Source organism: Lissotriton vulgaris, unplaced genomic scaffold (genome assembly GCF_964263255.1).
Source record: "Lissotriton vulgaris unplaced genomic scaffold, aLisVul1.2 SCAFFOLD_369, whole genome shotgun sequence".
Taxonomy (NCBI): domain Eukaryota; kingdom Metazoa; phylum Chordata; class Amphibia; order Caudata; family Salamandridae; genus Lissotriton; species Lissotriton vulgaris.
In genome coordinates, this window is record NW_028254839.1 from 807,773 (window position 1) to 932,556 (window position 124,784).

Consider the following 124,784-nt stretch of genomic DNA (forward strand, 5'->3'; position numbering starts at 1 on the left):
GGTGAAAACCCCAAACTGCTTAGGTGGTACATTTCCCTACAGGGGATGGACTTTACAGTGGAACATAGACCTGGTACTGATCATGGCAATGCCGATGGGCTCTCCAGATATTTCCACTTAGAACAAGAAGACTCACCTGGTCAAGGTTAGCTTATTGTCCCAAAGTTTGGGGGGGGGGGTCATGTAGGAGAGTAGGGTCTGCAATCCTATGATCACCCAGATTTTTTGCTTTTGTTTCACTGGTTTACAACTTTCTCTGGCTGTGGGCCTGCCAATCAGACCCACAGCCTGGCTGTTCTCTCTCTAAATTACAACATGTACCCTAGGTGCATTTACCAATTGGTACTGGGCCACCTTATCAGACCCTGTAACTCAGGGCATAGGTGTACCCTGGGCTGCCAGGGGCTGCAGCATGTATTATGCCACCCCTGGCTGGCCTCCTAAATTTGACACAACTGGCTGCATGACAGCTGGGGCAAAGTCGTGTAATCACCCGTTGCTGTAGATATAGTATACCTATATCTAATCCTAAAATGGACACACAGATTCCTATCAGTCACTCCTATGGCAGGCCTTAACAATCCTGAAGGCAGAGTGCTTGGAATCGTGTGAGATGGTGCTCTGGCATGAGCTGAGCCTGTCTGCAGCTTGCAGAATCAAGTCCTAATAGCTGTTCCATGATATCGCATACCATATACTCTTAAGACACAGGCCAGAGACAGCACTCCGCCTTGTCCTTCCAGGTCCTTCTCGTCGGGCAGAGTTCCTTCTGTAGCACAAACAGGATCTGATTTGCAAGGAGCCAGGCTCCTTCTTTTATACTGCATTTCTTTTGTTCTTGCAGGCCAGGGGGGCCTTTGCATAGCCACTTTCAGTCCTTGAGTACTTTGTTGGGTGCAATCCGGCTTCTGCTTTCAGTGTGAGGGGCAGGCACATCAGACGGTCCACAGGAGGTGGAGCCAGCCTTGTGCGGACAGGGGCAGCCAGAAGTACCTTGTTGATGGGGCTTCGCCCTCCCTGGGCCAGGTGTCGGCTGAGTCATCAGTCGCTCCCCAGGAGGGTGGAGCCAGCATTGTGGTGGCAGAGCACAGCTAGATCCAGAGTCAAGAGCCACTCCTACCTCCCACTAAGGTGCCATCCTGCTATTCACAACCTGTCGACTCCCAGCCCTGTCACTCACACATCCCAGACAGTCAGATACACATACCAGCAGAGGCGGGCTGAAATGGTTAGACAAGCAAATGCTAACTTTCTAAAAGTAGCATTTGCAAACACAGGATATTAAAATAAACTTTACTAAAAGAAATATTTTATTATTCTGAGTTCAGGCATACTAAACATGACTCTCTACCATGCTCCCTGAGCCTGCTGGGATTATAGAGTGTAATAATTCCAGCAGCCCATTCTGGCCTAACGGAAGCAGGTAGCCTTACAATAGTGAAATACGAATTTAGTTGTAATTCACTACTAGGACATGCCACACACATCAGGGCTGGTCCTACCTTACACTTACAATGCACCCTGCCCTCAGGCCTACCATAGGGGTGACTAATATGAAGTCAAGGGAAGGTTCAGAGGCTGGCAAGTGGGTGCACTTGCCCAGCCAGCATGACAGTACGAGACTGCACTCGGGGTCTGCAATGGCGGACCCTAGACACATCTTAAGGCTGCTTCTGTGGGTGGCGCAACCAGCGCTGCAGGCCCACTAGCAGTATTGGCATTCACAAGCCCTGGCACTCCTAGTGCACTTTACTAGGGACTAACAGTAAATCCAATGCACCAATCATGGACATCAATCACATGTACAATTTACAGTAGGGAGCACTTGCACTGCGGCACGGGTCGGCCGTGGCGCAGTGCCCTGAGAAGCGGAAAACCAGCAAAACATCGGAGGCACACCAGCAAAAAGTGGAAGGGAAACTCACGCCAAGGTGCCAGGTCTAACACGTGTCCCCTCCAGCTGAAATGTGGGGGGAACTACCCTTCCCCAGGGAGTTCCACATCACTAAGGCGGAAAAATCTGGACCGACCCGACCGTCAGCGTTGGCGTGATCTGTGCCAGGGCGGTGTTCCACCGTAAAGTCCATACTCTGTAGAGAAATGGACCACCTCAACAGTTTCGGGTTCTCACCCCTCATCTGCATCAACCATCTAAGGGGCCTGTGGTCCGTCTGAACTCGGAAGTGAGACCCAAACAAGTAGGGTCTTAGCTTCTTCAGCGCCCAGACCACAGCAAATGCTTCTCGCTCTATTGCACTCCACCTACTTTCCCGTGGAAGTAACCTCCTACTAATGAAAGCTACAGGTTGGTCAAAGCCCTCCTCAGTCATCTGTGAAAGAACAGCCCCTACACCATGCTCTGAAGCGTCTGTTTGCACTATGAATTCCTTGGAGAAATCAGGAGCCAGGAGCACGGGCGCCGTGCACATGGCAGTCTTCAGGGTGTCAAAAGCCTTCTGACAGGTGTCAGTCCAAATCACATTCCTGGGCTGCTTCTTCGAAGTCAGCTCTGTCAAGGGGGTCACAATCGTGCCATAGCCCTTGACAAACCTCCTGTAATACCCAGTGAGCCCCAGGAAGGCTCTCACTGCAGTCTGGGTCTTGGGGGGTTCCCAAGCCAGGATGGTCTCAATTTTGGGTTGCAAGGGTGCCACCTTGCCACTCCCCACTTGGTGTCCCAAGTACACCACTGAACCCTGCCCAATCTGGCACTTGCTTGCCTTGATTGTGAGGCCTGCTCTGTGCAGGGCCATCAACACATCCCAGAGGTGTCGCAGGTGTTCGGGCCAGGTGCCACTGAACACCGCGATGTCATCCAGGTAGGCGGCACTGAACTCATCCAGCCCAGCCAACACCTGGTTGACCAATCTCTGAAAGGTGGCAGGGGCATTCTTCATCCCAAATGGCATAACCCGGAACTGGAAATGCCCATCTGGTGTAGAGAATGCTGACCTCTCCTTTGCCCCATCGGTCAAGGCGATCTGCCAGTACCCAGACGTTAAGTCAAACGTGCTGAGGAACCGGGCAGCCCCTAGCCGATCAATGAGCTCATCAGCTCTGGGGATGGGGTGCGCGTCAGTCTTCGTGACTGAATTGAGTCCTCTGTAGTCCACACAGAACCGGAGTTCGGGTGTGGCTCCCGGCGCAGCAGCCTTTGGGACCAAGATTACGGGGCTGGACCAAGGACTGCTGGAAGACTCAACCACCCCAAGGGCAAGCATCTTGGAGACCTCCTCCTTGATGCAGGCCCTGACCCTGTCAGTCACTCTGTAAGCCTTACGCTTCACAGGTAAGCTGTCTCCTGTGTCCACATCATGGACGCACCAATCTGTGACACTAGGAACCAGGGAGAACAGATCTGGAAACTGCCCCAGCAACTGGCGGCAGTCTTCCTGTTGTTCGGGGGTCAGGGTGGCTGAGAGGTTAACTCCATCCACTGACCCATCTGTCTCACAGGCCACTAAGAGGTCAGGAAGAGGCTCCGACTCCTCCTCCATTCCATCATCAGTTGCCAACAACATGCCCACTTCGGACCTTCTTAAGTGGGGCTTGAGGCGGTTGACATGTAGGACCCTCAAAGGGTTCCTGGGCGTCTTCATGTCCACCAAGTATGTCACTGGGCTCTTGCGCTCCACAACCTCAAATGGACCTGTCCACTTATCCTGAAGGGCACAGGGCTCCACTGGGGCCAGGACATACACCTCTTGTCCAGGCTGAAGCTCGACCAGAGTGGCATTCTGGTCGTACCACCGCTTCATCTCCTCCTGGCTGGCTTCCAGATTTGCCTCGGCAAGTTGTCTGAAGCGCCTGGTTTGGTTTCTGAAGGCCAGCATGTAGCTATATACATTCTGGGGAGGTTTCCTGGGAGATTGCTCCCAGCCTTCCTTTACCAAACTCAGTGGTCCTCTCACGGGGTGACCGTACAGCAGTTCAAAGGGGCTGAACCCTAGGGACTTCTGTGGTACCTCGCGATATGCAAAGAGCAGGCATCGTAAGAGGACGTCCCAATTACGCCTCATTGGACCTTCCAGGCCCATGATCATGCCTTTCAGGGTTCGGTTGAATCTCTCAACCAACCCGTTACCTTGGGGATGGTAAGGCGTGGTGAACTTGTAAGTTACACCACACTCTTGCCAAAGGGACTTCATATACTTGGATATGAAGTTGGTCCCCCTGTCGCTCACCACCTCTAGAGGGAATCCTACTCGTGAGAAAATTCCCATCAGTGCACGTCCCACCACGGGGGCCGTCACTGTCCTCAGAGGGATGGCTTCAGGGTACCGGGTGGCATGATCCACCAAGACCAGGATGAACCTGTTGCCCATGGCTGTCTTGGGGTCCAGAGGCCCAACAATGTCAATACCCACTCGTTGGAATGGCGTACCGACCACAGGGAAGGGTTGGAGGGGAGCCTTGTTCTTCCCTCCGCTCTTCCCACTTGCCTGGCAAGTCGGACAGGTCCTACAATGAGCATCTGAGCTCTTGTGCATTTGGGGCCAGTAAAAGTGGGTGACAAGCCTGTCATAGGTCTTGTCCATCCCCAAATGTCCTGCTAAGGGTACATCGTGAGCCAGACCCAGTAGGAAGGCTCTGAACTTCTGGGGTACCACCAGCACACGGGCTGACCCAGGTTCAGCAGCCTTAGGCTCGGAATACAGGAGGTCGTTCTCCCAGTACACATAATGTGTTTTGGCCTGAACACCATTGGCCTGGTCTGCAGCCTGCTGCCGCATACCCACGAGAGAAGGGCATTCTTTCTGCTCCTTGCAGAATTCCTCCCTGGAGGGGCCTCCTTCTTGCTGCCAATGGGTCAGCTCAGGCAGGTCCCCCAGCTCGGCAATCTGTTCCCCTGTAGGCTCCAGGGCATCCCCCTCAAGGTCTGCTTCCTCCTGGACCGTGGGAACTTCAGGGGCCGGTTTCCCGCGCCCCCTGCGCCTTCTCCCTAAGGCAGGTTCCTGGGCCTCTCCTTCAGGCCCCAGGACCTCTTGATCACCCTTACTGGCTGCCATCGACCGGGTGGTCACGCACGCCCAGTCAGGCAGACCCACCATCCTCAGGTGAGTCGTTTTCTCCACCTTTTCCCAAGGGGAGTGCTCCAAGTCATTCCCTAGCAAACAGTCAACAGGCATGGTTTTCCTCACACAGACCTGCAGAGTACCAGAGACCCCCCCCCCACTCGAAGGGAACTTGAGCCATCGGACACTGACTCTCTGAATTATCAGCGTTGATAACCCTACAGTAGGCATGGGGTACAACCTGCTCTTGAGACACCAGGTGCTGCCTCACTGCAGTCACACTGGCTCCTGTATCTCTAAGAGCCTCAGCTTCCCTACCATTGATGATCACCACCTGCCCATATTTCTTAGTGTTAGAGGGCAGGTAGTTTGTAGGGACCATCTCACTGTCTCCTAGTGAGACTAGGGTCATCTGAACGGGATCTCCACCCCCCGGGACCATCACTTCTTCTCCTAAGTGAACACTAGTCACTTGACGGGGCGGAGCACCAGTGGGTGCGGGTTTTCCAAACAGGTGACACTTGGGGTCACTGGATATGTGCCCAGGCTCACCACATTTGAAACAATTGAAGGGCCCCTTTGGAACAGGTCTACCTGTCGGGGCCCCATTCTGCTTTGGGGGTGGGGGAGGCTGAGAACCTTTTTGCTGGTCCCCTTGGGGATTACTGTGGGGGCCTTTTTGGAACCCTTTCTGTTTTCCCTTGTCCCCCCCACTCTTCTGCTGGGGACCCTGCCCACCCTTGGCAGAGTCTTCCACTGGACCCTTGTGGACCCTGGTGCTGAGCCAGCGGTCCGCCTCCTCAGCAAGCTTCCTCGGGTTGGACAGCTTGCTATTGATCAGGTGTTGGCGTAACTCAGGAAAACAGTGATCAGACAAGTGCTCCCATGCAATTAAATCAAAGAGACCTTGAAAATCATTCACTTTGCTACCCTTCACCCAACCATCCAGTGCTCTGCAAAAATAAGTCACATACTCCACATACGTATTCCCAGGCAGCTTAGTACACCCTCTAAACTTCTGTCTATACATTTCAGGGGTAAGCCCATACCTGTTCATTAAAGCTTCTTTCATGTGGGAATAGGATCTCTGGTTTTCAGTGGGCAAATCTAGCAGGGTGTCCCGCCCTTCGCTAAGGAACCTTCCCCACAACCCCGCTCCCCAATCCTTGTCAGGGACCCGGTGGGAGGACATGGCTACCTTGTATGCCCTAAACCACTGTCCTATGTCATCCCCCTTAAAGAACTCTTTAACTACATCTTTGGGGATGTGCACTCTTGACTCTACCTGCACCGGCGTTGTGCTGCCACCAGAGGGAGGATGATCCAAGTTTCTCTCTTTTAGACTCATCTCCCTCATTTTTAATTCGTAATCCATTTGGTGCTTTCGCTCTTCCAGCGCCATTCTTTTGGTCTCAAGCTCCAGTTGGATTTTTAATTCTGCCAGCTTCCTTTCATGATCCCTGGTTTCTTTCCTATCTGCCAGCTCCTCTGGCGACAGGCCTCTACCAAAGCTGTGCACGCTGTCTTGTTTTTCGAGATCCACCAGATCCACAGGTGCACCCTGATCCTCAGTTGCATTCTGATCCTCAGGTGCATCTTGATCCTCGGGGGCCTTTCTAGACTCAATCCAGGCTTTCAGGGCCTTGTAGAGCTCCGGCTTGCACCCTGCGTGTGGAACCTTGAGTTTCTTGCAGAAAAACTTCAGCTCATTCTTTGTGTAGTTGTCCAGCTTTGCTGCATCCCATTCCACCTCCAACATCTCAGAGGTCGTGGACTCCGCTCCATCCAGGCTCTTCGTGCCCGGCATGGTTTCTTCGCTAGGGATCCTCTCTTGGCAAAATTACAACAAAACCTGTGGCCAAGTAACTGGACTGAAATCACTGTGCAATGGTCAGAAGATAAGGTATAAACACTGCAAATGTAAATTCGAAAATCCTCACCGCTGCGTCCAATGTAGGAAGGGGGAGTCTCTAGTTGGCGCAGTGCAACACAAGCGACAAGCAGGGACTCTCTCTTCCTCGTCAGGGCTGAGGGTTACCTTCAAGACAACCTCTGCTTACCCTCTAGGTAGTGTGGCTTAAGCATTTTTAGGCTAATCTCTGGGGCACATAGGGTTAAACATTTGCAATATTACACCATCACAACCAACCCACCACACAACGACACCAAACTGTATTTGTAAAAATATATATTCTTTATATAAATTTCAAGCGGGCTTGTAAATACAGTCTTGGTTCAATGTAAAACGGTTCCAGTATACTTTCAATTAAGTTGCCACAGTTCTTCCTTTAGCAATAGTTAGTTCTTGGTGTTAGCGCTTCACTAACAGTTCTTATTCAGCGTGAATCCCCCGCATGGGGATTCAGGGCTCCTCACGGTACTTTCCTCGGCCTCGGCGATCTACCGGACTTCCTCCAGCGGTCCGCTGGTCTCTCTGCGCTGCGAGGCGCGGTTGATGATGGGAGAGAGAGCGGGGGCCCTGGGAGCGCTCCGCACGCAGCTCCGAGGCTGGGCGAGGCAGCGGGAAGGACACAGTACCTTGTGGGAGAGTTGGCGGGGCGCAGGTCAATGCAACAGTCCGCGTTGCGTTGTCTTCCGTCCGGTGCTTGGAGCGAGCGGCGGCTCGGCTCTGGCTCGTGGGTCGACGTTGCTGTGCGGGCCGGGTTGCACGGGGCCAGCGCCTCGGGGTTGCCTGATCAGGAGGGCACACTTTGGGGTCAGCGCTCCTCGGCGCAGGCCTCTATCAATCCAGGCGACGTTCAGGCACCCCACGCAACAGCTGTTTCTCGGACAGCGGCGGCGCGTTCAGGGGCACAAGACACGAAGGGGGCAAGCAGGCACCGGGCGCCACCTCTCTTCACGTTGCAAGCTGCGGCTCGGGGTCAGTCACTGTGCTCGGATCAGCTGGGCTGATCTTTACGATGCTTCTTGGCCAGGCAGGCGGCAGTCACTTTGTTTAGAGGGAGGGCAGCTCCCAGGGCGTTGCTGAAGAGCGCGATGGTCACAGCGCGCTCCGCTTTTCCTGGAGAGGCTTGCAGAGGGGAGACAGCGTCTCGCAATGGTTCCTCTGTCAGGGGGTAGCGCCCACTGGTCCTGGGGCGCTGGTCAGGAGGCAAGTTCACAGGCAAGCCCTTGGAGATCTCTCAGCAAAGTTTGGCACAACGTTTCACAAAGCAAAAGTCTTCTTGTAGTCTTTTCTTTTCCTCTCCTTCTGCAGCAAGGCACCAGACACAGGCCAGAGACAGCACTCCGCCTTGTCCTTCCAGGTCCTTCTCGTCGGGCAGAGTTCCTTCTGTAGCACAAACAGGATCTGATTTGCAAGGAGCCAGGCTCCTTCTTTTATACTGCATTTCTTTTGTTCTTGCAGGCCAGGGGAGCCTTTGCATAGCCACTTTCAGTCCTTGAGTACTTTGTTGGGTGTAATCCGGCTTCTGCTTTCAGTGTGAGGGGCAGGCACATCAGACGCTCCACAGGAGGTGGAGCCAGCATTGTGCGGACAGGGGCAGCCAGAAGTACCTTGTTGATGGGGCTTCGCCCTTCCTGGGCCAGGTGTCGGCTGAGTCATCAGTCGCTCCCCAGGAGGGTGGAGCCAGCATTGTGGTGGCAGAGCACAGCTAGATCCAGAGTCAAGAGCCACTCCTACCTCCCACTAAGGTGCCATCCTGCTATTCACAACCTGTCGACTCCCAGCCCTGTCACTCCCACATCCCAGACAGTCAGATACACATACCAGCAGAGGCGGGCTGAAATGGTTAGACAAGCAAATGCTAACTTTCTAAAAGTAGCATTTGCAAACACAGGATATTAAAATAAACTTTACTAAAAGAAATATTTTATTATTCTGAGTTCAGGCATACTAAACATGACTCTCTACCATGCTCCCTGAGCCTGCTGGGATTATAGAGTGTAATAATTCCAGCAGCCCATTCTGGCCTAACGGGAGCAGGTAGCCTTACAATAGTGAAATACGAATTTAATTGCAATTCACTACTAGGACATGCCACACACATCAGGGCTGGTCCTACCTTACACTTACAATGCACCCTGCCCTCAGGCCTACCATAGGGGTGACTAATATGAAGTCAAGGGAAGGTTCAGGGGCTGGCAAGTGGGTGCACTTGCCCAGCCAGCATGACAGTACGAGACTGCACGCGGGGTCTGCAATGGCGGACCCCAGACACATCTTAAGGCTGCTTCTGTGGGTGGCGCAACCAGCGCTGCAGGCCCACTAGCAGTATTGGCATTCACAAGCCCTGGCACTCCTAGTGCACTTTACTAGGGACTAACAGTAAATCCAATGCACCAATCATGGACATCAATCACATGTACAATTTACAGTAGGGAGCACTTGCACTGCGGCATGGGTCGGCCGTGGCGCAGTGCCCTGAGTAGCGGAAAACCAGCAAAACATCGGAGGCACACCAGCAAAAAGTGGAAGGGAAACTCACGCCAAGGTGCCAGGTCTAACATACCCCTACTTATACCCACGCACATCTACCTTAACCTATGCTTATACCAGGCACACCAGCTCGGTGATAGTGAGGCCTGCCTTCTTCATTTTTGAATTTCTCAAACCTGATGTATTGCTGGAATCTGTATTAATTCCTGTTCAAAATGCCAGAATCTCTAAACATAAACAAAAGGACTTCATTTCCTCTTAACAATGGGACAACTTTAAGCATCTTCTTTCTCTTGCCATAAACTGGTTCGGTTAGTCTCTTGTGTGACATCACTTCCTTCATGCAAGAAGGAAGTGATGTCTCATCAAGGAAATTATATCTCCCTCAGGTATTGTACCAGAATATCATGGATTAAATATGGTCTTACAAACATATTGTATTTTAAGTATCGTTTACAAAATGTTTTCCCTTCTGGAGTTCATAATAGAAAATCTACACACAATTGGACAATATTTTTGTAAACGCCATTTAAGACACCATACTTATGTCTGACTTTATTTTTGGTCGCAGTTTTGTGAAATAAAACTCACTTGAGGAACAGATCCTATATGTATAGACAACTCCTTATGAGTTCAGAGGGGCCAATCTTTTCCAGATCTCATTGAGTCCTGGGCTAGTTTGCTTCTTACCACTGGCTTTGGCCGCAGTCATACATAGCGCCTCCGCGGTGTACGCGCCACTGACGTCAGGGGCTCGCGACGGTGGTTCAGGAAGGCTTGCAGCCCACCCTGCTAACAGGAGCAGAGGCTGCAGGATTGCACCCTCCCAGAAGGGGCTGGTCCTCTGCCACTGGAGCCATGGGGGTAACTGCAGCTACACCTGGTGGAAGAAGGGGGGGGGTGCAGAGGAGTGGAATATCAGTACAAAGAGCTTGTTTTTTAATTAAATGCATTGTAGATGCAGTTGAATGAGGTATGGTGTCAGAGCAGGAGCAAAGTGTATGCAAATGGGACATGTTCATGCCCCAGCCAAATGCACAGCTGTACACCGCCCTTGCGGCATTCAAAAGTTACATCATTATTTGTCCAGTCTTCATTCACTAAGTGTTTCATATTTCTCCAATATTTATCTGTAATGTTTTTTCACCATTGCGAGTGTCCACGTGTGGAACTTTTTAGGCCATTGTTTTCAGGTTTCTAATACTCATTGTGTGTCCATCCGGACTAATTCAATAAATACGATTAGTGCCAGGCTCATCAATAGGCAGTATTTATTCCATAAAAACCCAATGCATTTCGGGCGACGCAGCGCCCTTCGTCGGGGGGTCACTAAAAAATAATCAAACATGCACCAAATTACTCATCCATACTTCAAATAACATTTTTCAAATGATGCAGTGGACATTCTTATTCATAACGAGATATAGGCAATTCTAGTAATTTCTGCACTGTGAGATAACAAGCGTCATATTTCTCTGGCTATTTAATCATGCTAGTCCTTGTTTCCCCTCCCTGTGCTCATGAGACCTTGAAGCACGTTATGCATGCGTCTCTGTTCCTTTCTTTACACCTCTACCACCCCCCAGTGTGTTAACTCATAAATCACCCCTTCTCTGCAAGGCTCTCCAACCCTCTGCCCATGTTACGGAAAAAATCTTTACACAAACAAGCGTGAACATCCGTGGTTCCTGACGCTGGAATTTGGGGATCACGGTTCGATCCCCGGCGCCGGCGGCAGGTCCGCCCAGCACCATGTGACTCTGGGCAATAGCTCGCTTAATCATCCCGACGGCGCCTAGAGACCCTTACGGGTGATTGTGCGCTTTACAAATGTGGATTATTATTATTATTATATTGATTAGAAGTGGCGAGAGACAGACCCCTCAGCATAGCACATTCCACCGACATCCGTTGAGCAGACGCCTGCCCTACTACGGGTGTTCCAATTCACCAAGAAGGATGAAACCAGATAACACAACTCCGACACACCTGCAATGCTGTTCAGTCATGTGGCACAGTGTAAAGTGACAAAAGCAGCACTGCAGGGTCTCCAGCACCTGCCATCTTGGAAATGCTTGACTGGACCACAGCAAAGGAGGCCTCAATACTTGTACTGGACCAGAATCCAGACTGCCTGTGACCCAGGGTGGGAATCTGTACAGCGGATGCATTCATCCAGTCCAGTGCTTAATTTGTAAAAAACATAAGCACCAGGGCCCCCGTCGGGAGGCCACTGCAGCTGGCACCACACATCGCCCCTGCCAGCGCTGCCAATGACGACAACACAACTACTAACCATCGCACTCCTACAAGTGTGACAATTCAGACTATTCCGGCCCCCCAAAGCTAAAAGAATGGGTTGGACGGCAGGGAATAGTCATTTTAATGTATATTGTATTAATAATTAACTGTTGTTGTGCTCATCTCTAAATTAGCCAGACGGTGCCACCTTGTGGCAGAATCTAACAAGCACCAGTGTTGACAATTAAGTGCCGGTGCCTAGCACCAGAAACCACTGGCTCAAATTAAGCACTGATCTGCTGAACATTCTGAGAGTATGAAGTATACTTCAAGGCATGCTCCGATCGGCATTCCATCAGAATATTGAATACAAAATATTGTGGGGAGAAAATATTGAAGACGAAATATTGAGAATCTAAATATCACAAAGGTAAGTTTATGGCGGTAAGTGCAGCTCATTGGTTAACTTGTAAGTTAATGACAGTTAGGCCCAAAGTTTCTGCCTATTGAACTGTCAAATCCTTTCTACCAGAAAGTGGCTTCAGAATGTTGTTCAAGCTCTTGTGCGCCAGGATCGCTATCAGTGCTTAATTTGAGCCGGTGGGGTCCAGTGCTCAGCACCAGCACATAATCATCAACACCAGTGCTTTTCATGAGCACCAGTTTAAGGACACATTCATTTATGGTAGGCACGGGGAGATTACGGGATTTTCCAAGAATCACAGTATGTGAAACCAATGCCAAGACTCAATATTGGTTCCCCCAGCTCCGAAGTCAGCAGCTCTGGCCATTCAACTCCATCCTCCTGACACAGAGATGTTGGGCCCATAGGGAGCACAGAGCAGAGGGAAGGGCCCCAAGGGGGCAGGAATGGTGGGCCCATACGGAGCACAGAGCAGAGGGCAGGGCCCTAAGGGGGCAGGAATGGTGGGTCCACAGGGAGCACAGAGCTGAGGGCAGAGCCCCGAGGGGGCAGGAATGGAGGACCCACAGGGAGCACAGAGCTGAGGGCAGAGCCCCGAGGGGGCAGGAATGGTGGACCCACAGGGAGCACAGAGCTCAGGGCAGAGCCAAGAGGGGGCAGGAATGGAGGACCCACAGGGAGCACAGAGCTGAGGGCAGAGCCCCGAGGGGGCAGGAATGGAGGACCCACAGGGAGCACAGAGCTGAGGGCAGAGCCCCGAGGGGGCAGGAATGGTGGACCCACAGGGAGCACAGAGCTGAGGGCAGGGCCCCGAGGGGGCAGGAATGGTGGACCCACAGGGAGCACAGAGCTGAGGGCAGGGCCCGAGGGGGCAGGAATGGTGGGCCCACAGGAAGCACAGAGCTGAGGGCAGAGCCCGGAGGGGGCAGGAATGGAGGACCCACAGGGAGCACAGAGCTGAGGGCAGGGCCCGAGGGGGCAGGAATGGAGGACCCACAGGGAGCACAGAGATGAGGGCAGAGCCCCGAGGGGGCAGGAATGAAGGACCCACAGGGAGCACAGAGCTGAGGGCAGGGCCCCAAGGGGGCAGGAATGTTGGGTCCACAGGGAGCACAGAGATGAGGGCAGGGCCCGAGGGGGCAGGAATGGTGGGCCCATAGGGAGCACAGAGGTGAGGGCAGGGCCCCGAGGGGGCAGGAATGGAGGACCCATAGGGAGCACAGAGCTGAGGGCAGGGCCCCAGGGGGGCAGGAATGGAGGACCCACAGGGAGCTCACAGCTGAGGGCAGGGCCCGAGGGGGCAGGAATGGTGGGCCCATAGGGAGCACAGAGGTGAGGGCAGGGCCCCGAGGGGGCAGGAATGGAGGACCCATAGGGAGCACAGAGCTGAGGGCAGGGCCCCGAGGGGGCAGGAAAGGTGGGCCCACAGGGAGCACAGAGGTGAGGCCAGGGCCCCGAGGGGGCAGGAATGGTGGACCCACAGGGAGCACAGAGCTGAGGGCAGAGCCCCGAGGGGGCAGGAATGGTGGGCCCATAGGGAGCACAGAGCATAGAGTGAAGCGGAGCAGTGCTGTAGAGTGAATTGATGTAGAATTGTAAAGAAAAATTGTATAAAGTGGAGAGGCATAGTATGCATGGTGTGATAACACACTACCATTAAAGAAAACACATATTTAAAAATCACAATAGCCGTTACAGAGAGGGAAGAGAGTCAAAAACAGGCCTGTGTGAAATTTAAATTACACGCAATTTCCAAACTTTCCCTCTACACGTGTGTCCTCGTGTCACTTTCCTAGTCGAAAATGAGCTGCTAGAGGGAGGCGAGTTATAAAATGATGGGAAGAGAATTGAGAAAGAACTCCTGTTTCTCTCTAGTAGTTTCGCGCCACCTTCATAGATTTCAGTCTCAAAACATTCCCCTCACAAGTTAACAGTGGTTAGAAAGAATAGGTCCGCAATATTGAAGCCATGAAAAAGGATCATAATACAGATTGTGACATGTCACCTCCTCAAAATGTTAAAGTCTTATAAAACACTTCTAATGCTACTGGTTTAGTCTTGGCTTCTTAGGGATTTGTACACTGCGTCACCTGCTATTGGCCACGCTGAAGCTATGCCAACAAGTTGGCACACTCTTCCAATAGAAGCATGACTGGAGCTATGCCAACAAGTAGGCACACTTCCAATAGAAGCATGGCTGGAGCTATGCCAACAAGTCGGCACAGTCTTCCAATAGAAGCATGACTGGAGCTATGCCAACAAGTTCCCACACTCTTCCAATAGAAGCATGACTGGAGCTACGCCAACAAGTTCCCACACTCTTCCAATAGAAGCATGACTGAAGCCAAGCCAACAAGTTCGCACACTCTTCCAATAGAAGCATGACTGGAGCTACGCCAACAAGTTCCCACACTCTTCCAATAGAAGCATGACTGGAGCTACGCCAACAAGTTCCCACACTCTTCCAATAGAAGCATGACTGAAGCCAAGCCAACAAGTTCGCACACTCTTCCAATAGAAGCATGACTGGAGCTACGCCAACAAGTTCGCACACTCTTCCAATAGAAGCATGACTGAAGCTATGCCAACAAGTTCGCACACTCTTCCAATAGAAGCATGACTGGAGCTATGCCAACAAGTAGGCACACTTCCAATAGAAGCATGACTGGAGCTATGCCAACAAGTTGGCACACTCTTCCAATAGAAGCATGACTGGAGGTATGCCAAAAATTTCACGTACTCTTCCAATAGAAGCATGACTGAAGCTACGCCAACAAGTTCGCACACTCTTCCAATAGAAGCATGGCTGGAGATATGCCAACAAGTTCGCGCACTCTTCCAATAGAAGCATGACTGGAGGTATGCCAACAAGTTCGCACACTCTTCCAATAGAAGCATGACTGGAGCTACGCCAACAAGTTCCCACACTCTTCCAATAGAAGCATGACTGGAGCTACGCCAACAAGTTCGCACACTCTTCCAATAGAAGCATGACTGGAGCTACGCCAACAAGTTCGCACACTCTTCCAATAGAAGCATGACTGAAGCTATGCCAACAAGTTCGCACACTCTTCCAATAGAAGCATGAATGGAGCTATGCCAACAAGTAGGCACACTTCCAATAGAAGCATGACTGGAGCTATGCCAACAGGTTGGCACACTCTTCCAATAGAAGCATGACTGGAGGTATGCCAAAAATTTCACGTACTCTTCCAATAGAAGCATGACTGAAGCTACGCCAACAAGTTTGCACACTCTTCCAATAGAAGCATGACTGGAGGTATGCCAACAAGTTCGCACACTGTTCCAATTCCCATAGAAGCATGGCTGGAGCTATGCCAACAAGTTGGCACACTCTTCCAATAGAAGCATGACTGGAGCTATGCCAACAAGTTGGCGCACTCTTCCATTAGAAGCATGACTGGAGCTATGCCAACAAGTTGGCACACTCTTCCAATAGAAGCATGACTGGAGATTGGAAGCATGTTTGGAGCTATGCCAACAAGTTGGCACACTCTTCCAATAGAAGCATGGCTGGAGCTATGCCAGCAAGTTGGCACACTCTTCCAATAGAAGCATGACAGGAGCTACGCCAACAAGTTCGCACACTCTTCCAATAGAAGCATGACTGGAGCTACGCCAACAAGTTCGCACACTCTTCCAATAGAAGCCTGACTGAAGCTATGCCAACAAGTTCGCACACTCTTCCAATAAAAGCATGACTGGAGCTACGCCAACAAGTTTGCACACTCTTCCAATAGAAGCATGACTGGAGCTACGCCAACAAGTTCCCACACTCTTCCAATAGAAGCATGACTGGAGCTATGCCAACAAGTTGGCACACTCTTCCAATAGAAGCATGACTGAGCTATGCCAACAAGTTGGCACACTCTTCCAATAGAAGCATGACTGGAGCTACGCCAACAAGTTTGCACACTCTTCCAATAGAAGCATGACTGGAGCTACGCCAACAAGTTCGCACACTCTTCCAATAGAAGCATGACTGAAGCTACGCCAACAAGTTCGCACACTCTTCCAATAGAAGCATGACTGGAGATTGGAAGCATGTTTGGAGCTATGCCAACAAGTTGGCACACTCTTCCAATAGAAGCATGACTGGAGCTATGCCAACAAGTTTGCACACTCTTCCAATAGAAGCATGACTGGAGCTACGCCAACAAGTTCGCACACTCTTCCAATAGAAGCATGACTGAAGCTACGCCAACAAGTTCGCACACTCTTCCAATAGAAGCATGACTGGAGATTGGAAGCATGACTGGATCTATGCCAACAAGTAGGCACACTTCCAATAGAAGCATGACTGGAGCTATGCCAACAAGTTGGCACACTCTTCCAATAGAAGCATGACTGGAGGTATACCAACAAGTTTGCGCACTCTTCCAATAGAAGCATGACTGAAGCTATGCCAACAAGTTCGCACACTCTTCCAATAGAAGCATGGCTGGAGCTATGCCAACAAGTTCGCGCACTCTTCCAATAGAAGCATGACTGGAGGTATGCCAACAAGTTTGCACACTCTTCCAATAGAAGCATGACTGGAGCTATGCCAACAAGTTGGCGCACTCTTCCAATAGAAGCATGACTGGAGCTACGCCAACGCGCACTCTACCAATAGAAGCATGACAGGAGCTACGCCAACAAGTTGGCGCACTCTTCCAATAGAAGCATGACTGGAGCTACGCCAACAAGTTGGCGCACTCTTCCAATAGAAGCATGACTGGAGCTACGCCAACAAGTTCGCACACTCTTCTAATAGAAGCATGACTGGAGCTACGCCAACAAGTTCGCACACTCTTCCAATAGAAGCATGACTGAAGCTACGTCAACAAGTTCGCACACTCTTCCAATAGAAGCATGACTGGAGCTATGCCAACAAGTTCGCACACTCTTCCAATAGAAGCATGACTGGAGCTACGCCAACAAGTTCGCACACTCTTTCAATAGAAGCGTGACTGAAGCTATGCCAACAAGTTCGCACACTCTTCCAATAGAAGCATGACTGGAGCTATGCCAACAAGTAGGCACACTTCCAATAAAAGCATGACTGGATCTATGCCCACAAGTAGGCACACTTCCAATAGACGCATGACTGGAGCTATGCCAACAAGTTGGCACACTCTTCCAATAGAAGCATGACTGGAGGTATGCCAACAAGTTCGCGCACTCTTCCAATAGAAGCATGACTGAAGCTACGCCAACAAGTTCGCACACTCTTCCAATAGAAGCATGGCTGGAGCTATGCCAACAAGTTTGCGCACTCTTCCAATAGAAGCATGACTGGAGGTATGCCAACAAGATCCCACACTCTTCCAATAGAAGCATGACTGGAGCTATGCCAACAAGTTCCCACACTCTTCCAATAGAAGCATGACTGAAGCTACGCCAACAAGTTTGCACACTCTTCCAATAGAATCATGACTGAAGCTATGTCAACAAGTTGGCACACTCTTCCAATAGAAGCATGACTGGAGCTACGCCAACAAGTTCGCGCACTCTTCCAATAGAAGCATGACTGAAGCTATGCCAACAAGTTTGCACACTCTTCCAATAGAAGCATGACTGGAGCTATGCCAACAAGTAGGCACACTTCCAATAGAAGCATGACTGGATCTATGCCAACAAGTAGGCACACTTCCAATAGAAGCATGACTGGAGCTATGCCAACAAGTTGGCACACTCTTCCAATAGAAGCATGACTGAAGCTACGCCAACAAGTTCGCACACTCTTCCAATAGAAGCATGGCTGGAGCTATGCAAACAAGTTCGCGCACTCTTCCAATAGAAGCATGACTGGCGGTATGCCAACAAGTTTGCACACTCTTCCAATAGAAGCATGACTAAAGCTACGCCAACAAGTTCGCACACTCTTCCAATAGAAGCATGACTGGAGGTATGCCAACAAGCTCGCACACTCTTACAATAGAAGCATGGCTGGAGCTATGCCAACAGGTTGGCACACTCTTCCAATAGAAGCATGACTGGAGCTATGCCAACAAGTTGGCGCACTCTTCCAATAGAAGCATGACTGGAGCTATGCCAACAAGTTGGCACACTCTTCCAATAGAAGCATGACTGGAGATTGGAAGCATGTTTGGAGCTATGCCAACAAGTTGGCACACTCTTCCAATAGAAGCATGGCTGGAGCTATGCCAGCAAGTTGGCACACCCTTCCAATAGAAGCATGACTGGAGCTACGCCAACAAGTTCGCACACTCTTCCAATAGAAGCCTGACTGAAGCTACGCCAACAAGTTCGCACACTCTTCCAATAGAAGCATGACTGAAGCTACGCCAACTAGTTCGCACACTCTTCCAATAGAAGCATGACTGGAGCTATGCCAACAAGTTGGCGCACTCTTCCAATAGAAGCATGACTGGAGCTATGCCAACAAGTTGGCACATTCTTCCAATAGAAGCATGACTGGAGATTGGAAGCATGTTTGGAGCTATGCCAACAAGTTGGCACACTCTTCCAATAGAAGCATGGCTGGAGCTATGCCAGCAAGTTGGCACACTCTTCCAATAGAAGCATGACTGGAGCTACGCCAACAAGTTCGCACACTCTTCCAATAGAAGCATGACTGGAGCTACGCCAACAAGTTCGCACACTCTTCCAATAGAAGCCTGACTGAAGCTAAGCCAACAAGTTCGCACACTCTTCCAATAGAAGCATGACTGGAGCTACGCCAACAAGTTCGCACACTCTTCAAATAGAAGCATGACTGGAGCTACGCCAACAAGTTGGCACACTCTTCCAATAGAAGCATGACTGGAGCTACGCCAACAAGTTGGCACACTCTTCCAATAGAAGCATGACTGAGCTATGCCAACAAGTTGGCACACTCTTCCAATAGAAGCATGACTGGAGCTACGCCAACAAGTTTGCACACTCTTCCAATAGAAGCATGACTGGAGCTATGCCAACAAGTTGGCACACTCTTCCAATAGAAGCATGACTGAAGCTACGCCAACTAGTTTGCACACTCTTCCAATAGAAGCATGACTGGAGCTATGCCAACAAGTTGGCGCACTCTTCCAATAGAAGCATGACTGGAGCTATGCCAACAAGTTGGCACATTCTTCCAATAGAAGCATGACTGGAGATTGGAAGCATGTTTGGAGCTATGCCAACAAGTTGGCACACTCTTCCAATAGAAGCATGGCTGGAGCTATGCCAGCAAGTTGGCACACTCTTCCAATAGAAGCATGACTGGAGCTACGCCAACAAGTTCGCACACTCTTCCAATAGAAGCATGACTGGAGCTACGCCAACAAGTTCGCACACTCTTCCAATAGAAGCCTGACTGAAGCTAAGCCAACAAGTTCGCACACTCTTCCAATAGAAGCATGACTGGAGCTACGCCAACAAGTTCGCACACTCTTCCAATAGAAGCATGACTGGAGCTACGCCAACAAGTTGGCACACTCTTCCAATAGAAGCATGACTGATCTATGCCAACAAGTTGGCACACTCTTCCAATAGAAGCATGACTGGAGCTACGCCAACAAGTTTGCACACTCTTCCAATAGAAGCATGACTGGAGCTATGCCAACAAGTTGGCACACTCTTCCAATAGAAGCATGACTGGAGCTACGCCAACAAGTTCGCACACTCTTCCAATAGAAGCATGACTGGAGCTACGCCAACAAGTTCGCACACTCTTCCAATAGAACCATGACTGAAGCTACACCAACAAGTTCGCACACTCTTCCAATAGAAGCATGACTGGAGCTATGCCAACAAGTAGGCACACTTCCAATAGAAGCATGACTGGATCTATGCCAACAAGTAGGCACACTTCCAATAGAAGCATGACTGGAGCTATGCCAACAAGTTGGCACACTCTTCCAATAGAAGCATGACTGGAGGTATGCCAACAAGTTTGCGCACTCTTCCAATAGAAGCATGAATGAAGCTACGCCAACAAGTTCGCACACTCTTCCAATAGAAGCATGGCTGGAGCTATGCCAACAAGTTCACGCACTCTTCCAATAGAAGCATGACTGGAGATTGGAAGCATGTTTGGAGCTATGCCAACAAGATGGCACACTCTTCCAATAGAAGCATGGCTGGAGCTATGCCAGCAAGTTGGCACACTCTTCCAATAGAAGCATGACTGGAGCTACGCCAACAAGTTCGCACACTCTTCCAATAGAAGCCTGACTGAAGCTACGCCAACAAGTTCGCACACTCTTCCAATAGAAGCATGACTGAAGCTACGCCAACTAGTTCGCACACTCTTCCAATAGAAGCATGACTGGAGCTATGCCAACAAGTTGGCGCACTCTTCCAATAGAAGCATGACTGGAGCTATGCCAACAAGTTGGCACACTCTTCCAATAGAATCATGACTGGAGATTGGAAGCATGTTTGGAGCTATGCCAACAAGTTGGCACACTCTTCCAGTAGAAGCATGGCTGGAGCTATGCCAGCAAGTTGGCACACTCTTCCAATAGAAGCATGACTGGAGCTACGCCAACAAGTTCGCACACTCTTCCAATAGAAGCCTGACTGAAGCTACGCCAACAAGTTCGCACACTCTTCCAATAGAAGCATGACTGAAGCTACGCCAACTAGTTCGCACACTCTTCCAATAGAAGCATGACTGGAGCTATGCCAACAAGTTGGCGCACTCTTCCAATAGAAGCATGACTGGAGCTATGCCAACAAGTTGGCACATTCTTCCAATAGAAGCATGACTGGAGATTGGAAGCATGTTTGGAGCTATGCCAACAAGTTGGCACACTCTTCCAATAGAAGCATGGCTGGAGCTATGCCAGCAAGTTGGCACACTCTTCCAATAGAAGCATGACTGGAGCTACGCCAACAAGTTCGCACACTCTTCCAATAGAAGCATGACTGGAGCTACGCCAACAAGTTCGCACACTCTTCCAATAGAAGCCTGACTGAAGCTAAGCCAACAAGTTCGCACACTCTTCCAATAGAAGCATGACTGGAGCTACGCCAACAAGTTCGCACACTCTTCAAATAGAAGCATGACTGGAGCTACGCCAACAAGTTGGCACACTCTTCCAATAGAAGCATGACTGGAGCTACGCCAACAAGTTGGCACACTCTTCCAATAGAAGCATGACTGAGCTATGCCAACAAGTTGGCACACTCTTCCAATAGAAGCATGACTGGAGCTACGCCAACAAGTTTGCACACTCTTCCAATAGAAGCATGACTGGAGCTATGCCAACAAGTTGGCACACTCTTCCAATAGAAGCATGACTGAAGCTACGCCAACTAGTTCGCACACTCTTCCAATAGAAGCATGACTGGAGCTATGCCAACAAGTTGGCGCACTCTTCCAATAGAAGCATGACTGGAGCTATGCCAACAAGTTGGCACATTCTTCCAATAGAAGCATGACTGGAGATTGGAAGCATGTTTGGAGCTATGCCAACAAGTTGGCACACTCTTCCAATAGAAGCATGGCTGGAGCTATGCCAGCAAGTTGGCACACTCTTTCAATAGAAGCATGACTGGAGCTACGCCAACAAGTTCGCACACTCTTCCAATAGAAGCATGACTGGAGCTACGCCAACAAGTTCGCACACTCTTCAAATAGAAGCCTGACTGAAGCTAAGCCAACAAGTTCGCACACTCTTCCAATAGAAGCATGACTGGAGCTACGCCAACAAGTTCGCACACTCTTCCAATAGAAGCATGACTGGAGCTACGCCAACAAGTTGGCACACTCTTCCAATAGAAGCATGACTGGAGCTACGCCAACAAGTTGGCACACTCTTCCAATAGAAGCATGACTGATCTATGCCAACAAGTTGGCACACTCTTCCAATAGAAGCATGACTGGAGCTACGCCAACAAGTTTGCACACTCTTCCAATAGAAGCATGACTGGAGCTATGCCAACAAGTTGGCACACTCTTCCAATAGAAGCATGACTGGAGCTACGCCAACAAGTTCGCACACTCTTCCAATAGAAGCATGACTGGAGCTACGCCAACAAGTTCGCACACTCTTCCAATAGAACCATGACTGAAGCTACACCAACAAGTTCGCACACTCTTCCAATAGAAGCATGACTGGAGCTATGCCAACAAGTAGGCACACTTCCAATAGAAGCATGACTGGATCTATGCCAACAAGTAGGCACACTTCCAATAGAAGCATGACTGGAGCTATGCCAACAAGTTGGCACACTCTTCCAATAGAAGCATGACTGGAGGTATGCCAACAAGTTCGCGCACTCTTCCAATAGAAGCATGAATGAAGCTACGCCAACAAGTTCGCACACTCTTCCAATAGAAGCATGGCTGGAGCTATGCCAACAAGTTCGCGCACTCTTCCAATAGAAGCATGACTGGAGGTATGCCAACAAGTTTGCACACTCTTCCAATAGAAGCATGACTGAAGCTACGCCAACAAGTTCGCGCACTCTTCCAATAGAAGCATGACTGGAGCTACGCCAACAAGTTGGCACACTCTTCCAATAGAATAATGACTGGAGCTATGCCAACAAGTTGGCGCACTCTTCCAATAGAAGCATGACTGGAGCTATGCCAACAAGTTGGCACACTCTTCCAATAGAAGCATGACTGGAGCTATGCCAACAAGTTGGCACACTCTTCCAATAGAAGCATGACTGGAGCTATGCCAACAAGTTGGCGCACTCTTCCAATAGAAGCATGAGTGGAGCTATGCCAACAAGTTGGCGTACTCTTCCAATAGAAGCATGACTGGAGCTATGCCAACAAGTTGGCACACTCTTCCAATAGAAGCATGACTGGAGATTGGAAGCATGTTTGGAGCTATGCCAACAAGATGGCACACTCTTCCAATAGAAGCATGGCTGGAGCTATGCCAGCAAGTTGGCACACTCTTCCAATAGAAGCATGACTGGAGCTACGCCAACAAGTTCGCACACTCTTCCAATAGAAGCATGACTGGAGCTACGCCAACAAGTTACCACACTCTTCCAATAGAAGCATGACTGGAGCTACTCCAACAAGTTCCCACACTCTTCCAATAGAAGCATGACTGAAGCTACGCCAACAAGTTTGCACACTCTTCCAATAGAAGCATGACTGGAGCTACGCCAACAAGTTCGCACACTCTTCCAATAGAAGCATGACTGAAGCTACGCCAACAAGTTCGCACACTCTTCCAATAGAAGCATGACTGAAGCTACGCCAACAAGTTCGCACACTCTCCCAATAGAAGCATGACTGGAGCTACGTCAACAAGTTGGCACACTCTTCCAATAGAAGCATGACTGGAGCTATGCCAACAAGTTGGCACACTCTTGCAATAGAAGCATGACTGGAGCTACGCCAACAAGTTCCCACACTCTTCCAATAGAAGAATGACTGGAGCTACGCCAACAAGTTCGCACACTCTTCCAATAGAAGCATGACTGAAGCTACGCAAACAAGTTGGCACACTCTTCCAATAGAAGAATGACTGGAGCTACGCCAACAAGTTGGCGCACTCTTCCAATAGAAGCATGACTGGAGGTATCCCAACAAGTTGGCACACTCTTCCAATAGAAGCATGACTGGAGCTACGCCAACAAGTTGCGCGCCAACGCCAACGCGCAGCGTCCGCGCGCTACGGCCGCGCCGAAGGTGCGCCAAAGGTAAGCCCATCTACGCCCGTCCGCGCCTGGCCCGCGCCCAGCGCCAGACCCCCTGGCCCCCGCCCCACCCACCCCACCCGCATTACTTACGACGCCTCCACCCTCCTAGCCCTTAACCCGGGCCGACTCTCCAACTGCGTCCAAGCCGCTCCTGGACACACCCATGGACCCTTCACTTGCTAGTTACTCCTGCAAGTTCGACGGCACCAGGAAAAACTCCTCATCCACGAACACACAACAGATATCTGACTCCAACCACCTAAAATGCATCCTGCTCAACACCCGCTCAGTCCACAGACACGCCATCGACCTCTGGAACCTTCTAGACACCATTTCTCCCGACGTCGCCTTCCTTACAGAAACATGGATGAACGCCTCATCAGCTCCAGACATCACCATAGCCATCCCGGAAGGATACAAGATCATCCGTAAGGACGGCACCGACCAAACAGGAGGAGGCATCGCTATCGTCCATAAGAACTCCATCCGCATCTCAACCAGCTCAGACGTCAACCTTACCAGCGCCGAACACCTTCACTTCCAGATCCACACCGATCCCAAAACCACACTCAGAGGCACCCTCCTCTACCGACCTCCAGGACCCCGTGCACATTTCAGCGACGTTATCACTGACTTTATCACCCCACACGCCCTCCCTTCCGAGGAATACATTCTGCTGGGAGACCTCAACTTTCACCTAGAAAGGAGCAATGACAGCAACGCCACCTCCCTTCTGGACAATCTCGCCAACCTCGGACTCAAACAACTTGTCACTACGCCCACCCACATCGCTGGGCACACACTCGACCCTATCTTCACCTCCAGCAAACATGTCTCCTTCAGTTACACCACTTCTCTCCATTGGACGGACCACAGCTGCGTTCACTTTATCTACAAAAAGACCACAACTCACAACCATCCTCAACCTACTTTGCGGAGAAACTGGAACAAAATCACCATCGACCAGATCTCCTCATCGCTTCTCCAAAACCCCCCTGCCCACTCCTCAAACCCCGACCAAGAAGCCATTAACCTCACCCAATGGCTATCCAACAGCGCCGACTTCCTAGCACCGCTGAAAAAACGTCAAATCAAACTAGGCAGCAAAAACGCATCCTGGTTCAACGAGGATCTTAAGAAATCCAAAAAACTCTGTCGCTCCCTCGAGAAGGTCTGGAAAAAAGACCCAAACACCAGCACCAGGGACGCCTTCAAAAACGCCACCCGCATACACCACCAACTTATCCGATCTGCCAAGAAAGCCGCATTCAAAGACCGACTAGACAACAACGCCCACAACAGCAAAGAATTATTCAACATCGTCAAAGAATTTACCAACCCCTCAGCCAACTCCAACGACATCACCCCCTCTCAAGCCCTCTGCGACTCCCTAGCTTCGTTCTTCCACAACAAAATCGCAGACATCCACAACAGCTTCGACAACCGACCCGGAGACCAACCCACCCAACCTTCTGCAGGACCTTCACCCCCCTTGAACATCCTAAATGACTGGAACCCCAATCTCCACTGAAGACACCATCCTTCTAATGAACTCCATCCACTCAGGATCCCCCACAGACCCCTGCCCTCACCACATCTTCAACAAAGCAGACTCCATCATAGCACCACACCTTCGAGACGTCATCAACTGCTCCCTCAACTCCGCCACCTTCCCGGAAAGCTGGAAACACGCACAACTTAGCGCCCTTCTGAAAAAATCCACAGCGGACCCCACCGAACTCAAAAACTACCGCCCCATCTTGCTCCTTCCATTCCCGGCCAAAGTCATCGAGAAAGCTGTCAACAACCAGCTTGCCGCCTTCCTCGAAACAAACAAATCCCTCGACTCCTCACAGTCCAGCTTCCGAGCAAAACACAGCACGGAGACCGCCCTCATCGCAGCAACAGACGACATTCGAACTCTCCTGGACAATGGAGACACAGTCGCCCTCATCCTCCTTGACCTCTCCGCAGCCTTCGACACAGTCTGCCATAGCACCCTTCTACAGCGCCTCAGAAACATCGGAATACAAGGAAAAGCACTGGAATGGATCACCTCGTTCCTCACCGGAAGAACCCAGAGAGTCCGCCTCCCACCATTCATCTCAGAGGCCACTGAAGTCATCTGCGGCGTACCCCAAGGGTCCTCACTCAGTCCCACCCTCTTCAATGTATACATGAGCCCCCTCGCGGCCATCGCACGCCAACACAAACTCAACATCATCTCCTATGCGGATGACACTCAACTGATCCTATCACTCACCAAAGACCCTAGCACCGCCAAAACTAACCTACACGAAGGAATGAAAGAAGTAGCTGAGTGGATGAAACACAGCCGTCTGAAACTGAACTCAGACAAAACAGAAGTCCTTATCTTAGGTACCTCCCCCTCTGCCTGGGACGACTCTTGGTGGCCAGAGGCCCTTGGAAAAGCACCCATCCCGACGGACCACGCACGGAACCTGGGCGTCATCCTGGACTCCTCACTCTCTATGAACAGACAAGTAAACGCCGTTTCATCATCTTGCTTCAACATTCTTCGCATGCTCAAAAAAACATTTCCCTGGATCCCCACCGAAACAACAAAAACGGTCACCCATGCACTGGTCACGAGCCGCCTGGACTACGGAAACACCCTATACGCCGGTATCACCGCAAAACTCCACAATAAACTCCAACGCATCCAGAACGCATCAACTAGACTCATACTAGACATCCCGCGTAAAGACCACATCTCTAGTCACCTGAAAAACCTTCACTGGCTCCCCGTCAATAAGAGGATTACGTTCCAACTCCTAACACACGCACACAAAGCACTTTATGAAATTGGACCCGAATGCCTCAACACACGTCTTTCCTTCTACACCCCCTCCCGTCAGCTACGATCCTCCAACCAAGCCCTTGCTACCGTACCTCGCATCAATAAAAACACCATGGGAGGTAGATCCTTTTCCTACCTCGCAGCTAAAACCTGGAACTCACTCCCCACTCACCTTCGTCTCACTCAGAACCATCTAGCATTCAGAAAGCAACTTAAAACTTGGATATTCGACAAATAATTCCCCACCCTTCTTCAAGTGCCTTGAGACCCTCCGGGTATGTAGCGCGCTATATAAATCTTCTGACTTGACTTGACTTGACTCTTCCAATAGAAGCATGACTGGAGATTGGAGGCATGTTTGGAGCTATGCCAACAAGTTGGCGCACTCTTCCAATAGAAGCATGAGAGGGCATTAAAGGGTGTTGGCACTTTCTATAACAAGCATACAGGGTGAGGGACGCGATCATTACATCTAGATGCTGGCACAACAGGGACAGAAAAAAGCTTTCGCTCTCCGTTATGTCAGCCAGTAAATGGTCACCAATCCTCAAATAGGCTTTTGGGGTGAAAAGAGTATAAATGCGCTCCTATCACTAAAGCCTGCCATGCTAAACATGTCAGTGAAAGCTGCAGGAACAGTGTTTCGAGACCTGCAACTCCTACTTCTGGTTACAGAAGTAACCCCTGAAGCCAATGTGCACGCTTCCTTGCCCAGACCAGAGCGCGCGCGCGGTGCCAACTGGGTGCCAGGACAGGTGATGCCCGAGAGTCCAGCTCCCAGGCCCTGAAAGAAGCTGGCACGGACTCCAGGGAATGGCCCTTAAACGGGGAAGCGGTTCCCGTGCACACCGGACGCCTCATCTCAGCGCTAAGATGAGTTTGCTGCATGTCATGGGCGCTCTCCGTGCCCGCCCCTGGCTGTGCAGACCGTGCTAGAGCCTGGCGCCTTCTTTTTGTCCTCACAGCGGTCAACGCAGCAGCTTCAGCTCAATCGTGGGGCTCAGGTGCTGGCGGGTTGTCTTCCTCCAAACGCAGCGTGAGGTTGGTCTCAAGCTTGCTGCTGCAGATCAAGGGAGTTACTTCCCGAATAGGTTGCTTTCCCCTAAGTTTCCCTATAGGCCCAGACAGCGCTGACGAATGACCAAACGGCAGCTTTTGCTTCGAGGGCTGGTTGAAACCAAAAGAGACCAAAAAGTCAAACACAAGCCCGTCCATTCCCTGCGAAGCCAGCAACGCCATCTCTGGCTCCGGCCCGATACAGGTTTCTCCCTCCACCAACACTCACTCTCCCAAAAGAGATGCCCCAACCATGGCACGCTGATTCCAAGTGACGTCACCAGCAGTGCGTGCCAACATGCTAGGTTTGATCAACGCGAGCCCCGGCCTTCCAAGCACATGAGGTCGCAAGCATATCCGGAGCATGATACTTCCATTCTCAGAACCTCGCCCAGGCCAGTCATTGTGCTGTGCATTCTGGGATTTGTAGTTCTGTGGCTCAGAACGCGCGCGCAAAACGTGGACTGGGCGACTAGTGTAAACATCGAGCTGCAGTGACGGGGCTGTAGCAGTCGTGCCATCCAACAGTAGATTGTAGTCTGAGGTTACAGGACTCTAAATCCCAGAGTGCAACACGGCGTTGCCTCAAAACATGCAGCTGTCCAAAGACCCACATACAAAAAACATACAAATACCAAGTTGTTTCTTGAAAATGTAATGTTGCCCGAGTGCCATGAGCCCGCTGAATGAGGCCTAACCAGGGGCCCCGGTTTCTCTCGGTGCCAGTGGCGCACGCAATCCCCTAAATCCGACGTGCAGCAGGCGATCTCCCCCTTCATCGCCTGTGGCAGGTGGTCCATGGGAGCGGAGCGGGCATCAGTGAGGAGGAGTGCCAGGCGGCCATCCATGGCTGCAGCTCTGGGCAATAGGCGATCGCAGGGCAGGCCTGGCCGGAAAGAGAAGCCGCCCCGCCGGCCGCAGGTGTGTGAGGGCTCTGCAGGCCTATAAAGGCCCGGCCCGAGCCCAGATCAGATTAGATCCGATGCCTGCGGATTGTGGCCAGAGACCAGCGTGCTTCTGCCTGTCCGCCTCCCTGTCCGCCTCCCTGTCCGCCTACCTGTCCGCCTCCCTGTCCGCCTCCTGCTGCCGGTGCCCCTCCGCCTTCCCATCCACCGCTGACCCCGGGAGCCAGATGTCTGGAGTCACGCCCGCCACGCCCGCCGACCCCCGGCACGTGCGCCTCTTCCTCCGGAACACCTTGGAGGACGTTGCCTTCAGCCCGATGGGCCTGGAGACCCTGCAGTGGCGCGCCGGCGAGCTCCTAGAGGCCGTCCACCGCCTGCCCGCCCCCGCCAGCCCCTGGTCGTGGCCCTGCTGCTGCTCCAGGCCTGCAGCTGCGGCCTGCTGCCCCCCATCGTGCTGCAGGGCCTGGCGCGCCGACTGCTGGAGAGGCTGGACCAGGCCCATTTCCAGCTGGTGCTGGGCCACCTCCAGCAGGCCGTGCTGCGCGAGCAGCGGCTGGAGACCCTGCTGGCCACCCGGGACGGGCTGAGCTTCGCCCTCTAGCAGGAGCTGGCGGCCCTGCTGGACGCCCACTGCTACCTGCACCTCCACCTCCGGCGGCGCTACCAGGTCAGGTAGAGCACAGCCACCGCCACCATCTCCACGCAACAACACCAGACGCGGAGAGTCGACCTGGCCTTCGCCGAGAGCACCAGCGGCGTGGGGGTCTATGCCACCGTCCGCTGCAACCCGCAGGACATGCGGGCCCTGCGGGCTGGGCAGGCTCCGCTGCGGGCTATTCTGGCGGGCGAGAGGGCCAGCGCGCCCGGAGGCACCATCACCGGGCCGCGGAGCTGCGCCTGCCACCAGCTGGTTTTTTACAGCGCCAGGGAGCTGGGCCAGGGGGCGGACGACCACCAGGAGGCCATCGCCACGCACCTGTCCAACTACAGCACCTGGGAGCAGGTGGACGATCTGTATGAGGCGGCCTGGGGGCTGTCCCCCCAGCAGGTGGGGGCCTCCATCCTGCCAGTCTGCCCAGCCACTCCAGAATCCGCAGGCTCCTCCATTGCGGAGAAATAAATAGCTGTGAAAGAGCCGCCCTTATTCATTCTTCTGTAGCGCCGAGGGGCTGCCGCTTTACAGCCAAGAGCCCTTTTTAAACGTGTGTTGAGAGGCCTTGTCCTCGCATGAATGGATGGATGGATGGATGTCGGAACTGGGGGGATGTGATGGGGGGGGAGCCGTCACAGCTGCCAAGGTTTCAGATTCACATCTCTGACGTGTTGTGTCATTTTGCTGTTGGGAACTTCTACACTCCGCCATCAGGAACACTAGCCTCAGTGCTGTCTGCAGAACCAGAGGGGCCTTGAAGGTCTTATAGGTGAATGTTCCACTTCAGAGAACAGTACAAGATCTGTGGCTCTTGCCATACAGTCCCATGAAATCTGTTGATCTGTGCCTCGAAGTCAGGAACGTCTCTTCAAATTAATGTGCGTATGGTGTTCTCTGTCTTCTGTTTATCTTGCAAAACAAATCTATAATCCTCCATGTCACAATTTCTCTTCCTCCCGTTACCTTTCTCTACAGATTGGTCAGGGCAAATGTAATGCACTCTTCTTAGCATGTTTCTGTACTTGTTTTTCCATCCTTCAACCACAAAGGACGCTTATCTGTCAAATGTGTATTCTCTCTACGTAGAATTCCTTCAAGTTTGCCTGCTCCAGCATTTTTCTACTGTGCCAAGAATGACCTCCAGTATTTTACGAATATGCAAAAAGCGACCCCCTGTCTGCCAGTATTCTGACACCGGTTCCTGTCATGCTTAGGATTGCCAATACCATTATTGTACCATATGTGGCTCCATGGGGCGATCATTACCATCTCCATGCCAGCGCAAACAGCAGACTCAAAAGTATAATCCCACTCGTACTCATTTACATATTCTCACTCAATCACATGTACTCATTTTCACTAACTTGCAATCATTCCATTACCCTCGCTTCTCACTCATTCTGAATCACATAGAATCACTCATGAATGCTCACCCATACTCAGATTCACTCTTACTTTGACTCAATCAGACTTCCCCACTCAGTTACTTGGGCTCCCTTTCACCCTCACGAAGTCTTTTTTCTCACTCACTCTGTCACTCTCACTCATTTTCACTCACATTGACTCTCACAATTTCTAACATTCCCTCACACTCATTCATTCTCACTCACAGCCCCTCTTGTAGGAGAGTAGGGTCTGCAATCCTATGATCACCCAGATTTTTTGCTTTTGTTTCACTGGTTTACGACTTTCTCTGGCTGTGGGCCTGCCAATCAGAACCACAGCCTGGCTGTTCTCTCTCTAAATTACCACATGTACCCTAGGTGCATTTACCAATTGGTACTGGGCCACCCTATCAGACCCTGTAACTCAGGGCATGGGTGTACCCAGGGCTGCCAGGGGCTGCAGCATGTATTATGCCACCCCTGGTTGGCCTCCTAAATTTGACACAACTGGCTGCATGACAGCTGGGGCAAAGTCGTGTAATCACCCTTTGCTGTAGGTGTAGTATACCTATACCTAACCCTAAAATGGACACACAGATTCCTATCAGTCACTCCTATGGCAGGCCTTGACAATCCTGAAGGCAGAGTGCTTGGAATCGTGTGAGATGGTGCTCTGGCATGAGCTGAGCCTGTCTGCAGCTTGCGGAACCAAGTCCTAATAGCTGTTCCATGATATCGCATACCATATACTCTTAAGTGCATTATAATCCTCGCGGTTAAATGCTAACTTTGGTATTGCTTTATCAAAACATGTCGAGTAAGGTGTCATACGAATTGGAATACTAACCCCTCGCCAATTCTGGCGACGGGGTTAGCATTCCACCCTTCTAGAGGGACACGACATGTATGTAACTGTGAACCCCGGTTAAAGTTAAACGAAGCCTCAGCTCCACAAAATGGATGCTGCCACCACAGACACGAGTCTGACCCCCTGCAGATGGGAGTCCTTCCAGCGAGGGGAGCCTGGACAAAGGGTTTCCTGTCAGGGGCGGTGCTAGCACCGTCCCAGACATGGTTTTGTGTATCCTGGGTAGGCAGGGCTTTTCAGGAAGGTGACTGCTGAGTGGCACCCCGGTGCTCACTACGCATAGGCCGGTCAGAACCAGTTCCAGGGGCACACCAGCCCCTGGCCTGGGGAAAGTCCGGCATAGCAGAGGGGTGTAACCACCCCCCTCCTAGTCCCACCCATAGGCAGGACCTAGTCACCGGGTCAGCCCCCTTTTTGAGTATAAAGATTGGAGCGGGCCCCCTGTTAAAATTAGATCATCTTTGGAATCAAGACCCGACTTTCTGCGAAAGACATCAAGATTTCCTTCTTCAAGATACTCCCTTGTGGCTAAGGAGTAGTCACCCTGCATCCGCAGGCACCATCCTAAGAACACTGCGGTCTGCTGCAAGTCCTTCTTCACGAATCCGACGACCCAGCTCGACGAGACCCGGCTTCCCTGGCACCTCTGACCTCTACTCACCTCTACAGCAAAGCTGAGAACTGTGAGTGCGACGAGACCTCGGGGGACCGACGATCGCCAAGACTGCACGACTTCTTTGTAACAAGCCCACCGTGTGCTCCACTGGTGAGTGCTTTGGGGTCCGAGAAGCCCCAACCCTGAGCAGCTCCAGCATCGAAGATCAGCCCTCCAGCATCTCCACGATCTGCGTGGGGCCCTTCTGCTTTTGCGTGCTCACCGCGTTTTGTGGCTACTAGCCGGCTGGCTTGTGGCCTTCTACACGACGCCCGACGACATCACTGCTGCTGGTCTGGTTGCTCCAGACTGGCCCTTGCTTCCTTCTTCAAGAGAGGCACCCCGGACCCTCCTGGTCCACTCCAGACGCCATTTTGAGTCCACCGCGTGGGCTTGAATTTGCCAAGGCTTTGTGGCCCAATCCTGGGTCCAGCGACACCGACAGCTTCAATCTTCGTGGGACAGCTCGCTCCTCCATCCTGGTCGCCGACAACGCCTCCTGGTCCGTGAGATCTGCGAGCACAGCGTCACCCACTCACCTAGTCGAGGTGACTACCATCCGGTGCCCTCCTGGTGCCACCTGACTACTGGCTAGTAGTCTCGAACTTGGTCCCCTCTGCTTTCAGGTGTCATCTTCCTTCGATCCAGGCTTGGATCCATCGAACTTTCTTCACTGGTCGCCTGCCAGCAACTTCTTTCTTCCAGGCTCCTGGTCCGTCTACGAGGATTCCCGACGTCTTTTGAGACCTATGCAGCTGCAGCCCCTGGGCTAGGTAACTTCGGCATTTCGGTGCCCCAGCATAGCCTCACTATCCAAGGGTCAGAATCCACTTTCGTTTTCCTCCTACCAGGTCGGGTTCGCCCGAGAACACTAACTTTGTCATTACTAGCTACCATAGACTTTGTCCCGCATCACGCGTGAGAGTGCACACTCTGCACCCGAGTCCCCTGGGTCTCCTAGAAGTAATCTGAAGATTCTATAGTCAAGATCTAGCGATTCCAAAGCCTATTAGTACTGTACTTACCTGCTAGTAATTTCGCATTCCACTTTCAGAGTATATGGTTTTCCGTGCCCCTCGGGCATTTGTATATACTGTGCTAACTTAAGTATTTTCGTAAGAGTTTTGTTTTGTGCTTAGTACCCTGTCCACATAAAGAGTACAGGGCTGTTGTGATTTTAATAAATACACTGTTTATTTTCATAACACTTGTGTGGTGTCCTTTAACTTGGTGTTCAAGGGGTATATGTGTGGTATAACAGCTGGCTTAACACGCCCTCTCGAGTCTTTAGCCTTAGACTGCTCGTATCCACGCTACTAGGATAGCTGGTCTATAAGGTTGACTTACAACCAATCATCAATAAGGGTTGTTGGACTGATACATAGTGTTCACTAGAATAGTGAGCACTGCATATCAGGCCACCTTCTCACATTGGTGAGCAGCGGTTGGGATTTGAGCTTGCTGTTGTTTTACCACACGTATCCTAAGAATATCTTGTTGAAAGATCACATAAGTACTGTTAGTACATATAACTAAAGCTTAGAATACTCTGAGTTCTACTGAACCAGCTGTTGCAGCTCCTCAAGGCCTAGCACATCTTGGCTGCAACTCTTAGCAAGGGATCAGTAGGCAAACACATAGTGTAGGTAGGTGCATCACTTACTCCACACTAGAAACAGTATGTCAGACAAAGGAGGAAACTCTGAGTCTCCCCTTGTGTCAGTGGACCCTCCACAGGTCCTCCCTTCCAGATATACTGTGCTTAACCTCCATGAGTTACGACAGGTGTGTACCTCTAGGAAGATTAAGCAGGGGTCTAACCCCACAACTTCCTTTCTGATTGGTCTCTTAGAGACTTATGATGCCAGAAAAGCTGAGAAACTTCTTAGCTCTTCTAATCCAGATGGAAGCATGCCTCCCCTTGAGGGAACCAGAGGAGACCCTGACCTAATCCACCTCTCAGCTGAGACTGAAGAGGGGGAGGAGTGGAGTTCTGGACTTTTTGGTTCCGTCCAGAGGTGTCAGGGAACAACACCCAAAGACCCCGGAGTTCCACCTGCCTTGGTGCGCAAATAAACAGAAACACGGGCTTCTCGATGGTGGCGTCAAAGACCAAAGGTTTATTACTGCAGGGACACAGAAATCACAGAATCTACACACGGGCAGAGACTAGGAGACTGTTCGATTTGTACATTGAGGGTTGCTCCTTTTATACCAAAAATTGTGCTTCAGGCAAATATTTCACATGTCAGTACATTCCCAAACCTTTGTATCTTAAACAATAAATATTTGGCGTTACACAGGAACTGTCGATAATATCTGATGCCAAACATCACGAAGAGGGGTTCCCACTAGTCCATCACAATCCCTTGTCAATATTGCATTCAAGAGCCGGACCGCCTCATCGTAAAGTTCGTTACCTCCCCCTAATAAAGGCCCAGAAGGAAAGGAGCAGAGCCAGGTGCAGAAGATAGGAAAGCGGGATAAGAGATGTTTGTGGGTTGTAAATGGGCAAGGCTACCGGCTTCGGCCGCCTAATCATGATCGGGACAATGGACACGAGAACCAGTTCAGGTGGGCTGGCCTCGGGCAGAGGAGGCAGCCTTTGTCGAGTCATGCAGCTTCAGCGTGATCTAGTTTAAGGTGTACGTGTCATGTAAGAGGTGAATCTCCGGCTAAGGCTTCGTGTCCTTAATCAAAGTGGAGTGAATGAAGTGATCAGAGGCTATTGCATATGTGAGGGCAAGGAAACACAAAATGGCGGCCATGATCTAAGATGGATGCCATGGGTAGATCAGAAATGTGTTCATAACAGGAGTGCTCTTGCTCGTATCGTAGCGAAAACACCAGGATATGCTAAATGGATCATTTGCGGTTCGCTGATACTAATATTATGTATTTCCGACAAACTTGAAAACACGGGTTCAAATCGTCACGGAACCTCAGACCCTCCTTTTGCCCTTACATAGGCAATTACTCAGTCTATATCAGAGTCTAGTTCTATACTCATCAGGTCAGTGACATGTTGTTGTATCATCATCCTTTCTCGTGCCTTTTCTCCAAACGCAGGTGGTTTCCTAAAACAGGTTGCAGCACAAAGGCCACACAGGGCTGGACCACACTGGATAATCAGGCAGCATGAGAAGAGGAATACTAAGATGACACCAATGACCATAAGAACCTTCCATCCCCACGCTGAGATCAGAGTCCAAACCCACTCCATAAAGGACCAGTTTCCCTTGTCTACATGTATAGAGTCGGAAATCTTGTGTAGCTTAGAGATCGCCTCATAGACTGTTGGAGCATTATTAGGAATAAAGACACAGCAGCTCGATTGGATCATTCTGCATACCCCACCTCGGTCTGCAAGGATAACGTCTAAAACCATACGGTTTTGCAACGTCATGAGTCTATCCGCCTGAAGCTCAGCTGTTAGGTTGCTAAGGGCACCAGCAGTTTCGGTAATAGTAGATTCAACTACCCGTGTTAGCTGACGTATGTTTCTACTATTGGCCATAGGCCCCCAAAACGGAAGGAAGCCTTTGAAGAAGTCTCCAGCTTCCTGACCAGCAGTATCTTCCTTGTTGAAGACACCTCTCGCTACTCTGGTTCTGTGGTAATCAGATGAAGCAGTGTATGTTGGAGGCAACAATCGAGCAATATAGCATGAACCTGAAAAGTCAGCAGGCAACCATGTATAAGCTCGGTCTCGACAAATGAAATAGGTACCCCTAGCAGTGAGGAAGGCAGGGGAAAGGTTAGCCGGAAACACATAAGTCTCAACGCACTCACTCCTCCCTAGCTGAGCTCTCGGATTTCTCCCATTACCTTGCAAACAGACCTGACCTCGGTGAGGTACGACCCAGATTGGAGTTGAGCTTTTACGCTTGCTTTCTCCTAAACTAAGGCGATACTCTGAAGTATTCCAACTCAAATACACTCGTAGTTCGTCTCTAGGGTATGATGGAGTATTATTGACATCCTTGATCATGTCAATAATTCCCTGGACTAAAGCTTTGTTGGCAGAGTTATATTTAGTGGAACATGGTGGACGCGGAGGATAGGTCTCAAGGGCATAAGCAAAGATTGTTTGAAGGGCCTGAAACGATCCATTGTAGCTGAAAGGCAAGACCAGATAGGGAATACCTTTATCCATAGTGTGGGGTATCAAGCCACACACCCAGCAGTCTGTAGTGTTAACTACCAGTTGGTGTTGGTGCAAGAGCTGTACAAAAGTGTTGTTAATGAACTCTGTACGTCGGGCTTGCTCATGTTCAGGAAACGAGTGAAAAGAGTGTATAGAAGAAACAGTAGAAGTAACAGGATCAAGGGGAGGTACTGTAGTAACTGGCACAAAAATCAGATTTATACTAAAGACGATTCCACCCACCAATGTTGCTAAAATAATCAAAAATGTAACGGCACATTGCATCAAAAAGCATTTGCTACGAAGAATTTTGTACAGTCTGTTTCTGCGAACATAAATCACATTTTCTCGTTGCAGCGCAGGAAGCTCCATCTTCTACAATCCGCTCGCGACCACTGATGATGTGTACGTAGATGAAAATGCCTCTGTCAGCCCTGGGAGTTCCCAGAACCAACAGAAAGATCGACCTTGTGTCAGACCCCTGCAAATTCAAACTAGGCACACAGCCACGACCCTACGGCTACCCAGACGGCAAGGCAATTAAAAAAACAAACAATAGCAAACTTCCTGGCTGAAGGCAAATGTTCAATATCAAGTGTTCAATATATCAAAAAAAATCACAATATGCAGTTGCCTGCTTTATTTGTCCGTTTTGCGTTTTCTCAAATTGTATTTCTGTTTCGCAGGTATCGTCTGATCGGAAAATAGTGTATCATTAGCAGCTGTTGTAGTGTTTAAGTTCGCAGATAGCAAAGTGTCTTCTGATGCTGGAGACAAATGTTCAGTGTTCAAAAGAGTCTTTTCAGGAGGAGAGTCAGATTTTGGAGTATCAGTAATCAATTTGGCATCGCTGAAAGGAATAAACTTTGGTGTGCTGTCAGTTTCGGAGGCACCAATTCCCTTTTTCACCCAGTCGTCGTAAGGCAGTGGCAACGGAACACGCTTTACGTGAGAAGCGTGAATCCAGTGCTTGCGGCCAGCAACACGTACGGCTGTCCTCGTTGCCAGCAGGACCTGGAAGGGGCCGATGTAGCGAGGCTGAAGATTCTTTGTCCTCGCGAAGTTTCTGACCACCACTTGGTCGCCGGGTTTCAGTTGATGCCCTGGACTCTCCGGAGGCTTTGGTAGTGCATCGAAAACCTGTTGATGAATAAGACTCAATTTAGCAGTCAAGTCGTAAAGGTAGTCTATCAACATAGGATATTCCAGCTGTCTGAACTCCCTTGGTCTTGGCACCCCCCAAATATTAGCAGGACGACCAAATACAATCTCGTAAGGGCTAAGCCCCACTCGAGAAAGTACAGTCGCTCTTGTGGATAACAGAGCCAAAGGAAGTGCGTCTGGCCAAGCCAAACCTGTGGATGCTTGTATTTTGGCTATCTTCAGCTTGAGGGTGCCATTATAACCCTCCACTAGACCAGCTGACTGGGGATGGTTCGCACTATGAAATTTTTGTTTCAAACCTAGGCCTGCACATACACTCTGCATAACTTTCCCTATAAACTCACTTCCGTTATCTGACCATACAATCCGTGGCATTCCAAATCTAGGGAAATATTCTTTGAGAAGAATTTTGGCAGTTGATAAGGCGGTATTGTCCTTCAGTGGGTATGCTTCTATCCACCTGGAAAAAGCACAAACCACCACCAGGACGTATTTCAAATTATTACAGCGTTCCATGTGAATGAAATCTAACTGAATCACTTCAAAGGGACAGGAAGGAGGAGCGAAATGACCAGCTGGAGTTGGAGTTCCCTTGCCAGGGTTATGCATCAAGCACACCATACAATTTTTCACCACTCTCTCTGCACACTTACTGATCCCATCATTCTTCCAGACCGGAGCCAACATCTTACAGATGCCTTTAGAACTTATATGCGCTACTCCGTGCGCCATTGTCACTACTGCAAGCACATACGCATCCGGCAACATCCAACGTTGTTGCTCTGTCAAATCAATCCAACATCCATTCGAGTCCAACTTGCCCGTACCCTCTCTCCATACACGTTTCTCTTCCTCAGTTGCTTCTCTCTGAATCTCTTTCACACTTTCCATTGTATCTTCACACATCCCAGACTCAGCGATCCATCTTGCAGACGTTGCAACATACATTCTACTCATCACATCTCTAGCTGTCTGTTTAGCAATTTCATCAGCAAAAGCATTCCCACGTCCAACATCATCCGTGATTGCTTTATGAGCACTGCACTTTACAATTGCAACTTCAGTTGGCAAGGTTAGAGATTCCAACAAGTCGTTAACTAGCTGACCATGCTGGATCTTAGTCCCATGGGACGTAATGAAACCTCTTTCTCTCCACAACCGGCCAAAACTATGGGCCACGCCAAATGCGTACTGACTATCTGTGAACACATTCACTCTCTTTCCCTCAGCTAAAACACATGCTCTCGTTAGAGCTATTAATTCTGCAGCTTGGGCAGAATTCTGACTCACTCTTGCAGTCTCCACAATCGTCTTCAAAGTCGTCACCGCGTAAGCAGCAGTCACATCACCATTCTCCAATTTAAAACATGACCCGTCCACATATAGCGTACCATCCGGATCGGGTAACGGAGTATCTTTCAGGTCAATGCGTCCTTTTGTCTCTTCCTCCGTTTTAAAATAGCAGTCATGTGGCTCAGAATCACTCGACTCTTGATCAGTCGGCAACAGCGTTGCTGGATTCAATACATTACACCTTTTGATCTGAATATGACTCGCTAGTAGTGTCAGTTCGTAACCAGATAATCTCGCACTGGTAAGGTGTTGTGTCTTCGTTCGGTTCATGAGTGTATCCACTGCATGAGGAACCATGACCACTAGCATGTTGTTCATCACCAAACCAGCAGATTGCCGAATGGAAGCCGCAGCTGCCGCTGTAGCCCTCAAACAACTAGGCAACGCTCTGGCTACCGGATCTAATGTTGATGAGAAATACGCACAAGGGCGTTGTTTATCACCAAACTTCTGTGTCAGGACACTCAACGCGCAACCTTCTCTCTCGTGAACGTAGAGCGTGAATGGTTTACTGTAATCAGGTGTACCCAATACAGGAGCTGAACACAAGGCTTTTCGTAATTCGGTAAAGCTCTCTTGACATTCATCAGACCATGGCACCGGACTCGGAACATTTTTCCCAGTCAAAGCTACCAATGGTTTCGCTAAAAGAGAAAAATTTGGAATCCACTGCCTACAGTAGGAGGTAATACCTAAAAAGGCACGTACTTCTCTCTGTGTGCGTGGAACACTCATTTGCGTAATTGCTTTTATTCTTTCTGGGGTCAACTTCCTTCCCTCCTTTGACAAGAGATGACCTAGGTAGGTCACTTCTTGGCAGCAGTATTGCATCTTGGAAGGTGACACCTTGTGATTCAAATCAGACAAATGATGTAACAACGATACTGTAGCTGCTTTGCAAGTTTCCTTGTCATCGGCAGCCACTAAAAGATCATCTACGTACTGTACTAGGGCAGAACCTGGAGGAAGGACAAAAGAATCTAGCTGACTTTTTAATGCTTGACTATAAATAGATGGACTCTCAGAGTAGCCTTGTGGAGCGCGTTTAAATCTGAAGCTTCGACCTCCTAGACAGAAGCCAAAAATATCCCTGCTTTCCTCGGCTATCGGAATGCTGAAAAAGGCATTCTTCAAGTCGATGACTGAGAACCAATTGGCTGTAGCAGGAATCAATGTTAACAAGGCAGTAATGTCTGGAACCACAGGAAACTGCGGAACCACAATCTTATTAACTTCTCTAAGGTCTATGACAAACCTATATACTGGAGGTTTCGTAGGATCAGTTCGTTTCAGAATTGGCAATACAGGACTATTACAAACATTTCCTCGAGTTTCTTCAACCACACCTTTCTTAATCAAATCTTGCACAATCAATAAAAGTGCACGTTCTCCTTCACTCGATATTTTATATTGCGGAATTCTGGGAAATTTTACATTTGCTTTCAAAGTTACTACATACGGTGGTATTTCTAAAAGGCCTACATCATTAGGACCAGTCGCCCAAAGAGAATTAGGGAGTGAGCGCAGCTCTGGCGGGAGTGCGTCCATTGACAAGTACATCGGAGAAGTGAGTCTTTTACCCAAAGTAAGCTGTACTCCTTCCGGAGAACAGTACAATGTCGCATATAGTCGTTTTAACAAATCTAAACCAAGCAGATTTTCATTACAACCTGTCGTCAAAATCAAGGGTGCTTTCAATTGGCATGGTCCAACAGAAATAGACAAAGGATTAGATATCGGGTTGTAAACAGGGGCGCCTGAAAAACCTACGGAAACATTTGTTGAGCCAGACAAAGGTGCGCCAGGGAGTTTCGCATGAATTATAGAACTTTTTGCGGCACCAGTATCCAACAGAAACGGTTCGACTACACCTGATGTTGCTACTGCGACATAAGGCCCACTCTGATCCACTGGAACTGATACTACTCCCTCTCTCTGTCCATGGCTGTCCTAGTACCCATTTTGCTGGAATCCCTCATCAACTTCACAATAATCCTCAACAAGATATTGCTGAGATCTATTCTGTTGAGCTGACTGTACGTTTCGTTGATCAAAGTGATTAGAGGGACGATCATTCGTTTGCGGAGGCATAGCACCTCGCCCTCGACCTCTAGAATTCTGCGCAAAACCACCACGACCTCTCTGAGCTGCTGCTGCATTATTTTGCGCTAAAATCGGACATTCATTCTTGTAGTGACCCTCTTTCTTACAGTACGCACACTGATTCCACTGATATTGAGGCCTGGTTGAACTATAATCTGTCCTTTGATACGAATTCTGTTGCATATTAGTCTGGTTCGTGCGAGGCGGATACGCCTGCTGTAAAAGAACTTTAGTCTTTAAATCTTTCGTTTTCTTCTCTGATTTCTCCTTTTCCTCTTTATCCCTATTTTCGTAGTACTGCGCAGTCGCAAGTATTTGCGCAGTTGTGGAAACAGCCCACGCACTCTCTGAATCCTTTAATTTATTGCATAATTCAGGTAACAAATTATGCACAAATTTATCGACAAACAATCTCTGTCCTCCTTCAGTGCTCATATCCTGACCACTATGGTCTACAAAAGTCTCTTCGAACCTCGTGAAGAAGTCGGAGACACTTTCATCTTTCTTTTGCTTGCATGCGGATAATTTATCCCAATTAACACGCAACGCAGGCATCAGAGTCTTCATTAAGTCAATTATTCTACCTGGAAGATTAGCAATTAGGGGTTCGGGTTTTGCACCACCCGTTTGCTGACCATCTGCTGCAGTGATAGCTGCCCAATCACCACCTAAAGCTGCTTGATGATCCTCTCTACGAATTTTAGCCCACACTGGTTGTGGAACTACATTGCCAAATAGCATGTCAATGTCTGCCAAATTCATTATACAAGCTTCAACTGTCTGTGTCAATTCTTTGTAATATCCGGCTGGATTCTTACGCGGATCTGGTAAGGCCTGTTTCACTGCTAGTACTTCAGCTCGCTTCCATGGAATGTGTATCCACACTCGTTGGAACTGTGCTGGAGCGGCCGCAATACCAGCAACCGCATCAGCTTGAATAGCTTCGCGCCAAATCGGAGGAACCTCCCTCATAGGATATTGGCGACTTAGCTTCATTTTACCTTTCTCTAAATCTCTCGGCGAACGAAAAGATGGATCATTCCTAAAACTCAAAATAAGTTCCATCGCTTCTTTTATATTATCACCCACTATCATTCCTGCAGCAAACTCTTTTTGCACCTTAATTAAATCCTCCAAGTCTGATTCAACATCATCTTCCTCTATTTCCTCACGTAACAACGAGCACATCTCATCAAAGACGTATCGTTGCGTTGGTTCCTTCCACTGCATAAACGTATCTAATACATCTCTCGTATTATATCTTCTAACTTTCGTAATCCATCTGAGAGCCGTGGAATCTAAAACTCCCCGTTCTTCAGTACTTGGTAGCTGACTACGTCTCTGAACTGAATCAGAAGTAGGAGTCTTAATTAAGGATTTATATAAAGGAGACAGAATATTAGCAACAGAATCAGTTATTTTTCGACGTACAGAAAGTGGAGTTAATACACTTGCAGACGTAGAGAACACAGTAGAGGTAGGAACAGATTGCGAAGCAGTAGGAGTATCGATGAAAATAGTTTGTGAAGTAGTAGGTGTAAGCGAGACAGATACAGGTATAGAAGTCGGCAACCCAGGAAGAGGAGGAGCCGTAGGAACATTCACATTAACCACAGGAGGTACAGGAACTAGATTCTGAGGAACAAGAACACCAGGTTGTCCAGCAACCGGCAATTGAACATTCGGTACAAGTTGAGCCGCAGCACCTTGTGCGTATGGTGGAGGTGAACGTAACAGATAGGACAACAGAGGATCGTTTTCGGGATCCTCCAGTATCTTAGCTGTTTTCGATGGCAAGGCAGGGTAGCACTTGTCAATCGCTAAATTATGCTCTCTAATTGCTACATCTATAGCCTTTTCGCACTCATTATCTTGCAGTTGTTTAGTTGCTTGCTCTAGAGTTAACTCTTCTTGCTCTTTTTGTTCTTTCTTCAACCTTTTCATTTCTCTCTGTTTAGATTCTTTTCGCCAGTAACGGAAAGAATCAAACATTGCCGGCCGGGCTTTCTTACTAAACAATTTTGCTTCTAAATTATCAAGGATCTCGGGTTCAAAACTACCATGTAGTGGCCAACTAAGGACACCATCCTTCTTACAGTAACGGACCCACACCTCGTTATAGGATATAGGACCCACTCCAAATTTGCAATATAGGTCATAAAGGGGAGTCCCAATTGGAGGAACCAGACAAGAATCCTCCAATCGTGAGTCATGGTTGCAACCAAAACAAGACAACATTTTCCGACTTACCATTTTCAGTCTGGAACACAAAACAAACAAAACACGAAACAGATATGTGCACTTGAACCAAGAACTTAGGCCTACCAAAACCAAACTAATGTATCGATACCCAAACTGAACCTAATAGATTATCGTAACCAGAACAACTAGTGATAATCTTACGAAACCAAACCAAACCAAGAACCGATCAAGGATTTTTAACAATCCTCACAAAGTAACCAGCTAGCTATCACTAAATACTTAACTGAGGCACTGAAGACGTCACCAAGGAGAAACCCGTCACGTTTCGCTGTACTAAGGCTGCACCTCGGGTCCAAGACAGGGCGACGGTCAAGGCAACGGCCCACTGCAGCCGTCCTGAACGGGAACCCTCGTGGAAGAGAACTTCAGGGCCACTTTTGCGATATGCCGGGATCGATGAAGTGGGGCGCCTCCCTCAGGAATCTTCACACGAAGCTTCTCGAACTCTTCGGGCTTTTGGACCGGTACCGAATGACGTCGCCCCACGTTGGGCGCCAATTGGAGTTCTGGACTTTTTGGTTCCGTCCAGAGGTGTCAGGGAACAACACCCAAAGACCCCGGAGTTCCACCTGCCTTGGTGCGCAAATAAACAGAAACACGGGCTTCTCGATGGTGGCGTCAAAGACCAAAGGTTTATTACTGCAGGGACACAGAAATCACAGAATCTACACACGGGCAGAGACTAGGAGACTGTTCGATTTGTACATTGAGGGTTGCTCCTTTTATACCAAAAATTGTGCTTCAGGCAAATATTTCACATGTCAGTACATTCCCAAACCTTTGTGTCTTAAACAATAAATATTTGGCGTTACACAGGAACTGTCGATAATATCTGATGCCAAACATCACGAAGAGGGGTTCCCACTAGTCCATCACAATCCCTTGTCAATATTGCATTCAAGAGCCGGACCGCCTCATCGTAAAGTTCGTTACCTCCCCCTAATAAAGGCCCAGAAGGAAAGGAGCAGAGCCAGGTGCAGAAGATAGGAAAGCGGGATAAGAGATGTTTGTGGGTTGTAAATGGGCAAGGCTACCGGCTTCGGCCGCCTAATCATGATCGGGACAATGGACACGAGAACCAGTTCAGGTGGGCTGGCCTCGGGCAGAGGAGGCAGCCTTTGTCGAGTCATGCAGCTTCAGCGTGATCTAGTTTAAGGTGTACGTGTCATGTAAGAGGTGAATCTCCGGCTAAGGCTTCGTGTCCTTAATCAAAGTGGAGTGAATGAAGTGATCAGAGGCTATTGCATATGTGAGGGCAAGGAAACACAAAATGGCGGCCATGATCTAAGATGGATGCCATGGGTAGATCAGAAATGTGTTCATAACAGGAGTGCTCTTGCTCGTATCGTAGCGAAAACACCAGGATATGCTAAATGGATCATTTGCGGTTCGCTGATACTAATATTATGTATTTCCGACAAACTTGAAAACACGGGTTCAAATCGTCACGGAACCTCAGGAGGATGAGGATCCCTCTGGGGATGAGGCAGATAAGGGACAGGTAGAAGTCAGCAGACTAACCAGGTCCAACTTAAGCAGACATGAGATTGGTACTGGGGGACCCCTGTGGCCACTCTCAGGTCAGCTTAACATTGGGAATGGACGAGCCAGATCTCTATCCAGAGGCTCCGGCAGATCTATTCAAACCAATGGCTCTCAAAGCTCTTCTCACAGAGGGATGACTTCCCCTCAGAGGAGAGTTTATGAAGCTAAAGAAAGGGCAGCCAATCTGAGGATTGAAAGGGAAGAACTTGCCCAGGCCAAAGAGAGGCTTGCCTTTGCTAGAGAGCAACAGTTAAGTGGGGTAGTCCCCACTGGTGGCAGCATTGTACCCAGCAATAGGGAAAGGAGTTTTGATACAAAACACCTGGGTAAGATAGTGCCCCCCTTTAAACAAGGGGATGACATCCACAAATGGATTACTGCTTTGGAGAGGGCCTGCACTGTGCAGGGTGTTCCCCAGATTCAGTGGGCAGCTATCTTGTGGCTCTCCTTTGAAGGTAAAGGTAGAGACAAGCTCCTCACTACTAGAGTGGAGGATGCTAACAATTACCAAATCTTGAAAAATACACTGATTGATGGGTTTGGCCTAACCACTGAGCAGTACAGGTTGCTGTTCAGGGATACCCAGAAAACTCAGTCTCAAGATTGGTCTGACTTTGTAGATTGTGCCACTAAGGCTTTGGAGGGCTGGTTGCTGGGCAGTAAGGTTACTGATTACACAGGATTGTACAATTTGATCATGAGAGAACAAATTTTAAACAATTGTCAGAACCAGTTGTTACATCAGCATCTTGTTGACTCAGATCTGACCTCTCCCCAAGAATTGGGAAAGAAGGCAGACAGATGGGTTAGAACAAGAGTTAAACAGAACCAGGGCCAGAATCAAGGTGGTCAGAAGAAAGCAGACCAGAAGGGTAAAGATTCTAAGGGGGAACAAAATGACCAGAAGTCTTCGACAGGTCCCCAACAACCCAAAGAGGGTGGGGGTCAGGCTCCCCAGAAGAAGAAAAACCAAGAAGGCCAATCTAAAAGGTGGTGCCAATACTGCAAAAGTAAAACTCACTGGTTTAGTGAGTGCACCAAGAAAGGAGGAGGGCAGACTCCTGCCACTGCAGCCCCTAAGGCACCTGTGCCCCCTAGTACAGTCAGCAGTGGTAGTGCAGCTCCCAAGGGTTTAGTAGGGTTAACCCTGGGTTCTGAGGGGTGTGACAACTTAGTTGGTACACTCACTCAGGCTGTCCTTGTTTGTACAGGGGATGTGGATATGTCCCCTGATATAAGTCCCAATACTTTGGGCAAATACAGACAGACACCTTTCATTAATGGAAAAATGGTTCAGGCCTATAGGGACACTTGTGCCAGTGTCACAATGGTGACACCTAACTTTGTGGACCCTGGACAGATCATGCCAGGTACAGAATTCCTGGTGACCATTGGAAGCAATGTCACTACCAATCACAGTATGGCAATTGTAGCTTTCTCCTGGGGAGGGGTAACTGGCCAAAAGAAGGTTGTAGTTAGTTCAGACCTCCCAGTGGATTGTTTGTTGGGCAATGATTTGGAGTCATCACAATGGTCAGAAGTGGAGCAGAGGACTCACATGGAAATGTTAGGCTTGCCAGCACATGTGTTTGCTGTGACCAGGTCACAGGTCAGGAAATGCCCCACTGAACAGGTGCTGGATCCTGGAACAATGGACCAGACACCTTCCAAGAAGAAGAGCAGTAGGGTTAAGGCTGTGCCTTCCCCCTTGCCCCAGGTTGTGGATCAAGTCTCAGAGGAGGCTGACCTACAGGAATTGAGGGAAACTGAGCCTAGAGAGTTTGAACTTGATCAAGTTGAATTCTTGGGTTCAGGGGGACCCTCAAGGGAAGATCTGGGGAAGGACCAGTTAGACTGCCCCTCTCTTGAACCCCTCAGCCATCAGGCTGCTGCTGAGGCTGCTGGGAACGCCACAGGTACCCACAAGGTATACTGGGAAGATGGACTCCTGTACACTGAGTCAAGAGACCCCAAGCCTGGCATGACCAGGAGGCTGGTTGTACCCTTGTCTCAGAGAGGTTTCCTCCTTACCTTGGCCCATGAGATTCCCTTAGCAGGTCACTTAGGCCAGACAAAGACTTGGGACAGGCTTGTCTCACACTTTCACTGGCCTCACATGAATGAGGATACCAAGGAGTTTTGTCGCTCCTGTGTCACTTGCCAAGCCAGTGATAAGTCAGGTGGCACAACAAAGGCCCCCCTTATACCAATGCCTGTGGTGGGGGTGCCCTTTGAAAGAGTGGGGATTGACATTGTTGGTCCAATGGAACCCCAGACAGCATCAGGGCACAAGTTTATACTGGTGGTAGTGGATCATGCCACCAGGTATCCTGAAGCTATTCCACTTAGGACCACTACAGCACCTGTAGTGGCAAGGGCCCTAGTTGGAGTGTTCTCCAGAGTGGGCTTCCCTAAGGAGGTTGTCTCTGACAGAGGTGCAAACTTCATATCAAGCTACTTAACTGCTATGTGGAAGGAATGTGGTGTCAACTACAAGTTCACTACACCCTATCATCCACAAAGCAATGGGCTTGTTGAAAGGTTCAACAGGACCCTAAAAGGGATGATTCATGGACTACCTGAAAAGCTCAGGCGTAGATGGGATGTCCTGATTCCCTGCCTTCTGTTTGCTTACAGAGAGGTCCCACAAAAGGGGGTTGGCTACAGCCCTTTTGAACTTTTGTAAGGACATCCTGTGAGAGGCCCCCTGTGTTTGGTGAAGGGAGGATGGGAGAGACCTCTCAAAAAGCCTGCAACCAGCATAGTGGACTATGTACTTGGTCTCCGCTCCAGGATGGCTGAGTATATGGAGAAGGCATCTGAAAACCTTAAGGCCAGTCAAGAACTTCAAAAAGCTTGGCATGACCAAAAGGCTGTCCTGACTGTTTACCAGCCTGGACAGAAGATGTGGGTGTTGGAGCCAGTGGCCCCAGCAGCACTCAAAGACAAATGGTCTGGGCCCCACACAATTCTTGAGCAAAAGGGAGAGGTCACCTACCTGGTGGACCTTAGAACTCCCAGGAGTCCCCACAGGGTACTCCATGTCAACAGGCTCAAAGCATATGTCGACAGGAAGGACATGAGCTTGCTCATGGCCATAGATGAGGGACAGGAGGAAGAGAGTGACCCTCTCCCAGACCTGCTCACTCAGAATCCTGATGATGGATCAGTAGATGGTGTTGTCTTTTGTGGCAGCGTCTCTGAACATCAACAGAAAGACTGTAAACAGGTTCTTCAGTCTTTCAGACATATGTTCTCTCTGACACCCAGTCAGACCAATTGGTGCACCCATGAGGTTGACACTGGTGACAGCCTGCCAGTCAAGAGTAAAATCTACAGGCAGCCTGATCATGTTAGAGACTGCATAAAAACTGAAGTGCAGAAAATGTTGGAGTTGGGAGTCATTGAACCCTCAGATAGCCCTTGGGCTAGTCCAGTAGTTCTAGTGCCAAAACCTCACACCCAGGATGGTAAGAGAGAGATGAGGTTCTGCATAGACTACAGGGGTCTCAATGCAGTCACTAAGACTGATGCCCACTGTGGGAAGGTGGCCTGATATGCAGTGCTCACTATTCTAGTGAACACTATGTATCAGTCCAGCAACCCTTATTGATGATTGGTTGTAAGTCAACCTTATAGACCAGCTATCCTAGTAGCGTGGATACGAGCAGTCTAAGGCTAAAGACTCGAGAGGGCGTGTTAAGCCAGCTGTTATACCACATATACCCCTTGAACACCAAGTGAAAGGACACCACACAAGTGTTATGAAAATAAACAGTTATTTATTAAAGATCACAACAACCCTGTACTCTTTATGAGGACAGGGTACTAAGCACAAACAAAAACTCTTACAAAAATACTTAAGTTAGCACAGTATATACAAATGCCCGAGGGGCACGGAAAACCATATACTCTGAAAGTGGAATGCGAAATTACTAGCAGGTAAGTACAGTACTAATAGCTTTTGGAATCGCTAGGACTTGACTAGGGAATCGTTAGATTACTTCTAGGAGGCCTAGGGGACTCGGGTGCAGTGTGTGCACTCTCACGCGAGATGCGGACAAAAGTCTATGGTAGCTAGAAATTGAAAAGTTAGTGTTCTCGGGCGAACCCGACCTGGTAGGGAGAAAACGAAAGTAGATTCTGACCCTTGGATAGTGAGGCTATGCTGGGGCACCGAAATGTCGAAGTTACCTAGCCCAGGGGCTGCAGCTGCATAGGACTCAAAAGACGTCGGGAATCCTCGTTGACGGACCAGGAGCCTGGAAGAAAGAAGTTGCTGGCAGGCGACCAGTGAAGAAAGTTCGGTGGATCCAAGCCTGGATCGATGGAAGATGACACCTGAAAGCAGAGGGGACCAAGTTCGAGACTACTAGCCAGTAGTCAGTGGGCACCAGGAGGGCACCGGATGGTAGCCACCTCGACAAGGTGAGTGGGTGACGCTGTGCTCGGAGATCTCACGGACCAGGAGGCGTTGTCGGCGACCAGGATGGAGGATCGAGCTGTCCCACGAAGATAGAAGCTGTCGGCGTCGCTGGACCCAGGATTGGGCAACAAAGCCTTGGCAAATTCAAGCCCACGCGGTGGACCTAAAATGGCGTCTGGAGTGGACCAGGAGGGTCCGGGGTGCCTCTCTTGAAGAAGGAAGCAAGGGCCAGCCTGGAGCAACCAGACCAGCAGCAGAGATGTCGTCGGGCGTCGTTCAGAACGCCACAAGCCAGCCGGCTAGTAGCCAAACAACGCGGTGCACAGCAAACAGCAGAAGGGCCCCACGCAGATCGTGGAGATGCAGGGAGGCTGACCTTGGGTGCTGGAGCTGCGCAGGGTCGGGGCTTCTCGGACCCCAAAGAACTCACCAGTGGAGGACACGGTGGGCTTGCAGTAAAGATGTCGTGCAGTCTTGGCGATCGTCGGTCCCTTGAGGTCTCGTCGCACTCACGGTTCTCAGCTTTGCTGTAGAGGTGAGTAGAGGTCAGAGGTGCCAGGGAAGCCGGGTCTCGTCGAGCTGGGTCGTCGGATTCGTGATGAAGGACTTGCAGCAGACCGCAGTGTTCTTTAGGATGGTGCCCGCTTGATGCAGGGTGACTACTCCTTAGCCACAAGGGAGAATCTTGAAGAAGAAATCGTGAAGTCCTTTCGAAGAAAGTCGTGTCTTGATTCCAAAGATGATCTAATTTGAACAGGGGGCCTGCTCCCATCTTTATACTAAAAAAGGGGGCTGACCCGGTGACTGGGTCCTGCCTATGGGTGGGACCAGGAGGGGGTGGTTACACCCCTCTCCCCTGCTGGACTTCCCCAGGCCAGGGGCTGGTGTGCCCCTGGAACTGGTTCTGACTGGCCTATGCGTAGTGAGCACCGGGGTGCCACTCAGCAGTCACCTTCCTGAAAAGCCCTGCCTACCCAGGATACACAAAACCATGTCTGGGACGGTGCTAGCACCGCCCCTGACAGGAAACCCTTTGTCCAGGCTCCCCTCGCTGGAAGGACTCCCAGCTGCAGGGGGTCAGACTCGTGTCTGTGGTGGCAGCATCCATTTTGTGGAGCTGAGGCTTCAGTTAACTTTAACCGGGGTTCACAGTTACATACATGTCGTGTCCCTCTAGAAGGGTGGAATGCTAACCCCGTCGCCAGAATTGGCGAGGGGTTAGTATTCCAATTCGTATGACACCTTACTCGACATGCTTTGATAAAGCAATACCGAAGTTAGCATTTAACCGCGAGGATTATAATGCACTTAAGAGTATATGGTATGCGATATCATGGAACAGCTATTAGGACGTGGTTCCGCAAGCTGCAGACAGGCTCAGCTCATGCCAGAGCACCATCTCACACGATTCCAAGCACTCTGCCTTCAGGATTGTCAAGGCCTGCCATAGGAGTGACTGATAGGAATCTGTGTGTCCATTTTAGGGTTAGGTATAGGTATACTACACCTACAGCAAAGGGTGATTACACGACTTTGCCCCAGCTGTCGTGCAGCCAGTTGTGTCAAATTTAGGAGGCCAGCCAGGGGTGGCATAATACATGCTGCAGCCCCTGGCAGCCCTGGGTACACCCATGCCCTGAGTTACAGGGTCTGATAGGGTGGCCCAGTACCAATTGGAAATGTACCTAGGGTACATGGAATCCATTTTAAAGAGAGAGCAGTAGGCCTGGGGTCCTGATTGGCAGGATCCCAGGTCGACTATGTCCAAAACCAGCTAAAACACAGGGCAAAAAGTTGGGGGCAACCATAGTCAGGATGTACCTTCCTACACCCACCCAATACCAAGGGCAGATGAACTTATAGATAGATTGGCTTCTGCCAACTACTTAAGTACATTTGACCTAACAGCTGGGTATTGGCAGATCAGGTTAGCTGAGGATGCCAAGCCCAAGACAGCATTTTCAACCCCTGGTGGGCATTATCAATTTGTGGTAATGCCCTTTGGTCTGAAAAATGCACCTGCCACCTTCCAAAGGTTGGTGAATCAAGTCCTCACTGGGCTGGATGACTTCTGTGCGGCATATCTAGATGATATTGCTGTCTTTAGCTCCACCTGGGAGGATCACCTGGTCCACCTGAGGAAAGTGTTAGAGGCTCTGCAAGCAGCAGGCCTCACTATCAAGGCCACCAAGTGCCAGATAGGGCAGACACAGGTTGTATACCTGGGCCACCTTGTAGGTGGAGGCCAGGTTCAGCCACTGGAGAGCAAAATACAGTCAATCAGGGACTGGGCTCCTCCAACCACCCAGACTCAGGTTCGAGCTTTCTTGGGCCTGACTGGTTACTACAGAAAGTTTGTCAGGAACTATGGATCAATTGTGACTCCATTAAATGAACTGACAAGTAAGAAAATGCCAAAAAAGGTTCAGTGGACAGCAGGCTGTCAAAAAGCATTCGATGACCTAAAGCAGGCCATGTGCACAGCACCTATCCTTAAGAGTCCAGACTACTCCAAACCATTCATTGTCCAAACAGATGCTTCTGAGTTGGGTGTGGGAGCTGTTCTATCTCAACTGAATTTTGATGGTCAAGACCAGCCCATTGCTTTTATAAGCAGAAGGCTGACCCCCAGAGAGAAGAATTGGTCAGCTATTGAGAGGGAGGCCTTTGCTGTGGTTTGGGCCCTGAAGAAGCTGAGGCCATACTTGTTTGGCACTCACTTCAAGATTCAGACCGACCATAAGCCCCTCTTGTGGCTAAATCAGATGAAGGGTGAAAACCCCAAACTGCTTAGGTGGTCCATTTCCCTACAGGGGACGGACTTTACAGTGGAACATAGACCTGGTACTGATCATGGCAATGCCGATGGGCTCTCCAGATATTTCCACTTAGAACAAGAAGACTCACCTGGTCAAGGTTAGCTTATTGTCCCAAAGTTTGGGGGGGGGGGGGTCATGTAGGAGAGTAGGGTCTGCAATCCTATGATCACCCAGATTTTTTGCTTTTGTTTCACTGGTTTACGACTTTCTCTGGCTGTGGGCCTGCCAATCAGACCCACAGCCTGGCTGTTCTCTCTCTAAATTACCACATGTACCCTAGGTGCATTTACCAATTGGTACTGGGCCACCTTATCAGACCCTGTAACTCAGGGCATAGGTGTACCCAGGGCTGCCAGGGGCTGCAGCATGTATTATGCCACCCCTGGCTGGCCTCCTAAATTTGACACAACTGGCTGCATGACAGCTGGGGCAAAGTCGTGTAATCACCCTTTGCTGTAGGTGTAGTATACCTATACCTAACCCTAAAATGGACACACAGATTCCTATCAGTCACTCCTATGGCAGGCCTTGACAATCCTGAAGGCAGAGTGCTTGGAATCGTGTGAGATGGTGCTCTGGCATGAGCTGAGCCTGTCTGCAGCTTGCGGAACCAAGTCCTAATAGCTGTTCCATGATATCGCATACCATATACTCTTAAGTGCATTATAATCCTCGCGGTTAAATGCTAACTTTGGTATTGCTTTATCAAAACATGTTGAGTAAGGTGTCATACGAATTGGAATACTAACCCCTCGCCAATTCTGGCGACGGGGTTAGCATTCCACCCTTCTAGAGGGACACAACATGTATGTAACTGTGAACCCCGGTTAAAGTTAAACGAAGCCTCAGCTCCACAAAATGGATGCTGCCACCACAGACACGAGTCTGACCCCTTGCAGCTGGGAGTCCTTCCAGCGAGGGGAGCCTGGACAAAGGGTTTCCTGTCAGGGGCGGTGCTAGCACCGTCCCAGACATGGTTTTGTGTATCCTGGGTAGGCAGGGCTTTTCAGGAAGGTGACTGCTGAGTGGCACCCCGGTGCTCACTACGCATAGGCCGGTCAGAACCAGTTCCAGGGGCACACCAGCCCCTGGCCTGGGGAAAGTCCGGCATGGCAGAGGGGTGTAACCACCCCCCTCCTAGTCCCACCCATAGGCAGGACCTAGTCACCGGGTCAGCCCCCTTTTTTAGTATAAAGATAGGAGCGGGCCCCCTGTTAAAATTAGATCATCTTTGGAATCAAGACCCGACTTTCTGCGAAAGACATCAAGATTTCCTTCTTCAAGATTCTCCCTTGTGGCTAAGGAGTAGTCACCCTGCATCCGCAGGCACCATCCTAAGAACACTGCGGTCTGCTGCAAGTCCTTCTTCACGAATCCGACGACCCAGCTCGACGAGTCCCGGCTTCCCTGGCACCTCTGACCTCTACTCACCTCTACAGCAAAGCTGAGAACTGTGAGTGCGACGAGACCTCGGGGGACCGACGATCGCCAAGACTGCACGACTTCTTTGTAACAAGCCCACCGTGTGCTCCACTGGTGAGTGCTTTGGGGTCCGAGAAGCCCCAACCCTGAGCAGCTCCAGCACCGAAGATCAGCCCTCCAGCATCTCCACGATCTGCGTGGGGCCCTTCTGCTTTTGCGTGCTCACCGCGCTGTGTGGCTACTAGCCGGCTGGCTTGTGGCCTTCTACACGACGCCCGACGACATCACTGCTGCTGGTCTGGTTGCTCCAGACTGGCCCTTGCTTCCTTCTTCAAGAGAGGCACCCCGGACCCTCCTGGTCCACTCCAGACGCCATTTTGAGTCCACCGCGTGGGCTTGAATTTGCCAAGGCTTTGTGGCCCAATCTTGGGTCCAGCGACGCCGACAGCTTCAATCTTCGTGGGACAGCTCGCTCCTCCATCCTGGTCGCCGACAACGCCTCCTGGTCCGTGAGATCTGCGAGCACAGCTTCACCCACTCACCTAGTCGAGGTGACTACCATCCGGTGCCCTCCTGGTGCCACCTGACTACTGGCTAGTAGTCTCGAACTTGGTCCCCTCTGCTTTCAGGTGTCATCTTCCTTCGATCCAGGCTTGGATCCATCGAACTTTCTTCACTGGTCGCCTGCCAGCAACTTCTTTCTTCCAGGCTCCTGGTCCGTCTACGAGGATTCCCGACGTCTTTTGAGACCTATGCAGCTGCAGCCCCTGGGCTAGGTAACTTCGGCATTTCAGTGCCCCAGCATAGCCTCACTATCCAAGGGTCAGAATCCACTTTCGTTTTCCTCCTACCAGGTCGGGTTCGCCCGAGAACACTAACTTTGTCATTACTAGCTACCATAGACTTTGTCCCGCATCATGCGTGAGAGTGCACACTCTGCACCCGAGTCCCCTGGGTCTCCTAGAAGTAATCTGAAGATTCTATAGTCAAGATCTAGCGATTCCAAAGCCTATTAGTACTGTACTTACCTGCTAGTAATTTCGCATTCCACTTTCAGAGTATATGGTTTTCCGTGCCCCTCAGGCATTTGTATATACTGTGCTAACTTAAGTATTTTCGTAAGAGTTTTGTTTTGTGCTTAGTACCCTGTCCTCATAAAGAGTACAGGGCTGTTGTGATTTTAATAAATACACTGTTTATTTTCATAACACTTGTGTGGTGTCCTTTCACTTGGTGTTCAAGGGGTATATGTGTGGTATAACAGCTGGCTTAACACGCCCTCTCGAGTCTTTAGCCTTAGACTGCTCTATCCATGCTACTAGGATACCTGGTCTATAAGGTTGACTTACAACCAATCATCAATAAGGGTTGCTGGACTGATACATAGTGTTCACTAGAATAGTGAGCACTGCATATCAGGCCACCTTCTCACACCTCTTACTTTGACTTGCTCTCAATCTCTTACTGACAGTCGCACATTATCACTCACGATCTGTCACTGACTATCACTCACTTTAACTTACACAAATATGCTTACACACACACACACACACTGACACTTACACACGCTCTGTCACATAAACGCACTCTCAACATGCACAGCAGCCAGGTAGGGTTCCATTCCAGCTAATCGTACTCCATTTTTTACACGCTACTAGTAATTAATATAATATTATTTACTCGTAGTGTAATAAAAGATTGATAGAAAACCAGAGGCGAGCCCCAACTTTCGCCCATATGAACAAGCTGCCCCTGTGGTCCTGGGACTGATTTTGCCACTTCTTGGCCCAGGGTTGCAAAGGCAGTGTCAGGGGTCGCAAGGGGAAAGACAGCTGCGACCCCTGATCACCCCTAAATGACGTCATACTATAGAATGCTACATTGAAGCGTATTTGGAACTGTACCTTCTTCATAACCGAGATGGGAGATTAGCTGATCCACAGGTGTCCAGTGGTGTTTTCTGCAGTCTCTCTTTTAGGCCTAAGTAACCTTCTTTGCATTGCTCTGACTCCCTTTGAGTTGAACCTTTTTAGGTCGAGCCTAAGCAATCCTGTTAGGGATGCTGGTGAGATTATTGTAAGGTTTTCAAAAGTGTACCCAAACTGCGGATCGGTACAGTGCATGTGAGCCGAGGCATGCACATCGCACATCATTTGGGAGCCTGTGCGCCTCGGCATCAGACCTCCACACACACACACACACACACACCACCCCACACACACAAACCCCCTACACATCCACAAACACTCCTCCTCACACACTCCCACACCCCCCAACCACACACAACACCCCCCCACAACCACTCCCACACACACAACCACTCTGTCTGTTACACTCACTCTATCTATCGCCCTCACTCTATCTATCGCCCTCACCCTATCTATCTATCTATCTATCTATCTATCTATCTCCCTCACTCTATCTACCTATCTATCTCCCTCACTCTATCTACCTATCTATCACTATCTATCTCCCTCCCTCACTATCTATCTTTCTCCCTCACTCTATCTGTCTGTCGCCCTGTGTCTGTCGCCCTGTGTCTGTCTGTCGCCCTCACTCTGTCGCCCTGTGTCTGTCTGTCTGTCGCCCTCACTCTGTCGCCCTGTGTCTGTCTGTGGGTATCACAGCACTTTACAGACACAAAGAAAAATAAAAATTGCATAACATCACAGCACATGAGGGTGCCTAAAAATAAAAGCAAAGACAAAATACTTATGAATCCAGTGAGGGGAGAGAGACTCAGGTAGTTTACTCCATCAGGTAATCCCCGTCCTTGAAGGTCAGAGTGAGTTGGGAGTCCATTAGGTTATTGATGTCTAGGATGGTTGACCCTGGTCAGTAAAGTATTGGTTGAGGAGTAGTTTGAGGTCCTTTTTGAAGCAACACAAGGAGGGGTTGCATCGAAGGTCGATAGGGAGAGCGTTCCACATCCTGGATACGTTGCCAGAGAAGGACCGGTATTGGGTCATTTTCTTTTTCAGTTTTGGAGGGATGAGAAGAAGTGAGTTGGTACTACTCAGAGTTCTGGATTTTTCCATTTTTTACTAGTTTGCTGTTTAGGTAGTTGGGAGATTGGGCGTGAAGAGCCTTGTGAGTGATGCAGGCCAGTTTGTAAATAAATCTACCCTCTATGGGAAGCCAGTTGAGAGCGTTGAGGGTTGGTGAGATGTGTTCAAATCTTTTAACACCAGTTATGAGTCGAGCTGCCATGTTAAGGATTGACCGTAGTGAGGCTAGGTGAGCTTTTGGAGACCCTGTTAGGATAGCATTTTCATATTCAGTTTAGAAAGGACTAAGGCTTGTATGATTGTCTTCAGATATGAAAGGTAAAGCACACTTTTTGCAGAGTTCTTGTTGTGGTCCTTCGTTGACCAGTTCTTATCCAGGGTAATGCCAAGTGACTTTACTGAGTCTGATAGGACGAGGGAGCTGTTTAGAGCATCAAGCTCCTCGAGCCAGTCTTGAAATGGTCGGTGGTTACTTTTCGGAGAGAACACTATTCATTTTGTTTTGTCTGGGTTCAGTTTTAAGTGGTTTGTGTTAAGACAGGTTAGCATCTTATTTAGGGTGACATTGAGGTGTCGGACGTCACCGGGTGACTTAATTTTGTAGTAGATTTGTGTGTCATCTGCATACAAGTGGTATTGAACCCCTGCTTGTTTCAGAATAAATGCGAGAGGTTCCATGAAGACATTGAAGAGGGATTGTGAGAGGATCGATCCTTGCGGGACTCCAAGTTTGACTCATGCTGGTACAGAGAGGCAGGAGTTGATTTTAATCTGTTACAAACAGTGCTGCAAGAAGGAAGTGAACTATTCTAATACTGTGCCATTAATGCCAGCGCGCCTCTTTAGAGTCTCAAGTAAAGCTTGGTTGATGCTGCTGATAAGTCAATAAGGATGAGGAGGCTGGCTTCACCTTCATTTAAGGCTCTGTGGATGTCATCTGCAATATTGTGCATCGCTGTTTCGGTGCTACAACCTTTCCTGTAACCCGAATGAAAAGTGTTGAGAAGGTTGAAGTTATCCATATGTTTGTTAAGTTGTTGGAGAACGCCCTTCTCCATTGTTTTAGCTAGGAACGGAAGGTTGGAGATAGGTCTGAGGTTGTTGAGCTTGTTGCGGTCGGCCCCTGGTTTCTTGAGTATAGGTGTGATTTGTCCTAGCAGATGGGAGTCTGGGACACGACCTGAAGTGAGAGAGGAGTTGATGATTTTTGTCCAGAAAGGGGTAATAATGTGGTTGAATTCAATTTTGTTTAATTTTTTACTAGTGTGGATGGGAGGGGGTCCATAGTGTGGGAAGTAGGCTTTAAGCTTGCAACTATATTGCAGACTTCGATTTCCACCATGAGTTCGAAGTTTGACCAATTAGCGTCATTAGATTGAGCCTAGAGCAAAACACCCTCTTGGAATCGCTCTGGACTTTTCACACGCTTGTGTGTGTGAAAAGGCCTAGGGCTTGCGGTTACGAGCAGTGGCGCGCAGTGTGTCATCTGTTTTGTGTCGGGTTTCACACAAGGGCGCGCACCACTCATGGGACGCTGCAGCTTCTAAAAGTTCTGAGTTTGCTCCTGAAACTGATGCTAATGGGGTGACTTTCTTACCCTGGTTTCACCCTTTCTTCCGCCCTGTTCCTTAAATCTGCTATTCTGTGTTCCTTAAAATCTTCTATTATCTCTTCCCATCTCTTGTCCTTTATTCGAACTAAGCCCCCCCCTCTCTCTCTCTATCGAGTTCACATGTTTACTAATTAGATGCATTTTGTTTGAATTCCCTGCAAATCTTGTCAAATGATTCGATTCAGTCGCTCTGTGCGGCAGAAGGAGTCCCACACCAGACTTACTAGTCTGTAGGAACAGGCAGTCAGTTCAGTAAATGAAATAAACCCAACAACACAGAGACGTGGTCACTGCATCCACCCGACAATGCTCGCACAAGTGAAATGCACTCAGTGCACATGTGTATGACATACCTAGCACTGAACCTACCTCATGGCTTTGGTACAATATTTATGTACATATTTGGTATCAGTAGATCGTAAACCTACCCTAAAGGCAGCCGAGCACTATACAAAGGTAAAGCAAAGTCCATCAGTGATCGGAGGGGTGTCTGGGTTCAGGGAACAGAAGTCTATTGTTGCTGCGTTGTGATCAAGTGTCATTTTTTAAGGTGACTTGTGTTCTGCACTATGCTAAACTCAAGCAGAATTATGGGTGTTGTCCCCAGATCCTGGGTGCATGCATAGATGGAGCGCTCTTTGGGGTATCACGATAATTACCACATTATTATATGCTACACAATTACATGGCACTCAATGCAACGTACACTCCAAATACCACTCAATGCCACTTAATTACACACCACATAATTACACTCTACTGAATGCAACATACACTCAACACAATACCACTCAGTGCCACATAATTATATGCTACATAATTACACTGCACTCAATGCAACAAAAACTCCACATAATACCACTTAGTGCCACATAATCACACGTCACAATTACACTCTACTCAATGCAACATAAACACACTCCACATATTACCACTCAGTGCCACATAATTACACGCCACATAATAACACTCTACTCAATGCAACATAAATACACTCCACATAAATGCACTCTATACCAGATACCATCAATCAAAAAAAATGCACTCCACACCATGACACAATTTCACTAAGCATAATTTCACTCAACCACAGTTCCAGGCCACACAAATGAACTCCACACATTTCCAATATGCACCGCATAATGACACACCAAATAACATTTCAACTCAACAATCCACAATGTACCTTCAATCCACACCATATAGTGTCACCACCTGAGCACCAAACATCATTCACCACCACCATTTTGTATCAGCGCACCACCCAAGTAAGCATCACGTCAGTCTTCCCTTGGAATCTGGCATCTGTTTCTCCCCTAGTGTCCGTTCACCACTTGTGTTCTAATATTACTGTTTTCCAACCTCCACTCCCCCGTTATTTATTTCCCGCTCCCCCATAACAAAAAAAATTATAACGAACAGGCAGGAAGAAGTTGCCAGCAGTGCAAGTACAAAAAAATAGAAGGCATTTTTTATGTTAAAATCTTTTTTTAATCAGGTTGTTCAGTTGTATTATAATGTTGTCTTTGTTTGTATAAAGGTAACTACAATGCTTAACACTTTATTATAACTTTTCAACATAAGGCACATCAGCCACAATGCTCTACAACAAAGCCAAAGATCTGGCTAAACACATAAGGTCCCAAATGCTTGACCTATTGGCTATGCCAATGCTTGTTTTTCAGTTGGAAGCGTGCCTGGTTGCCCGTGGTATGGTTACGCTCTGCTTGGTCAAGGGTGGCTAAAGTGGGGCAAGTTGTGAGGGAGGGAGGGAGGGTTGGTTTGAGGTTTGGATGAAGGATTGCTCAGTTTTTGAGACGTTATCTGTGAAGAAGCTGGTGATTTCTTCGCATCGGTCTATGGTGTCTTATTTCTTGTGGGGGGGAGCCGTTTGTTTGACCTTTGACAATGTTGAAGAGTTCTCTAGGTCTGTTCTTCATCTGGTCTAGTTGGCTGCGTAAGAAAGTGGCCTTTTCACTAAAAATGTGTTTATGTGCCAACCGGGTTGATCTGAGTTGGGCTAGGTTAAGACTCGAAGGGTTAACTCTCCAAGTCCTTTCTGATTTTTTTTTGTTTTAATATATTTTATTAGTTTTCAAGCTTTTATTTTCAGTGCACACTTAGGCATTGAGCAAAAGGATATGATATACATAATCTACACAAACCCATAAGGACTATACAGCACAATGGTAATACATGGTGAGTTTGCTTGTTTTCTTTTTTGAACACACTTCACATTACTTTGGCAGAGTTGATGGAATATGTGAAAAGAAATGGTGACTTTATGTTTCTGCTCACGTGACGATGCATGGTGTTTTGTGCATTGTGGTCTGGGGTATGGGGATAAGATGCGGTGTGAGGCGGCATGTTCGCTCGGTCGTGCACCTTCTCTTGATCTCTTCTATTAATTAGCTTGTGGTGTATACCCCATCGTGAAGTCGCAACGTGACTGTTCCGGATTAAACAATCATCTGTAACTAATGCTATATTCACAGCTTTATAACCAACGTGTCAAAGGGAACCTGTTTTGACACCCGAACTTAATCGAAAGGGAAAGAGTAAGGAGAAAAAAGGGGTGGTTTAACGAGGGAGGATGAGGATGAAGGGCTAGTGTGGTGGGAAGAATGTCAATGTGTATCTGCAGAGGTAAGCTTCCAGTTCCGGGGCAGGGGTGCGGGGCGATCGAGGTTATGCAAGGGGCAGGTCCCTCCCCAAGGGGGGGGGGGGAAGAGCGGCACGGCAGATGGGCATCGGGGCAGCGGTGTCGGGCGGTGGGGGTTTTAAGCAGTTGTCATGTCACTACCCTGCAACTGCGCCTCGTCATACAGGTGTGGGTTGCGTCTTTCGCCAAACTGAGCCGGTGGGGTGTCGGTGGGTCCAAGTCCTTTCTGATTGTCTGAGTTGTCTTCTTTCGTTATTAAGATCCACGTTGAACCAAGATTTGGATTTGGTAGATCTCAAATGTTTGAATTTGAGTGGTGCTACTTAATCTAATACCTCTGTCATTGTGGCATTAAAGTGTGTTGTGAGGTCATCAGCTGTCATATTGGAGGGCTGGGGTAGTAGATGAGCCTGAATCCTGGATTTCAGTTCAGTTATGGGGACTCCTTTGATGTTCCTGGGCCAGTGCTTAGGGTTGTCCGGTCGTATAGGATGGTTTCTGACATGTGAGTAAATATTAAACATTATGAGGTGGTGATCAGACCAGTCAGTGGGAGAAATCGATCTCCAAGAGACCAGCTCGTTTTTGGTGATTGTATCCAGAGTTGCTCCTTTGATGTGTATTGGTTCATTGCAGAGTTGTTTGAGGTTGGTAATTTCAAGCAGGTTAGAGGTTCTGGGTTGTAGTGTGTTCTGGGTTGTTCCAGTGGATATTGAAGTCCCCCAGGAATAGGTCTTCCGTGACTGTTGGGGAGAAATGAGTTATTAGGTCGGTTAGTTCTTCAGCGAAGAGGGTACGTTCACCAGGAGGATGGTAGATGGTGTGAAATTTGATGGGCGTGGTGCCTTTGACTGTAAGTTCAACACCTAGGTACTCAAGAGCCAGGTATTCTGTGGGTTTTAAACTGGTAAGCTGTATTCCTCCTTTATGAATGCTAGCTAGGCTGCCTCCAGTTTTGATTGGTCGGTCATGTCTGATGATGATGTAGCCTGCAGGGCTGAGAAGGTCTAGGATGAAGGAAGAATGGTCATTGAGCCAGGATTCGGCGAGGAATGCGATGTCTATTTCTTTTGTGAGTATAATGTAGTGTAGTTCCTATATTCCCAATAGGCTCTGCGCATTGGAACAATATACCCTGCAGCTTAGACGTAGGACTTATGTCGACTAGGTCTCTGCCGAATATATTAGACTTAATTGTGAGTGCCAGCTAGCTCAGAGGTCACTAGAAACTTTCTCGAGTAACACAAGAAGGGATTAGTTGCTGAAAACCATATAACATGACAACTTTGTTTCCCCAGAATGAAACGTATCTCTAGAGTCGTGGAAACAATAGATGGCTATTTCACTCAGTCAGATGTGCATGCTTCGTTTCACCAGAGTTGCTTTTTAGAAATAGAGAGACGGGCGTTTTCAATAACTGGATTTATTGAACAGTCTTATTTCTCAAGCATAACCAATGCACTGCTACAATTGAAATGCTAGTCAAGAAGTACAAAGCGTATAATATGAATAGTATTATAAAATAGTACTATAAAACCACAATATGGTTTCTAAGCCATAAAATACATACAATGATAAGAGTGGCTAAAAGTACTCAACTGGTGCTTCTAAAGTACGCCTACCCCGGTGAACCTAACCTAAGCCTAGTACAAGGGAAGAAGTAAGTGAGGAGTTGTTTAAGTTTTAGTATTTCTCTGCCAAGAATCTGTTCAAGAATTCTCTAGGGGTCTAATCAGCTCCGTACCTTGGTTTTAGAATGATAGAGGGCTGGTATCTCTCTCTCTCAGGACTCGATCTCCCAGCAACCCGCAAGGGCAGCTTGGAAACACCGGAGCTGGATTTCTCGGCAGGAGAAACAACAGAGTCTCTCAGTGCGTCAGTTGGAGGGTCGGCTTCCTTCGGCACTTGCTGCAGAAGGGCTTCGGGCAAGTAGTTAGTCGATCTGCTCCTGAACCACAGCGTGTTTGACTGGACAAATGTTGGCATATTTATACCCCTGAAGGTCCAGAGTTTGACGTAAGATTGGACATAATATCGTCACTAGTGCCTCAGTTCCTTGAAAACTCCCAGATTTCTTGGATAAATTAGTTTTCAAGCAGGGGGAAGGTCCTGACTGCTGAAGGCTGTTTTACCACGAAATCAATGTGGATTCTCGGAGTTTAGTGGAAGTACCCATGCTGTATTAGGGCTGCACAGGCTATAACTAAATAAGGCAATTATTCTTTATGCCTATAGAAGGACTCGGTGAATTATACCTATATATGGGCATGAATTGGGAAAAATTACACTAGGGTCCTAGATTCCCAATTAACACCCACTCCACGAATATTACGTTCAATAATACATAAGCACTGAACATATTTCAAAGCAAAGTGTTCACAATCCCACCCCAAAATACAAGAATACATTTTTTATTAGGTTCGTTCATATGAAATGATTATACTGTATGCGGAAATTCATAGGCATCACTTGAAATCAAGCAAAATTTATGAGCACATATTTTCCCATTTATAAAAAACGAAGGCACAGACATTAATTGATACTTGAGATCAGTCCCATAGCATAAGTTTTATAACTGCGCTTGTTCTTATCCCTATCATGGTTGAGGCCAATTATTGTCAATTTAAGGAAGTTCAAACATGAAATCTTATTCTTTAAGAATAGTTCTACTTCAAGCAGATTACTCCGTGCCAAAAGTTCTATTTATAAAAGAGTTCAAAATACTCGCTTTGTTTTTAAACAATGAATGCCAAATTGCAGAGTTCAGGGAACGCCGTGTGAAATAATCAAAAGTTATTCTCAGGTGTGTCAGAAAAGTCGGGAGAAAACATCAGATCATCTAGGCTCGAAAATAAGTCATCTACCGTGGTAGGTGAAAGTTGAACCACTTCATTTAGTAGGTCAAATGTGCAGAAGTGGGGAGTGTTGCCATCAGCGTTTGATGCATCATTTCAAAACAAAATATGTTCTGGTATAATGCAGGCTCTGAATAGTGCTTCTAAACCTTGCACCTGCCAATCTTTTGTGCCCCAGACAGTTTTTGTCTTGATGTTGTCTTTCCAGTAGTTAAACCCTAAAGTAGACAGTTGAGCATAAGTTTGCAGAATTAATTTGTTTAGTATTGGTCAACGTTGCCCTATTTATATTTTTAAAATAAAAGATTTCTGGATTTGTAACATTAAACCCTGTAAAGTATGGAAATTTTTCAAAGAATTTTCTCGAGCTGCTTTTTGGCGGCGTTGGATAATGTTACCATTGATTGTAATAAAACCTATTTCTAGGGCTTGCTGATTTATGCAAATCATGATTACCATAGTGGTTGAAACAATACATTTGTTCATAATCTGATGACCCTTCTAAGTAGTCATATTCTGTAAATTTAGCTGACATTTCTTAATCTTTCATTATGTTGTTAATAGTCTCAAATTTCCAATCATCAGAAAATTTACTGGGTGCGACAAAGTCACTCAAAGCAACCTTAAGTTGGTGTGGAAGTTTCAGAAGCTCCACCGGACCATAGATGTCATAATCAGTTATGTCCCATGCTATACCACCAGGTATAGGAACAACTGTGATGTTCACTGCTGACAGTCCTCTTCTTTCGCAATGAGATGATTTGTAAGGTTTCAGGACCAAGTTGATTTTCTTACTTGCTGTGTCCATAGTACTATATTTTCCATCAATCATACTACCCAGGTTCAACACTAGCACGAGCCAGAGCAGGAGGAAAAGTACACCCAATCCGATCCAAAATTCCACCCATTGTGAAACCAAGTATGTTTTTTCCAATAGATGAAGTTGTTCTGTTACTTTTACTTTGAGAGTTTTGTTAGCTGGCTCATCTGCAGGTTCACTGGGATTCTCAGAAAAGTTATCAAAGTTGATAAAGTAGCCAGAAGCAGTTCTGTTAGTTGTTGGTATTGCATCAGGATTACTGGAAATCACTGGAGCTTTGTTTAATTCAGTATCCTCCCTAATGGGATAGCCTTATTTCCATAACAAACTCACAAACTCCCGTAACATCAGGCCCCTCATTGATTACTGGTAATTAGATATGGATTCTCCAACAACTTCATCCCTTATGATGAATGTCCCCCCTGACAGTCAGGAAATCAACAAGGGGGAGGAAGAGGTAGTGCCGCGTGGCACTGAGGTGGACACGTCCTCCTCATGCACAGATAACTATAATCAAAGAGGTCCACCTCAAAAGGGGGGCTGTTTGTATGTATCCTGGTGTTTCTGGAATACACACATTTGTTTAAAATACCCCTCACACACCAAAAGGGCCCTTGGTGTCATGCTTCATCATCGGGGTCTTCCCGCCCGGCTGCCGGACGGGGCAGTGCTGCGACAAGCGACTACGCTGGAGCACCTTTTTAATGTGGGTGCTATGTGAGTGAAATGGAGTGAGTGTCAGTGAGGTCAGGAGTGATAGGGAGGTGATATTAAAAAATACCTGGCCTAGTGATACAAAAATTATTTAATAAACACTGGCTGGTATTATTAAAAAAAAAGTGAAGTCGGAAAGGATAAGCGGGGTTATGTGCTTACTTTCCTATGTGGGTCGACATGTTTCGGGGCTCCATGCCCCTTCGTCAGGACCGGGGTTAATGATCCCCCTGTCACTCACTAGAAAGTCGCCACAATGGGTGTATTTACAAAAAAGTGAAGGTTAAGGGAACTATGTGTATGGATATACAGTTAATATTCTAACACACAACCCTTACTAACAAGATACTTTATGTAGTATGCTTATTATGATGAGGAACAGTGCCTCATGGGCCAACAGTAGATGGAGGGGTATTGGGGGGGTCCAGTCAACTCCCAGCCTCTATGTGCTTCCTCCTCCGTCCGTGGCCTCCGTGGTCACGGACGGAGGAGGAAGCATACTACACTCACTGACACTCACTCCATTTCACTCACATAGCACCCACATTAAAAAGGTGCTCCAGCGTAGTCGCTTGTCGCAGCACTGCCCCGTCCGGCAGCCGGGCGGGAAGACCCCGATGATGAAGCATGACACCAAGGGCCCTTTTGGTGTGTGAGGGGTATTTTAAACAAATGTGTGTATTCCAGAAACACCAGGATACATACAAACAGCCCCCCTTTTGAGGTGGACCTCTTTGATTATAGTTATCTGTCCCCCCTGACAGTCACCAATACACATTAGCATTTTTCCAGTGCATCCAATACATCATCTCCCTCCGCTATTTTTTTTTAAGTGGGCGGGAATATATTTTAAATAAAATAATAGCAATCCATTGCAGAGATTTATGCGTTCTGAAGGCTGGTTTTCTACCACAAAATCAATGTGGATTCTCGGAGTTTAGTGGAAGTACCCATGCCGTATTAGGGCTGCACAGACTATAACTAAATAAGGCAATGATTCTTTATGCCTATATAAGGACTCAGTGAATTATACCTATATATGGGCATGAATCGGGAAAAATTACACCAGGGTCCTAGATTCCCACATAACAATAACATCAGCAATATCTGTGGTGTTGTGTACTGCTGATCTACAATTGAGGAGAATGCACGATGGAGGACGGGGCACCTCAGAGTAGGTGTGTACTGTATTTATAGGAGTCTACTGAGCAGGGGGTCTGGGCGAGAGGACCGGTCTAGGGGTTCTTTTAGTGCTCACAAAAACTTGAATTGCCAACGAGGCAGAGTTCTGGCTAATTTCTAGGTAAGAGTGGTTGATATAATCTGCTTCTCGTTCTGAGATGGGGCGGAGAGCTCGGCTAGGTCGATGTGCCTGGTTTCTCACAGGGTTGGTGGGGCCAAGGAAGAAGCTGTAAGGAGGGAAGTTGTGTAGTAGCCCGGATTGTGTGAGCAAGGTGGCTTCTTCCGGTTGGGAAGGTCTAGCTGTAGGTGTGGGATATGTGCCGCTAGGGGGAGTCTATTTTCCGCTCCATTCAGGTCAGTAGCTGGGTAAGTATGCTGAAAGGGCATATTGCCTTTGTCTGGAGTAGTGTATGACTAGGGTCTGAGTAAGGAGAGGGTACAAGGTTGTGGGATTGAGTGGCATCGTTGGGATTAGGAGTAAGGGTAGATTGGACATGTGGAGTTGGGTCATTGTTGTTTCTGGTCCAGAGGTTAGGAGGAGGTGTTGTGGGTCTTTGGTCCAAGGGAGGGGAGTGAGCAATGCTATGGAGGAAGTCGGTGTCCAGGGCATTGGCAAAGTGATCAGAGGTGGTGGCGGGTTGGGCATGTGGCGGAGGGTCGGGGGTGTGTGTTTGAGGGAGCTCATTGTCCGAGGAATTATCGCTGCCGTTGGGTATGGAGATGTTTTGGGCAGGGGGAGGAGGGACAGTGGTGGAGTTGAGGATCGTTTGCGAGGGAAGAGTCGGGTCTCCAGAAGTCGGGTGGTGCCTGTAGTGGGTTCTCTAATGGAGGACTGTTGTTTCAATCTGATCTGCCTCGCTCAGGATCAACCTTGTGGTGTTTAATAACTGTGCGTTTGCTGGCCCTGGTGGTGTCAGTTGAAGCCATTGCAGAGGTTGTTTGGCGGTAGGGTGTGATGATAGGGGTATTGAGATTATAATTTGTGATGGTGGACGTCCAGGAGTTGTAGCATGGGTCGTCTGTGGAGGGTGATTGGGATGGTTCCAGGTTTCTTGCGGGGAAAGGGTGGGGGGGATTGGGTTTGATGGTACTGATGAGTTAGAGAGGAGAGAAGTGTTGGGAAGTGCCAATCAAAAATGGTGAGGTGCGGGTCAGTGTCCTGTATTAGAATGTTTCCTGTGCGGAAGATGGAAATTGAGTTCCCCTTTGAAGGTAGGGGTGACGACTGATGTGGAGATTTTTTTCGCCATAGGGAATATTTACTAATTTGGTAACTTTAAGGGGAAAAACACCTTCCTTCACTTTCGTCGGGCGATTTGTGTAAAAGATGTTAGTTTTCATTTAGTCACGGTGTTCGTAGTTGTCTACTACAAGTGTTTCTGGGTCCTGTTTTAAGTTACTGTGCTTTAGGTTCTTTTGTGCATTACTTGTCAGATTTTCTGGGTACTTTATGGACCATCAATCAATCAGAACATTTGAAAAGCGCACTACTCACCCGTGAGGGTCTCAAGGTGCTGGGGGAGGGGGAGGGGGGAGGAGGGGAGGGGTGCTGCTACTGCTCGAATAGCCAGGTCTTGAGTAGCCTCCTGAATATGAGTAGCTTCTGGGTCTGCCGTAGGAGGATGGGGAGGGTGATCCAGGTCTTTGCGGCGAGGTAGGAGAATGATCTGCCACCTGTGGTTGCTCTTCGTATGCGGGGGATGGTGGCAAGGTCGGCAGAGCGGAGCTGGCGGTTCGAGGTGTAAAAGGGGAGTCCTCCGTTTAGGTATGTGGGTCCGATGTTCTGGAGTGCCTTGTGTGATTAGGCGAGGAGCTTGAAGGTGATCCTCTTGTTGACGGGAAGCCAGTACAAGTATCTCGGGTGGGGTGTGATGTGGCTGTCGAGGATCAGGCGCGAAGTGGCGTTTCTGTTTGCGTTGTAGTTGTTTCAGGAGTTTGGCCGAGGCTCCTGCATAGAGGGAGTTTCCGTAGTCCAACCTGCTACTGACGAGGGCATGGGGACAGTTCAAGTTTCGGTGGGGATCGACCTGCAGATCTTGCGGAGGGTGTTGAAGCAGGAGGACGAGACAGCATGGACTTCTTGGTCATGGAGAGTTTTAATTCTAGGATGAACCCCAGGTTGCGTGCATGGTCGTTGGGAGTTGGTGCTGCTCCCAGTGTGGTCGGCCACCAGGAGTCGTCTCAGGCTGAGGGGGTGGAGCCGAGGATGAGCTTCAGAAGGCTGCTCCTCCTCCACTCTGCGATGGCTTTCATTCATTCGTGGAGGTTGGTTTTGGTGGTGAGGGGGTCTTTGGTGAGCGAGTGGATCAGCTGGGTGTTGGCGTAGGAGATAATGTTCAGGTTGTGCAGTCGGGCGACCTGAGCTAGTGGTGCCATGTAGATGTTGAACAATGTCAGGCTGACAGATGATCTCGGTGGCTTCGGATCGGAAAGGGGGGAGCGTATGCTCTGGGTTCTGTTAGAGAGGAAGGAGGTGACCCATTCCAGAGCCTTGTCGCGGATCCCTGCGTTGTGGAGGCGGGTGCATAGGGTGCGATGGCAGACTGTGTCGAAGGCGGCTGAAATGTCCAGGATGAATAGGGCCCGCCGTCTCGCCATTGTCCAGCAGGGCCCTGATGTCATCAATGGAGGCAATGAGGGCAGTTTCGGTACTGGCGTTGCTGCGTAACCCGGACTGGGACGGGTCTAGGATGCTGTTCTCCTCGAGGTAGCGGGTCAGTTGACTGTTGACAGTCTTCTCAATGACCTTTGCCGGTAGCTGGAGCAGGGAGATGGAAATCAAGTTCTTTAGGTCCTTCTGGTCAGCCTTGGGTTTTTTGAGTAAGGTGTTTATCTCGGCGTGCTTCCAGCTCTCTGGGAAGGTTGCAGTCTCGCAGGAGATGTTGATGGCCATACGGAGATTGGGTGCGATGGTGTCGTTGGTTTTGTTGAAGATGTGGTGTGGGCATTGGTCTGACCGAGAGCCGGAGTGGATGGTGTTCATGATTTGGATGGTGTCGTCATAGTTTATGTTGGTCCAGGTGAGCAGGGGATCGATGTGGGTGGTGGCCATGGGGCAAGAGGTCTCGGTGGCTGTCGGGCGGTCAGGTTGTTGAAGCGGTCGTGGACGTTTATGATCTTGCGAGGAGTTGGGTCTGTAGCGTACGAGTTTAGAGTTCTGGGAGGGGTTTGGCGGGTGCATAGTTAAAGACTGAGTTCGGGTTCTATATGAATCGATTGGAGGAGAGGTTAGTTGTGCTTTGGCGTCTTGTAGCGGTGAGTGGTTGGGCTGAATAATGAGGGAAGTGCCAAATAATAGATCACTTCAAGATGGTTGCTATCTTGTTTGAACAAAGGTTATCCCCTTTCTCCATTTCCATGCAGAGAGATGAAAAGGTCGCTCCAAGTAGGATTATGTAGAGGCGGTTGGTAGCGGGTGTGGCCTGTAAGTAGCCGAGACTATTGTGGAGGTGCGGCAGAGCATCCCAGAGTTGGAAAAAAACAGTATCGGGGAATCCTGATCGGTGTGGGGTGCTCCCGTGCTGACTTAGTCATCACAGGTCGGGCTTAATAGAAAAGCCGTTCCAAGATGGCTGCTTGTTTGACCAGTGATGGTTTGGCTCAAGTGTGTCCTATCGTCCTGGTCTTTCTCTTTCGTCGACCGTGATAAGCTCACAGCTCTGTTGCCTTTTTCACCATTCCTTGCACAATGTGTTTGCATGTAAATACATCGCACCGATGTACATAAACGACTCAAAGTGAATTATGTTCTTTTTCTTCTATATACATGTACAATATTACGAGAGTGTATAGGACTATGGCTTCTACTGTAAAGAGTTCGCTGTTACCAGGCGTTATGTCACTTAGCCACCTTTCCCATGCATGAGCATGCGACACACGAGCGAGAAGTGCACTTACATTATGAGAAAAGGGTCTCCTTAAATAGAAAACACAATGTGATGAATCAGATTTCGTGATATGGACAACGATGGCCCACGTGTTCCTCAAGTCTTTCTTCTTCGGCCGATGTTTCGCCCAACATGTAAATCGCTCGTGATATGCATTTTTGTAGCCTTGACAGCATAATCCCTCGATGTATAGATGGATGGTGCACTGGACATTCTGGATAGAATATTCAGTACTGTATATATTTTGTTTTAATTCCAGCCCTGAAGAGTCAGAGCGACCCATACTCTGACGAAACACGTGTCGGCTGGCGCGGTGTAGCTCGAGCAATAAAGAAAGAATTGCTCATACAAGAAGTGGACAATAATGTTTCTTTGGTGTTTGTACCTAACTAACAACTGTATCACCCAGTGTTTAAATTTAATTGTGTGTGCACAGTAATTTGTTTTCAAAGTACAGGTGTTGCGTCCCAACATCTCTGGAGGGGTGGGAGGGTCTCCCCTTTTTCCTGTAGCACCACCACCTTAAATTATTCAGCCAGACAGGCAGTAATCAGGAACATAGCTGAGCGCAATTAGTCCCTAAGAATAAAAAAACCCTGCGCCTTTGCCAGTACCGGGTCCCCAGTCTATGCCTGAGAAAATTCATTTGTATGGCTTAGGGTTATCCCTGATTAAAGAATTCTTGTGGGGCAAGTGATTTGTAAGAGTTCAGGGTCATCCAGGCATGAAATCTATTTGAGAAGCTTGCCTTGTCCTCCACTAGGGAAATTTGTTTTATGCATTTCCAGGCCAGTTTTTTTTAAAGGTTAGATGGCTGAGTTTATTTATTTATTTTGAAAGTTTTATAGAGCGCAAACAAGATCCTGACGGATATCAGAGCGCTATACAACCATTAAAAGTTACTTATACATGAAATATAAACATAACCACACATATGTACACAACATATTGTAAAAGCTGCATAGTAAGATGTATCATCCAAATGTCTTGTGGTTGAGTGCGTGTGTGCATCTCGTTACAGGTTTTCAGAAGACCATATTCATGTGAATTTGGCCATGAGGATGGATTTTACTTCCTTTTTAAAAGAGGTAGTGGATGGGTTAAGTATGGTTTCTGGGGGTAAGGCATTCCATATTCTGGGCGCCATCCCAGAGAAGCATCTGTTATAGGTTTTTTTTCTTATGGAATTTTTGTGGTTTCAGTAGTAATTTTTCAGCATTATTTGAGGATCTGGATCCACCCGAGATCGTCAATTTCTGTGCCAGGTATCTTGGTGTCTTGTGATGCATGGCTCTGTGCGTCATCCACGCAATTTTCAGTCGAATTCTAGCCTCCAGGGGTAGCCAGTTCAGGGATTGTAGGTCCGGGGAGATGTGGGAGCTGCGTTTAGACCCAGTTATGAGTCCTCCTGCGGCGTTGATCGATGCCCTTAGTGGTGCAGTTGATGCTTTGGGTAGGCAACAAAGAGAGACACATCCGTATTCCATTCTAGGAATAACCAGAGCCTGTACTGCTTGCTTGAAGTCATTGTGTGGGAGGAAGGGTTTCAGTTTCCTCAGTGTGTTTATCTCGAAGTTTGCTCCCTTTGTGGCACTGCTGATATGTTTTTGCATGTTGAGGTTACTGTCTGAGGTTATACCTAATGACTTAGCTGAGTCCACGATGGTGGGTTGAACGTTGAATGCCGTAATATGTTTGATCCATTCTTGCATTTTGGGGATTAGTGCGGGTGGAGCTATTAGCAAGAATTCAGTCTTTAGGGCATTCAATTTAAGATGATTTTCTGCCAGCCAGGTTTGGGTATTCCTAAGCGCTGTATCAAGTCATTTGATATCCTCCAAGGTGTGGATCTTGAGGTATAGTTGTGTGTCGTCTGCATACATGTGATATTGCACGTTAGAGGTTTGTAGAATTTCGTTGAGAAGTTCCAAGAAGAGATTAAACAATGTTGGGGATAGTGCGGATCCTTGCGGGACTCCCAAAGATACTGGGACGGGCTTGGACAGGGTGTTGTTGACTTTGAATTGTTGTGTCCGATTTTGTAGAAATGAAGTGAACCAGCTTGGCACTGTCCCAGATATGCCCATTCTGTGTTTCAGGAGGTCTAGCAGGTTCTCATGCTTGACCGTATCAAAGGCAGAGGAGAGGTCAAGTAGGATGAGTAAACATGATTTGTTTTGATCAAGTATTTGCAGCGCATCGTCAATGTGTGTCATGGCTGATTCCGTACTATGGCCTGCCCGGAAACCTGATTGTTGTTTGTTGAGAAGGTTAAAGTGATCAATATGATTCGTTAGCTGAAGATGCACACATTTTTCCAGCAACTTGGCTAAGGTAGGGATATTGGAGATGGGGCGGTAGTTGTTTAGGTCCGCGGGGGTCGGCCGTGGGTTTCTTTAGAATGGGTGAAACCTGGCCTACTTTGAGGGAATCTGGGATGCACTCCTGTCGAAGTGAACTGTTAATGATCTTGGACCAAAGCGGTAGCAGCAGTGGAGTAAGGTCTTTGACTGCGTTTGCCGGAAGGGGGTCAGAGAAGTGGCTAGCGGGGTTCAATGCACAGAGTATATTGCCTATGGCATCTTCAGAATAGGAGGTAAATGATGACCAGTCTGCATTATTTTTTGGGTTGGACTTTGATGGGCTTTGGCATGATGCGGTTCTGGGCGACGGAGGGGTTTGTGCATTCGTTCTCGTGTATAAGGTTAGATCCTTAAGGAGGTCGTTCCTGATGGTATCAGTCTTCACTGTGAAAAAGGTGGAGAATTCCGCACAATTTGGCTGCGGGTATTCTATACTTTGTGGACAATGAGTTGCCTCCTTGGATTGGGTTTTGATCAGTTCAAACAGTTTTTTGGGACGATTTCTTGCCTGGTCAAGTTGTAGGCTGAAAAAGCTGACTTTGGTGCGCTTGATCTTTCGGTAATATGCGTTTCTCTTTGTTCTGAGAATCTTGAGGTGGTTGGCGGAAGGTATCGACCTCTAGGCACATTCTGAAGTTCTGAATGAACGCCTGTCCTCGTTGAGAATACCGTTGTACCAAGGTTTTGAATCTTTCGTAGAGACTCTTTTTAGTTGTAGAGGTGCTACCTCATTTATTATTGATGTCATGGTCGCGAGGTAGTGATCGTTGAGATCATGTACTTTGGCAGATCCTGCGGGGGGCAACAGTAAGTTGTGACATGAGGGAGGCAAGGTGTTCGGGTTGAGTTTTTTTTCAGGTCTCTTTTCCACACCTTTGGTCTTGTGGATTGAGCTGAGATCAGTTTCACCGTTTCATTAATGGAGAAGTTGATGATGTGATGGTCTGACCAGTCGCAAGGTTGGATCGATTCTAGCTGAATGGAGTCTGTTTTAGAGATTATTAAGTCCAGGATCGAACCTTTGTCGTGTGTTGGGATGTTGCAGAATTGCGTTAGGTCTAGGTCATCTAGGAAATTCTTGAGACTGTTCACCGCTGTATCCTTTAGATCATCCCAATAGAGATTGAAGTCTCCGAGGAAAATTTGGGTATTTTGTCGTCCAGTGTTTGAGGATACCATGTCCATGAGGTGCTCGGTGAAGGTGGGGTTCTCGCCTGGTGGGTGATAGATGATGTGCAGAGAGCAGACAGGATTGCCCTTGCTAGTGACGTCAAGGCACATGTATTCGCAAGACTGGAATGATGGGGAAATGGCTCTGTTTATTGAGATATTGGTACGATGAATGCAGGCAATGCCTCCCCCCGACTTATCAGCTCTGTCTCGTTCTAGTATGATGATGTTGTAACTGGGTGGTACTAAAATGTCAATGATTGGTGTGGAGGATTCCTTCAGCCAGGTTTCAGTTAGCATTATCAGGTCTGGTTCATGTGTGAGGATGAGATCAGCTATGTCTGCTGCATGTCTAGCGGCAGATCTGCAGTTTAGGAGAATACATTTGAGTTTGGGCGTGCTGATGGTTGAGGAGGGTTCCTGAGTGATAGGGATTCTTCTAAGGTTGTTGTTTGTGACGCCTCTAGAGTTAGATTTAATGGTCCTATGAGGATTGGGGCGAATAGTCGGGATCAACGAGGATGCAGGTCTGGGTGTCTTGTTGTGGGTGGGTTCATAAGTGCTCAACAGGGAGAGTAATTCACTCTCTGAAAGCGTAATGGTGCTTCTAATTGGTCGGGATGAGTTATTGTAGGAGGGGACTGAGGACCAAATGGGGCAATGGAGAGTCGTATTAGTTGTGGGTTGGTTCCTGGGCCAGCCAGTTTTGGGGTGTCTTATAGCTCTAGTTCCCCATGGTTGTCTCGCAAAATGATCATTGAGTGCTTGGAGTTCTTCTTTAATTTGATTCAAAGAGAGCATGATCTCATCAAGTTTGGATTTTTGTGCATGCTGGCGTGTGGTATGTAGCTGTGTTATGGGTGTGGCTATGGACGCATGCGTTGATATCTGGCCTGGTGTACGGTTGGTTGTATGTGTGAGTGTGGATGAGAGGGGTGCTGCGGGTGGGAGTGTGTGTGTTGGGTGGGTTGTGGGGGTGCCTATGGAAGGTAAATGGGTCTGTGTTATGGGTAAAGATTTAGGCGCTGGGAGCTGGCCTGGAATGTGGTTTGGGACCACTGTGTGGGGGGAAGGTAGGGGTGCTGCGGGTGTGAGTGTGTGTAATAGGTGGGCTGTAGGGGAGGATAGCTGGGATGAGGGTGTGGGTAAAGATGCGGATGACGGCGAGTGGGCTGTGGGAGTGGACGGCTGGGATGTGGGTTTAGGAAGTAAGCTAGGGTCCAAGGTGATGATGGAGGGCCACGAGTTTTCTCTGTCCACTGAGTGGGATGTCGTAATTTGGTCTAACAGCTGAAGTAAGGGTGGTGGACTAGCGTTAGGGGGGTGGTTAGTATGGGTGACGGTGTTTGGCCAGGTTGCAGAAGCGTGAATGTAATTGAGGGGCGAGATGGTGTTAACCAAAGGGGGATCTTTTGTAGTGGTTAAGGGGTGTTCGTGGTTACTGGGGGTGCGAAGGTCAAGTCAAGTCAAGTCAAATAATTTATATAGCGCGCTAAGTCCGGGGAGTGTCAAATAGGTCACATGCAGGTGAAGGACGGTCTGGCACGTCGTAGTCGGTAAGGAGAGGAAGTGAGAAATTTTGAGTAATGGCGGAGGGGGTGGCCTGAGTGGTCGTTTGGGGTTTAGACACTTGCTCTTTGATAATTGGGAAGATGTTATTTAAGAGGCTTAGGTTATGATCTGTAGATTGCATAAGGATGGTTCCATTGTTGTAGATGGTGATGGTTACTGTCGCTTGGAAGAGTTTGGAGGGGGCGATCTAAATCACTAGGCCATGGGGGATTTTCCTGATGGCGGAGAATGTAAATAGGGTTAGAAATGCTTTTCTCCATTGTGCTCTCCGTTTCGTATGGAAGATGATGGCATTGGTTGTGTGTCCGTTATGTTTTGAAAAATAGGGATCAGCTATGGGTGTTTCAGGGTGAAGTTTTATGAGATTGTGCTTGAAGCATTTAGCTGCGTTTTTAGAGAGTTTGGGGGGGAAGTGATGGTGTAGGTGTGCGTGCCCGTGAGCTCCATAATAAGCCCAAGGTAGTTGGTGAGGCGTTGTATGTGTGTTTCTGTTAGCAGTCCATGTTAAACTGTGTGGGGTCGGGCTTGGGGAGGTGGGGGCATGTGTAAGGAGGTGGTGAGTGGGTATGAGGGAATGTGTCAGCTGTGGTAGTTGCTAGATACTAAATTGGGTGTAGGTGAGGTATCAAGCGGTGGATGGATATGAGGGGGGTGTCAGCTGTGGTAGTGGCTTAACGAGTAATGGGATATGAGGTGTGTTGGTGAAAAGAGAGTTAACCGGCCTACAGGACGAAAGAAAGTGAGTGAAAAGGATCAGCAGGGCGAGAGATAGCGTGGTATGGTAGTAGTGAGCAGAGAGATAGTGTAAAGAATGATAAGTTATATTGGTCAAAAGTAGGTTAAAATAGTAGGTAGGACTTCTGACCTGTGGTAGTTGGGTAGTAAGCTTGGGTGACGTAGGGTGAGTGTTATATCCTTGAGGTAGCGCTGTTCCAATATGGCCGCCTCATTTGTACAGAGTCTTCTAGAGAGCAATACAGTCCTATTTCTTTTACCATGGATTGAAGGCTGGTGGTTGTAGTCTTGTTTTTATTTCTATGCACTTGTCCTACTTTCAGTTGCTTGTTTGGTCCACCTGGGACCACCAGAGTTCTTTGAGCCTGGTGGTTTCCAGGGCTAGCTGAAGGTAGCTTCTCTTGGGAGGATTCCCTATGCTAGATGTCGTGCCACAGCAGATGATTTAACAGGTTTGTAGTGGCGCTTCTGGTCTTATGCCAGCATATGATGTAAGATCCATGCCGGGCCAAGACTTGTTGTAAAAGACCGAACTCCAGCCGTATTTTAGCATGTGAAGTATAATGCGGGCGGCAGAACAAGGTCCTATATGCTTTGACCAGTGTGCTGTCCAGAACCTTGGTATCTCTCCTCCGCATTGGCTCACTGCCATAGGTAATCGAGGGGAGTAGTTTGGCCTGGACTACCTTCAGAAACAGGCTCAGCGTCGGCCCCATCAATTTATTTGAAAGGTTTTTCATCGATAGAGATATTAACATCCCTTTCCTTCTTATTTCCTCTTTCTGGCGCTTAAATAACCCTTCCTTGTTGATTATAACTCCTAGGTACTTGTACTTGTGAGCTGGTTCAAGTTTAGTGCCGCCCAAAAACCAGTTCTTCTGCAGGTTTATTTTTTATTGTCATTGACCGAGTCTTACTCTGATTTATATTTATGTTGTTTTCTAGGGCATAATTCTGCATGTACGTTAATAGATGTTGAAGACCAACATAAGTATGACTAAGCAGAACTACGTCGTTTGCATACGTAAGATTGGTTAATGTTTTGCCACCTAGCTTTGGTGAGTGGGAATTGCAGGCAGAGTGTCTTTGGGAAGTCGGCCATGAATAGATTGAACCGGGTGGGAGCGACCACACAACCCTGTTTCAGTCCTTTTGTTGTGGGGACTTTTGAGAGGTGGGTGCCGTCGCCTAGTTTCACCTGCACCCAGGTGTTTGTATGGAGAAGTGACAGAATGTTTAAGATAGGCTTTGGGATGCTCCAGATCCCGAATTTCCCCCACAGTCTGCCCCTGTCCAGGTTGTCGAAAGCAGCACCAAAGTAGATATAACACAGATGTAAGGGTATTTTGCGGAAGCCAGTCTGGTTCAGCGGTATTATCTGGTTTGCCTCTGCCCAGGATGTGAACTCCTCTATTATGATGCCCGCAAAGTATTTTGCTTCATTATCTATCAGGGCAACTAAACAGTAGTTACTAGGCTCGGCCTTGCCTCCTTTTTTGTGAATTGGCACAATTGTCAAGCCCTTCCAAGATTCGGGCATTCTGTTTAACAGCCTGACTTCCAGAAAAAGAGATTGCAGGATGTCCGCCCAGTCCTCCGTCTTTGCTTTGAAAAGTGCAGGCGGAATACCGTTCGGTCCCAGAGCCCGTTCTTTCCTTTCGCGATCTGCTTTTTTTATTGGAAGTGACAAGGGGCTACTAGCTCCGCATGACGTTATGTCTACTGTGGCTGGCAACCACTGCTCCCACGTCTCAATGTCGCATCCTCCAGCTTGTTCTTCTGGTGGCCAGCTATAAGGGATTTGTGCTCCAACGCCTCCTGTTTGGTTGTTAAAGTGAATAGTAAGAAATTCCACCCAGATTGCTTCTGAGATGTATGATACGATGCCCTCATGATGAGGGTGGGTAATCCCATTCACGGTTTTCCAGAAGCGGGCACAGTCAGTGCAATTTATGTCATGTAGAGGTTTTGCCCAGGTTGCATTCTCTTGATCTCTGCTGAACCATTTCAGTCTCTTGAGTGCTGAGGTCCCTCTAGAGTAAGCGTGCGCTAGAATTATCCGGAAGTCTTCTCAGCCTCCGCAAAGTGATATTTATTGATTTTTATTTTGAGGGACTTAAGACGATCTCTTTGGCCTTTCGGAATTATGTTTTTTTGCCATGATTTCTGGGAGTGGTCTTTTTTGTAGAAAGTAGCGGTTTGGTGTTCTAGAAATGTGGCAGTGTACTGTCCCCAATGGGCGATTGGGTCTTTAGAGCTGAAGAACAAGTTACTTACCTTCGGTAACGCTTTTTTCTGGTGGATACAGTATCTGCCTGTGGATTCCTCACCTTGTGAATATCCCCCTGCGTCAGTAACGTTCGGAAAATTCTTTTGTAGCATGCCGGCGTGGACGTCATAGGAGCACGGCATCGCGCGTGATTCCGACTGACGTCACTGACTCCTTATTAGGCCTACGTCGGCGTGATGACATCAGTTCCGCCCTTTTTTCCGTGCCTTCGAGGCACCCGGACGGACCAATGACAGTAGATATATACATATACAATATACCCAGAACACAATATCCAAAAATACACACATAGTGTGTAGACAATGCATGAAAAGCACTATATATATGTATATGTGTGTATATGTATATATGTATATATGTGTGTATTACCTACTGGCGGTCGCCAGTAGGTATATATAGTTAGGATTTTTTCTCTATGGGACTTTTGAAAATTCTATGTCTAATAACTTTGGCGTTTGTGGACGGAATTGGCTGAAATTTTCAGGAAAATGGCACATTTTGTTTCTGAGCAGCCCCTGAAAATTTGGGGGGGGTTTCGTCAAGGGGGGGCCGAGAAAAAAGGGGGGTCCCAAAACGCGTTTTTAACATTGAGTTTTCCATAGGGCGGTTGGCCTCACTTTTAGCTAGAACGGCTGAATGGATTTGCACGAAACTTGGCAAAATTGTAGGACTGTTAGCCCGATGTGCCTTTGCTAGGTCTCAATATATGTGCTCCAGTGGATTTTGAGAAATTAACGTTTTAAAAAACAGATATATCTGTGACAGCGTCCCGGGTAGCGCTCCGGTTCGCGTACTTTTCGCGTAACGGAACTTTGCGAAGCTGATTGGCTCTCTGGTGTCTGTCAACATTCTAAACAGTCCGGAACGGCTGCCATCTTGTCTCTCGGTAGGATCGAGAGACAAGAGGAGGAGAAAAACGAAGGGGGAATTTAATGAAAGGGGGCAAGGTAGACCCCTCTTGACCCCCTAGGAATGATGTTGGGGTTATTAAAGGGTCCAGTGGGGCAAATAAAAAAAAATAATTTTTTCGCGGTATCAGCGCTTCCCGGTTCGCGAACCGGGTCGCGAACTGGTAGCGAAACGGGAATTCGCCATTTTGTGTTTCGTTTTAATTAAATTACAAGATGGAGGAAAAACAATGTGTGAAATGGGTATAAGGGGGTACGGGAGACGTATCCTGACCCCCTATGTTTTCTGAGGGTGGCTGAGGAGGCTCATATATGTTGATACATGTCTTCCAGCGGCTGCGCGTGAGCGGATTTTTTTTTTTTGCTGCGTGACGTCTGTTAACGTTCGATTCGAAAGAAAATCAGGAAGTGTTGACCGCCATTTTGTCACTGCGAGTAAATATATTGTTAAAAATAATTGTTATAAATTAATCCGTATTGATAAACATTGTCTGCGCCATCTTGCCTTTTTTCCAATGCCACACTTTTGTCGTGCACGGCAGCCATTTTAGATGCCTTGACCAGACCCACTCTCTGCACGCCGCCGATCCTCAGCATGGCTCCCCACCCTCGCAAGCATCTCCCCCACGCACTGGTCACCACCGCTCTCTCTCTCATGCATGGGCCATAAACCTCCTCCCATCTGCGCTGCTCTTCCCTGAGAATCACACCCTGTGCTCGCCCAACACCTCCCTTTCACCCTATTCACTACCGCACCCTCTGACACTCCTCTTCCTCTGTGTCCGATTGTCCAGGCCGGTCCTAGGCTATCACCTAGCCCTGCGGATGTAGTGTATGGCCCCAACTGTAAAGAATCACCCCTCTTCAAAGGAGTTACAGTAGATCAAAGCCCCCATCCCATGAGATCCATCACACCACACGCGTTCCTACTATCTGATAACGATCCTGTATTGTGATTGTGGAGGGGATTCTCACTGTAAGGGTGTGTGGGACCGAGCCTGAAGCGGAAGATTCCAGGAATGCCTTTTTGTACATCAAAGTCTTCACAATTATGTGTCACATTACAAATATATAGCACTCCAACAAAGTAGTAGGATTATAACACTTTAATAACTTATAAATATATACAACGCTCCAACAAAGTAAACACGTTAAAAAAACCATTTTAAACAACTATTTACATGGCAGCCTGCTGCAACATCCATCTCAAAGCAACAATGGGCTGCTTTGGTCTGTCTTTTAGTCTGCAAAATCCGTCGGCCTGTGAGGTGGCGTCAGTAGCAGACCGTTGTGCGAATAGGCCGAAGAAAGCACAACGCGCCGAGATCAGGACGGCACCGATGTGGTGTCCAGCAAGTTGCCGCACTGGTCTGGCCATCCTACAATGCTGTGCCGAAAAACGGCGTGGGGCGCCCCGGGGGGGGGAGGCGGCGCCAACGGGCCTCCCCCGCCTCCCCAGGTGGAGGCTCCTCAGCTGCAGTGGGGCGCCCCTTGGCATCCAACTGAGTTGCGCCCGCTCTTCCGGAACAGTGCCTCCCTCGGCCAGCTGAATTGCGCCTGCTCCACACCTTGTCCCACAATCCGTTTGACCTGAAGACACGTCCTGCGGTGCCCTGGTCCGACCATCACATATACCTGCGCCAGGAGATGGCGTGGGGTGCACTAGAAGGGAGAGGCGGCGCGAACGAGCCTCCCCCACCTCCCCAGGTGGAGGTTTCTCAGCTACACCCCAACGCTTCACTCGACCAGCTGACTTGCGCCCGCTCTTGCGACACAGTGCCTCGCTCGGCCAGCTGAATTGCACCTGCTCTTGCTATTACAGTGCCTCACCCGCCATCCAGCTGAGTTGCGCCCACTCTTGCGGTGCAGCGATAGGCGGTTGCCACAGGACTCTCAAAATGGCGGCCGGCTCTTCGGATTTGAGCCTGGTCCACTAAAATGGCCCTGGGACACATTTGAACTCGGACGTTTGCCTGCTAGGGCATGGGCCCCATTCCCGAAAGCGTCCCCTCAGCCTTGAAGATTCTACAAAAGTCATCGGGGCCCCCGACTCCCGCAGGCTTCCGGTGGGGAGCGGCTGCCATGATTGCTTGCGGAATGGCCACGACGGAGCCACGAGATGGTGGTGCTTGCGAGAAGTTGGCCTGATATGCAGTGCTCACTATTCTAGTGAACACTATGTATCAGTCCAGACAACCCTTATTGATGATTGGTTGTAAGTCAACCTTATAGACCAGCTATCCTAGTAGCGTGGATACGAGCAGTCTAAGGCTAAAGACTCGAGAGGGCGTGTTAAGCCAGCTGTTATACCATCACATATACCCCTTGAACACCAAGTGAAAGGACACCACACAAGTGTTATGAAAATAAACAGTGTATTTATTAGAATCACAACAGCCCTGTACTCTTTATGAGGACAGGGTACTAAGCACAAAACAAAACTCTTACGAAAATACTTAAGTTAGCACAATATACACAAATGCCCGAGGGGCACGTAAAACCATATACTATGGAAGTGGAATGCGATATTACTAGCAGGTAAGTACAGTACTAATAGGCTTTGGAATCGCTAGGACTTGACTGTAGAATCATTAGATTACTTCTAGGAGGCCTAGGGGACTCGGGTGCAGAGTGTGCACTCTCACGCGTGATGCGGGACAAAGTCTATGGTAGCTAGTAAAAGCAAAGTTAGTGTTCTCGGGCGAACCCGACCTGGTAGGAAGAAAACGAAAGTGGATTCTGACCCTTGGATAGTGAGGCTATGCTGGGGCACCGCAATGCCGAAGTTACCTAGCCCAGGGGCTGCAGCTGCATAGGTCTCAAAAGACGTCGGGAATCCTCGTTGCCGGACCAGGAGCCTGGAAGAAAGATGCTGGCAGGCGACCAGTGAAGAGAGTTCGAAGTGATCCAAGCCTGGATCTTGAAGATGGATGATACCTGAAAGCAGAGGGGACCAAGTTCGTGACTACTAGCCAGTAGTCAGGTGGCACCAGGAGGGCACCGGATGGTAGTCACCTCGACTAGGTGAGTGGGCGACGCTGGGCTCTGCAGATCTCACGGACCAGGAGGCGTTGTCGGCGACCAGGATGGAGGAGCGAGCTGTCCCACGATGGATGAAGCTGTCGGCGTCGCTGGACCCAGGATTGGGCAACAAAGCCTTGGCTAATTCAAGCCCACGCGGTGGACCTAAAATGGCGTCTGGAGTGGACCAGGAGGGTCCGGGGTGCTCCTCTCTTGGAAGGGAGCAAGGGCCAGTCTGGAGCAACCAGACCAGCGGTGGTGATGTCGTCGGGCGTCGTTCAGAAGGCCACAAGCCAGCGGGCTAGTAGCCAAACAACGCGGTGAGCTGCAAAAAGCAGAAGGGCCCCACGCAGATCGTGGAGATGCTGGGAGGCTGTACTTCGGTGCTGGAGCTGCTCAGGGTCGGGGCTTCTCGGACCCCAAAGCACTCACCAGAGGATCCCTCGGCGGTCGTGCTGGAAAGAAGTCGTGCAGTCTTGAAGATGGCCGGTCCCTCGAGGTCTCGTCGCACTCACGGTTCTCAACTTTGCTGTATAGGTGAGTAGAGGTCAGAGGTGCCAGGGAAGCCGGTTCTCGTCGAGCTGGGCAGTCGGATTCCGGAGGAAGGACTTGCAGCAGACCGCAGTGTTCTTAAGATGGTGCCTGCGGATGCAGGGTGACTACTCCTTAGTCACAAGGGAGAATCTTGAAGAAGAAATCTTGAAGTCCTTTCGAAGAAAGTCGTGTCTTGATTCCAAAGATGATCTAATTTGGAAGGGGGCCCGCTCCTAACTTTATACTAGGAAAAGGGGCTGACCCGGTGACTAGGTCCTGCTTATGGGTGGGACTAGGAGGGGGGTGGTTACACCCCTCTCCCATGCCGGACTTTCCCCAGGCCAGGGTCTGGTGTGCCCCTGGAACTGGTTCTGGCCGGCCTATGCGTAGTGAGCACCAGGGTGCCACTCAGCAGTCACCTTCCTGTAAAGCCCTGCCTACCCAGGATACACAAAACCCTGTCTGGGATGGTGCTAGCACCGCCCCGGACAGGAAACCCTTTGTCCAAGCTCTCCTCGCTGGAAGGACTCCCAGCAGCAGGAGGTCAGACTCGTGTCTGTGGTGGCAGCATCCATTTTGTGGAGCTGAGGCTTCAGTTAACTTTAACCGGGGTTCACAGTTACATACATGTCGTGTCCCTCTAGAAGGGTGGAATGCTAACCCCGTTGCCAGAATTGGCGAGGGGTTAGTATTCCAATTCGTATGACACCTTACTCGACATGTTTTGATAAAGCAATACCAGAGATAGCATATAACCGCGAGGATTATAATGCACTTAAGAGTATATGGTATGCGATATCATGGAACAGCTATTAGGACTTGGTTTCCGCAAGCTGCAAACGGGCTCAGCTCATGCCAGAGCACCATTTCACACGATTCCATGCACTCTGCCTTCAGGATTGTTAAGGACTGCCATAGGAGTGACTGATAGGAATCTGTGTGTCCATTTTTAGGGTTAGATATAGGTATACTATATCTACAGCAAAGGGTGATTACACGACTTTGCCCCAGCTGTCATGCAGCCAGTTGTGTCAAATCTAGGAGGCCAGCCAGGGGTGGCATAATACATGCTTCAGCCCCTGGTAGGCCCTGGGTACACCTATGCCCTGAGTGACAGGGTCTGATAAGGTGGCCCAGCCAGGCTGTGGGTCTGATTGGCAGGCCCACAGCCAGAGAAAGTCGTAAACCAGTGAAACAAAAGCAAAAAATCTGGGTGGTCATAGGATTGCAGACCCTACTCTCCTACATGACCCCCCCCCCCCCAAACTTTGGGACAATAAGCTAACCTTGACCAGGTGAGTCTTCTTGTTCTAAGTGGAAATATCTGGAGAGCCCATCGGCATTGCCATGATCAGTACCAGGTCTATGTTCCACTGTAAAGTCCATCCCCTGTAGGGAAATGGACCACCTAAGCAGTTTGGGGTTTTCACCCTTCATCTGATTTAGCCACAAGAGGGGCTTACTGTCGGTCTGAATCTTGAAGTGAGTGCCAAACAAGTATGGCCTCAGCTTCTTCAGGGCCCAAACCACAGCAAAGGCCTCCCTCTCAATAGCTGACCAATTTTTCTCTCTGGGGGTCAGCCTTCTGCTTATAAAAGCAATGGGCTGGTCTTGACCATCAAAATTCAGTTGAGATAGAACAGCTCCCACACCCAACTCAGAAGCATCTGTTTGGACAATGAATGGTTTGGAGTAGTCTGGACTCTTGAGGATAGGTGCTGTGCACATGGCCTACTTTAGGTCATCGAATGCTTTTTGACAGCCTGCTGTCCACTGAACCTTTTTTGGCATTTTCTTACTTGTCAGTTCATTTAATGGAGTCACAATTGATCCATAGTTCCTGACAAACTTTATATAGTAACCAGTCAGGCCCAAGAAAGCTCGAACCTGAGTCTGGGTGGTTGGAGGAGCCCAGTCCCTGATTGACTGTATTTTGCTCTCCAGTGGCTGAACCTGGCCTCCACCTACAAGGTGGCCCAGGTATACAACCTGTGTCTGCCCTATCTGGCACTTGGTGGCCTTGATAGTGAGGCCTGCTGCTTGCAGAGCCTCTAACACTTTCCTCAGGTGGACCAGGTGATCCTCCCAGGTGGAGCTAAAGACAGCAATATCATCAAGATATGCTGCACAGAAGTCATCCAGCCCAAAGAGAACATGATTCACCAACCTTTGGAAGGTGGCAGGTGCATTTTTCAGACCAAAGGGCATTACCACAAATTGATAATGCCCATCAGGGGTTGAAAATGCTGTCTTGGGCTTGGCATCCTCAGCTAACCTGATTTGCCAATACCCAGCTGTCAGGTCAAATGTGCTTAAGTAGTTGGCAGAAGCCAATCTATCTATAAGCTCATCTGCCCTTGGTATTGGGTGGGCATCAGTCTTAGTGACTGCATGGAGACCCCTGTAGTCTACGCAGAACCTCATCTCTTTCTTACCACCCTGGGTGTGAGGTTTTGGCACTAGAACTACTGGACTAGCCCAAGGGCTATCTGAGGGTTCAATGACTCCCAACTCCAACATTTTCTGCACTTCAGTTTTGATGCAGTCTCTAACATGATCAGGCTGCCTGTAGATTTTACTCTTGACTGGCAAGCTGTCACCAGTGTTAACCTCATGGGTGCACCAATTGGTCTGACTGGGTGTTAGAGAGAACATATGTCTGAAAGACTGAAGAACCTGTTTGCAGTCTTTCTGTTGATGCTCAGAGAGGCTGCCACAAAAGACAACACCATCTACTGACCCATCATCAGGATTCTGAGTGAGCAGGTCTGGGAGAGGGTCACTCTCTTCCTCCTGTCCCTCATCTATGGCCATGAGCAAGCTCATGTCCTTCCTGTCGACATATGCTTTGAGCCTGTTGACATGGAGCACCCTGTGGGGGCTCCTGGGAGTTCCCAGGTCCACCAGGTAGGTGACCTCTCCCTTTTGCTCAAGAATTGTGTGGGGCCCAGACCATTTGTCTTTGAGTGCTGCTGGGGCCACTGGCTCCAACACTCACACCTTCTGTCCAGGCTGATAAACAGTCAGGACAGCCTTTTGGTCATGCCAAGCTTTTTGGAGTTCTTGACTGGCCTTAAGGTTTTCAGATGCCTTCTCCATATACTCAGCCATCCTGGAGCGGAGACCAAGTACATAGTCCACTATGCTGGTTGCAGGCTTTTTGAGAGGTCTCTCCCATCCTTCCTTCACCAAGCACAGGGGTCCTCTTACAGGATGCCCATACAAAAGTTCAAAAGGGCTGAAGCCAACCCCCTTCTGTGGGACCTCTCTGTAAGCAAACAGAAGGCAGGGAATCAGGACATCCCATCTACGCCTGAGCTTTTCAGGTAGTCCATGAATCATCCCTTTTAGGGTCCTGTTGAACCTTTCAACAAGCCCATTGCATTGTGGATGATAGGGTGTAGTGAATTTGTAATTGACACCACATTCCTTCCACATAGCAGTTAAGTAGCTTGACATGAAGTTTGCACCTCTGTCAGAGACAACCTCCTTAGGGAAGCCCACTCTGGAGAACACTCCAACTAGGGCCCTTGCCACTACAGGTGCTGTAGTGGTCCTAAGTGGAATAGCTTCAGGATACCTGGTGGCATGATCCACTACCACCAGAATAAACTTGTGTCCTGATGCTGTCTGGGGTTCCATTGGACCAACAATGTCAATCCCCACTCTTTCAAAGGGCACCCCCACCACAGGCATTGGTATAAGGGGGGCCTTTGCTGTGCCACCTGACTTACCACTGGCTTGGCAAGTGACACAGGAGCGACAAAACTCCTTGGTATCCTCATTCATGTGAGGCCAGTGAAAGTGTGAGATAAGCCTTTCCCAAGTCTTTGTCTGGCCTAAGTGACCTGCTAAGGGAATCTCATGGGCCAAGGTAAGGAGGAAACCTCTCGGAGAAAGGGGATAACCAGCCTCCTGGTCATGCCAGGCTTGGGGTCTCTTGCCTCAGTGTACAGGAGTCCATCTTCCCAGTATACCTTGTGGGTACCTGTGGCATTCCCAGCAGCCTCAGCAGCAGCCTGCTGTCTGAGGGGTTCAAGGGAAGGGCAGTCTAACTGGTCCTTCCCCAGGTCTTCCCTTGAGGGGCCACCTGAACCCAGAAATTCAACTTGATCAAGTTCGAACTCTTTAGGCTCAGTTTCCCTCAATTCCTGTAGGTCAGCCTCCTCTGAGACTTGATCCACAACCTGGGGCAAGGGGGAAGGCAATGCCATAACCCTACTGCTCTTCTTCTTGGAAGGTGGCTGGTCCATTTTTCCAGGATCCAGCACCTGTTCAGTGGGGCATCTTCTGGCCTGTGACCTAGTCACAGCAAGCACATGTGCTGGCAAGCCTAACATCTCCATGTGAGTCCTATGCTCCACTTCTGACCATTGTGATGACTCCAAATCATTGCCCAACAAACAATCCACTGGGAGGTCTGAACTAACTACAACCTTCTTTTGGCCAGTTACCCCTCCCCAGGAGAAAGCTACAATTGCCATACTATGACTGGTAGTGACATTGCTTGCATTGGTCACCAGGAAATCTGTACCTGGCATGATCTGTCCAGGGTCCACAAAGTTAGGTGTCACCATGGTGACACTGGCACAAGTGTCCCTATAGGCCTGAGCCATTTGTCCATTGATAAAAGGTGTCTGTCTGTATTTGCCCAAAGTATTGGGACTGACATTAGGGGATATATCCACATCCCCTGTACAGACAAGGACAGCCTGAGTGAGTGTGCCAACTAAGTTGTCATACCCCAAAGAACCCAAGGTTAACCCAACTAAACCCTTGGGAGGTGCACTACCACTGCTGACTGTACTAGGGGGCACGGGTGCCTTAGGGGCTGCAGTGGCAGGAGTCTGCCCTCCTCCTTTCTTGGTGCACTCACTAAACCAGTGAGATTTACTTTTACAGTATTGGCACCACCTTTTAGATTGGCCTTCTTGATTCTTCTTTTTCTGGGAAGCCTGACCCCCGCCCTCTTTGGGTTGTTTGGTACCTGTTGAAGACTTCTGGTCATTTTCACCTTTAGAGTCTTTACCCTTCTGGTCTGCTTTCTTCTGACCACCCTGGTTCTGGCCCTGGTTCTGCTTAACTCTTGTTCTGACCCATCTGTCTGCCTTCTTTCCCAATTCTTGGGGAGAGGTCAGATCTGAGTCAACAAGATGCTGATGCAACAACTGGTTCTGACAATTGTTTAAAATTTGTTCTCTCATGATCAAATTATACAATCCTGTGTAATCAGTAACCTTACTGCCCAGCAACCAGCCCTCCAAAGCCTTAGTGGCACAATCGACAAAATCAGACCAGTCCTGAGACTGAGTTTTCTGGGTATCCCTGAACAGCAGCCTGTACTGCTCAGTGGTTAGGCCAAACCCATCAATCAGTGTGTTCTTCAGGACTTGGTAATTGTTAGCATCCTCAGCTCTAGTAGTGAGGAGCTTATCTCTACCTTTACCTTCAAAGGAGAGCCACAAGATAGCTGCCCACTGACTTTGGGGAACACCCTGCACAGTGCAGGCCCTCTCCAAAGCAGTAATCCATTTGTGGATGTCATCCCCTTGTTTAAAGGGGGGCACTATCTTACTCAGGTGTCTTGTATCAAAACTCCTGTCCCTATTGCTAGGTATAATGCTGCCACCAGTGGGTTTTGACCCACTCAATTCTTGCTCTCTAGCAAAGGCAAGTCTCTATTTGGCCAGGGCAAGTTCTTCCCTTTCAATCCTCAGATTGACTTCCCTTTCCTTGGCTTCATATACTCTCCTCTGAGGGGAGGTCATCCTCCTCAGAGCGGAGGCCTGAGAGCCATTGGTTTGAATGGATCTGTTAGAGCCTCTTGATAGAGACCTAACTCGTCCATTCCCAATGTTAAGCTGGCCTGAGAGGGGTTCCAGGGGTCTCCTAGTACCATTCTCATGCCTGCTTAAGTTGTCCCTAGTTAGCTGGCTAACTACTTCTGGACCTTTGCTTGCCTCGTCCTCAGATGGCTCTTGATCATCATCCTCCTCTCCTGAGAGATGGATGAGGTCAGGGTCACCTGTGGTTCCCTCTAGGGCAGGCATGTCCCCTTCTGGATGAGAAGAGCTAAGTTTCTCAGCTTTTCTGGCATCATAAGTCTCTAAGAGACCAATCAGAAATGGGATTGTGGGGTTAGACCCCTGTTTTAGCTTCCTGGAGGTACACACTTGTCTCATCTCCTGGAAGCTAAGGGCTGCATATCTGGAAGAGGCCTGTGGAGGGTCCTCAACCACCAGAGGGGTCTCTGTAGACTCTCCGTGGTTAGACATGCTTCTAGTGTGGTGTAAGTGATGCACCTACCTACACTATATGTTTGCCTACTGATCCCTTGCTAAGAGTTGCAGCCAAGGTGTGCTAAGCCTTGAGGAGCTACACCAGCTGGTTCAGTAGAACTCAGAGTATTCAAAGCTAAGTTATATGTATCTGGAGTACTTATGTGATCTTTCACAAGATATTCTTAGGATACATGTGGTAAAACAACAGCAAGCTCAAATCCCAACCGCTGCTCACCAATGTGAGAAGTTGGCCTGATATGCAGTGCTCACTATTCTAGTGAACACTATGTATCAGTCCAGACAACCCTTATTGATGATTTGTTGTAAGTCAACCTTATAGACCAGCTATCCTAGTAGCGTGGATACTAGCAGTCTAAGGCTAAAGACTCGAGAGGGCGTGTTAAGCCAGCTGTTATACCATCACATATACCCCTTGAACACCAAGTGAAAGGACACCACACAAGTGTTATGAAAATAAACAGTGTATTTATTAGAATCACAACAGCCCTGTACTCTTTATGAGGACAGGGTACTAAGCACAAAACAAAACTCTTACGAAAATACTTAAGTTAGCACAATATACACAAATGCCCGAGGGGCACGTAAAACCATATACTATGGAAGTGGAATGCGAAATTACTAGCAGGTAAGTACAGTACTAATAGGCTTTGAAATTGCTAGGACTTGACTGTAGAATCGTTAGATTACTTCTAGGAGGCCTAGGGGACTCGGGTGCAGAGTGTGCACTCTCACGTGTGATGCGGGACAAAGTCTATGGTAGCTAGTAAAAGCAAAGTTAGTGTTCTCGGGCGAACCCGACCTGGTAGGAAAAAAACGAAAGTGGATTCTGACCCTTGGATAGTGAGGCTATGCTGGGGCACCGCAATGCCGAAGTTACCTAGCCCAGGGGCTGCAGCTGCATAGGTCTCAAAAGACGTCGGGAATCCTCGTTGCCGGACCAGGAGCCTGGAAGAAAGATGCTGGCAGGCGACCAGTGAAGAGAGTTCGAAGTGATCCAAGCCTGGATCTTGAAGATGGATGATACCTGAAAGCAGAGGGGACCAAGTTCGTGACTACTAGCCAGTAGTCAGGTGGCACCAGGAGGGCACCGGATGGTAGTCACCTCGACTAGGTGAGTGGGCGACGCTGGGCTCTGCAGATCTCACGGGCCAGGAGGCGTTGTCGGCGACCAGGATGGAGGAGCGAGCTGTCCCACGATGGATGAAGCTGTCGGCGTCGCTGGACCCAGGATTGGGCAACAAAGCCTTGGCTAATTCAAGCCCACGCGGTGGACCTAAAATGGGGTCTGGAGTGGACCAGGAGGGTCCGGGGTGCTCCTCTCTTGGAAGGGAGCAAGGGCCAGTCTGGAGCAACCAGACCAGCGGTGGTGATGTCGTCGGGCGTCGTTCAGAAGGCCACAAGCCAGCGGGCTAGTAGCCAAACTACGCGGTAAGCAGCAAAAAGCAGAAGGGCCCCACGCAGATCGTGGAGATGCTGGGAGGCTGTACTTTGGTGCTGGAGCTGCTCAGGGTCGGGGCTTCTCGGACCCCAAAGCACTCACCGGAGGATCCCTCGGCGGTCGTGCTGGAAAGAAGTCATGCAGTCTTGAAGATGGCCGGTCCCTCGAGGTCTCGTCGCACTCACGGTTCTCAGCTTTGCTGTAGAGGTGAGTAGAGGTCAGAGGTGCCAGGGAAGCCAGTTCTTGTTGAGCTGGGCAGTCGGATTCCGGAGGAAGGACTTGCAGCAGACCGCAGTGTTCTTAAGATGGTGCCTGCGGATGCAGGGTGACTACTCCTTAGTCACAAGGGAGAATCTTGAAGAAGAAATCTTGAAGTCCTTTCGAAGAAAGTCGTGTCTTGATTCCAAAGATGATCTAATTTGGAAGGGGGCCCGCTCCTAACTTTATACTAGGAAAAGGGGCTGACCCGGTGACTAGGTCCTGCTTATGGGTGGGACTAGGAGGGGGGTGGTTACACCCCTCTCCCATGCCGGACTTTCCCCAGGCCAGGGGCTGGTGTGCCCCTGGAACTGGTTCTGGCCGGCCTATGCGTAGTGAGCACCGGGGTGCCACTCAGCAGTCACCTTCCTGTAAAGCCCTGCCTACCCAGGATACACAAAACCCTGTCTGGGATGGTGCTAGCACTGCCCCGGACAGGAAACCCTTTGTCCAAGCTCTCCTCGCTGGAAGGACTCCCAGCAGCAGGAGGTCAGACTCGTGTCTGTGGTGGCAGCATCCATTTTGTGGAGCTGAGGCTTCAGTTAACTTTAACCGGGGTTCACAGTTACATACATGTCGTGTCCCTCTAGAAGGGTGGAATGCTAACCCCGTCGCCAGAATTGGCGGGGGGTTAGTATTCCAATTCGTATGACACCTTACTCGACATGTTTTGATAAAGCAATACTAGAGATAGCATATAACCGCGAGGATTATAATGCACTTAAGAGTATATGGTATGCGATATCATGGAACAGCTATTAGGACTTGGTTCCGCAAGCTGCAAACGGGCTCAGCTCATGCCAAAGCACCATTTCACACGATTCCATGCACTCTGCCTTCAGGATTGTTAAGGCCTGCCATAGGAGTGACTGATAGGAATCTGTGTGTCCATTTTTAGGGTTAGATATAGGTATACTATATCTACAGCAAAGGGTGATTACACGACTTTGCCCCAGCTGTCATGCAGCCAGTTGTGTCAAATCTAGGAGGCCAGCCAGGGGTGGCATAATACATGCTTCAGCCCCTGGTAGGCCCTGGGTACACCTATGCCCTGAGTGACAGGGTCTGATAAGGTGGCCCAGCCAGGCTGTGGGTCTGATTGGCAGGCCCACAGCCAGAGAAAGTCGTAAACCAGTGAAACAATAGCAAAAAATCTGGGTGGTCATAGGATTGCAGACCCTACTCTCCTACATGACCCCCCCCCCCCCAAACTTTGGGACAATAAGCTAACCTTGACCAGGTGAGTCTTCTTGTTCTAAGTGGAAATATCTGGAGAGCCCATCGGCATTGCCATGATCAGTACCAGGTCTATGTTCCACTGTAAAGTCCATCCCCTGTAGGGAAATGGACCACCTAAGCAGTTTGGGGTTTTCACCCTTCATCTGATTTAGCCACAAGAGGGGCTTACGGTCGGTCTGAATCTTGAAGTGAGTGCCAAACAAGTATGGCCTCAGCTTCTTCAGGGCCCAAACCACAGCAAAGGTCTCCCTCTCAATAGCTGACCAATTTTTCTCTCTGGGGGTCAGCCTTCTGCTTATAAAAGCAATGGGCTGGTCTTGACCATCAAAATTCAGTTGAGATAGAACAGCTCCCACACCCAACTCAGAAGCATCTGTTTGGACAATGAATGGTTTGGAGTAGTCTGGACTCTTGAGGATAGGTGCTGTGCACATGGCCTGCTTTAGGTCATCGAATGCTTTTTGACAGCCTGCTGTCCACTGAACCTTTTTTGGCATTTTCTTACTTGTCAGTTCATTTAATGGAGTCACAATTGATCCATAGTTCCTGACAAACTTTATATAGTAACCAGTCAGGCCCAAGAAAGCTCGAACCTGAGTCTGGGTGGTTGGAGGAGCCCAGTCCCTGATTGACTGTATTTTGCTCTCCAGTGGCTGAACCTGGCCTCCACCTACAAGGTGGCCCAGGTATACAACCTGTGTCTGCCCTATCTGGCACTTGGTGGCCTTGATAGTGAGGCCTGCTGCTTGCAGAGCCTCTAACACTTTCCTCAGGTGGACCAGGTGATCCTCCCAGGTGGAGCTAAAGACAGCAATATCATCAAGATATGCTGCACAGAAGTCATCCAGCCCAGTGAGAACATGATTCACCAACCTTTGGAAGGTGGCAGGTGCATTTTTCAGACCAAAGGGCATTACCACAAATTGATAATGCCCATCAGGGGTTGAAAATGCTGTCTTGGGCTTGGCATCCTCAGCTAACCTGATTTGCCAATACCCAGCTGTCAGGTCAAATGTGCTTAAGTAGTTGGCAGAAGCCAATCTATCTATAAGCTCATCTGCCCTTGGTATTGGGTGGGCATCAGTCTTAGTGACTGCATGGAGACCCCTGTAGTCTACGCAGAACCTCATCTCTTTCTTACCACCCTGGGTGTGAGGTTTTGGCACTAGAACTACTGGACTAGCCCAAGGGCTATCTGAGGGTTCAATGACTCCCAACTCCAACATTTTCTGCACTTCAGTTTTGATGCAGTCTCTAACATGATCAGGCTGCCTGTAGATTTTACTCTTGACTGGCAAGCTGTCACCAGTGTTAACCTCATGGGTGCACCAATTGGTCTGACTGGGTGTTAGAGAGAACATATGTCTGAAAGACTGAAGAACCTGTTTGCAGTCTTTCTGTTGATGCTCAGAGAGGCTGCCACAAAAGACAACACCATCTACTGACCCATCATCAGGATTCTGAGTGAGCAGGTCTGGGAGAGGGTCACTCTCTTCCTCCTGTCCCTCATCTATGGCCATGAGCAAGCTCATGTCCTTCCTGTCAACATATGCTTTAAACCTGTTGACATGGAGCACCCTGTGGGGGCTCCTGGGAGTTCCCAGGTCCACCAGGTAGGTGACCTCTCCCTTTTGCTCAAGAATTGTGTGGGGCCCAGACCATTTGTCTTTGAGTGCTGCTGGGGCCACTGGCTCCAACACTCACACCTTCTGTCCAGGCTGATAAACAGTCAGGACAGCCTTTTGGTCATGCCAAGCTTTTTGGAGTTCTTGACTGGCCTTAAGGTTTTCAGATGCCTTCTCCATATACTCAGCCATCCTGGAGCGGAGACCAAGTACATAGTCCACTATGCTGGTTGCAGGCTTTTTGAGAGGTCTCTCCCATCCTTCCTTCACCAAGCACAGGTGTCCTCTTACAGGATGCCCATACAAAAGTTCAAAAGGGCTGAAGCCAACCCCCTTCTGTGGGACCTCTCTGTAAGCAAACAGAAGGCAGGGAATCAGGACATCCCATCTACGCCTGAGCTTTTCAGGTAGTCCATGAATCATCCCTTTTAGGGTCCTGTTGAACCTTTCAACAAGCCCATTGCATTGTGGATGATAGGGTGTAGTGAATTTGTAATTGACACCACATTCCTTCCACATAGCAGTTAAGTAGCTTGACATGAAGTTTGCACCTCTGTCAGAGACAACCTCCTTAGGGAAGCCCACTCTGGAGAACACTCCAACTAGGGCCCTTGCCACTACAGGTGCTGTAGTGGTCCTAAGTGGAATAGCTTCAGGATACCTGGTGGCATGATCCACTACCACCAGTATAAACTTGTGTCCTGATGCTGTCTGGGGTTCCATTGGACCAACAATGTCAATCCCCACTCTTTCAAAGGGCACCCCCACCACAGGCATTGGTATAAGGGGGGCCTTTGCTGTGCCACCTGACTTACCACTGGCTTGGCAAGTGACACAGGAGCGACAAAACTCCTTGGTATCCTCATTCATGTGAGGCCAGTGAAAGTGTGAGACAAGCCTTTCCCAAGTCTTTGTCTGGCCTAAGTGACCTGCTAAGGGAATCTCATGGGCCAAGGTAAGGAGGAAACCTCTCGGAGAAAGGGGATAACCAGCCTCCTGGTCATGCCAGGCTTGGGGTCTCTTGCCTCAGTGTACAGGAGTCCATCTTCCCAGTATACCTTGTGGGTACCTGTGGCATTCCCAGCAGCCTCAGCAGCAGCCTGCTGTCTGAGGGGTTCAAGGGAAGGGCAGTCTAACTGGTCCTTCCCCAGGTCTTCCCTTGAGGGGCCACCTGAACCCAGAAATTCAACTTGATCAAGTTCGAACTCTTTAGGCTCAGTTTCCCTCAATTCCTGTAGGTCAGCCTCCTCTGAGACTTGATCCACAACCTGGGGCAAGGGGGAAGGCAATGCCATAACCCTACTGCTCTTCTTCTTGGAAGGTGGCTGGTCCATTGTTCCAGGATCCAGCACCTGTTCAGTGGGGCATCTTCTGGCCTGTGACCTAGTCACAGCAAGCACATGTGCTGGCAAGCCTAACATCTCCATGTGAGTCCTATGCTCCACTTCTGACCATTGTGATGACTCCAAATCATTGCCCAACAAACAATCCACTGGGAGGTCTGAACTAACTACAACCTTCTTTTGGCCAGTTACCCCTCCCCAGGAGAAAGCTACAATTGCCATACTATGACTGGTAGTGACATTGCTTGCATTGGTCACCAGGAAATCTGTACCTGGCATGATCTGTCCAGGGTCCACAAAGTTAGGTGTCACCATGGTGACACTGGCACAAGTGTCCCTATAGGCCTGAGCCATTTGTCCATTGATAAAAGGTGTCTGTCTGTATTTGCCCAAAGTATTGGGACTGACATTAGGGGATATATCCACATCCCCTGTACAGACAAGGACAGCCTGAGTGAGTGTGCCAACTAAGTTGTCATACCCCAAAGAACCCAAGGTTAACCCAACTAAACCCTTGGGAGGTGCACTACCACTGCTGACTGTACTAGGGGGCACGGGTGCCTTAGGGGCTGCAGTGGCAGGAGTCTGCCCTCCTCCTTTCTTGGTGCACTCACTAAACCAGTGAGTTTTACTTTTACAGTATTGGCACCACCTTTTAGATTGGCCTTCTTGATTCTTCTTTTTCTGGGAAGCCTGACCCCCACCCTCTTTGGGTTGTTTGGGACCTGTTGAAGACTTCTGGTCATTTTCACCTTTAGAGTCTTTACCCTTCTGGTCTGCTTTCTTCTGACCACCCTGGTTCTGGCCCTGGTTCTGCTTAACTCTTGTTCTGACCCATCTGTCTGCCTTCTTTCCCAATTCTTGGGGAGAGGTCAGATCTGAGTCAACAAGATGCTGATGCAACAACTGGTTCTGACAATTGTTTAAAATTTGTTCTCTCATGATCAAATTATACAATCCTGTGTAATCAGTAACCTTACTGCCCAGCAACCAGCCCTCCAAAGCCTTAGTGGCACAATCGACAAAATCAGACCAGTCCTGAGACTGAGTTTTCTGGGTATCCCTGAACAGCAGCCTGTACTGCTCAGTGGTTAGGCCAAACCCATCAATCAGTGTGTTCTTCAGGACTTGGTAATTGTTAGCATCCTCAGCTCTAGTAGTGAGGAGCTTATCTCTACCTTTACCTTCAAAGGAGAGCCACAAGATAGCTGCCCACTGACTTTGGGGAACACCCTGCACAGTGCAGGCCCTCTCCAAAGCAGTAATCCATTTGTGGATGTCATCCCCTTGTTTAAAGGGGGGCACTATCTTACTCAGGTGTCTTGTATCAAAACTCCTGTCCCTATTGCTAGGTATAATGCTGCCACCAGTGGGTTTTGACCCACTCAATTCTTGCTCTCTAGCAAAGGCAAGTCTCTATTTGGCCAGGGCAAGTTCTTCCCTTTCAATCCTCAGATTGACTTCCCTTTCCTTGGCTTCATATACTCTCCTCTGAGGGGAGGTCATCCTCCTCAGAGCGGAGGCCTGAGAGCCATTGGTTTGAATGGATCTGTTAGAGCCTCTTGATAGAGACCTAACTCGTCCATTCCCAATGTTAAGCTGGCCTGAGAGGGGTTCCAGGGGTCTCCTAGTACCATTCTCATGCCTGCTTAAGTTGTCCCTAGTTAGCTGGCTAACTACCTCTGGACCTTTGCTTGCCTCGTCCTCAGATGGCTCTTGATCATCATCCTCCTCTCCTGAGAGATGGATGAGGTCAGGGTCACCTGTGGTTCCCTCTAGGGCAGGCATGTCCCCTTCTGGATGAGAAGAGCTAAGTTTCTCAGCTTTTCTGGCATCATAAGTCTCTAAGAGACCAATCAGAAATGGGATTGTGGGGTTAGACCCCTGTTTTAGCTTCCTGGAGGTACACACTTGTCTCATCTCCTGGAAGCTAAGGGCTGCATATCTGGAAGAGGCCTGTGGAGGGTCCTCAACCACCAGAGGGGTCTCTGTAGACTCTCCGTGGTTAGACATGCTTCTAGTGTGGTGTAAGTGATGCACCTACCTACACTATATGTTTGCCTACTGATCCCTTGCTAAGAGTTGCAGCCAAGGTGTGCTAAGCCTTGAGGAGCTACACCAGCTGGTTCAGTAGAACTCAGAGTATTCAAAGCTAAGTTATATGTATCTGGAGTACTTATGTGATCTTTCACAAGATATTCTTAGGATACGTGTGGTAAAACAACAGCAAGCTCAAATCCCAACCGCTGCTCACCAATGTGAGAAGTTGGCCTGATATGCAGTGCTCACTATTCTAGTGAACACTATGTATCAGTCCAGACAACCCTTATTGATGATTTGTTGTAAGTCAACCTTATAGACCAGCTATCCTAGTAGCGTGGATACTAGCAGTCTAAGGCTAAAGACTCGAGAGGGCGTGTTAAGCCAGCTGTTATACCATCACATATACCTCTTGAACACCAAGTGAAAGGACACCACACAAGTGTTATGAAAATAAACAGTGTATTTATTAGAATCACAACAGCCCTGTACTCTTTATGAGGACAGGGTACTAAGCACAAAACAAAACTCTTACGAAAATACTTAAGTTAGCACAATATACACAAATGCCCGAGGGGCACGTAAAACCATATACTATGGAAGTGGAATGCGAAATTACTAGCAGGTAAGTACAGTACTAATAGGCTTTGAAATCGCTAGGACTTGACTGTAGAATCGTTAGATTACTTCTAGGAGGCCTAGGGGACTCGGGTGCAGAGTGTGCACTCTCACGTGTGATGCGGGACAAAGTCTATGGTAGCTAGTAAAAGCAAAGTTAGTGTTCTCGGGCGAACCCGACCTGGTAGGAAGAAAACGAAAGTGGATCCTGACCCTTGGATAGTGAGGCTATGCTGGGGCACCGCAATGCCGAAGTTACCTAGCCCAGGGGCTGCAGCTGCATAGGTCTCAAAAGACGTCGGGAATCCTCGTTGCCGGACCAGGAGCCTGGAAGAAAGATGCTGGCAGGCGACCAGTGAAGAGAGTTCGAAGTGATCCAAGCCTGGATCTTGAAGATGGATGATACCTGAAAGCAGAGGGGACCAAGTTCGTGACTACTAGCCAGTAGTCAGGTGGCACCAGGAGGGCACCGGATGGTAGTCACCTCGACTAGGTGAGTGGGCGACGCTGGGCTCTGCAGATCTCACGGGCCAGGAGGCGTTGTCGGCGACCAGGATGGAGGAGCGAGCTGTCCCACGATGGATGAAGCTGTCGGCGTCGCTGGACCCAGGATTGGGCAACAAAGCCTTGGCTAATTCAAGCCCACGCGGTGGACCTAAAATGGGGTCTGGAGTGGACCAGGAGGGTCCGGGGTGCTCCTCTCTTGGAAGGGAGCAAGGGCCAGTCTGGAGCAACCAGACCAGCGGTGGTGATGTCGTCGGGTGTCGTTCAGAAGGCCACAAGCCAGCGGGCTAGTAGCCAAACTACGCGGTAAGCAGCAAAAAGCAGAAGGGCCCCACGCAGATCGTGGAGATGCTGGGAGGCTGTACTTTGGTGCTGGAGCTGCTCAGGGTCGGGGCTTCTCGGACCCCAAAGCACTCACCGGAGGATCCCTCGGCGGTCGTGCTGGAAAGAAGTCATGCAGTCTTGAAGATGGCCGGTCCCTCGAGGTCTCGTCGCACTCACGGTTCTCAGCTTTGCTGTAGAGGTGAGTAGAGGTCAGAGGTGCCAGGGAAGCCAGTTCTTGTTGAGCTGGGCAGTCGGATTCCGGAGGAAGGACTTGCAGCAGACCGCAGTGTTCTTAAGATGGTGCCTGCGGATGCAGGGTGACTACTCCTTAGTCACAAGGGAGAATCTTGAAGAAGAAATCTTGAAGTCCTTTCGAAGAAAGTCGTGTCTTGATTCCAAAGATGATCTAATTTGGAAGGGGGCCCGCTCCTAACTTTATACTAGGAAAAGGGGCTGACCCGGTGACTAGGTCCTGCTTATGGGTGGGACTAGGAGGGGGGTGGTTACACCCCTCTCCCATGCCGGACTTTCCCCAGGCCAGGGGCTGGTGTGCCCCTGGAACTGGTTCTGGCCGGCCTATGCGTAGTGAGCACCGGGGTGCCACTCAGCAGTCACCTTCCTGTAAAGCCCTGCCTACCCAGGATACACAAAACCCTGTCTGGGATGGTGCTAGCACTGCCCCGGACAGGAAACCCTTTGTCCAAGCTCTCCTCGCTGGAAGGACTCCCAGCAGCAGGAGGTCAGACTCGTGTCTGTGGTGGCAGCATCCATTTTGTGGAGCTGAGGCTTCAGTTAACTTTAACCGGGGTTCACAGTTACATACATGTCGTGTCCCTCTAGAAGGGTGGAATGCTAACCCCGTCGCCAGAATTGGCGGGGGGTTAGTATTCCAATTCGTATGACACCTTACTCGACATGTTTTGATAAAGCAATACTAGAGATAGCATATAACCGCGAGGATTATAATGCACTTAAGAGTATATGGTATGCGATATCATGGAACAGCTATTAGGACTTGGTTCCGCAAGCTGCAAACGGGCTCAGCTCATGCCAAAGCACCATTTCACACGATTCCATGCACTCTGCCTTCAGGATTGTTAAGGCCTGCCATAGGAGTGACTGATAGGAATCTGTGTGTCCATTTTTAGGGTTAGATATAGGTATACTATATCTACAGCAAAGGGTGATTACACGACTTTGCCCCAGCTGTCATGCAGCCAGTTGTGTCAAATCTAGGAGGCCAGCCAGGGGTGGCATAATACATGCTTCAGCCCCTGGTAGGCCCTGGGTACACCTATGCCCTGAGTGACAGGGTCTGATAAGGTGGCCCAGTACCAATTGGTAAATGCACCTAGGGTACATGTCGTAATTTAGAGAGAGAACAGCCAGGCTGTGGGTCTGATTGGCAGGCCCACAGCCAGAGAAAGTCGTAAACCAGTGAAACAAAAGCAAAAAATCTGGGTGATCATAGGATTGCAGACCCTACTCTCCTACAGTGCTCTCATGCTGACGCCAGCTTCAGTCTGAAACATCCAGAAACACTGTAGACTACCAATTCGATGACTTCCGGTGGAGCCCCAACGTGACCCGGTAGGGAAGAACTTGCCCTCCCCTCTTTTGACTGATGGTTCTTGTTGCCTGTCCCTTCTGTTGTCATCTAACGGAACCTTTTTGGACTGACGAGTGAGAAAAAAAAAGGTGGGGCTTTCATCATTTGGAAAAAAAAATGTTCTAAACCAATGAAAAGTTTTATTTTTAGGTCATATGATCAAGCCTTCCATCATTAGGAAACCAAAAGTAAAATGAACCAATGAAAAGTTTTATAAACAAGTCACATGACCTATTATGCGGCTTTGGGCTATAAAAAGCCTACAAAATCCGTTGGCCTGTGAGGTGGCGTCAGTAGCGGACCGATGTGCGAATAGGCCGAAGGCAGCACAACGCGGCGAGATCCGGATGACACTGAGGTGGTGTCCAGCAAGTTGCCGCACTGGTGTGGCCATCCTACAATGCTGCGCCGAAAGACGGCGTGGGGTGCCCCGGGGGTGGGAGAGGCGGCGCGAACGGGCCTCTCCCGCCTCCCCAGGTGGAGGCTCCTCAGCTGCAGTGGGGCGCCCCTTGGTGTTTCACTCGCTATCCAGCTGAGTTGCGTCTGCACTTGCGGCTACAGTAGGCCGAAGGTAGCACAACGCGACGAGATCCGGATGGCACCGAGGTGGTGTCCAGCAAGTTGCCGCACTGGTGTGGCCATCCAACAATGCTGCGCCGAAAGACGGCGTGGGGTGCCCGGGGGGGGGGGAGAGGCAGCGCGAACGGGCCTCTCCCGCCTCCCCAGGTGGAGGCTCCTCAGCTGCAGTGGGGCGCCCCTTGGCGTTTCACTCGCTATCTAGCTGAGTTGCGCCCGCACTTGCGGCTACAGTGCCTCACCCGCCATCCAGCAGAGTTCCGCCCGCTCTTGCAGCACAGTGCCTCACCCGCCATCCAGCTGAGTTCCGCCCGCTCTTGCGCCACAGTGCCTCACCCGCCATCCAGCTGAGTTCCGCCCGCTCTTGCGGCACAGTGCCTCACCCACCATCCAGCTGAATTGCGCCCGCTCTTGCGGCACAGTGCCTCACCCGCCATCCAGCTGAGTTGGGCCCGCTCTTGCGGCTACAGCGTCTCGCCCACCATCCAGCTGAATTGCGCCCACTCTTGCGGTGAAGCGATAGGCGGCTGCAAAAGGACTCTCAAAATGGCGGCCGGCTCTTTGGATTTGGGCCTGATCCACTAAAATGGCCCTGGGACACCTTGGAACTCGGACGCTTGCCTGCTAGGGCATGGGCCCCATTCCCAAAAGCGTCCCCTCTTTTGACTGATGGTTCTTGTTGCCTATCTCTTCTGTTGTCATTTAACGGAACCTTTTTTGACTGCAGAAAGGGGTTCTGGTCTGACCGCTGGTTGGTGGATGCATTTTGACTATATTCTGGACCTGCCCGGCCTCGCCCAAAATGGCGCCGGTATAAATGGGACTCGTAACTACTTGTTGTGTACTGGTTGCCCAGCCTTGATATCACGAGATACGTATGCAGTTTTGAAGCACATGGCGGGCGGGGACGAGTACTGATTGAACATTTGGACATTCCTATTGATATTAAGTTCTGATGTGTTATTGATTACTGTACTATTGAAATTTTGAATTAACGTCATCCATGGTACTTGCCCGCAAATGTATATCTAGATAATTTTATTGTAACTGGCCCTGTCGTACTTTAATTATAAAATGTACGTCCACCGATTCCGCAACTGTTAGACACCTTAGTTCTTGCAACCTAATGGCCCGCCCGTTACGTTCTTCTACAGTGTAAATGCCCCCTCATCATATACGATTCCAGTTTGCTCCGTGGCCGGCCCACGTGGTTATAGGCCCGTATTTGTATACTGACATTTTCACAATAAAGGTTTTTAAAACAAAACATGATAGTAGTACCTAGATTGGTAAAGTTTTGAATAATAGCGACTGTTTTCGAATCAGTGAAAGGCAAGTGAAATAAAGCAGCCCGATTACATGACAGTTAAAAGGTATAATACGCAGGAAAGCAGTAAAGATAAATGGTCAAGGGCTGTTGTGTTTTCCACTCCTGCAACATAAAGTGATCGATAAGAATCCGATATTCATGCCTATCAGCGACTAAGACAGCAGGTTGAGCCTCTTTTGTTCAACTGCTCCCTCATGGGACGAAGAAACGCCCTTTTTCTCGAAATAGGAATATTTTACTTGCAGGACAGTTGTAAATTTCCCGGTAAAATACATTAGCCTGGAACATTGTTAGTGATAAACTGTAAATGCATCTGGGTCCTTTGCTTTACAAGTCAGAGTGAGAAAAAAAAAGGTGGGACTTTCATCATTTGGGAAAAAAAAATGTTCTAAACCAATGAAAAGTGTTATTTTTAGGTCATATGACCAAGCCTTCCATCATTAGAAAAACAAAAGTAAAATGAACCAAAGAAAAGTTTTATTAACAAGTCACATGACCTGTTATGCTTACGTTACGCGCTGCGCGCCGCGCCCCGGATCGCTTCCGGGAAGCTGCGCCTCGCGCACCGGAGCACTTCCGGGTGCGCTAACGCAGCGCGTCATATGACGCATTACGCGACAACGCAGGTCCAGAATATAGTCAAAATGTCTCCACCAACCAGCGGTCGGAACAGAACCCCTTTCAGCAGTCAAAAAAGTTCTGTTAAATGACAACAGAAGGGACAGGCAACAAGAACCTTCAGTCAAAGAGGGGAGGGCAAGTTCTTCTCTACCGGGTCACGTTGGGGCTCCACCGGAACTGATCGAATTGGTAGTCTACAGTGTTTCTGGATGTTTCAGATTGAAGCTGGCGTCAGCATGAGAGCACCCCGTGGCTACGTTGTGGCCATTCCGCGAGCAATCATTGCAGTCGCTCCCCACCGGAATTCTCCGGGAGTCGGGGGTCCCGGTGACTGTTGTAGAATCTTCAAGGCTGAGGGGATGCTTTTGGGAATGGGGCCCATGTCCTAGCTGTCAAGCGTCCGAGTTCCACGGTTGCCCAGAGCCATCCTTGCAGGCCAGGCCCAAGTCTGTGGAGCCGACCGCCATTTTCTGTGTTCCGTGGTAGCCGCCTGTCGCTGTACCTCAAGATTGGGTGCAATTCCGTTGGATGGCGGGTGAGACGCTGTAAAAGCAAGAGCAGGCGCAATTCAGCTGGCCGAGCCAGGCACTGTGTCGCAAGAGCGGGCGCAAGTCAGCTGGTCGAGTGAAGCGGTGGGGTGTAGCTGAGAAACCTCCACCTGGGGAGGTGGGGGAGGCTCGTTCGCGCCGCCTCTCCCTTCTAGTGCACCCCACGCCGTCTCCTGGCGCAGGTATATGTGATGGTCGGACCAGGGCACCGCAGGACGTGTCTTCAGGTCAAACGGATTGTGGGACAAGGTGTGGAGCAGGCGCAATTCAGCTGGCCGAGGGAGGCACTGTTCCGGAAGAGCGGGCGCAAGTCAGCTTGTTGCGTAAAGCACTGGGGTGTAGCTGAGAAACCTCCACCTGGGGAGGTGGGGGAGGCTCGTTCACGCCGCCTCTCCCTTCTAGTGCACCCCACGCCGTCTCCTGGCGCAGGAATATGTGATGGTCGGACTAGGGCACCGCATGACGTGTCTTCAGGTCAAACGGATTGTGGGACAAGGTCCAGAATGGAAGAGTCACTAAAAGGCAAAAAGTCGGGGGCGATCTTAGGCCACATCAGGGCAACAAGACTTGAGGAGGGGGCAGGAGAAATCCCGGGAATGGATTTGATTTTGAGCCCCAAATACAAGGCTTGTTTGGATCGATGTTGCAGCAGGCTGCCATGTAAATAGTTATTTAATAAAACGTTTTACCCTGTTACTTTGCTGGTGTGTTGTATATATTTATAATATTTGCATAGTGTTTGTCGTTATTTTGGGCGGGGTGGGCGGCGGAGCCGAGCTGTCTTGCAGCCATCATGGTGTCGAGCTCAGTTCATCTCACTAGTTTCATATTTCTCATGAGGGGTTGTTCCTAATGTTTCTATTTTAGCGAGGTCAAAAAGAGATCCCATTAGTGGCCTACTGATTTTGTTTGATTCCTTTTGTTTTTTTAACGATTTTTCACTATCTGCAAAGACTAAACAGAGTATTGCGACTCTGTGCTTGTTTGTAAATAGAGAATGAACCAAAGAGAACCAATTCTAAAACAGTAAATGCTTGGATAACAATCAATCAAATGGAGAGAGAAGCAGGCACGACGGATTACAACGGGTGCAAAGGCCTGCGTTACCTACCCTTCACTATCTGCAAAGAGAGAATACTCTTAAAAGAAAAGAGGGGGGGGCAGCGTTCAAAGCACATCAGCGTGCATAAACACGAAAATGTTTTTACCTATCACGTACTTGACATTTTAAAGCTTTTGATATTTGCTATTAAAAAACCATTGAAATTCACTGAAAAAACCATAGGTTATAGACCATATATAGTTAGGAATTAGCATTTACAAAACCTTGAAAATTCACTGAAAAAACCATGGGTTATGGACCATATATAGTTAGGAATATAGTTAGGAATTAGCATTTACAAAACCTTATTTTACTCACACAAAACCATTGAAATTTCATATATAGTTAGTTGCACTAACTATATATCGCGCACCCACAAAGTCACTCAATGAGATCTTAAATTGGTGTAGATACTTCAGGATTTCAACCGGACCATAGATTTCATAATCAGTATTGTCCCATGCTACCCCGCCGGGGATAGGGTTGGCTGTAAGGTTGACTGAAGAAAGTTCTCTTTTCTCGACGTGTGAAGATGTGTGTGGTTTAAGGACCAAGTTGATTTTCTGGCTTGCTGTGTCCATTTTAGCATATTTTCCCTCAATGAAATGTCCCAAGCATAGTACCATGATGAACCAAAGTATGAGGACAAATGCACCTAAGGCCACCCAAAATTCAATCCATGGAGAAATCAGATAGGTTTCTTTCAGCTGTTGAAAAAGTTCCTTAGTTTTATCTTTAAAAGTTTTTGTTGATGGCTGTTTCTTAGATTCACTCAGATCTTCAGAGAAATCATCGAAGTTGATGAAGTAGCCGGATGCCGTTCTGTCAATTGTTCCAATTGCTTCTGGATTACTTCTTGTTCTAGAAGTTTCATTTGTTACTTCATCGTAGGTTGGTGTGTCTCGACTAAATGTTTTTATTTGGGTTTTTAGAGGTTTAAGTTCCATTGCTTTGTTGCATAGTCCTTGTTGATTTACTGTAGAGTTTTCGAATGTTATTAGTCTCTCAGTTTGAACCTCTGTATTTGTAGCAAACGTTGGTGTTCTGCTACTTCTTGGGAGTCCACTTGGCCTACTATTTGTTATCGGCCACATGATTGTGGTTTTACCAGGTCGATGGATACAACTCTGTTCTCCTTTTTACCAGCAAGGGGCGGTAGTACTACTGATCTTGTCCCGTTGACAGACAGGACAGGAACTGCTTTTCTGTAAGAAGGCCCAAATTCCTTCTTTACCGCGATCTTCTCTCTGACTAGCTCCCCGACTTTTGGAATCCAGACAGGCCTTGCTGGGACAGGTGGTTTTTCTTCAGTGGTTGTTGGCTGTTGTTTCAACTTTATGTTGCTCAGGTCTTTCCTTGTTTCATTTAAGTCCTGCAAAATAGCCAAACGATCTTTGATATCAAAGCTTTTGTCTTTAACCACTGAAGTCTGACTATCAAGATCTTGGATCATCATTCTAGTCCCAAACAATAGTTTGTACGGACTGAATCCTCTCAGAGAATCTCTTGGCAGGTTATTTAGACTACGTTGGACACTTATTAGATGTTTGACCCACCCAGCTCCTGAACCTAATACCTTTGCTGTTATAGATTGCTTTATGTCACGGTTTTTTCTTTCTATGATTCCGTTTCCCTCAGGATGAAATGGACAAGAGTACCGCAATGCAATGCCCATGCTGGTCATGGCCTCCTTATAAGCCCGAGAGCTAAAAGCAGGACCCTGGTCAGAATGTAGCATGCCAATTGCGGATGTGCCGATAAAGACTCGCAAATCTTTTATAACAGTTCTGGCGTCAGCCGGTCGCTGGGGCCACATCCATATGAATCTCGTACATGAATCCACTGCGACCAAGATATCTTTATAGTTACCATCCCTTTGTAAGGGACCACAGTGGTCCAGATAAACACAGGCTAATGGTTTGTCTGAGATTAGAAGGGGCGTCTGCGCTGGTCGTCTCACTGTTGATACCTTCATTCTTTGACATATTTCACATTCTAGAACATAGTTCCTTGTCTGTCTTCTCATTTGAGGCCACCAGTATCTCTGCTTTAATAATGATACTGTGGCTGAAACGCCAGCATGTACAGAAGCAAGCCCTTCGTGTGCCGCTATGATGAGTCCTAACCTATGTTCCATGTTTGGAATTGCCCTATCCCCCACTCCAGGGATTCGAGCAAACGGAACATTATTTGCATCAGTTATGTATGAGTACTTTACTGGAAAGCCTTTCGGGAGTGTTTCTATCGCTTTTTTTACTGTAGCGCTGACAGCCTGTAATATTTCGCTGTCTATTTTTGTTTTTGACCGGGTGATGGCAGCTACGGAAGCCGTTTGTACAGCTGCCTTCGCGGCCTCATCAGCCAATTAATTCCCTGCAACGTGAACGCCATAACGTTGATGACTCAGTGTATGGATCACGTGAGTCTTTTGTAGTTATTTTTGCAAAAGAACTACTTGTTCCCAAAGAATTTTATGCTTGATTGTGCCTCCTTTTGCATCTTTAAAGCCGTTTTGAACCCAGATCTGCAAGTATTCATTATAAGACTGGACGCAGTAATATGAATCACACACTATGAGTGTGGGGAATTCTCGATCGGTATTTTCAAGCGCCATTTTGAATGCTCGTAGTTCTGCTCTTTGAGCTGTGCAATCTCCTAGAGATTGCGTTTTAGTGACCAGTGGTTTAAATTTTCCTTCGTGCCAGCGACCTTTAACGATCGCGCACGCAGCACTGTAAGCTTGTTTACCCCCTACTGCGGGTTGTGCTGATCCGTCTGTATATATTATACAGCCGTAATGTTCTAGAGGTAAAATTTCGGTTGGCAGAGGACATTCGAATTCATATTGGAGAAATTCTTGTGTTTTCAGGTTGGGATCAAATTCGTATACCACGTCTGTTGCTGCAAGAGAATTAGCCCATTGTATCCATCTTGGATGGAGTGCTTTAGCATTCGGAATGCTAGCCTTCGTTACCGCCTCCAGGGCTGGTATCGGTGTTACGATGATTATTCATTTACCTTGTGCTAAGGCTCTTTCTTTTGCTACAGCAGTCTGTTCCGCGGTTAGAATTTTTTCTGTTGGGCTGAATTTCATTTCAGCTTTTGTGTACAAGTGTGATTTGTATGCAATTGGTACCCTTTCTCCCTCATTAGAGGTCAGGTATGTGAATCCGCATCTTCCTGGGATGACTCGAATCACAAGGTTGCGTGTGTTGTCACGTGTTTGTAATTTTGTTTTAATTAACATGTCTGTTTGTAAAGATCTCAAAATTTCTGTGTGTTTTTGAGTCCAATTGTTTCTTTTAAAATCTGGTTTTATTAGATCATAAAGGGGTTTGACCCTTTCTGCGTAATTTATAATGTAAGTTCTTCCGAAATTCAGGAAGCCTAGAATTGATTGTAGGTTTTTTAGTGTTCTAGGCGCTTGGATTACAGCACATTTCTCTAGGAAATTGTCAGCCAGGCTTTTGCCTTCACTTGATAGTTCATATCCTAAAAACAGGACTGTTAGATGGGCAATTCTTGACTTTTTAAAGTTGAATTTGTAACCCTCTGCTGCAAACCCAAGTTTATGGTGTTCACTCTCTTCAAGTGAGTATCCAAGTCGTCATCTGTTAGATAGATGTCGTCGACATAAGATAATGCCTCATCATCATAGGTTTGTAGTAACTCTGTTACTCTCGCTGAGAATAATCCTGGGCTGTTCTTGAACCCCTGGGGCAAACGACAGAAATATTTTTGCGCGCCATTTATTGACAACGCGGTCAAATATCTGCTCTCTGGTGCTATATTCTGACAAAAGAATCCATTAGAGATGTCTAACGTTGTTTTGTACTTTTTGCGCACTATGTTATTCATTAGTGCAGCACTATGCAAGTTTTGTACTGCAAATGTTTTGCAACATGAGTTAAGGTGTCTGTAGTCCAAAACTAGACGATATGAATTGTCTGGTTTGGAGACAGGAAACAAAGGGTTGTTCATTTGTGAGGTGCAAGTTTCAATCACCCCCTGGTATTCAAGTTGATCTAAGATCTCTTTTACCTGTTTTTTAGCTTCTTGCTTAATTGGGTACTGCCTCTGTGCAGTAGGTTGTGATTTTAACTGGATTTTGGGAGGAGGAGAGTCCTCATCCCATCCCGCATGATTTTTATATAAAGCAGGAGCTTGAGCTACTGCCCACTTTCTTGCAAGTGTATATTTTTTATGTATTGGAATATGATTTGAGAAGGCAGGCATAATTATTTCTTCGCCATGAGGGCACTCCCTGACAAACTCTGGTGACCAGTCTTTTTCAGCTAGAAGGATGTCATAGCCCTTGGAGAGATTATCCCAAAATAGACCCCTTATTTTCCTAGTCTTATCCCCCTCTATACGTAATGTTATTTCATATATTTTATGGGGTTTGCTAACTCTGGTATCTGCAGTTTCCACTTGAATGTATTCATTCGTGTCCACTGTCTCCAGATGATTCATAAGGACTTTGCGAGCTATGCTCACTTCTGCTGTGCTGTCTAGCATTGTCTGAGCCCATTCTCCGTTTTTCAGCTGTGTCCTCAGTATTCTCGGCATTGTTGATTACTTTAATACTGGCTACCTTCTTTTTGGAAATTGTAATTTTTTATTTTGATGAGCAGGCTCCTTGTCTTTGGACTTGACGTGCTCTTCCCTGTGTTCTGATCGTCCTCTTCTTTCCGATTTCTGCGAGGAAGTCTGAAAAGATTGAGAGGGACGTGTATCAATTTCTTGATATCTATCAGGTTTTTTTATATTATCCCTATTTCTAAGGTTGTATTTTTTCCCCAGAGGGCTCCCTCTTGGGAGACCTGCGTCCTTGGTTCGGAGATCTTTCTCTCCGCCGAGGAGACCTTCCTCTGGATTGGAATCTTTTTTCTTTAGGATTGGATTGTTTATTTCCATCCCAGCTCTTTTTTTGAGTGTTTAAATTATTTTTAATAAATACCTTTTCAGGACTTTCAATTAGTTGCGGTTTTACCGGTATTCCACCCAAACTATCTCTTCCTAGTGTGGAAAAGTCAATTTTGCCATGTTCTGTGTCCCTACGTGTTCCACATCCTAAGTTATATGTGCATGATTAATATGCATATGTATCCCCCTATTATCGATTAAAGACGCAATTATAGTTGTGTCCAACTCTAGTATGCCAGTTTCCAGGTCTCGTGAAAGCAACGAATATCAGGTCTATGTAAACCTATGTTGCCACGTTTTACAGTGTGCACGTTAATTCAGTAAAAGTCCCCGTTTCTAGGCCTCAAAAGGGCCCGGACACCAGATTCAGCTCCTGTCTCCTGAACCCACTCCGAGGAGCGATACAGCCCCCACCTGCATCCCTGACCCTTCACTTACTTCCTGCCTCACAGTGCCCGGCTCGGCCTGGCTCTGCCTGCCAGTCTGCCAAGAGTATGTTATGCTTCTAGTTATCAGTCCAGCTCTCCCTCTCTGCATTCCTAAGCTACTGAATCGCATCAATAGTTTCAGTCATAGTCTAGCCTCTCTGTCTCCATGTTAGAGAAATACTGTATTAATATTCATAGAATATTCCTCGCACACACAATATATGTAGAATAATGTATGCACCAGCCTTAGTGTCAAGTAGCCTTTGCCCTGATAACTTTTGGATTCTATCAACATGTTCTCTAAACATCAGATACCAGATATGGTTAGGTACATGTCGCTCTGACTCCGCAGACTTTAGTCTCCTCTTCTAGTGCAGAAGTCATAGCCCCCAGTTCTCCCTGGTAATACGTCATTGCCCGTTTGCGCGCACCACTAGGTCAGAGGTCCCAGCTCCTCAGGTAGCCCCCTCCATGTTTCCCCCCCATTCATGACACTTCTGTGACGTTCATACCACATGTCTATGTACACGCCTCTTGTTACACCCACTTTCTACCTTATCTTTCGCGACTGCTACAAGACACGCCCACTGCTACGCCTACTGTATTGAATATAATGCAATTGTTTTAGTATATATATGTTGTGCACTGTTATGTTTTCTCCATTATTCCACTATTCCCCTGCCCCCGGCAGCTGCCATCCTATTCCCATGCAGGCTGTCCTGTTCCAGTCCTTTATGCCTGATTAAAGCCTGTGACTCAAGATACCTCGAATCTTGTCTCTTATTTATTGAGCTATCTGTTTATATTGTATCCAGTCAAAAATAGATCCGGTAATTAATTATTTATTTACCACATAATGGCGCCCGAACAGGGTCTTGCCCTTTCCCCACGCGCCGGAGAAGCCACGCAGGCCCCCTGATCCTCTGCAGCCGTGACGGAACCATACCGTGCACGTGCAGATATTTCTGCTTCAAGTATCCCTCAGGCCCACGGAGGAGACGGAGGTTGCGGTCCAGCATCCAGACGAGGCGGTGGAGGAACGCGGCGAGTCCCGACCAGAGCCCAAGCCGAGAGTACAAGGTCCGAGGTATCCGGAGGCCCACCTGTAACTGAAGTCCGAAGTTCGTCGTCCGTCGTCGTAGCAGTCCAGTCCAGTCCGAGGCCTTCCGTTCTTGCTGCCCGGTGAGTACCGTTGCTGGGGTAGTATCTAGACAGGGTCAATTCATTTGTCTCTGGTCCGTGGGTTTGGGTACGCAAATCCAACACGAAGTGTCCACCTAGGTGGATGCGGGTCCTGACGTGTCTCTTTATGAGACCGGTAAGTTTCGTACTGTTTTAGCAGTGCATCTAGTAACTCTAGTAAGTTCCGTTTCTCGAGAAATTCATGTGTTCTGTTCTCAGTGTTCCAGGTAATATTCTGTCCGAACTGTTATCTTGAATGTTATTCCATGTGTTTTCAATGTCGTGGTATGAATGATTTGTTTTTTCAAGTTATTATTGTGTTTATCGTGTATTGTATTGTGTTCAGATCCAGCCTAAAGTATGCCTCTGTTCTCTAAATTACGTCAGTTAAAAACCAGAAAAGGGCTGCTCGAGGAAGCAGTCCCTGTCCCGCCTAGGGACAGTCCAGGTCATTTTATGTATCACAAGCATGGCTTAAGTGCCATAATATATCTAGATTTATGGTCTGATTATACCAGACATCTCGAAGAGAAATATAGATGGCCTGTATCAGGCACATGGGATGCCGAGTGCATCATGCGAGTAGAAGAAGCATTATGGAAAAAGAAAGCCAGACAGTCCCAGAAAGATGCCATCGAGTTATGGCGCAAAGAATCTCATAAAAGAACCGAAAAAGAATTCAGAAAAATAGAATTAAGTAGAGAATCCTTAGAGAAAGCCCAAGAAAGGGAATTTATCGAAATAGGTGAACGAGTTAAAACAGAACAGTCAGACAGACAGAGAAATGCCCTTGTTAAGGGTATGTATCCTCTTCTTGCCGAGGGCTTGCCAAAAGCAACCCCGGAGGCATCCAGTAATTTCCCGCCACCACTAGTTCCGACTAAGCTACGTCATAAACCGACCACAGCTGATATTTTTCTCTCGTCCTACTTGGACGATACAGTCCCAGAATATGCAAATCCTGTCCCGCCTGCTCCTGTAAATAATGTAATTCCTGTCCCTCCAGCCACCGGGGCACCCGTTGTAGCACCTGTTACGGTACCCCCGGTCCAGCCTACAGTACATGTACCGACTACATCAGTCACTCTCCCAGCCCGTACAGTACACACCGACGATTCTAGTCAAGGGGCCGCGGGGGAGGTTCTCCTCGTACCCCGCCTCAACACAGACGTATGACGCTACATGAGCTAGCGTTACAGCGTTCACCCAAATTTCATTCAGTTGCAGATATCAAGCGAGCACTTACCGAATGCCGTTACGATTTAGTCCCAGGCGATGATGATATGGTCCTGTATTCATTACGTGTAAGACGGGTGACCGAGTACTTGGACACCCTGCCCAATATGAAGGAATATTTAGACAGAATATATCGTTTTATCCGTACAGGAAGAGATCCAGAAAGTATTGGCGACGCCATGGTTCAAAGAAAAGTCGAGATTCAGCTTATGCTTTTAAAGTTTTTAATTAATTGTTTAATAAGAGAACAAGATTATCCAGAAAAAGATCCAGAAGAAATGAAAGTCCTGACCAAGTGGAGTGACCATATAGCCGAGGGAAGACACAAGACACAGAACAGTATAGAGAGTATGTACAAGAAAATCTGTAAAGAAATAATAAAGTTACATGAGAAACGAGAAGCAACACAAGCAACCGAGAAAGAGAATGACTCTTCTACTGAAGAGGTAGACGACGAGAATCCCTCCAGAATAGCGTATGTAGGTAAAACTAGACTTTCCGACAGACATTCACGTCCAGATTACAAGAAAACTGTTCCTACTCCAGTACCAGAACAATGTTCTCTAGAACAAGTATTCCAGATTACCGATAAAATTCTGAAATCACGAATAGGTTATAGTGAACTTAGTACTATGCATGAACAAGAACTAGCCCGATCAGCAGTCCGATGGACTACTGATTCTACCACTTTTCCAGACGAAATAGTGGCACAAACGTTTCTGAAACTGCCCCCAGCCGAGCAGCGACTGGTGGGTATGTATATGATCCAGCACCTCATCACACTGTATGAGGAACAGCACTCTGATCCAGGTCCGTTGCATGATGTTCTGAACGAGTTACTACAGTACAGATGGAAAGGTCTAGGTACCGATTTAATTAGTGTCATTCTAGAACAGCGCCACAAATATCGAACGTTCCTGAACCCGCATTTTGTTCATGTCTCACCCCCAGAAAGTAAATCATTTTATATAGACAGACAGAATCCGTTACGAGAAGTACACCCAGTTAGGACAACGGGTGGTGATCTAGAACGAGTATTCGTTTACACCCCCATTACAAAGATGGAACTCTTAGAAATGAAAAAGTTAATTCCCTGTCACGACAAAGATCCAGCAGGGTTCCACCGTGAATTAAAAGACATGCTCCGTATGGGAGAATACACATATCCTGATATCATTAAAATGTTAAAGGTCCTGTTGCCTGCGGGCATATATGAGAAACTCAAAGAAAAAGAGTGGGAGGTGGGAGAGAAAAAGATAGATTGGACAGCTCTAGAAGCTGAAGATAACACACGTGTACCCGGTACCGGTCTTGGGGATAAATGTAAAGAATTGCCCGAGTTATTGATACAAGTTTTGCCAAGATTACTAGCCACGAAAAAGGAAGACTGGGATGCTATCTCAGCCTGCAAACAGAAACAAGACGAAGATACTAGTGATTTTTATTCTAGATTCGAGAAATGTTTTATTATTAACAGTGGTTTGAAAACAAGTAGCGAGTCATACCCTCATCTTTTTGTTACTAAACTAGTCGAGAATTCAAGCCCGCAAGTTAAAAATCGAGTTCTGAAAGTCGAAAGTACCTGGCAAGCTAATACTCCGTCCCAAATGCTCCAGATGCTCCAGTATCACCAGAATAGAATCAGAGAAGAGCAAGAACACGAAAGGAGACGTATGAAAGACACGAAAATGAAAGTATTAGTTGCACAATCTGTTCCCCAAGACAGTCAGAAGAGGGGTACGAATTAAGCCAGTCATCCTGCAGCTCCCGTTAAAGGGACCTGCAATTACTGTAAACAGCCAGGTCATTTTATAAATGAGTGTGCAGTTCTGAAACACAACATAGCTACTGGTAAGACTAAAGAAAGACCACGTCCGCCTAGACAAGAACAAGTTTCACAGACTTCCCAGTTACCACAGAATGCACAACAGACAGTTACAACACCGCAGCCTATCGCTGCAACACAACACGTTACACAGCAGATGTACCAGTACGCACAGTCCGAGTATCCAGAATATCAGCCATATTCATGAAACAGCCTAGAGAGGGAGGTTGGCTTGCCTCTCATCAAGATACCTGTAGATCAAGAGGGTCCCTATGTACACAGTCAAGTATTAGGGAAAGACAGAAAGTTTCTGATTGATACAGGGGCAAGTAGGACTACAATCAGTCATGACGAGGTTCCAGGGGCTCCGCTCTCAGGCTCTAGAAATGTTTCCCTTGGATTTTCAGGAAAGCCAATTGTTAACGAGATTTCGAAACCAGTTACTCTAGAAGTTGGTCCATTGTCCCGAACTACTGATTTTTTACTCACGAAGTCATGTCCAGAAAATTTGTTAGGCATCAAGACATTAAAAGAATTAGGTGCAGTAATTTGCTGCTCCCCAGAAGGAGTACGATTGTTTTTACGTGACTTTAAAGGTCACTATGTATTACGTGATTTTGATCCAAGATTACTGAATGTCCCGCAGCATCTATGGGCACAAGGTCCAACTGATGTTGGTTGTATGCACGTCACACCCCACCGTGTGACTCTGAAACCAGGTATAGTTTTGCCACGAATCAGACAGTACAGATTGCCACCTGAGGCTGTAGCAGCCTTATCCAAAATTATTAACAAGCTCATTGCCCAAGGAGTGGTTGTAGAAACTGACTCCAATGTATGTAATTCTCCTATCATTCCAGTCATGAAACGTACTGATCCAAATGCACCTCCAGTATATCGATTAGTGATTGACCTTCGAGAACTTAATAAATGTATCATTCCTCAGTACCCAGTAGTCCCAGATATTTCTTCCCTATTGACAGCCATTGATTCTGAAGCTACGTTCTTCACAGTTATCGATCTCAAGAATGCATTTTTCAGTGTCCCCATTCATCCAGACAGCCAGTTCCTTTTCGGATTCTGTTTAAATGGAAGGAGCTATAAATTCACACGAGCTCCTCAAGGTTTCACAGAAAGTCCTAGCATTTACAGTCAAGCACTCAAGAGACAACTAGACAATATTCACATGCCAACTGACACTGCCCTGCTCCAGTATGTCGATGATCTACTGATCACAGCCCGTTCTGAACGTGATTGCGAGCGTGCGTCACTTACAGTTCTGTATTTCCTAGCCGAGATGGGGCACAAGGTGTCCCCTTCGAAGCTTCAATTCTGTGTCCAGCAAGTGGTCTACTTAGGACACTTACTGTCCAAGAGGGGTAGGCAGTTGACACCTGACCGTATCCAGTTAATAGCATGTCTTCCACAGCCCAAGACCCAGAAGGAGGTACGAGCTTTTATCGGCCTCACTTCTTATTGCAGACAATGGATTCCTCAGTATGCATTTCTAGCCAAGCCACTGATACAGTTAACGACACAGGAGGCAGCCGTATCGACTGTCCTCCCTTGGACATCCGAACATACGCTTGTTTTTAATGAATTAAAGAAAGCTTTATGCCAAGCACCTGTTCTAGCAACACCGAACTACAGTAAGCCTTTTACACTTTTTGTCACAGAACGTGATGGTACTGCATTATCTGTTCTCACACAAGATCAAGCAGGACAATACTAGCCCTGTGCTTATTTTTCTAGCACATTAGATCCAGTAGCCCAGGCTCTGCCTGCGTGCCTCAAGTCAGTTGCAGCCACAGCTCTAGCTATCAGACAAAGTGATTCCATAGTGTTAGGACACTCCCTGACAGTACAAGTTCCACACTCCGTGGAAGTTCTTTTAAACAGAACCCAGACTCAGCACTTGACTATTGCACGTTTAACAGGTTATGAACTGACACTGTTCCAGCCACACATAGAAATCAGACGCTGCAACGTTTTAAATCCTGCAACACTGTTACCGTCAGTTATTTCAAATCCTGCCACACATGACTGTGTGGAAGTTGTTAATACCATGACAAAGCCAAGACAAGACTTGACAGATATTGCGTTACCTGATCCCGACCTGACACTTTATGTGGATGGTTCATGTATGAGAACAAGTACAGGAGAACTAGTAGCCGCGTATGCAGTGACTACTGAAACCGAAGTTATAGAGACACATCGTATTGACACCCTGTCTGCTCAAGCAGCAGAGCTAGTCGCTCTGACCCAAGCCTGCATACGTGCCAAGAACCTGAAAGTAAACATATATACAGATTCACGTTATGCATTCGGAGTCGTACACGACTTCGGAGTGCTCTGGCAAGAGAGAGGTTTCATGACTTCTCATGGAACCAAGATTCAGCATGGTCTCCTCATTCAAGCTCTGTTAGATGCAATACATTTACCGACAGCTATCGCCATTATGAAGTGCAAAGCACATACGAAAGTCACTGATATTATTTCTCAAGGTAACGATCTAGCCGATCGAACAGCCAAGCTTACAGCTCAGACTCCAGACATTCCAGTTAACACTCCAGAACAGACAACATGTATGACAGTTAAGGACCCTACACAAGATGTCATAGATATCTAGTCACATGCTACTCCCGATGAAATCAAGAAATGGTCCGAACAAGGAGGGGTCCAGACAGATCAAGGATGGTTGACGAAGGGAAAAGCCACATGGTTTCTCCCCGACTCAATGGTTCAAGTCATTATTAATACCGCACATAGTCCTGCACATTTAGGAGAAAAAGCCATGTTAGACAGTATCCAGAACATTTGGTTTAACAAACATTTACGAGCTGCAGCCAAGCAGAAAGTCCGTACCTGTATGATATGTTGTCAGTTCAATCCAGGTAAAAGTGTCCCGGTGGAACAAGGTGGATTCCAACCTCCTGACCACCCTTTTGAAGTCCTCCAGATGGATTATATTCAGATGGAGCGATGTCGAGGTTTCAAGTATGTCCTCGTAGTTGTATGCGCTTTGTCCAGATGGACAGAGGCATATCCAGTCCCAGATTACACAGCTGCGACCACTGCCAAGCAGTTGGTTCGTGAATTCTTTCCCTGCTATGGACTCCCTAGGGTCGTGTATTCAGATAATGGCCAGCCATTCTCATCCGAGTTAATGAAACATGTTTCCCTTCTGTTAGGGTACCAGTGGAAGTTCCATTGTGTGCGCCATCCCGAAGCAGCCGGTCTCGTAGAGAGACATAACCAGACATTAAAAATCCGCATTGCCAAAGTTTGTAAAGAGAAAGGTGTAGACTGGCTCGTAGCTCTGCCAGTTGCCCTATTTTATATGCGCATGGTTGCACATTCCAGATCAGGTCTGTCCCCGTATGAGGTCGTATTCGGCCGCCCCCCAAATATGTGGGGTACACCTAGACCCCGCAGTATTACAGATGTTTCCAGTAATATGCTGACAGATTACCTAGCTTCCTTGATGTCTGCCCTACACTCTTGTCGTTCACAGGTTGCCGCCGCATTTCCAGACAATACTGAAGTAAAACCGCATGAGGTCATTCCAGGCGACCTCGTCCTGGTGCGGAATTTTGATCGTTCAAGTCCAGTGGAGCCCCGTTGGAAGGAGCCACGGATGGTCTTACTAACAACGAGGACCGCCGCCAAGTTGGAGGGCCGCAAGGGATGGGTCCATCTGTCCCACATCAAGAAATTCCATGGATTGAGTGAAAAAACATTTGCCAAGAACATTTCTAAGGACTGCCTAAAAATTGACTCTGAACTCAAGCCTCCCCTGTTAGAGGAAACTCCGCAGCAGGAGTATAAAAAGAAACTCAGGTCTAATAAAATAAGTCAGCCAGTTTAATTGTCTAAGTCCCTCTCTGGTGAAACGGTTAGACAGGTTTCTGACATGTATGAGATAGACCCCCATAGTGAGAGAGTTAGTCAAAACTCTATCAAATGTATCATTGTTCTAAGTTTTCTGCTATTTTTGAGTTTAATGGTTACCTGCACAAGTTATGCATTACATTTATGTTTTCCAATTTCTCATGTGAATAAGTATTCTAATACTACAGTAGAGCACACATTTAGTGATCTGCCTCCTCATGAGCTATCCTATCGTCTTGCTATGCGTAACAATACCTTTATCAGAATGTTACACTATTCACACCAGACCAGCAATGCCACTAATTGTTGGGTGTGTGGTCGACTCCCCCCTTTCCAGACACCGAAGGGAGTTCTACCACTCTTTCCTTATCCGTTTTCACATAATGGTTCGTGTGGAGCATGGTCCACGTTAACGTCATCCTCAACTGATATGTCCCTTCTGAATAGAACATGTTTCCCAGACAAGCAAGGTCTCTCCCATAGAACAGGGTTAGCTCTAGAAAATGAAGTATATAATTTAGGTAATTATTCCTCGAATTCCATGGTCCTGAATGTTCAGTCCGATACTACTCCAGATTTGCCTGCTATTTCAGTACTACCAGTCAAAGGCGAATTATGTGTCAGAAAGAATGGTTCCGCACATGTAGGACATAGTGATTGTACTATTATTGTCAAGTATAGTGACAGTGGGAAATCTATTTTCAAAGCCTCACGTCATTCTTATTTTGTTTGTGGTCAGACCGCATATGTTCGTCTGCCCCTCGATTGGGATGGAACATGTTACATTGCCTTCCTACTGCCACCAGTTTTTCTAGCCCCATCTGATTATCATAGAAACACACATCTAGTACACATTAGACATAGAAGGGAGATCGAGTCCCCGATTGTCGATCAAACTGAAACTACTCTAGAACAATATCAAGACTTCAATAAAGGTTTCTTCTTCTTTATAGGCCCTGTCCAGAATAGTAAGTTAATACGTAGGTTAACAAGAACCCTTGAAGCAGTAGTGAATGAGACTACTTCTGCTCTAGGTAACTTAACTGAAGAGCAATCTGCTATGCGTTTTGTCGTGCTCCAAAATCGTCTCGTTCTTGACGTCATACTGGCCGATAGAGGAGGAGCATGTAGAGTCATCGGATCTAGTTGCTGCATTTTCATTCCTAATAACGCGCCGTCTGTTTATTCAGCTATAACCAGACTTCATAAAATTGCCCATCAGTTACACCAGAATCCAGGCACCTGGACATGGTCCGGTTGGCTCTGGAATATAATTTCTGCCTGGGGATGGAAAGTATTGTCATTCCTAGGTATAGCAGTAATGATCATATTCAGTTGCTGCCTCTGTTTACAATGTGGCCCTGCGATTTGCAGCATTTGTGCTACATCCTGTATTCCTAGTCCTAAGTCCCGTTCCAAGACAATTCGAGACGAGCAAATGATGCTATATGAAATGATAGATGGTATCATGAATATTGATGTTTCCTGATGGAAACGTAGTGACAAGGAGGGAATGTGGAAAAGTAAATTTTGCCATGTTCTGTGTCCCTACGTGTTCCACATCCTAAGTTATATGTGCATGATTAATATGCATATGTATCCCCCTATGATCGATTAAAGACGCAATTATAGTTGTGTCCAACTCTAGTATGCCAGTTTCCAGGTCTCGTGAAAGCAACGAATATCAGGTCTATGTAAACCTATGTTGCCACGTTTTACAGTGTGCACGTTAATTCAGTAAAAGTCCCCGTTTCTAGGCCTCAAAAGGGCCCGGACACCAGATTCAGCTCCTGTCTCCTGAACCCACTCCGAGGAGCGATACAGCCCCCACCTGCATCCCTGACCCTTCACTTACTTCCTGCCTCACAGTGCCCGGCTCGGCCTGGCTCTGCCTGCCAGTCTGCCAAGAGTATGTTATGCTTCTAGTTATCAGTCCAGCTCTCCCTCTCTGCATTCCTAAGCTACTGAATCGCATCAATAGTTTCAGTCATAGTCTAGCCTCTCTGTCTCCATGTTAGAGAAATACTGTATTAATATTCATAGAATATTCCTCGCACACACAATATATGTAGAATAATGTATGCACCAGCCTTAGTGTCAAGTAGCCTTTGCCCTGATAACTTTTGGATTCTATCAACATGTTCTCTAAACATCAGATACCAGATATGGTTAGGTACATGTCGCTCTGACTCCGCAGACTTTAGTCTCCTCTTCTAGTGCAGAAGTCATAGCCCCCAGTTCTCCCTGGTAATACGTCATTGCCTGTTTGCGCGCACCACTAGGTCAGAGGTCCCAGCTCCTCAGGTAGCCCCCTCCATGTTTCCGCCCCATTCATGACACTTCTGTGACGTTCATACTACATGTCTATGTACACGCCTCTTGTTACACCACTTTCTACCTTATCTTTCGCGACTGCTACAAGACACGCCCACTGCTACGCCTACTGTATTGAATATAATGCAATTGTTTTAGTATATATATGTTGTGCACTGTTATGTTTTCTCCATTATTCCACTATTCCCCTGCCCCCGGCAGCTGCCATCCTATTCCCATGCAGGCTGTCCTGTTCCAGTCCTTTATGCCTGATTAAAGCCTGTGACTCAAGATACCTCGAATCTTGTCTCTTATTTATTGAGCTATCTGTTTATATTGTATCCAGTCAAAAATAGATCCGGTAATTAATTATTTATTTACCACACTAGTTCTTCATAGGATTTTTCTATGATTCTGGCAATTTCAGCTGGTTGGTCTGCTATATCTGTTTCTTTTAACCTTTGGCGGATCGCCACATTTGCTGCTTCTCCCTTTATGTTGGCTAGTAATATTGCAGAGACCTGCTTGAAGTCTTTCAGTAATTTCATACCGAGAGTTAAAGCGGGTTCTGGACCGTATTCATCTTGAATTTGTTTTAGCACATCTGGTATTACTGACATGGATGGTACACCATGTGTTTTTGTGTAAAATGGAAGCAAAGACTGTTCCCCAAGTGTCACAGTCCTCCACGTGTGGTGCGATTCCCATAGGAAGACAGATAGTCAGAATCCTGTGTTTTTCCACCGGGGTGGTGTCTGGAAACACGCCTCTATTTGAGTGATTTTTTGTGCTAGCCAGAAAGGTATTTGTTCCCGTTTTGCGGGTACTTTACCTAGACAGGACTGTATGTTCTGTGGTGTAATTTTATTTGTGTTCCCCTGATGAGGGGTCAGCTGTGGAATTTTAATTGCTGGTTGGACCGTTGAAGTCCGCATTACATATTGGACTAATTGTCTATGTATTTTTATTAATTGTTTTAGCTGTGCTAAAAGATCTGCTGCAGACATTCCTTCAATGTCTGGATGTGGTGTGTATCCAGCTGGGACCGGCCACGTCGCTCCTGGTCTACCTAGTGGACCGAGCCTGGTGATGTGATTATTATGTTTTAGGGCGCCATTAAACAAGAGCAGGTGCTCTTGGAATTTGAGTGGTATTTCCACCTCCTCAAAAGGAGTGTACTCATCAGGAGGTTCCTCTGTTTTGTAATAGTGGAACTCCTTTGTTACAGCGTTTGCTGCTGGAAAGTTTATCCATGAATAGAATACCTCTGTCTGCCGATATTCGTGTGCCTCAATTACGAATATGACTGTACCACCTCTTGGTGTCAGTCCATTTTTTATAAGTTTTAAAGTTATAGATTTCCTTATGTTGACCGGGATGAGTATTATATCCGGGTCATTTTCCTGCAGAGTATTATCAGCTGCTAGGAGTTCAGCTGCTATTCTAGCTGTCTCCCTTTCTTCTTCACTGTCTGTCATTTTACTGACAGGAAGGTTATTCTGTTTTGTTTACAGATCAGGTTTCCACGGAAACAAAGATTAGATGCACAATATTTTGGAACAGTGTATCCTTCAACGTTGAATAAACCAAGAACCATACATAGGAGTCTCCTCCTGCGAGGTTTGGCGGATATAACCTTTCACCCACTCCAGACGTCTTTGGAGAATTATGGGAAAAAAGGGGGTCTGTGTGAAAAAGCACGACTGAGTTACTCTAATGTCTTGCGTTAGTTTTATCGCCTTTCCAAACGTTTGGGGGCCATGTAGTGTAGTTCCTATTATCCCAATAGGCTCTGCGCATTGGAATAATACCTTCAATAGTATAGACCTAGGGCAGAGGTTAACTAGGTCTTCTACTGACGATATTAGACTTAATGTTTTGTGTTTGCCAGCTAGCTCAGAGTTCACTAGAAACTTTCTCGAATAGGCAAGGAGGGTTTTAACCACCCTGGATAGACAAGAAGGGATTTAGTTTCTGACAACCATAGAACATGACAACTTTGCTCTCCCCTAATCAAGAGTGTATCTCTAGAGTCGTGTGAAAACAAAAGACAACTTATTTTCCTCAGTCAGTACGTGCATTCTTAGTTTCACCAGATTGTAGAGAAAAGGAAGAGACGGGCGTGTTCAATAAAAGATGGTATTTATTGATCAGTCTCTTTTCTCGTACAAGAGAAATGGATCGCTACTATTGTAATACTTAGAGTTGAGTAAAGTGCATATAGTAAAAGCAGAATTAGAAAGTAATACTGTAAAAGCATTGATATGGTTTCTAAGCCATATGATGTTTTAAAATGGATAAAATAGATACATACATATATACATTGGCTAATCGTACTCAACTGGTGCTTCTAACCACGCCTACCCCAGTGTACCTGACCTAAGCCTAATACGTGGGCGGGAGTAGATAAGTAACAGTTTAAGTTTAGTTTGTTTTGCCAAGGGACTGACTCAAGGATTCTCTGTAAGGGGTTATTCAGTTCTGTACCTGAGTTCTAGAATGGTGGAGGGCTGGTATCTCGTATCCCAGGTCTCGATATTCCAGCTGCCTGCGAGGGCTGCTTGGAAACGCCGGAGCTGGATTTCTCGGCAGGAGAAAGGCAGCGTCTCTCTCTCAGCGCGTCAGGAAGGCGGGGCAGCGCCTGTGGGCTTCGCTCTCTGCTGGGCTCCTCGGCAAGTCTTGCTGCTCCAATCTCGTCCCCACCGCGTGTGTTTGCTTAAGGCAATGTCGGTAATATTTATACCTGAAAGGTGCCGAGATTGACGTAAGGATGGACATATATACGTCAATAAGGATGTCATACGAACGGGTTCGTTCGCACATTCTTTACTGAAGTTCTCGGTGAAATCAAAACAATGGCTACGAGAAAATCCCAGGTCGCGGTAGGTTTGATTTGTTTTGAGAACTCCGTATGCCTTATCAGGGGCTGGAGGAATAGTGCTTGCCTAATTAGATGGCATGCGTTATGACCTAATCAGATAACGCGCTTCTGTGCCGTGGTGTGGCTCAATCAGATAACGGTTTTTGCACCGTTGGATGGCTGCTAGTTAATTATTAACCAAACCAGGGTCAGGAGTAGGGGGATCGATACAGTACCTATAGAAATACATCACAAGATAGAGGGACGGAAGGGATAGGTGGGAAGGTAACACTCTGTTCCAGACCTGGTGGGAGGGAGGGAGGGATGGAAGGGAGGGACGAGGGAAGCGATTATTACAGCCCAGACGGCACAAAGTACTACGTTTTCTTTTAGATTAAGCGCATTATGACTCTCTCAAGTCTACGAGCACTTTCGGAGTTTATCCACGTACATAATCTTTTTTTTGCCACAACTTAACACGAATGCAGAGGCTTCTTCGCGCCTACCTGTTGCTTTCTCTGCACCTCTTTCCCCGGTTGATCAGCGGCTCGGCTCTCAGCTGGTCTGGTCTTGGGCTGCGTCCTGGCTCACAGCTGATCACAGATGCTGCACAAGTTGGTGAGTTACAGATGGCTCCAAAAAACCCACCCAGATCGACCAGGACAAACAAAACTAACAATGAGGTGGTACCAACGAGTGAAGGAACAACTATATCACAAGTCCCCACATTCCATGGAAAATTGAGAGAGGGGGCTCTTCCTACAGGGATTACAGCCACTACTGATAAGGCAGGAGATAAGGCAGTAGAAACCGTGCTATCTCCAGGAGGGGGAGTTGGTGCTGCTATCCCCTCTTCAGCTTCCATAGTACACGGTAAGAAAGTTCTGCGACCTCCGATCCCTCTTGTACCTCTGCCCCTACCCTTATCAGCTCCTGCAAAAGACAGTAGCATTAAAATTGGCACAAATGACACAAATAAAGTTACTAATGCTACCAATGGCATTAACGCTAAACCACTGAAAGGGGGAAAGAGCGTAGTGGAGCTTGAGGGAAACTTAATCAATATGGTTGTCTATACTGAAGCTACAGAGGGGTCTCTGGAGGGGGGTTCTACAGAAGAAATAGAAGGAGAAACAGTTGCTACTACGGGAGCCCACTCAGTTGACTTTTCCATGGAAGATCTCCCCTTAGAGAGGGGGTCCGGCGTTGATTCACTAGCCGCTAGCGCGGAGGCAAATAACTCTCTGAATGGGGAACTATGCATAATGGAGGAGATGGCAGCTTTAGAGGGTATTGCGGAGGGTACAGTAGAAGGTGAAATATCTAATGATGAATTTGAGGACTTAACAATGACCGGCTCTCCCTCAGACACAGCGAAATACCTTTCGAACAGGAGGGACAAGGCTAAGTCTAAGTCTAAAATAAGGGGCAAGAAGGCGAAAACCATGGGCTTGGTAGTAGGTTTAAACCCACTGACAAGGAAAAACCTCCTGGCTGAGAAAAGCCCTCTTAGGAAATGGATTCAAGCTAAGGGGCTGGTGAAAAATATGACACTCACGCTCTCTGGTACAAGCCCTTCCGATCCTGATGGTACTGACCTTCTTGCATTATCTCCGGAGGATTTTGTTAATACAGCAAGTATTTCTAGACTGCTCTCAGTTGGAGAAACTGGATTAACGAGCGTAACTGACCTGACTGGGCCCATGACCCGGTCCCCGGAGAGAAAGACCTCACACTGGCTTCTACAACGATTGAGACCTTGCCTAATAGCACCTCTATGGCTAATATGACTACTGCTAATAGCTCTCCTGTCTGGATAAAATCACCTACGATTCTGCCGACAACTATCTCCACAATCCCTCAGTGCATAACCACTCTTAATGAATTCTCAGAGTCAGAGATAGAATCACACGACTCCCCACTGGACATCATCTTACAGACTTTGACTGGACACAGGAAAGAAGCGCAAGAACATTTCTTACAGCTGCGAGATGATAACATCAAACTCCAGAGTGCTATGCTCGAG

At 48.2% G+C, this 124,784-nt stretch overlaps 1 pseudogene; it reads right to left on the minus strand.

The window, feature by feature from the left end:
• Positions 1-61,235: 61,235 nt before the first annotated feature.
• On the minus strand, positions 61,236-107,191 carry LOC147659397 (uncharacterized; annotated as a pseudogene).
• Positions 107,192-124,784: the final 17,593 nt, after the last annotated feature.